General features: G+C 41.1%; 5 protein-coding genes across 5 annotated transcripts; 3 read left to right on the top strand and 2 right to left on the bottom strand.

The window, feature by feature from the left end:
* Positions 1-33,754: 33,754 nt before the first annotated feature.
* LOC110875958 lies at positions 33,755-36,845 on the bottom strand. Its single transcript, XM_022124147.1, has 3 exons — positions 36,079-36,845; positions 34,686-36,017; positions 33,755-34,436 (listed from the first exon to the last, which is right to left on the bottom strand). The coding sequence occupies exons 1-3, from the start codon at positions 36,843-36,845 to the stop codon at positions 33,755-33,757; spliced, it is 2,781 nt and encodes a 926-aa protein (XP_021979839.1).
* A 20,731-nt stretch (positions 36,846-57,576) lies between these two features.
* On the bottom strand, positions 57,577-60,667 carry LOC110875957. Its single transcript, XM_022124146.1, has 5 exons — positions 59,415-60,667; positions 59,074-59,314; positions 58,562-58,954; positions 58,272-58,453; positions 57,577-58,186 (listed from the first exon to the last, which is right to left on the bottom strand). Exons 1-5 carry the CDS (start codon positions 60,665-60,667, stop codon positions 57,577-57,579), a joined length of 2,679 nt encoding a protein of 892 aa, XP_021979838.1.
* A 32,635-nt stretch (positions 60,668-93,302) lies between these two features.
* On the top strand, positions 93,303-94,274 carry LOC110875955. Its single transcript, XM_022124145.1, has one exon. The coding sequence runs from the start codon at positions 93,303-93,305 to the stop codon at positions 94,272-94,274; it is 972 nt and encodes a 323-aa protein (XP_021979837.1).
* Positions 94,275-94,656: 382 nt separating this feature from the next.
* Positions 94,657-95,866, top strand: LOC110875954. Its single transcript, XM_022124144.1, has 2 exons — positions 94,657-95,703; positions 95,801-95,866. Exons 1-2 carry the CDS (start codon positions 94,657-94,659, stop codon positions 95,864-95,866), a joined length of 1,113 nt encoding a protein of 370 aa, XP_021979836.1.
* An 18,540-nt stretch (positions 95,867-114,406) lies between these two features.
* Positions 114,407-115,390, top strand: LOC110875953. The gene has a single exon (XM_022124143.1). It carries the CDS (start codon positions 114,407-114,409, stop codon positions 115,388-115,390), a length of 984 nt encoding a protein of 327 aa, XP_021979835.1.
* The last annotated feature ends 28,789 nt before the right edge of the window (positions 115,391-144,179 follow it).

Raw genomic sequence — 144,179 nt, 5'->3', positions numbered from 1 at the left:
CATAATTCGGTTATCCAGACCTTCGAACGAAAACGCAGATTTGTTGCCGTCATTATGTTGAAAGACTTGATGTGATTTATGCTCTTCCATACGAAAACAGAAAAGACCGACTCTCTCCAATAACCTCAAACTCAGCCGTAACGATCAGAAACCCGGACACCAGTAAACAACTAACAAAACCGAAAGAAAAACCCTAATCTAGAAATGCCCTATCCCATGATGTTTGCAAATATGATAGTGATAAGAATCAAAACCGAGTGAAACACAGAAAGATGAAGGCGGCGGCCAAAACCCTAATTCCACACAAACCCTTCGATGTAACAGAATCAGTTTTAGAGCAAAGAAGCTGATAACGATGGTTTCAAAGTTTAAACGATGGTTTTTTCAAAAACGATTAAAACGATTTTTACTAAACTACTAACGATTTCAATAATGTGAACGAAACTTGATGGTTGTAGTTACATAACAAATGACATTCATTAGCATTGATCAAGCCGACCAGTATTAGGTTATGGTACCATAGGATCTGACCAATCCCGTTATTGCACTACACCCATGGTTATGTGTGGGGGTTGTGGGTAGTGACTGAATCTGATGTTTGTTAACTTACCCTTTGGTGGTTTGTTAATTCGAGAAGCGAGAAGCGAGGTGATTGAGTCACGAAGGTTTGAATTGTCACACCCCGACCACGTAGAACATACAAAACGTGGCGGAAATGTCGGGGAGTGTTGTAACAGAATTAATTGTTTCAAATCCATGGCAATTGAAGTTTCGTTTTATTGATCAAACGTGAAAGTTTACATTGTTTAAACTAGAACCAAATAGTACGTAACATAAATTAACTAGTTCTTGTCTCGTTTAAAGTCACTAAGGCACATGTCCGCCTAAGTATGTCTTGATAAGTCCTATGCACCATTTCCTGAAAACACATGTGAAAATAGGTACGTCAGCATAAAAATGCCTGTGAGATACATTGGTTTTGTGAAAACGGAATTCATGACTTATGTTTGAGAAAATGTTTAGTCATGAACTTTGTAATTTGCTTTATCTTGTAAATCATTTGAAAAACGATAAAATAAGATGATATGTATAAATAAGAAGACACTGTATGGTTAAACGGATAACCATGTAAAATGTGTTTGTATAAGATAAGTCGTTTGTAAAACAATGTCTCGAGAAAGTGTGTTATTTGTATAAAATGTCATATGTCTCAAATTAAAATGATTCAAATAACGTTACGATATGTAATACCATACAAGCATTTATATATAGGAAGTACCAGCGGCGTATCCACCATGTTTGTATCATATTACATACGCCACGTTACTCCAACCATTTACCCAAACCAACCACCATGTAAATTGTTCATGTATAAATCAATTGTCAAGTGTTATTGTGTAAACCATATCGAAATGTCTATGTTCAATGTAAACCACCAAGTATGTATATCAATGTCAAAATGTTTATGTTTAATGTAGATAATGTAATGTGTACCCAAAATATATCTTGTATGGTAAGCGAGATGTATCAACTCAACCATATGTAAAATGCACAAAACAAGGTGTTGAAGTAAAACATGGTTTAAATCAACGTTAAGTTTTGTGGAACAATGCATGCTCTACTGATATTAACATTTGTGTGGTATTGTAAAATATGCATACATCCAAGCCTTGAGACTGTGGCGATAAACCCTTAAACAACTTAAAGGTTTATCTAAGTTATGTATATCGAATTCGGTCATTCCTTCCAATCCAAACAAACCCAGGATTTTAGGAACGGGAGTTGTCAATTCCTATGGTACCACTACCTACTAACGAACGGCGTAGCTAATGTTAATGAATGTATTGTTCCATGTTAAACAAACCAAATGTTATACCAAAATGAAGGCATGTGATGTAAACAATTTGTACTAAGTATGCACACAATAGGCATAAATAGCATGAAAATGAAATGTGAAACAATGTACTAAGTATGCACATAATGGGCATACATAACATGAAATGTAATGAAATCATGTACTATAAATGTACTAATGAATATGAATGTGAAAACGGGAAAGCATGAAAGTAACAAGTAGGCACATGTGTTTCACCCCAAAACAGTTTGGAAAACAGTAAAAGAGGGGTTCAATGTACTCACCTGAGATTGCTTTGAATTCCTTGTGCAATAATCACACAATGCTAGAGATCACGAGATATCAAACGGCACCTAATAGGTAGCTATATTAATATACCAGACCAAAATTGGAAGGATCGGATAGTATGCGGGTTTGTAAACCAAACGAGTATGGAAACTCGTGTAATATGGTTTAACCAAGCCTACATACTAAAATGAAACCTAACCTAAGTGCTTACGGCCCATCACGACCCGTTTAGGTAGCTTATGCTACCTTAACGCGTCGTTCGCTTAGAACGCGTTTGGAACGCCTAACATCGTGACCACAAGGTATAACCTCGGAAGGTTATAGCTATGGTCACCTAATGTGTTTGGTCGGATCCTAATGATCGACCAAATGGGTCGGGTTCGAAAGTATAAGCGATGGTTTGGATCGCTTACCTTACGACCCTATATAAGCACTATACAAAAAGTGACGAGCTAAGCACGTTAGAACATGCTTAACTAAGTCTAGAAATCAGGTTTGGCACCAAAACAAACGACCTTGATGCTCACGAGTAGTTTGGTTACAAAATACGCAAGAATGCGCATTTTGGCCGAAATTACGACTCGTCACTAAGCCTAGATAACGTGGTAATCAGTAGGTATAGTCACTACGGACTATAACCATCGTGATCACGCTCACGTTATGAAGTTCTAATGAACTTCGTGTTGACCATAGGCTGGTCAGTGCAGAAAGTCAACAAAACGTTGACTTTCGGACTCGAAAAGCGAATAAAAGAACGAAAGAATACTTACGGAGGGTCCCCGAATGCTAATCTATATCAAAGAGCTCAGGTTTGAAGCAATGGCATCAACTTAGAGCATTTTGATCAGATTTTTGTGGGTTTTACATCAAAGGGGGGGGGTATTTATAGGAAAGGTAGAGCCGTTAGGATCGTTTCTTGAATATCGTGCCACGATCTTAAGCGTACACTTGTCAAAATGTTGTGGTGCCTTAACTTGACCCTTAGCTCCTGAGATGGTGAAAGGGCATTGCCCTTTGGTGTGTTTGAAAGGCCAAGTTCAGCAAGAAAACAAAATTTTTGTTACTGAAGGTGCCATGCGGCCCGCATCAAGATATGCACAAACTCAGGCGGGCCGCCTGGGCCTGTCTGATCTGCACATACTTTCAGAAATGGCAGTTTTGGTCCCTGTTGCGTATTTAAGCCATTTACGACACTTCTAAGGCCCGTAAAGCCAACTTTAAGGCCCTAAAATGATGCCTAAACATTGTGGACATGAAACATGCTCAAAAATGTGTCGGATGTTGGTTCGTTTGGCCGTACGAACGCGATGTTCGCTTAATTACGACAGAATGCGCATAAGCGCGAAAAACGATCCAAATGACGCGACGAATGGATTTTTCTTATGCCAAACACTAAAATAAAATGTTTTAGTGATTACATAAATTTTTAGATGTCCGGATGTATTCAGAACATAAGTTATGCGCGAAAATGCAAACTTGTGCACTTTTTGTCGCTTTTAGTCCCTGAATGACCCAAAAGTTTATTTTAGCACACCGAACACCTCAAAGCCTATTTCTAAGCTATGTAAAAGATATTTATGGTATGTTTAACTTATGGTCATGTTCCGGAATGTCTGTTACAGTTCAAATTGGCATACTTTCGCAGTTTGTCAACTTTAGTCCCGGTAAGCGATTTAACTTGATTTTGCCATACCAAAGCCTTCAAAACTTATTTCTAAGTTATGTAAAGGTTATTTAAGGTATGTTAAGCCTATTTCACTATTAGGGAGTGTTCGTTGCATTAAACTGATTATATTTACGCATCAGTGCGTGCATAACCTTCCAGAAAGCGATTTAGAGCTTGAAATCGAACAAGAGTTGATATGTGCAAACGATACACATATTTATACAAGTCCAAAGTATGAAATACAATATTTCATTGGTTTGGCATTTGTTTGATGGTTGAAGTGACACAGGTGTTACAGTCTCCCTTACTTTAAGAAATTTCGTCCCGAAATTTAGTTTTAGAGGAAACTTGTGAAGACAGCTGTGACGGTTTCGCTTTCAGACAAATCCATTGAACCCTTAGGTAAAACTCTGGGCCATGTTAGGATCCTTAGCGAAAATTTCAACCCACAAAGTGAAGTCCTTGTAGTAACAAAACATGGAGTTTCGTACTACGGGCAGGAGAACGTTTCCCATGAAGAGTTATCATAGGAAACTTGTGTGTGCTTGAAATCAGAATTGGGGAGTGTAACGATAAATGACATTGGTCAAAATCCAAGACTTCTCCCGTATCATTACTCTTGTCACTGTAGGTCTTAACACATGACAAAACTTCCTGTGGTTTCTGTGCACTGAATTCCATAATTATGTAGGCCTCCATAATTACGTACTTCCTTGCACACTCCGCACAGTTCATTTCATAATGCGTATGGGAAAAAAAAATCAAACGAATAATCCTGTGGTGATTTAACTTGACTGCAATAGAGTCTCTTTAACTAGGTCACCACAGGATTAGATCAACGAACAATCTCTTCAGCTAAACTACCCAAGAGAAATATTTAACTACATCAACGTAGGATGTCTTTAACTAGATTGTCGAACCAATCTATTTAACTTAGATCGACGTAGGATCTCTTTAACTAGACCACCCGAGGGCCTTTTTTAACTATATCAACGCATGATATATTCAACTAGGTTGTCGAACCAATCTCTTTGACTTAGATCAACGAATGATCTATTTAACTAAACTACCCACGGGGAATATTTAACTACATCGATGTAGGATGTCTTTAACTAGATTGTCGAACCAATCTCTTCAACTAAATCAACACATATTGTCCTTAAACTTTGTAATAGTACTTTATAATCCAAGGGACTTAACTACAACGTAGAAGTCCATTAAGGATTTAAGATAGTACCTTTTTGAATATCCTACTACGAATCCCTCATATGAAGGTATGAAAGGTTCTACGAGGATTTGGATAGCGAATATCCAGAGTATACAAAAACACAAAATGCATAAATGGAAAGACAAGATGCATAAACACATAGTCACATAACCACAAAATTGTTTATCTAGATCTCTAATTTGTTAATTTGTTTTGTTGATTACGTACATGCATTTAAAGCACACTAGGAATCCATTTCATGGATTTCATTCGGTAGTTTAAACATTAGCAAGAATCTAACTATGAAGATAGAAAGATCTCCTATAAATTCGATTTCGTTTTCAAGAAAACGCAATTTTCGAATTAAGGTACAATAATTTTTTAATATACGGAAATACCCTTAGGTACCCTATTAAGAATTTATAGTGGTACTTTGGGTATTCGTGGGAAACACAAGAGATAATAAAATGGAAGAAATTACGGGGTAGTCTGTTCTTCAAGGAATACGGTTCCTTGATTGTCGGTATTGTAGAGGATACGTTGTTTATACATGACATCACATTTGTACATTGCAATGTAAAATAAAAAGATTTATTTATAAACAACAACAACTGTTTCATGGGCCTTGACTACAAAAGAAAATAATACATAAGGCTTGATTATCTCTAAACAACATTGTCTTCTAGTTGGTCCGAGGCTCATCCTTGTGCTGGATTCGCATTAGCAATCTTTGGGCAATTTCTCCGGAAATGGCCCATTTCGTCACAGTTGAAGCAAGGACCTAGTGGAAGACGAGCTTGAGCAGGATTTACTTGAGGTTGGTTTGGACCACCTTGGTTTGGGGTAAATCGACAAGCATTTGCCAGGAGACCGAGTCGCCCACATGATGCACATAAACGGCACTGTAGGTGAGCTAAGTGGTGTGCATTACATTTGTCGCATATCGGTGCAGTACCGGCATAAGGTTTCTTTGCAGGAGGTTGAGTTGGTTGGTTGCGGGTGTTTTGGTTGGGTTGAGCAGCAATCGCACAATTCTGCGAAGCCTTACGCTTCTTAGACTTCTCAGGGGATCCAGTCTGTTCATCCATGGTCTTTGATTCCTCGATTGGCTTCTTGTCACCCTTTCGAAAAAGTTTATGCTTTCTGATCTGCGATTCAGTCAAGGTTGCAGATAGCTCAATGGCCTGCCTAACCATAGTGGGGTTACTACCAGTAACAATGTCCTGAACTGAGTCAGGGAGACCATCAATGTATTTCTCGATCGCCTTATCCAAAGGCGTAACCATGGTAGGACACAACAGGCTCAGCTCCTCATATCGATCAGTGTAGGCTCGATGTTCACCGCTGTCTTGCTTAAGATCGTCGAATTCCCTTTCCAAAGCCCTAAGTTCATGACGAGGACATAATTCCTTCATCATAAGAGCCCTAAGCTCGGCCCAAGTCTGTGCTAATGCAACCTCAGCACCGCGGTCTCTCATAGCCCCGTTCCACCACGTAAGAGCCCTCTTCTGAAACACACTCGAAGAAAACTCGACCTTGCGATTTTCAGGACATTGCACGTGACGGAAAGTATTCTCAATGCTCTCGAACCATTGAAGAAGCCCAGTTGCTCCCTCAGAACCATTAAACTTGAGCGGTTTAGCCGAGTTAAAATTCTTGAAATTGCATGGAGCATTGTTGTTGTTGATGGCTTGAGTTATTTGAGCATAAAGATTTGGGAAGGCAGCAGCCATTTGCTGCGCGATGATTTCCGCCAGTTCGGAATTCGCTATCTGATTGTCGCGTCGAGGAGGCATTCTAAAAGAGGAAACATGAGAGGAAACGAGTGAGAGAATTAGACGAAAAGAATGAGATGAAACAAATCTGATGAAAGCAAGGATAGTGGTCATTTGTTTGTTACTACAAAGCAACAAACGACCCCTGGTGATTAATCAAAGTAAATAGGTTAAAAATAATGTATCGTGAAGACATGCTCGCCTATAAGTGGACACTCACCCCAAGAGTTCCCAGGTAAGAGTGACTGGTCCGATTATGTGGATTTGTACGAACACTCTAGCCTTAGACAGAAAACTCAGAGTACAGGCATCCACTCTTCCAGATTGCACGTGTTCACATTATTTAGACAAACTTTGACGGGATTTTGAAAACTTAAAGGGTTCAAAACCATATAATAAATCATCCTAGAACAGATGATTAGTTTTCAAAGCGGGATAGAAATTTATGTTATTATTGTGGTTGTCACCTAAGAATAAGTGACGGTATTGTTTTAAAACTAAACACAAGAAAACTTGTGTTAGGGTCCTAGGATGGTTATAGTCTAGGTCAAAGCATTACTAATAACCTAATTCCCTATAACCATTGGCTCTGATACCAACTTTTCTGTCACACCCCGACCACGTAGAACATACAAAACGTGGCGGAAATGTCAGGGAGTGTTGTAACAGAATTAATTGTTTCAAATCCATGGCAATTGAAGTTTCGTTTTATTGATCAAACGTGAAAGTTTACATTGTTTAAACAAGAACCAAATAGTACATAACATAAATTAACTAGTTCTTGTCTCATTTTAAGTCACTAAGGCACAGGTCCGCCTAAGTATGTCTTGATAAGTCCTATGCACCATTTCCTGAAAACACATGTGAAAATAGGTACGTCAGCATAAAAATGCATGTGAGATACATTGGTTTTGTGAAAACGGAATTCATGACTTATGTTTGAGAAAATGTTTAGTCATGAACTTTGTAATTTGCTTGGTCTTGTAAATCATTTGAAAAACGATAAAATCAGATGATATGTATAAATAAGAAGACACTGTATGGTTAAACGGATAACCATGTAAAATGTGTTTGTATAAGATAAGTCGTTTGTAAAACAATGTCTCGAGAAAGTGTGTTATTTGTATAAAATGTCATATGTCTCAAATTGAAATGATTCAAATAACGTTACGGTATGTAATACCATACAAGCATTTATATATAGGAAGTACCAGCGGCGTATCCACCATGTTTGTATCATATTACATACGCCACGTTACTCCAACCATTTACCCAAACCAACCACCATGTAAATTGTTCATGTATAAATCAATTGTCAAGTGTTATTGTGTAAACCATATCGAAATGTCTATGTTCAATGTAAACCACCAAGTATGTATATCAATGTCAAAATGTTTATGTTTAATGTAGATAATGTAATGTGTACCCAAAATATATCTTGTATGGTAAGCGAGATGTATCAACTCAACCATATGTAAAATGCACAAAACAAGGTGTTGAAGTAAAACATGGTTTAAATCAACGTTATGTTTTGTGGAACAATGCATGCTCTACTGATATTAACATTTGTGCGGTATTGTAAAATATGCATACATCCAAGCCTTGAGACTGTGGCGATAAACCCTTAAACAACTTAAAGGTTTATCTAAGTTATGTATATCGAATTCGGTCATTCCTTCAAATCCAAACAAACCCAGGATTTTAGGAACGGGAGTTGTCAATTCCTATGGTACCACTACCTACTAACGAACAGCGTAGCTAATGTTAATGAATGTATTGTTCCATGTTAAACAAACCAAATGTTATGTGACAACTCGAATTTCCAAGATTCATTTATTGCACGTTCTTGTATTATTTAGTTGATTGACTTCACAGTTAGTTGTTATGGAATTGTATACGTTTTGATACAATGAAGTGTGTTGTGTGATTTTGCATGGTTGTTTGTTTATTGTGATAGACTTGTCAAATATGTGAACTTGGTGGTGAAACTGTGAAATTGATTGAGATGGTGTACCTTTGTAAAATAGAATAATTGAGGGTGTGAAGAGTTATTAGTGAAAACTTAATTATACTTAACCCTAATCCCCTTTTCACTAATCACTCTCTCAAAATCAAAACACGTACTTGTAACTCTCAAATCCTCTAGCAAACATCATCACCATCATCATTGGCACAAGATAATCATCACACTTGATTCCTCTTTCTCTAGAATCATTCAAGGTAATTGTTTATGAATTATTGTAATACTTGTAAACCCTAAATGATTGTTGATTGTATCAATTCTTGATTCTTGTGTTCATTAAAACTCTAAGCTCTCATATGATACTTCTGTGGTCTTGATTGAATTCTGATGAGTTAGAAATGATTTGGTTAGTGTGTAACTAATTGCCTGATGATAAGATTCAAGTCAGGATAGTATGATTGGATTGATAATTTACTTGCTGCTTGACAGAATGCGATGCAATTAGGGTTTCTTAGTCGTGATAATATAGAAACGTAACTGATATGATGCAAAGAAACGCATAGCTTTTTGTTAGTCAGAGTTTTTAATAACATTGCGTTGTCTGAGTTTTGGTATGATATGTTGTCCGACCTTGAATCTAATTGTCCGAGTTTTATATGGACTTGATGTCCGAGTTTAATTAAATAAAGTTCTATCCGAGTTTTTATAAGAAACATATAGGTCCGAGGTTGTGCGATGCACTCAAGTCCGAGCTTTTTGCCTTTGGTCCGAGTTTGTGAGTATAAGGCTCCTGTCCGACCTTTATGTTAAGGTGGTTTGTCCGAGTTTATTGAAGGGATTGTAACCCGAGTTTGTGCCAAGCATAATGGACCGAGTTTGTAGACACAAGGTCCGAGTTTGTTGATTATTGCATAGTGTCTGAGTTTATCAAACACATAAGTCCGATCTTAGTTAGACATGTGGCCCGAGTTTAACTCCCCAAACCCCCCCCCATGTCCGAGTTTAAACAGGGAAACCCCCCCCCCATTTCCTTGTCCGAGTTTTAGGGACACACCTTGTCCGACTTTTGAGTGTTGTTAACCTGGACCGAGTTTGCAAATGCTTGTTGTTGCCTAGTTGTTATGTGATTAACACTATCAGTTTATTATTTATGTGTAACCTAATAATAATACTGGAGGGGATATTGTCTCTGATATGCATGTAATTGAGTTAACCTATGGGTGCGACTTTGTTGAAATGTAATTCTGTCACATGTGATGATCCAATTGAATTGATTAACTCGGTTAAGCATACTGATGGATGAAAGTATTAGCATAAACTGTAAATGGCACTTACATGAAACATGAAGTGCACGACTTGGTTTATCTGCTTACGTGATACATGATAATGGCTTAAGTACATGTTATGACACAGATTGCATGCGTATTAACACGAACATGAACTGATTTATTACACGTGCACACATAGGACTTGACTGATTACTTGTGAGTGCAAAAACCTAGCATACCGAGCAAACCAAGGTGAGTTCACACCCTTACTAAGGCATGGGATTCCCAAGGGCTTGGGAATGGGATTAAAGGAATGATATTGATTAGATTCGTGTACGCACTGTTACTAGACTACAATACCACTGTCCTCGGTTGTGCAGGACACATACTGTCCTCGGTTGTGCAGGACACATACTTACAACCTACGTAGACTTATACTTACTACTATCCTCAGTCGTGAAGGATACTTATACTTACTACTATCCTCGGTTGTGAAGGATACCTATACTTATTACTATCCTCGGATGTGAAGGATACTTATACTTATTACTATCCTCGGATGTGAAGGATACTTATGCTTATTACTATCCTCGGTTGTGAAGGATACTTAGGGTTACGAGTAGTCTAGTGGTTATACAACGTGGGAAGCCCCCACCAATAGAACATACTATCGGCCCAGTGGAGCCACCTGTTACAAACGAACTTACTATTACGCATTTACTTTCTGTGAACTCGCTCAACTAGTTGTTGACCCTCTGTTACATGCCTTGCAGGTCGTTAGGTATATGGAGCTTGCACAGGGAGGAGCTGGTCGTTGTGGGGCTTGGATCGTGATTATCTTGTTAAACACTTTTGATATTTGATACTTAATTACTATGGGATTTACAATAATACGCTTCCGCTAAACAACGATAACTTTCTTATGGTTTGGAACACCTTTCATATAGAATTGGTTTGGTTTGAATGACAACTACTTTTATTATATGTATTGTTCTGTATGATTGGTGGCTTGATCCTGGTCAGTCACGCTCCCAAGCGGTGATACTCCGTATGTGGATTTTGGGGGTGTGACATGTTATACCAAAATGAAGGCATGTGATGTAAACAATTTGTACTAAGTATGCACACAATAGGCATAAATAGCATGAAAATGAAATGTGAAACAATGTACTAAGTATGCACATAATGGGCATACATAGCATGAAATGTATTGAAATCATGTACTATAAATGTACTAATGAATATGAATGTGAAAACGGGAAAGCATGAAAGTAACAAGTAGGCACATGTGTTTCACTCCAAAACAGTTTGGAAAACAGTAAAAGAGGGGTTCAATGTACTCACCTGAGATTGCTTTGAATTCCTTGTGCAATAATCACACAATGCTAGAGATCACGGGATATCAAACGGCACCTAATAGGTAGCTATATTAATATACCGGACCAAAATCGGAAGGATCGGATAGTATGCGGGTTCGTAAACCAAACGAGTATGGAAACTCGTGTAATATGATTTAACCAAGCCTACATACTAAAATGAAACCTAACCTAAGTGCTTACGGCCCATCACGACCCGTTTAGGTAGCTTATGCTACCTTAACGCGTCGTTCGCGTAGAACGCGTTTGGAACGCCTAACATCGTGACCACAAGGTATAACCTCGGAAGGTTATAGCTATGGTCACCTAATGTGTTTGGTCGGATCCTAATGATCGACCAAATGGGTCGGGTTCGAAAGTATAAGCGATGGTTTAGATCGCTTACCTTACGACCCTATATAAGCACTATCCTAAAAGTGACGAGCTAAGCACGTTAGAACATGCTTAACTAAGTTTAGAAATCAGGTTTGGCACCAAAACAAACGGCCTTGATGCTCACGAGTAGTTTGGTTACAAAATACGCAAGAATGCGCATTTTGGCCGAAACTACGACTCGTCACTAAGCCTAGATAACGTGGTAATCAGTAGGTATAGTCACTACGGACTATAACCATCGTGATCACGCTCACGTTATGAAGTTCTAATGAACTTCGTGTTGACCATAGGCTGGTCAGTGCAGAAAGTCAACAAAACGTTGACTTTCGGACTCGAAAAGCGAATAAAAGAACGAAAGAATACTTACGGAGGGTCCCCGAATGCTAATCTAGATCAAAGAGCTCAGGTATGAAGCAATGGCATCAACTTAGAGCATTTTGATCAGATTTTTGTGGGTTTTACATCAAAGGGGTGGGGGGTATTTATAGGAAAGGTAGAGCCGTTAGGATCGTTTCTTGAATATCGTGCCACGATCTTAAGTGTACACTTGTCAAAATGTTGTGGTGCCTTATCTTGACCCTTAGCTCCTGAGATGGTGAAAGGGCATTGCCCTTTGGTGTGTATGAAAGCCAAGTTCAGCAAGAAAACAAATTTTATGTTACTGAAGGTGCCATGCGGCCCGCATCAGGATATGCACAAACTCTGGCGGGCCGCCTGGGCCTGTCTGATCTGCACATACTTTCAGAAATGGCAATTTTGGTCCCTGTTGCGTATTTAAGCCATTTCCGACACTTCTAAGGCCCGTAAAGCCAACTTTAAGGCCCTAAAATGATGCCTAAACATTGTGGACATGAAACATGCTCAAAAATGTGTCGAATGTTGGTTCGTTTGGCCGTACGAACGCGATGTTCGCTTAATTACGACAGAATGCGCATAAGCGCGAAAAACGATCCAAATGACGCGACGAATGGATTTTTCTTATGCCAAACACTAAAATAAAATGTTTTAGTGCTTATATAAATTTTTGGATGTCCGGATGTATTCAGAACATAAGTTATGCGCGAAAATGCAAACTTGTGCACTTTTTGACGCTTTTAGTCCCTGAATGACCCAAAAGTTTATTTTAGCACACCGAACACCTCAAAGCCTATTTCTAAGCTATGTAAAGGATATTTATGGTAGGTTTAACTTATGGTCATGTTCCGGAATGTCTGTTACAGTTCAAATTGGCATACTTTCGCAGTTTGTCAACTTTAGTCCCGGTAAGCGATTTAACTTGATTTTGCCATACCAAAGCCTTCAAAACTTATTTCTAAGTTATGTAAAGGTTATTTAAGGTATGTTAAGCCTATTTCACTATTACGGAGTGTTCGTTGCATTAAACTGATTATATTTACGCATCAGTGCATGCATAACCTTCCAGAAAGCGATTTAGAGCTTGAAATCGTACAAGAGTTGATATGTGCAAACGATACACATATTTATACAAGTCCAAAGTATGAAATACAATATTTCATTGGTTTGGCGTTTGTTTGATGGTTGAAGTGACACAGGTGTCACATGAATGTTGTTAGCGAGACGACCATAAATAAGTTTTCACAATTAAAACGAGTTAACGATTTGGAAACGATTTGAAAACGATTTGAACAAGTTATACGAGGTGGGTAAACGATTGGTTTTTGACTAGTGTTTAGATAACGGGACGGGTGTAATATGGTGAAAACATGGTAGATACGCCGCTGGTACTTCTTATATATAAGTGTTTTCAATATATTACATACCGTGGCATTATTTAGTTCACTTGGGTAAACGATTTTGAAACGATGTCACACAAACGATGTTTTCTAATAGTTATAAACCATACGAGTTTTTAACGAATTTTTACAAGATGTTTTACAAGTTGGTTTTCTAAATCAAATGTTTTTGGGTTAAGAAGCATGGCTATGGGATTTTACAAACTATAACCCACTTGATTTGAGTTGGTTAACTATGTTGCAATACACTTTTCAAACACAAGGTTTGTATTTAGACTCTTGTAGTCTAATAAAGTACTGCAACATATAAACGAGCCATGATTCTGATACTCTTATAAAACCTATGTACTCGCCAGCATTTGTTTGCTGACTAAGTTTTTACATATGTTTCAGGTGTTGATGCTTGATTGATTTCTAGGATGCAAGCGTCACATAGGATCTGGACAAGGCCTTAGTGACATAACAACTATGATAGACGATATAAAACTAGTTTGTTCTATGTGTTAAGACAAATGAAATGATTAATTTTATCAATAAAACAAAACTATTTTGTATCCATGGTTGTGAAACAATAGCTTCTATTGCAACACTCCCCGACGTTTCCGCCACGGTTTGTTGTCATACGTGGTCGGGGTGTGACAGAAGAAGTTGGTATCAGAGTCAATGGTTATAGGGAATTAGGTTATTAGTAATGCTTTGACCTAGACTATAACTTTTAGGACCCTAACGCAAGTTCCTTGCGTTTAGATTTTAAAGCAATACCGTCACCTATCCTTAGGTGATAACCACAATGGGAACGCTAAGTTCGAATCCGCTTTGAAAACTAATCATCTGTTTTAGGATGATTGATTACTAGGTTTTGAACCCTTTGTTATAAGGTTTTGAACCCTTTAGGTTTTCAAATCTCGTCAGAGTTTGGGTCTAAATAGTGTGAACACGTGCAAACTGGAAGAGTGGGTGCCTGTACTCTGAGTTTTCTGTCTAAGACTAGAGTGTTCGTACAAATCCGCAGTATCGGACCAGTCACTCTTACCTGGGAACTCTTGGGGTGAGTGTCCACTTATATGCGAGCATGTCTTCGGCGATACATTATTTTTGATCCATTTACTTTGATTAGTCTCTCCGTGTCATTTGTTTGTTCGAGGTAACGAACAAATGATCGCCTTTCTGGTGTTTTGACGGTATTTTCAATACCTCTTTTGCTTTTCAACCTCACTCGTTTCTCTTATGTCCTTATTAGACAATGCCTCCTCGACGTGAAGCACAATCTTTCACTATTGAAGAAATCGCAGCATTGGTTTCTCAACAAGTGGCTGCTGTGCTTCCAGGTGTTGTGACCCAAGTCCACGAGATATTCAACAACAATAATAATAACAACAATGCGCCGTGCAACTTCAAGAGCTTCAATTCTGCTAAGCCTCTAAAGTTTTCTGGGTCGCAAGGAGTAACTGCGCTCTTGCAGTGGTTTGAGAGTATCGAGAGCACATTCAGACACGTCCAGTGTCCAAATGCGCAGAAGGTTGAATTTGCTTCTAGTGTGTTTGAGGAGCGAGCGCTTACCTGGTGGAATGGTGCTAAGCGCGATAGGGGTGCCGAAGTGGCATTGGCACATGTAACATTTGTGCTTGTAATCATTGTGAACAGTTCAATTATCAATAAAAAAATGTTATTTGATCCCAATGTTTGTTTGGTTGTGTTTTACATTTTTCATGTTTTGACTTTTATTCAATTCCAAACTCTACATCACTTTCTGGAGAATTATACGCAAACTGGTGCGTAAACGTACTCAGTTTAATGCGACAAATACTCCGGAACATCAACATATACTCAACATACCTTAAATAACCTTTACATAACTTAGAAATAAGTTTTGAAGGCTTTGGTATGGCAAAAACAACTTAATTCGCTTACAGGGACTAAACTTGACAAACTGTGAAAGTATGCCAATTTGAACTATAACAAACATTCCGGAACATGTCCATAAGTTAAACATACCATAAATATCCTTTACATAGCTTAGAAATAGGCTTTGAAGGGTTTGGTATGCTAAAACAAACTTTTGGATCATTCAGGGGCTAAAAGTGTCAAAAAGTGCACAAGTTTGCACTTTCGCGCATAACTTACGTTCTGAATACATCCGGACATCCGAAAATTTATGTAAGCATCCTTATATTATGCCTTAGTGTTTGGCATGAGAAAAATCCATTCGTCGCGTCATTTGGATCGTTTTTCGCGCTTATGCACATTCCGTCGTAATTAACCGAACATCGCGATCGTACGGCCAAACGAACCAACATCCGACATATTTTTGAGCATGTTTCATATCCACAATGTTTAGGCATCATTTTAGGGCCTTAAAGTTGGCTTTATGTGTGACAACTCGAACATTAGACTTACTTTGTGTAACGATTCGTGCTATTGAGAACGCTATTAATTGGATAACTATGTGATTATGTTATTATGTGCATTGCGTGATATATGTTTGTATGTTAATTGAGCCGAACCCAAACCACACATTATAACCGGTCACACAAGCCATTCGGGCCGCTCCTTGAAACCGGATCCCATTAGATAGCCGAGTTGGGCTCGGCCCACTCCCCTTATGCGCAAACAAACAAAACACCCCTTAGGGACTTGTTTTCTCATTAGTTGCAAAACACACACACAAGTCACAAAACCCTAGAAGCTCTTATCCTCTCTCTCGTTTCTCTTGAAGCCGACGACACCCAAAGGCTCACGAGTTTGGAATTGTTCTTGCATCCTTCACCTTTCGGTTAGTGTTTGGTTATTAAATTGGTTGATGTTATGTGGTTTCACATGTTCTAGAATTTCATGATGATAAACTAGGGCTAATCCGGTTAGTGTTTGATGTTAAGTGCTTGCTAAATGATGCTTCGATTATGGGTTATTGAATGTTTGTAATCGGCTATAATAAGAATCGGTTTGATTAGGTTGCATGATAGTTTATGATTTTGTAAATCACATGATCCGATTTGATGCTTGATTAAGTGCGAATTCTGCATTCTTGATGATGATGCTATGAACGTGTATGAATGTGTTTGATTTTGGAATGAAACTGTTGTTTGATATGATTTCCGAAACTGCCTTAGATGTTTGCTAGAATCACGGATAAATCATTGCATGAATTATGGAAATCAGTTACACACTTGGTTGCGACCCAGATTGCGAGTCGGGAACCCACAGTCTCGACTCGAGACCACATCAGCATGAACCGAAACCACGGTTGCGAGTCCTGTTGCGACTCGTAACCAGACCATGACAAGCCGGAATCACCATTGCGACTCGTAACCTCCTGTTGCGACTCGTAATCTCCTGCTGTGACTCGTAATTCCCTGTTGCGACTCGAGATCGCCGGTTGCGACTCGAGACCAAGTATGCACGTGCACTGTTTTGGGCCTACACTGTCACGGGCCCAATCACTCTGGACCAAACCTTTTGGACTTATGTAATTGACTGTCATGCGTTATGTATTTGGGCCGTGTATACTGCTGATTGTCTTTTGGGCTTCGACATTGGATCACACAAGTTTAATATATTGGGCCGGGTTATGTTGGGCCGAGATTAGAACGCACATGTTATGCTCTTGACTGCTAAGTGTTACCATGTTCTATAAGTGCTCGAAACATGTTAACTTGTATGTTTTATACGTGCATTACGTGAAGTCCAAAACCTGACTTGTATAAACCGTGATAGGACGTGGTTGACCATTTACTTGCTACCTGTACTCTTTGTGTATCTGCCGAGCAAACCAAGGTGAGTTCACACAGCCAAGGCATGGGATTCCCGGGTTGGGAATTGGGTTGGAAATGTTGATATGGAATGATACTCGTACTTACGAAATCACTAGACTATAGACCATCGTCCTCAGGATAGTCAGGACACGTTACGTAAATCCTGCGTAACCCAGTAATTTCCATTTGTCTCCCGGGTCGGGAGGACACGTTACGTAAAGCCTACGTAACCCAATACCATCTACTGTCTTCCGGGTCGGAAGGACACGCTGCGTAAAGCCTACGTAGCCCCCACGCGTACCACTGTCCTCGGGGAAGGGCACGTCACGTAAAGCCTACGTGACCCAGTACGTATTCCTGTTCTCGGTTTAAGAAGAACACATGGTTGCACTAGTCTAGTAAGTACCAAAATGGGAATCCCCCATTGTTCAGGATAATTGTGAGAATCCCTCACCAATAGTATATACATGTATGGGAAGCCCCCACTAGATAAACTTACGCATTACTATTACGAACTTACTTTCTGTGAACTCGCTCAACTAGTTTGTTGATTATTTGCTGCACACCTTGCAGGACCTTAGGTACTTTATGGAGCTTGCGCAGGGAGGAGCAGGTCGTTGTGGACAAGGATTCATGAACGCTTACTAAACACTTATGATATTTCATACGTTAACACTTATAATTGGGTTTTTACTTAAATGCTTCCGCTACATATACAATGTTTGGTTTTTGAACATCAATTATATCTATGGTTATTGATATATACTATGTTTGATATAATTGGTGGCTTGATCCTGGTCAGTCACGCTCCCAAGCGGTGATGCTCCGCAGGTGGATTTTGGGGGTGTGACAGATTGGTATCAGAGCCATTGGTTATAGAGAACTTGGTTTTAATATGGGAAAACGTTTTTATTAAAACCGGACTATAACCAGTACAGTGCTCTCAACGATCCACAACGACGCTTCGCTCTACGTGCAAGACTCGACATCCTAGGTAATAAGGTTTATGTTTATTGCCTGTTTGCTAGAACTGCTTAGAACTTTGCTCGCATTACGTTTAGATGCACATGATACTATAGCATGAGAATCCCTACGTGCTTACGCTTTTCTGTCATCGCCCTACTCGCGAACCACTCTCATTTACGTTACTTTTTACTATGAAGATCATGTCTGGACGAATCAACATGACTCAAGCCCAGCTAGAGGCTCTCGTTCAAGCTCAAGTTGCTGCGGCACTTGCAGCTGCTCAAGCAGGTAGTATACCCTGCAGTATAGATTCATACTAGGATCCTTAGTTCCTGCAGTAACTCTCGTATTTAATTTCGTCCTATTCGTACACAATAGGTCAACCAGCGCAGCAAGTTTGCACCTTTAAGAACTTCATGGACTGTCGTCCAACTACCTTCAGCGGCACAGAGGGGGCAGTGGGACTCCTCCATTGGTTTGAGAAGCTAGAGTCAGTATTCGAGATGTGCGAGTGCCCTGCGGCTCGCAAGGTCAAGTATGCAACTGGCACCTTGGAAGGAATCGCGCTAACCTGGTGGAACGCGCAGGTGCAAATTCTAGGGTTGGCAGCTGCTAACGCCACACCCTGGAACGATTTTAAGGAACTCATCAAGCGTGAGTATTGCACGCGTGAAGATATTCACAAGCTGGAAGACGAGCTGTATAATCTGAAAATGGTTGGATCAGAGATTGAAGCGTATACTAAACGGTCCAATGAGCTAGCCGTGCTATGTCCAACTATGGTGGACCCTCCATACAAGCGCATTGAGATGTATCTCAAGGGATTGGCGCCAGAGATCCAGAGCCATGTTACCTCGGCTAATCTCGATAACATTCAGGATATTCAACGTCTCGCGCATCGCATCACCGACCAGGCAGTGGATCAGAATAAACTGCCTAAGCGTGTCAACGCTACTACTACAGCCACTCCTTCAGCTACTCCTGCTACTACTAGCGACAGCAAAAGAAAATGGGATGGAGATTCTAGTAAAGGCTCAGCATCCGTTCAGTCTCAAGCTCAGCAACAGAAGACTGACCACTACCAGAGTCCCAGTCAGCAATCCTCTGGTGGTCATAGACGGGGAAGATATCAGGGTTTTCACCCCAAGTGTCACAACTGCAACAGGCACCATAGCGGCCCATGCAACAAGGGTCGTTGCCAAAGGTGTCTCAAGATGGGACATGAGGCCAAAGACTGTAGGAGCCCTCGTCCTGCGAACCAGAACCAGCAACCGCAACAACCAGCTCCACAGAACCCACAGCAGCAACAGCAGCCACAGCGTGGAAACCGGGGATGTTTCCAGTGTGGGGCTGAAGGTCATTTCAAACGCGATTTTCCTCAGTTGAACCAGAACCGCAACAACAACCAGGGCAACGGGAATAACAACAACGGGGGAAACAACAATGGCAACGAGGCTAGAGGACGTGCTTTTGTGCTAGGTCGAGGTGACGCAGTGAACGATCCCAACGTTGTTATGGGTAAGTTTCTCCTCGACAATATTTACGTTACTGTTTTATTTGATTCGGGTGCGGATACAAGCTATATGTCTGTGAAAATGTGTCAACTGCTGAAACGTGCACCAACACTTTTACCCACCAAACATGTAGTAGAGTTAGCTAACGGTAAAAGTCTAGAAGCCACGCACGTAGTTCAGGGTTGTAATCTTATCCTAGCTGGTCAAGCTTTCTCTATCGATCTCATTCCCATAGTTTTGGGTAGCTTCGACGTCGTGATTGGGATGGATTGGTTATCCCAGCACCAGGCAGAAATCTTATGCAGTGAGAAGATAATTCGAATTCCTCGTTCTGGTCAGGAACCTCTCGAAGTCCAAAGCGACAAGAGTGGTGCTGTGGTTGGCATCATCTCTTTCTTGAAGGCTCAGAAATGTTTGCGGAAGGGTCACACCGCAATCTTGGCACTCGTTGCAGACGCATCAGCAAAGGAAAAGAAATTGGAGGATATTCCAATTGTACGCGATTACCCTCAGGTGTTTCCTGAAGACTTACCTGGCTTACCGCCTCATCGTCAGGTCGAATTTCAGATCGAGCTCGCTCCAGGAGCAGCACCCATAGCTCGCACACCATATCGTCTAGCTCCATCAGAATTGGAGGAACTGTCGAAACAGCTGCAAGAACTCTTGGAAAAGGGTTTTATACGTCCAAGCTCTTCGCCTTGGGGAGCTCCAGTACTTTTTGTGAGAAAGAAAGACGATACGTTCAGAATGTGCATCGACTACCGTGAACTCAACAAGGTGACGGTGAAGAACCGTTATCCTCTTCCGCGCATTGACGACTTATTCGACCAGTTGCAAGGGTCGAGTTACTATTCCAAGATAGACTTGAGGTCAGGGTATCATCAACTGAGAGTCCGGGATGAGGACATCTCCAAGACAGCCTTCAGAACTCGTTATGGCCACTACGAGTTTCTTGTCATGCCGTTCGGGTTAACGAACGCGCCTACTGTATTTATGGACCTTATGAACAGGGTGTGCAAACCCTATCTCGACAAGTTTGTCATAGTATTCATCGACGACATTCTGATTTACTCCAAGAGTCAGGAGGAACACGAGCAGCATCTTCGTCTTATTTTGGAACTCCTACGGAAGGAACAGCTGTACGCTAAGTTTTCGAAATGCGACTTCTGGCTTCGTGAAGTCCACTTTCTAGGCCACTTAGTGAACAAGGATGGGATCCATGTTGATCCATCCAAGGTAGACTCAATCAGAAACTGGCCTGCGCCACGAACGCCAACAGAAATACGCCAATTCTTGGGTTTGGCAGGTTACTACAGGCGGTTTATCAAGGATTTCTCGAAGATTGCGCAGCCACTTACACTACTGACACAGAAGGGTGTCACCTACCGTTGGGGCAACACGCAGGAAACTACTTTTCAGTATCTAAAGGATAGGCTTTGCAGCGCACCTATTCTTTCATTGCCAGTGGGCACAGATGACTTCGTAGTATATTGTGACGCATCAATACAGGGTCTGGGTTGCGTATTGATGCAGCGGGATAAAGTTATTGCCTACGCCTCTCGTCAACTAAAGGTTCATGAACGGAACTACACGACGCACGATTTAGAGCTGGGAGCTGTTGTTTTCGCGCTTAAGATATGGCGACACTACCTGTACGGTACCAGGTGCACGATTTACACCGATCACAGGAGTCTCGAGCATATCCTTAAGCAGAAGGATTTGAACATGCGTCAACGACGATGGGTCGAACTACTGAACGATTACGAATGCGCTATCAAGTACCATCCAGGCAAAGCCAATGTTGTGGCTGATGCCCTCAGTCGGAAAGACACTTTACCTCGGCGCGTGCGAGCGCTACAGCTTACGATTCAGTCCAGCCTTCCTGCACAGATACGAGATGCTCAGGCAGAAGCATTGAAGCCCGAAAACGTCAAGGCTGAAGCCTTACGCGGCTCACGACAGCAAATGGAACAGAAGGCAGACGGCGCCTACTATGTAACGGGGCGTATTTGGGTTCCACTTTATGGCGGTCTACGCGAACTTGTGATGGACGAAGCACACAAGTCTCGCTACTCGGTACATCCAGGGTCGGATAAAATGTACCACGACATCAGCACTACTTATTGGTGGCCTAGCATGAAGGCCTACATTGCTACGTACGTTGGAAAGTGCTTGACCTGTGCGAGAGTCAAGGTTGAATATCAGAAACCAGCTGGCCTACTTCAGCAGCCTAAGATACCTCAATGGAAATGGGAAGAAATTTCCATGGATTTTGTTACAGGCCTACCTAGATCTCAGCGTGGGAACGATACCATATGGGTGATCGTGGATCGACTCACCAAGTCTGCACACTTCCTACCTATAAAGGAAACGGATAAGTTCTCCACTCTCGCAGACGTCTATCTTAAAGAAGTTGTTTCGAGGCACGGGGTGCCCACATCCATCATTTCGGATCGCGATGCACGATTCACGTCAGAGCTTTGGCAAGCGATGCACAAATCTTTCGGCTCACGATTAGACATGAGCACAGCATATCATCCTCAGACGGATGGGCAGTCTGAGCGAACGATCCAAACTCTAGAAGACATGCTTCGGGCATGCGTCATCGATTTTGGCAACGGCTGGGAAAAGCATCTCCCTTTGGTGGAGTTCTCGTATAATAATAGTTATCACACCAGCATACAAGCCGCTCCATTCGAGGCATTGTACGGGCGTAAATGCCGGTCACCCCTCTGTTGGGCAGAGGTGGGGGATAGTCAGATCACGGGTCCAGAGATCGTAGTGGACGCCACAGAAAAGATTGCACAGATACGACAACGCATGGCGGCAGCACGCGACCGTCAGAAAGCCTACGCGGACAAGCGTAGAAAGCCATTGGAATTTCAGGTCGGGGACCGGGTTTTACTAAAAGTCTCACCCTGGAAGGGTGTGGTTCGGTTTGGCAAACGGGGCAAACTGAATCCGCGATACGTCGGACCATTCGAAATCATAGAAAAGATTGGCAAAGTAGCATACAAGCTAAACCTACCAGCTGAACTCGGGGCAGTTCACAATGTCTTTCATGTGTCGAACCTAAAGAAGTGCCTATCAGATGAAAACCTCATCATTCCTTTCAAAGAACTCACTATCGACGAGCGGTTGCAGTTCGTCGAGGAACCAGTGGAAATCACGGACCGGGATGTGAAGGTCCTCAAACACAAGAGAATCCCTCTTGTTCGAGTACGTTGGAACTCCAAACGTGGCCCAGAGTACACCTGGGAACGCGAAGACAGGATGACAGAAAAGTACCCCCAATTGTTCGAAACCAATGCAACCACTACTGAGGCTGAAGCTACTACTTCGGAATTTCGGGACGAAATTCCAGATCAACGGGGGGAGGATGTGACACCCCAGGAAAATCAGTGAACAATACAGTTGCCTAGCTTCCTCAGTGAGTGCATACCAAATTTCGGGACGAAATTTCCAATTAGTTGGGGATAATGTGACAACTCGAACATTAGACTTACTTTGTGTAACGATTCGTGCTATTGAGAACGCTATTAATTGGATAACTATGTGATTATGTTATTATGTGCATTGCGTGATATATGTTTGTATGTTAATTGAGCCGAACCCAAACCACACATTATAACCGGTCACACAAGCCATTCGGGCCGCTCCTTGAAACCGGATCCCATTAGATAGCCGAGTTGGGCTCGGCCCACTCCCCTTATGCGCAAACAAACAAAACACCCCTTAGGGACTTGTTTTCTCATTATTTGCAAAACACACACACAAGTCACAAAACCCTAGAAGCTCTTATCCTCTCTCTCGTTTCTCTTGAAGCCGACGACACCCAAAGGCTCACGAGTTTGGAATTGTTCTTGCATCCTTCACCTTTCGGTTAGTGTTTGGTTATTAAATTGGTTGATGTTATGTGGTTTCACATGTTCTAGAATTTCATGATGATAAACTAGGGCTAATCCGGTTAGTGTTTGATGTTAAGTGCTTGCTAAATGATGCTTCGATTATGGGTTATTGAATGTTTGTAATCGGCTATAATAAGAATCGGTTTGATTAGGTTGCATGATAGTTTATGATTTTGTAAATCACATGATCCGATTTGATGCTTGATTAAGTGCGAATTCTGCATTCTTGATGATGATGCTATGAACGTGTATGAATGTGTTTGATTTTGGAATGAAACTGTTGTTTGATCTGATTTCCGAAACTGCCTTAGATGTTTGCTAGAATCACGGATAAATCATTGCATGAATTATGGAAATCAGTTACACACTTGGTTGCGACCCAGATTGCGAGTCGGGAACCCACAGTCTCGACTCGAGACCACATCAGCATGAACTGGAACCACGGTTGCGAGTCCTGTTGCGACTCGTAACCAGACCATGACAAGCCGGAATCACCATTGCGACTCATAACCTCCTGTTGCGACTCGTAATCTCCTGCTGTGACTCGTAATTCCCTGTTGCGACTCGAGATCGCCGGTTGCGACTCGAGACCAAGTATGCACGTGCACTGTTTTGGGCCTACACTGTCACGGGCCCAATCATTCTGGACCAAACCTTTTGGACTTATGTAATTGACTGTCATGCGTTATGTATTTCGGGCGTGTATACCATTGGACCTCTATTGGGCCGATATGTATTTGGTAGTATGTAATTGGGCTGATTGTCTTTTGGGCTTAGACATTGGATCACACAAGTTTAATATATTGGGCCGGGTTATGTTGGGCCGAGATTAGAACGCACATGTTATGCTCTTGACTGCTAAGTGTTACCATGTTCTATAAGTGCTCGAAACATGTTAACTTGTATGTTTTATACGTGCATTACGTGAAGTCCAAAACCTGACTTGTATAAACCGTGATAGGACGTGGTTGACCATTTACTTGCTACCTGTACTCTTTGTGTATCTGCCGAGCAAACCAAGGTGAGTTCACACAGCCAAGGCATGGGATTCCCGGGTTGGGAATTGGATTGGAAATGTTGATATGGAATGATACTCGTACTTACGAAATCACTAGACTATAGACCATCGTCCTCAGGATAGTCAGGACACGTTACGTAAATCCTGCGTAACCCAGTAATTTCCATTTGTCTCCCGGGTCGGGAGGACACGTTACGTAAAGCCTACGTAACCCAATACCATCTACTGTCTTCCGGGTCGGAAGGACACGCTGCGTAAAGCCTACGTAGCCCCCACGCGTACCACTGTCCTCGGGGAAGGGCACGTCACGTAAAGCCTACGTGACCCAGTACGTATTCCTGTTCTCGGTTTAAGAAGAACACATGGTTGCACTAGTCTAGTAAGTACCAAAATGGGAATCCCCCATTGTTCAGGATAATTGTGAGAATCCCTCACCAATAGTATATACATGTATGGGAAGCCCCCACTAGATAAACTTACGCATTACTATTACGAACTTACTTTCTGTGAACTCGCTCAACTAGTTTGTTGATTATTTGCTGCACGCCTTGCAGGACCTTAGGTACTTTATGGAGCTTGCGCAGGGAGGAGCAGGTCGTTGTGGACAAGGATTCATGAACGCTTACTAAACACTTATGATATTTCATACGTTAACACTTATAATTGGGTTTTTACTTAAATGCTTTCGCTACATATACAATGTTTGGTTTTTGAACATCAATTATATCTATGGTTATTGATATATACTATGTTTGATATTGGTGGCTTGATCCTGGTCAGTCACGCTCCCAAGCGGTGATGCTCCGCAGGTGGATTTTGGGGGTGTGACATTATGGGCCTTAGAAGTATCGGAAATGGCTTAAACATGCAACAGGGACCAAAACTGCCATTTCTGAAAGTATGTGCAGATCAGACATGCCCAGGCGGCCCGCCTGAGTTTTGTCTGATCCTGATGCGGGCCGCATGGCCCCTTCAGTTGCAGAAACTTTGTTTTCTTGCAAAATTTGGCCTTTCAAACACTCCAAAGGGCAATGCCCTTTCACAATCTGTAGAGTTAGGGTCATTTTGAGCTACCACAACAACTTGACAAGTGTAGGCATAAGATCGTGGCACGATATTCAAGAAACGATCCTAACGGCTTTACTTTTCCTATAAATACCCCCCCCCTTTTGGTTAAAACCCACAAAAATCTGATCTAAAGCTCTAAGTTGGAACCTTTGTTTCATACCTGAGCCATTTTGATCTAGATTAGCATTCGGGGACCCTTCGTAAGTGTTCTTTTGTTCTTTTATTCGCTTTTCGAGTCCGAAAGTCAGCGTTTTGTTTGACTTTCTGCGTTGACCAGCCTATGGTCAACACGAAGTTCATTGCAACTTCATAACGTGAGCGTGATCACGATTGTTATAGTCCGTAGTGACTATACCTACTGATTACCACGTTATCTAGGCTCAGTGACGAGTCGTAGTTTCGGCTAAAATGCGCATTCTTGCGTATTTTGTAACCAAGCTACTCGTGAGCATCAAAGCCGTTTGTTTTGATGCCAAACCTGTTTTCTAAACTTAGTTAAGCATATCCTAACATGCTTAGCTCGTCACTTTTAGTTTAGTGCATATATAGGGTTGTAAGGTAAGCGATCTAAACAATCGCTTATACTTTCGAACCCGACCCTTTTGGTCGATCATTAGGATCCGACCAAACACATTCGGTGACCATAGCTATAACCTTCCGAGGTTATACCTTGTGGTCACGATGTTAGGCGTTCCAAACGCGTTCTACGCGAACGACTCATTAAGGAAGCATAAGCTACCTAAACGGGTCGTAATGGGTCGCAAGCACTTAGGTTAGGTTTCATTTTAGTATGTAGGCTTTGTTAAACCATATTTCACGAGTCTCCATACTCGTTTGGTTTACGAACCCGCATACTATCCGATCCTTCCGATTTTGGTCCGGTATATTAATATAGCTACCTATTAGGTGCCGTTTGATATCCCGTGATCTCTAGCATTGTGTGATTGTTACACAAGGAATTCAAAGCAATCTCAGGTGAGTACATAGAACCCCATCTTTTACATGTTTTCGAGGAGTTCATGTGAGTACATTGAACCCCTCTTTTACTGTTTTCCAAACTGTTTTGGGGTGAAACACATGTGCCTACTTGTTACTTTCATGCTTTCCATGTTTTCACATCGTACACCTGCTATGTTCGTTAGTACATTATAGTACATGATTTCATTACATTTCATGCTATGTATGCCCATTGTGTGCGTACTTAGTACATTGCTTTATATTACATTTCATGCTATGTATGCCCATTGTGTGCGTACTTAGTACATTGCTTTACATTACATCTCATGCTATGTATGCCCATTGTGTGCGTACTTAGTACATTGCTTTACATTACATTTCATGCTACGTATGCCCATTGTGTGCGTACTTAGTACATTGTTTCACATTGCATTTCATGCTATTTATGCCCATTGTGTGCATATTTAGTACAATTGTTTACATCACATGCCTTCATTTTGGTATAACATTTGGTTTGTTTAACATGGAACAATACATTCATTAACATTGATCACCCCATTCGTTAGTAGGTAGTGGTACCATAGGAATTGACAACTCCCGTTCCTGAAATCCTGGGTTTGTTTAGATTGGAAGGAATGACTGAATTCGATATACATAACTTAGATAAACCATTAATTTGTTTAAGGGTTTATCGCCACAGTCTCAAGGCTTGGATGTATGCATTTTCACAATACCGCATAAATGTTTATATCAGTAGAGCATGCATTGTTCCACAAAACATAACGTTGATTTAAACCATGTTTTACTTCAACACCTTGTTTTGTGCATTTTGCATATGGTTTAGTTGATACATCTCACTTACCATACAAGATATATTTTGGGTACACATTACATGATCTACATTAAACATAAACATTTTGACATTGATATACATACTTGGTGGTTTACATTGAACATAGACATTTCGATATGGTTTACACAATAACACTTGACAATTGATTTATACATGAACAATTTACATGGTGGTTGGTTTGGGTAAATGGTTGGAGTAACGTGGCGTATGTAATATGATACAAACATGGCGGATACGCTGCTGGTACTTCCTATATATAAATGCTTGTATAATATTACATATCGTAGCGTTATCTAAGTCATTTCAGTTTAGACACATTACATTTTACACAAACAACATACTCTTCACAAGACATTATTTTTACAAACAACTTATCTTATTCAACTCATTTTACTTGGTTACTCGTTTAACCTTACACTTATCTATACATATCATCTGATATTATCGTTTTTTTTCAAATGGTTTACAAAGCAAGACAAATTACAAGGTTCATGACTGACTGTTATTAAACATTTCTTTAAACTCAAATCATGAATCCCATTTTCACAAAACCTATGTATCTCACAGGCATTTTTATGCTGACGTACCTACTTTCACATGTGTTTTCAGGAGCTATTCCATAGGATGATGATCATGACACTAGGGCGGACCTGTGCCTTAGAGACTAAAAGTGAAGATAGACTTAGTTAATTATGTTATAAACTCTTTGTTTTCCTGTTTAAGACAATGTATTACTCTTGTTTAATAAATAAAATGAAACTTTGATTTCCATGGTTATGAAACAATTTAATTCTATCCCGACACTCCCTGGCGTTTCCGCCGCGGTTGCATGTTATACGCGGCCGGGGTGTGACAGAAGAGTTGATATCAGAGCCAATGGTTATAGGGAATTAGGTTATTAGTAATGCTTTGACCTAGACTATAACTTTCTAGGACCCTAACACAAGTTAGCTTGTGTTTAGATTTTAAAACATGCACATCACCTATCCTTAGGTGATAACCACAACGAGAATTTCGATTCCGAATCCGCTTTGAAAATTAATCATCTGTTCTAGGATGATTGATTACTAGGTTTTGAACCCTCTGTTATAAGGTTTTGAACCCCTTTGGATTTTCAAAAGTCTCATCAAGGTTTTCGGGGTTTAATAGTGTGAACACGTGCGAACTGGAAGAGTGAATGCCTGTACCCTGAGTTTTCTGTCTAAGGCTAGAGTGTTCGTACAAATCCACATAATCGGACCAGTCACTCTTACCTGGGAACTCTTGGGGTGAGTGTTCACTTATAGGCGAACATGTCTTCGCGATACATTATTTTTGACCCACTTACTTTGACTAGACATTTCGTGTCGCTTGTTTGCTTTGCGATGCGTAACCACCATCTTTGCTTTTGTTGATTCTGTTTCATCTCATTCTCTTCATCCAATCATCTCACTCGTTTCCTTTCATGTTTTCCTCTTTTAGAATGCCTCCTCGACGCGAACACCAGATAGCAACTGCCGAGCTGGCAGAAATTATTGCGCAGCAGATGGCTACTCAATTCCCAAATCTCTTTGCTCAATGGAACCAAGCCAACAACAACAACAATGGTACATGCAATTTCAAGAACTTTAACTCGGCTAAACCACTCAAGTTTAGTGGTTCTGAGGGAGCAACTGGGCTTCTTCAATGGTTCGAGAGCATCGAGAATACTTTTCGTCACGTGCAGTTTCCGGATAATCGCAAGGTCGAGTTTTCTTCAAGCGTGTTTTAGAAGAGGGCTCTTACATGGTGGAATGGGGTAATGAGAGACCGTGGTGCAGAAGTTGCTCTAGCACAGTCGTGGGCTGAACTAAGAGCTCTTATGATGAGGGAGTTTTGTCCTCGTCATGAGCAACGAGCGTTGGAGCAAGAGTTTGATGATTTGAAGCAAGATAGTGGCGAGCACAGGGCATATACTGATAGGTTTGAGGAGTTGAGTCTACTTTGCCCGACTATGGTCGCCCCACTCGACAAGGCTATCGAAAGGTACATCGACGGCCTGCCTGACTCGGTACAAGACATTATCACTGGTAGCAACCCTACCACACTCCGTCAGGCAATCGAGTTATCAGCGACACTGACTGAGTCGCAGATTCGAAAGAATAAATTACACAGGAAGGGTGACAAGGGCAAGAAACAGTCGTCTGACAAGGAAGATAGCAAGAAAGGTCAAAACAAGAAGGGAAAGGATTCTGGTTCCTCAAGGGGGTCAAGGAAACGTAAGGCTTCCCAAAATTTTGCTGTCACTGCCCAGGTTAACCAGACAGCTCCCAACCAACCCGCACAACCTCCAGCAAAGAAGCCCTATTCAGGAAGTGCACCTTTGTGCAATTGATGCAACAGTCACCATCAGCCGCAACATCAGTGCCGTTTCTGTACTAACTGTGGGAAGTCAGGTCATCTTGCCGGTGTTTGTCGTTTTGCTCAAAATCGCGCAGTTCAAAACCCTGCTCAACAAGTTGCTCAACCTCCTGCTCAGCAACAGGGTCAGGCTGCACGACCACAATACCCACCAGGTGCTTGTTATAACTGTGGGGATCTGACCCACTACAGAAATCGGTGCCCAAGACTAGCCAACCAGAACCAGAATGCAAACCAGAATCAGGCTCAGGCTCGAGGACGAGTCTTCAACATGAATGCTCAAGAAGCACAAGCAGACAATGAAGTGGTGAACGGTACGTTCTTTATTAATAATCAGCCTGCATCTGTTCTTTTTGATTCAGGTGCCGACAAGAGTTTTGTGTCATTGTCTTTTGAGCTAATGCTTCGCGTGTCTAGAACGAAACTAGGTAAACCTTTGACAGTAGAGGTTGCTAATGGTGAACCCATTGTTCTTGATTCTGTTCTCCGCAACTGCCAGTTGAACCTTAACGACCATATTTGTCCTATTGACCTCACGCCAATGCAACTTGGAAGCTTCGACGTTATAGTGGGTATGGATTAATTATCTAAGCATCATGTAGAGATAGTTTGTTCTGAGAAGATTGTTCGTGTGCCGCTGTCGACAGGCGAGATCCTACAGGTTCGTGGTGAGAAGCCTGCCGGTGGTCTCAAACTTATGTCTTGTTTTAAAGCACGGAAGTATCTACGGAAGAAATATGTGGCTTTCTTAGCACATATTACAGCAGATAAAGGCAAGGGTAAGTCTATTTCAGATATTCCTGTCGTTCGCGATTATTCTGAAGTTTTCCCTGAAGAGTTACCTGGTCTACCTCCAGCACGCCAAGTCGAGTTCCGTATTGATCTCGTACCTGGTGCAAATCCCATTGCCAGAGCTCCATACCGTCTTGCACCGTCTGAGATGCAAGAGTTATCTAAGCAGCTTCAGGAGCTCTCTGACAAAGGTTTTATCCGTCCTAGCTTTTCACCTTGGGGTGCTCCCGTTCTCTTTGTCAAGAAGAAGGATGGATCTTTTAGGATGTGTATCGATTATCATGAGCTTAACAAGCTTACCATCAAGAATCGATATCCCCTACCTCGCATTGATGATCTCTTTGATCAATTGCAAGGCACTTCTTATTTTTCAAAGATTGATCTGCGATCTGGATATCATCAACTTCGCGTGCATGAAGAAGATATTCCCAAGACAGCGTTCCGCACTCGCTATGGGCATTATGAGTTCACTGTCATGCCATTCGGTTTGACTAATGCTCCTGCTGTTTTCATGGACTTGATGAATAGGGTCTGCAAGCCTTATTTGGATAAGTTCATCATCGGTTTCATTGATGACATCTTGATATATTCTAAGACGCGAGCTGATCATGAGCAACATCTTCGTCTTACTTTGGAACTCCTAAAGAAAGAGCAACTTTTCTCCAAATTCTCCAAGTGTGAATTCTGGCTTAAAGAAGTTTAATTCTTAGGACATATTGTCAACGAACAATGTATTCATGTAGATCCCTCCAAGATCAGTGCGATTAAGGATTGGGATACACCTAATACTCCTACTGAAGTTCGTTCTTTTCTTGGTCTAGCGGGATATTATCGCCGCTTCATAGAAAACTTCTCAAAGATTGCAGTTCCTCTAACTGCTCTAACTCAGAAGAACAAGTCATTTGATTGGTGAAGAAACACTAGATAAATGGTCGGAACCGAGATATCTAGGGGGTTTGAATCCGCATAAAAGGTTAGTTCTCTCTCAATTGATTCAGTTGCAGCCAAGTTCCTTCTCCGGTGATTCTGCAAAACAGAGCACCGTTAGACTCGTCAAGGGGAGAAGAGGGTTCTCTCCTTGACCCGACTCCGGTGTGAGAATAAGTATTGGTAACGGAGAAGATAAGTATTTGAGTAGTGAAATGTGATCTGAGTTTATACCTGAAGAGTTCTCCTATTTATAACCGGGAGTTTGGGAGGGAAAATCTGTTATTAAAAAGATAACGGAAGATGCTAACGCCGTAGCGGTTATTTTTCCTTCCGTTAAGTCCTTTTAATCCTCGTTAAGTTGCTTTGATCCTGATGTGAATGCACACAGATCGTGACTTGATCTATGGTTGGGGAATTGCCACGTGGAAAGTGGTTTAAGTGGAGATCGTTCTCCAATTACATGCTATCGTTGTGATTTCAGGACGTTTGTGATAGTGACACGTGTCCAGATGGTTACAACCGTCTGGGTGGTGCACGATCATATTCTTTCTAGAAGATTACTGTTGTAATCTGGTGTGGTACCTTACTGTGTGTACACAGCTGAGTAAATTCCAAGTCTGGGTAAAATGATATCCAAGTTTGGATATTTGGGTGGAAGTATTGTTCCTAGGGTTTTTAACCCCTTGCCAATGGAAGGCGGCGCAAGGATTTTATGCTTTCCTTTAGGCGCGCGACTATTGCTTGTTGATCTCTTTCTTCCTTTTGTAAGACCAATGCGCGGCCGCGCAAGGTTGAAGGGTTGAAAGGCCAGTTGGTGGTATGGTCTCATATCCTTTTCATGAGGTTTTTGGGACCTTACCCATTCAAGTCCCCCCAGTCTAGTGTTGTACTTATGCGAATAAGTGGAGCACTGGACTTAGGAGAGAGAATATGTCTTTTTGGGCGCGAAAAAATGAGAAATCTTCTGTGAGAAGATTGAATTTTGTAATGATTTTTTTTTTAAAAAATGTGACTTGTAATCATGCTCTGTCCTGTAATGACGTCACCTGTCAGTAGGAGTGGGTATTTTTCTCATTGGTCTTGAGATTTGCAATGGCGCTTTGTCAAGCTTCATTAATGAAGAAGTGACCCAAGTTCCTGTAGCGCCGTTTGGATGTGACACAATTCTAACAGTTAATGATGGATTTCTCCTTTCTCGAAGCTTGAGTTTTCTTTATATATATGTGTTTTTGAGACACTTGATCTTCTTAGTTGATTTTGTCAAAGAAGATGAAACGCTCTTACCATACTCGTCTTCTGCTGGATGCTCTCAGAGTGTACGATGCTGCCGAAGGTCTCGTTCTTCTTTCTCGTTCACCACCTCTTATCATTGCACCGGTGAAGAAACTGATCGAGTCTGCTTCCCTTGCAACTGCTGATTCTGACTGCAAGGTCCCTCATCACACTAACGTCACTGCTGGTGCTGATTTTGCATTGGATGTTGATGAGCTGACGACCCGGTTTCCGATGCTTCAGAGAGGGGGATGTCGGTTGGTGTACCGACGTCGGAGGATTCGTCGGAGTAGGCAGGTGTCCTTTGTTGATGATGGTTCTGGTGCTGATTAGATATTCAAGCCTAGTGCCTGCCTCTGTCCTTTGTTAATGCTTTTTGTTGTAAGCTTTAGGTACTGGACAGGATTTTTGAAGATCATTGTTATGATCTTGTTAAGTGTTCATGTTACACTTTTTTTTAAATGTATATTATGATATACTTTTTTGAAGATCATTGCTATGATTCGTATATATGTGTATGTGTATTACAATATGTTGCATGTGTATAATTACTTTTGAATAGGTAAGGCGAATGAGGAATGGTATTGTGCTCATGTGTGAACGTTTGTCAACAGCTTGTCTGTTTTGAGACTGTTCATGAGGTGTACAATGTTTGACCATGTCGTTTTCACGCGAACCAAAGAAATTTCATGCAATTTGTAATAAACAGTGATGTAAGCAAAGGTGATATTTGTATTGATAAGAGCGCAAGGCTCGCGATACAAGATAAGATAAGGAAATACATTGCCTGTATGTTCTTTTCGCTTTGTAGGCTTGGTTCACATGTAACACCTGCGCAACTGTTGCGTGTTCCAGGTGCGGGGAACTAGAGTCCCATCGACCCTTTTTAGGGTATATGCCCCCTTGCCTGAGACTTCGTTAATGACGTACGGTCCTTCCCACCTTGGCGCTAATTTGCCGGGTTTTTCGGCATTTGAAGCCTCGTTGTCGCGCAAGACAAAATCTCCGGGGACAAAAGTGCAAATACGCACACGCGCGTTGTAATATTTCTCTAGCTTGGATTTGTACCTTGCTTCTGCTATGGCCGCGTTCTCGCGCCTTTCTTCCAGAAGATCCAAATCCAGCCTCCGTTCTTGTTCGTTGTCCTTTTTCTCCATAGCCAACATGCGCGGTGAAGGTAGGCCTATTTCAGCTGGAATGACGGTCCCTGACCCATAGACTAGACTGAACGGAGTTTCTCCGGTGCTAGTCTTTGGCATTGTTCTATGCGCCCAGAGAATGCTGGGAAGCTCGTCAACCCACCCTCTGCGCGCTGTCCCAAGTCGTGCTTTTATACCGTCAACGATTTGTTTGTTTATGCTTTCTACCTGGCCATTCGCTTGAGGATGCGCAACGGAGGCGAAGCTGTGTTCAATGTTCATTTCTTTAAACCATTTTTGAAGGTCTTCCGCGGCAAAGTTTGTACCATTGTCATAAATAATGCGCAATGGTAACCCAAATCTGCAAATGATATGTTCCCATATAAATTTGCGGATTACCATTGCTGTTGTTGAGGCCAAAGCTTTAGCTTCCACCCATTTTGTGAAGTAATCCACCGCAACGATGATGAATTTTACTGCACCTGGCGCATCGGGAAATGGGCCAACAAGATCGATGCCCCACTGTTGGAATGGCCAGGCGGAAGTAACGGGAATTAGCGGATTTTTGGGTCGAAGTGTCTTTGGTGCATGGCGTTGACATGCCTCACACCTTCGTAATAGATCAACTGCGTCCATGTGCATTCCTGGCCAGTAGTATCCGGCATTCATTATTTTTGCCACGACCATGCGCGGTCCTGCGTGTATCCCGCATAATCCCTCATGGATTTCTCTGACCAGATACTGAGCGTCTGTTTTATCAACACAACGTAGTAATGGACCCATGAATGATTTTCGATAAAGGACGCCATCCGCCATCTCGTAGTTTATTGCTTTGTGTTGTATTTTTCGGGCTTCTGCCTTTCCTTCCGGAAGTTTTCCGTGTTGAAGGTACAAAATAATTGGAGACATCCAAGACGGATTTCCCATCTCTATGACGCTTACTTGCTTTAGGTGAATGGAAGGGTTGGATAGTACCTCTATGCGCACTTCCTTTGCTAAGTGTTTAAAGCTGGTAGCAGCTAACTTGCTTAGCGCGTCAGCATGTTTGTTCTCGCTTCTGTTTATGTGATTGACTTTGAATGTCTGAAATTGATTGATTAACATCCGTGCTTGTTCAAGGTACAACGCCATAGCCTCGCCCTTCGCGTCATAACGACCGTTAACTTGTTCAGCTACTAGTTTTGAGTCGACGTTCGCTTCGAGGTTTTTTGCCCCCATCTTGAGTGCTAGACGAAGACCTGCTAAAAATGCCTCGTATTCTGCTTCATTGTTGGTGCTTTGGAAATCTAAGCGGATAGCATATGTGAGTTCGTGATTATCCGGGCTGAATAATCGGAGACCTGCTCCTGCTCCGTCGTCATTGGAAGCACCATCGATGTGTAAGGTCCAGACTCTGTCGTCAAAAACAGGTGTCGGGTTCTGGATTGCCTCACATTCTTGTACTTTATCAATAGGAACTTCAGTGGCGAAGTCTGCTAGAACTTGCCCTTTGATTGCTGGTCTTGGTTTGTAAAAAATGTTGTAGCCTCCTAGCTCGATGGCCCATTTAGCTAATCTCCCCGCTATGTCGGGTTTTGACAAGATTTGGCCCAAATAATAATTTGTTAGTACTGTGATGACATGGCCTGAAAAATACCTGCGCAAACGTCTGGATGCGTGTACTAGCGCTAGAACCAGTTTTTCTATCATTGAGTAACGAGTTTCAGGGTCGGTGAGCATTTTGCTGATGTAGTAGATTGGAGTCTGGATATTTTCCCGCTCTACCATTAATACTGCGCCTACTGCTACCTCCGCGGCTGACAGATATAAGATTAATGGTTCTTTTTCTTTTGGCGCAGTCAGCGTTGGTAACTGGATTAAATATTCTTTCATTTGCTTGAATGCTGCTTCTGCTTCAGGTGTCCATTGAAAAGGAGTTTTCTTTCCGCAGTTTCGCAGCGTACTGATAAATGGATAAGATTTTGCCGCATGATTGGCAAAAAAATCTATTTAGAGCTGCTAACCGCCCGGCGAGTCTTTGCATTTCCTTGACTGTTGCCGGTGATGGCATTAGCTGAATGGTCTGCACCTTCTCTGGATTAACCTTAAAACCGTCTTTTGTAACTATGAAACCCAAAAACTTTCCTTCTTCCATGCCGAAGGAGCATTTTGTCGGGTTTAATTTTACGCTTTGTAAGGAATCGAATGTGCGCTGGATATTGTTGAGCATCGTCTCCTCCTCGTGGCTCATGATGACGAGGTCATCCATGTATACTTCGACAGTTTTGCCAATATCCTCGCTAAAGATTGTGTCCATTAGGCGTTGATACGTTGCGCCTGCGTTGCGCAAACCAAACGACATTTTTGTGTAGCAGTAGATGCCTTTATCTGTGCGGAATGCGATTTTTTCTTCGTCCTCTTCTTTCATTTGGACCTGGTGATAACCCTTATAACAGTCGAGAAAGCATTTCCATCTGAATGATGCTAAACAATCGACTTTCTTGTCTATCTCTGGGAGCGCGTAGCAGTCTCTGGGGCATGCTTTGTTGAGGTCTTTGAAGTCGACACACATTCTCCACCCGCCGTTATGTTTTTGTACCATGACTGGATTGGCAACCCATGTATGGTATTTCACTTTGCGCAAGATTCCCGCGTTGAGTAACTCTGTTACTTGCTCGTCCATCGCTTTTGCTTTTTCTTCGCTGAAGCTGCGCCTCCCCTGAACAACCGGATCGACTGATGGTTTGATGTTTAAACAATGTTGCGCGATGTCACGTGGAACTCCAGTCATGTCTGCTGGGCACCAGGCAAATATATCTTTGTTGTTAGACAACAACCTTTACAGCTGTACGCGTATTGTTGGTGACATGGCTTGTCCTAGCAGAATGGTTTGCTCTGGGTATTCGCCATTCAGAACCCATTTCTCTGGTTCGTTTGGTGTTGAAGCTTTGACTGCCTTTGCTGGTGGTTCATCATCTACGGACATGACTTCTTTGCTTGAATAGAGAATTGCAACTCCGGTTTCTGTCGGAAATCCACAAGCTGCGTGTGGAATGGAAGTGATCATGCTGAATTCTCTTTGTGACCTTCTCCCGAGTAAAATGTCATGTCGTGATGTTGCTGGTATGACCATGAAATTTACTGTAACTGTTCGTGAGTGTTTGCCATCTGATAAGGTCACCGGGAAAACGATTTGCCCTAACGGGAAAACGGCTTCATTACAGAATCCGGTGAGGGGAAAATCGACCGGTTCTAAACGTGCTTTATCTTCCGGATCAAGCTGCTTAAAGCACTGTTCATATATGATGTCCATCGAGCTACCTGGATCTATGAACATATAGTCCGTTCGGCAATGACCAAAAATACCAGTGATAATCACTGATCGTTCTTCCTGAGGGCCCCCAGGAACACCAGGGAACACGACTTGCTGTTCTCTCCATTGTTGATCATAGCTTCGCTTATTTGATCTTCGTGATGGTCCTCCTTGAACCATGTGTATTTGTTTCTGATGACTGCTATCTTTGTATTGGCTGGATTGGACGTTTCCCCAAGGTGGGGCTACTAGGTCCAATTCTGTAGTGTTGATTCTTTCTCCAGATCTAATGTTTGGGGAGTCAGATCTGGTGATTGCGTTTAAAGCAGTTTGGCATCTGCTAACCCCATGTTTTGGGGATCCTGCTATTTGGAAATTGTTTCCAATGTTTGGTCGAGGACCAGGCTGTCGGTGAGAAGATGAATTTTCTGCCATGTGCAAAAACAGAAAAATGAGATGAACTGAATCGAAACGAGATAGAAACTAGAAAAACTGAGAAAACGGTGGGCGCCAATGAAGAAACACTAGATAAATGGTCGGAACCGAGATATCTAGGGGGTTTGAATCCGCATAAAAGGTTAGTTCTCTCTCAATTGATTCAGTTGCAGCCAAGTTCCTTCTCCGGTGATTCTGCAAAACAGAGCACCGTTAGCCTCGTCAAGGGGAGAAGAGGGTTCTCTCCTTGACCCGACTCTGGTGTGAGAATAAGTATTGGTAACGGAGAAGATAAGTATTTGAGTAGTGAAATGTGATCTGAGTTTATACCTGAAGAGTTCTCCTATTTATAACCGGGAGTTTGGGAGGGAAAATCTGTTATTGAAAAGATAACGGAAGATGCTAACGCCGTAGCGGTTATTTTTCCTTCCGTTAAGTCCTTTTAATCCTCGTTAAGTTGCTTTGATCCTGATGTGAATGCACACAGATCGTGACTTGATCTATGGTTGGGGAATTGCCACGTGGAAAGTGGTTTAAGTGGAGATCATTCTCCAATTACTGCTATCGTTGTGATTTCAGGACGTTTGTGATAGTGACACGTGTCCAGACGGTTACAACCGTCTGGGTGGTGCACGATCATACTCTTTCTAGAAGATTACTGCTGTAATCTGGTGTGGTACCTTACTGTGTGTACACAGCTGAGTAAATTCCAAGTCTGGGTAAAATGATATCCAAGTTTGGATATTTGGGTGGAAGTATTGTTCCTAGGGTTTTTAACCCCTTGCCAATGGAAGGCGGCGCAAGGATTTTATGCTTTCCTTTAGGCGCGCGACTATTGCTTGTTGATCTCTTTCTTCCTTTTGTAAGACCAATGTGCGGCCGCGCAAGGTTGAAGGGTTGAAAGGCCAGTTGGTGGTATGGTCTCATATCCTTTTCATGAGGTTTTTGGGATCTTACCCCTTCAATTGGGGAGTCAAACAAGAGGAAGCGTTTCTGACTTTGAAACAGAAACTTTGTGACGCGCCTGTCCTAACTTTGCCCGAGGGCAATGATGATTTCGTCGTTTATTGCGATGCGTCTAAATTAGGTCTTGGCTGCGTCCTGATGCAAAGAAACAAAGTCATAGCATACGCATCAAGGCAGTTGAAGATACATGAGAAGAACTACACCACTCATGATCTAGAGTTGGGTGCAGTTGTCTTCGCTCTTAAAATCTGGAGACACTATTTGTACGGTACAAAATGTGTGGTTTTCACAGACCACAAAAGTCTTCAACATATCTTCAATCAGAAAGAGCTCAACATGAGGCAGCGACATTGGGTTGAACTTCTAAACGACTATGACTGCGAGATTCGCTACCATCCTGGTAAGGCGAATGTCGTAGCCGATGCTTTGAGTCGCAAGGAACGTACTAAGCTTCATTGTGTACGTGTCCAATCTGTTATTCAAGCTCAATCCGATATCCAAGCCCGTATTTCTCAGGCTCAACAAGCTTGTGTTTCACAAGGTTTGATGGAAAAGGAATTTCCTTATCACATAACACCTGCTCTTGAACTAAAAGACAATGGATCATATTACTTCATGGACTGCTTGTGGGTCCCGAGCCAAGATAATCTTCGTACCTTGCTTATGGATGAAGCCCATAAGTCTCGTTATTCTATTCATCCTGGCTCAGATAAGATGTATAAGGATCTTCGTATTCAGTATTGGTGGCCTGGTATGAAGAAAGACATTGCCTTATACGTATCCAAATGCCTTACTTGTCTTAAGGTTAAAGCTGAACATCAGCGTCCTTCTGGTTTATTGGAACAGCCAGAGATCCAAGTTTGGAAATGGGAAAACATTACTATGGATCTCATTACTAAACTCCCGCGCACAAAGAAAGGTCACGATGCCATCTGGGTAGTCATTGATCGTCTTACCAAGTCAGCGCATTTCTTGCCAATCCGTGAGGATTTTTCGGCTGACAAACTTGCTCAAATCTACGTGGATGAAATTGTAGCTCGACATGGTGTTCCTTTGAACATCATTTCTGACAGAGATGCTCGTTTCACTTCTCATTTTTGGAGAACCATGCAATCTGCTATGGGGTCCCAACTTAATCTGAGCACAGCTTATCATCCGCAAACGGATGGTCAATCTGAAAGAACAACCCAGACACTGGAGGATATGCTTAGAGCTTGTGTGATCGATTTTGGTGGTAGTTGGGATTCACATCTTCCGTTGATTGAATTCTCCTACAACAACAGTTATCACTCCAGCATCAACATGGCTCCTTTCGAGGCTCTCTGTGGTCGAAAATGTCGTTCACCAGTCTGCTGGAATGAGATCGGCGAGGCTCAGCTTACTGGACCTGCCCTCATTTTAGAGACAACAGATAAGGTTAAGAAAGTTCGCGATAACCTTCAGACAGCTAGAAGCCATCAAAAAAGTTACGCAGACCTAAAACGCAAGCCCTTGGATTTTTAAGTCGGTGATCGTGTATTGCTTAAGGTCTCACCTTGGAAAGGTGTGATCAGATTCGAAAAGAAAGGAAAACTTGCACCTAGATACGTTGGACCATTCAAGATCGTCGAAAGAATCGGTAAGGTAGCCTACAGACTTGAGTTACCTCCTGAACTTGGAAATGTTCATCCAACCTTTCACGTGTCCAATCTCAAGAGGTGTTTAGCTAATGAAAACCTCCACATACCGCTTGACGAAATTCGTGTTGATAAAACACTGAAATTTGTTGAGAAACCGGTAGAAATCATGGAATGTGAAGTCAAGTGGCTTAAACGCAAGCGCATTCCTTTGGTCAAGGTTCGCTGGGAATCTAAACGTGGACCCGAGTTTACTTGGGAACGCGAAAATCAAATGAAGGCGAAATATCCACATCTTTTTCCATGAGTTTCCTCTAAATAAATTTCGGGATGAAATTTCCACAAGTAGGGGAGACTGTAACATTTGTGCTTGCAATCATTGTGAACAGTTGAATTATCAATAAAACAATGTTATTTGATCCCAATGTTTGTTTGGTTGTGTTTTACATTTTTCATGTTTTGACTTTTATTCAATTCCAAACTCTACATCACTTTCTAGAGAATTATACGCAAACTGGTGCGTAAACATACTCAGTTTAATGCGACAAATACTCCGGAACATCAACATATACTCAACATACCTTAAATAACCTTTACATAACTTAGAAATAAGTTTTGAAGGCTTTGGTATGGCAAAAACAAGTTAATTCGCTTACAGGGACTAAACTTGACAAACTGCGAAAGTATGCCAATTTGAACTATAACAAACATTCTGGAACATGTCCATAAGTTAAACATACCACAAATATCCTTTACATAGCTTAGAAATAGGCTTTGAGGGGTTTGGTATGCTAAAACAAACTTTTGGATCATTCAGGGGCTAAAAGTGTAAAAAGTGCACAAGTTTGCACTTTCGCGCATAACTTACGTTCTGAATACATCCGGACATCCAAAAATTTATGTAAGCATCCTTATACTATGCCTTAGTGTTTGGCATGAGAAAAATCCATTCGTCGCGTCATTTGGATCGTTTTTCGCGCTTATGCGCATTCCGTCGTAATTAAGCGAACATCGCGATCGTACGGCCAAACGAACCAACATCCAACATATTTTTGAGCATGTTTCATATCCACAATGTTTATTTTAGGGCCTTAAAGTTGGCCTTATGGGCCTTAGAAGTGTCGGAAATGGCTTAAACATGCAACAGGGACCAAAACTGCCATTTCTGAAAGTATGTGCAGATCAAACATGCCCAGGCGGCCCGCCTGAGTTTTGTCTGATCCTGATGCGGGCCGCGTGGCCCCTTCAGTTGCAGAAACTTTGTTTTCTTGCAAAATTTGGCCTTTCAAACACTCCAAAGGGCAATGCCCTTTCACAATCTGTAGAGTTAGGGTTATTTTGAGCTACCACAACAACTTGACAAGTGTAAGCATAAGATCGTGGCACGATATTCAAGAAACGATCCTAACGGCTTTACTTTTCCTATAAATACCCCCCCCCTTTTGGTTAAAACCCACAAAAATCTGATCTAAAGCTCTAATTTGGAACCTTTGTTTCATACCTGAGCCATTTTGATCTAGATTAGCATTCAGGGACCCTTCGTAAGTGTTCTTTCGTTCTTTTATTCGCTTTTCGAGTCCGAAAGTCAGCGTTTTGTTTGACTTTCTGTGTTGACCAGCCTATGGTCAACACGAAGTTCATTAGAACCTCATAACGTGAGCGTGATCATGATGGTTATAGTCCGTAGTGACTATACCTACTAATTACCACGTTATCTAGGCTCAGTGACGAGTCGTTGTTTCGGCCAAAATGCGCATTCTTGCGTATTTTGTAACCAAACTACTCGTGAGCATCAAAGCCGTTTGTTTTGATGCCAAACCTGTTTTCTAAACTTAGTTAAGCATGTCCTAACATGCTTAGCTCGTCACTTTTAGTTTAGTGCATATATAGGGTCGTAAGGTAAGCGATCTAAACAATCGCTTATACTTTCGAACCCGACCCATTTGGTCGATCATTAGGATCCGACCAAACACATTAGGTGACCATAGCTATAACCTTCCGAGGTTATACCTTGTGGTCACGATGTTAGGCGTTCCAAACGCGTTCTACGCGAACGACGCATTAAGGTAGCATAAGCTACCTAAACGGGTCGTAATGGGTCGCAAGCACTTAGGTTAGGTTTGATTTTAGTATGTAGGCTTTGTTAAACCATATTTCACGAGCCTCCATACTCGTTTGGTTTACGAACCCGCATACTATCCGATCCTTCCGATTTTGGTCCGGTATATTAATATAGCTACCTATTAGGTGTCGTTTGATATCCCGTGATCTCTAGCATTGTGTGATTATTACACAAGGAATTCAAAGCAATCTCAGGTGAGTACATAGAACCCCATCTTTTACATGTTTTCGAGGAGTTCATGTGAGTACATTGAACCCCTCTTTTACTGTTTTCCAAACTGTTTTGGGGTGAAACACATGTGCCTACTTGTTACTTTCATGCTTTCCATGTTTTCACATCGTATACCTGCTATGTTCGTTAGTACATTAGTACATGATTTCATTACATTTCATGCTATGTATGCCCATTGTGTGCGTACTTAGTACATTGCTTTACATTACATTTCATGCTATGTATGCCCATTATGTGCGTACTTAGTACATTGCTTTACATTACATCTCATGCTATGTATGCCCATTGTGTGCGTACTTAGTACATTGCTTTACATTACATTTCATGCTACGTATGCCCATTGTGTGCGTACTTAGTACTTTGTTTCACATTGCATTTCATGCTATTTATGCCCATTGTGTGCATACTTAGTACAATTGTTTACATCACATGCCTTCATTTTGGTATAACATTTGGTTTGTTTAACATGGAACAATACATTCATTAACATTGATCACGTCATTCGTTAGTAGGTAGTGGTACCATAGGAATTGACAACTCCCGTTCCTGAAATCCTGGGTTTGTTTGGATTGGAAGGAATGACCGAATTCGATATACATAACTTAGATAAACCATTAATTTGTTTAAGGGTTTATCGCCACAGTCTGAAGGCTTGGATGTATGCATTTTCACAATACCGCATAAATGTTTATATCAGTAGAGCATGCATTGTTCCACAAAACATAACGTTGATTTAAACCATGTTTTACTTCAACACCTTGTTTTGTGCATTTTACATATGGTTTAGTTGATACATCTCACTTGCCATACAAGATATATTTTGGGTACACATTACATGATCTACATTAAACATAAACATTTTGACATTGATATACATACTTGGTGGTTTACATTGAACATAGACATTTCGATATGGTTTACACAATAACACTTGACAATTGATTTATACATGAACAATTTACATGGTGGTTGGTTTGGGTAAATGGTTGGAGTAACGTGGCATATGTAATATGATACAAACATGGTGGATACGCCGCTGGTACTTCCTATATATAAATGCTTGTATAATATTACATATCGTAGCGTTATCTAAGTCATTTCAGTTTAGACACATTACATTTTACACAAACAACATACTCTTCACAAGACATTATTTTTACAAACAGCTTATCTTATTCAACTCATTTTACTTGGTTACTCGTTTAACCTTACACTTATCTATACATATCATCTGATATTATCGTTTTTTTCAAATGGTTTACAAAGCAAGACAAATTACAAGGTTCATGACTGACTGTTATTAAACATTTCTTTAAACTCAAATCATGAATCCCATTTTCACAAAACCTATGTATCTCACAGGCATTTTTATGCTGACGTACCTACTTTCACATGTGTTTTCAGGAGCTATTCCATAGGATGATGATCATGACACTAGGGCGGACCTGTGCCTTAGAGACTAAAAGTGAAGATAGACTTAGTTAATTATGTTATAAACTCTTTGTTTTCCTGTTTAAGACAATGTATTACTCTTGTTTAATAAATAAAATGGAACTTTGATTTCCATGGTTATGAAACAATTTAATTCTGTCCCAACACTCCCCGGCGTTTCCGCCGCGGTTGCATGTTATACGCGGCCGGGGTGTGACAGCACAAACATGGGATGAGCTTCGGGCTCTCATGATGAAAGAGTTTTGTCCCCGTCACGAGATTCGGGCTTTGGAGCGAGAGTTTGACGATCTAAAGCAAGATGGGGCTGAACACCGTGCGTACACGGATCGTTTAGAGGAACTCAGTCTATTGTGTCCCACCATGGTTACCCCACCAGAGAAAGCAATCGAAAGATATATCGATGGTCTACCCGATTCTATGCTGGATATTGTGACCGGTGTTAATCCTACTACCCTTCGTCAAGCAATCGAGTTATCGGCCACCCTGACTGAATCTCAAGTCAGGAAGGGTAAACTCACCCGCAAGGGTGATAAAAAGAAGGCGACTGATTCTGGAAAAGACAAGAAAAAGGGTAAGGGTAAGGAAGGTGAGACGACAAAGAAGTCGAGGAAGCGGAAGGATGCTCAGAATTTCGCTGTTACGGCACAGAATGATCAGAACCCACCGGCTCAGCCTCCTACAAAGAAGGCGTATCCAGGTACCGCACCTCATTGTGCATGCTGCAACGGTCACCATGTTGCACAGCAAGCTTGTAAGAAATGCACAACGTGTGGAAAACTTGGGCATTTGTCCAATATTTGTCGTCTGGGACAAAATTAGGTTGCTCCGGTTCAAGGGAATGCTGCAAGATTCCCACCGGGTTCATGTTTCAACTGTGGAGAGTATGGTCACTTCCGCAACAACTGTCCAAGACTGGTGAATGCAAACGCGAATGCTAATCCGAATGCGAACGTCAAGGTCAATGTGAATCCAGCACGTGGACGAGTGTATAACATCAATGAGGCAATCAATGATGCAGCTGTGAACGATTAGTATTTTGTATTTCCTCTGGTTGTTATCTTTTAACATTTAAAGACAATGCGGTTGATATATAAATAAAAATTTATGGTTTTTATTATTTTGTGAACCAATGCAATTGTATGAATGTTTGATGCAACCTTATGATGTCAATACAAAGTCAAACCACTCGTGTGTTTCTGTCATTTTTATGATCACTTGTGATCTCCCCTAGAACCTTAAACGCCCGTTTCTTTTAAGAAACAAGAGCCCAAAGCTATCTACGAAAAGGATATGTTGCTTTCCTAGCACATGTCACCAAGGAGAAAGTCAAGAGCAAGAGTATTCAGGATATTCCGACTGTTCGGGATTATCCAGACGTGTTTCCTGATGAACTGCCTGGTTTGCCTCCAGTTCGTCAAGTCCTGTTTCATTTTAACCTTATACCCAATGCTAACCCGATTACAAAAACGCCTTATCGACTTGCACCGTCAGAGCTGCAGGAATTATCGAAGCAGCTTCAAGAGTTACCTGATAAAGGATTCATCCGTCCGAGCTTTTCACCTTGGGGAGCCCCTGTCCTCTTCGTGAAAAAGAAAGATGGGTCTTTTCAAATGTGTATCGATTATCGTGAGCTTAATTAGCTTACCATCAAGAATCGATATCCCCTACCTCGAATTGATGATCTCTTTGATCCGCAGCAAGGTGCTTCATGCTTTTCCAAAAATCGACCTGCGTTCTGGGTATCATCAACTTCGTATTCTCGAAGAAGATATTCCCAAAACTACTTTCCGCTCATGGTATGGGCATTACGAGTTCACAGTCATGCCTTTTGGTTTGACGAATGCTCCAGCCATCTTTATGGACTTAATGAATAGGGTCTATAAACCTTATTTAGACAAGTTCATCTTTGTGTTCATCGACGATATTCTGGTCTTCAAAGTCTCGAGCCGAGCACGAGCAACACCTTTGCTTAACATTGGAACTCCTGAAGAAGGAACAACTTTTCGCTAAATTCTCCAAGTGTGAATTCTGGCTTAAAGAAGTTCAATTCTTGGGTCATATAGTCAATGAGCAGGGTATTCATGTGGATCCATCCAAGATTGTTGCTATTAAAGACTAGAATACACCAACAACACCAACAGAGATTCAATCTTCTCTTGGTCTTGCTGAATATTGTCATCGAATCATTTCAACTTCTCAAAATCACGGTTCCACTCACTGCTTTGACTCAAAAGAATAAGCCTTTTTGAGTGGAGACCCAAACAAGAAGAAGCGCTCCAAACGCTATTTAATCTTTAAACTCGTGTTCTTCAAGCTCAGCAATTTTGTGTTTCACAAAATTTGATGGGTACGGAATTACCACATCAGCTTGAGCTTAAACTCGAAACGAATCTAAAGATCCTAGTGTCTATACTGCAGGGTATACTACCTGCTTGGGCGGCTGCAACTGCCGCAGCAACGAGAGCCTCTAGCTGGGCTTGAGTCATGGTAATTCGTGCGGCCATTGATCTTCACATCAAAGGCAACATAAGTGAGAAAGGTTCGCGAATAGTGCGATGACAGAAGAGTGTAAGCACATAAGTATTCTCATGCAATGACAAGTTGTGAGTAAGGTAATGTAAGCATACTACGAGCAAAGTTCTATGCAAATTCTAGTATGTAGGCAATAAACATAAACCTTATTACCTAGGAAGTTGAGTCTTGCACGTGGAGCGAAGCGTCGTTGTGGATCGTTGAGAGCACTGTTCTGGTTATAGTCTGGTTTTAATAAAAACGTTTTTCCATATTAAAACCAAGTTCTCTATAACCAATGGCTCTGATACCAATCTGTCACACCCCCAAAATCCACACGCGGAGTATCACCGCTTGGGAGCGTGACTGACCAGGATCAAGCCACCAATCATATTGAACATGCAATTAATATCAAGTAAAATAAAAGTAAACCATCCATTCAACACGAAAGGTGTTCAAACAAAACCATAGTTTCAAAATGTAGCGGAAGCATAGTAAATAATCCAGTAGTAGTTAACAATTTTAAGTGTCATAATAGTTCAACAGAAAAGCCACGATCCTTGTCCACAACGACCCGCTTCTCCAATGCAAGCTCCAAGTACCTAACGATCTGCAAGGCATGTAACAGAATGATCAACAAACTAGTTGAGCGAGTTCACAGAAAGTAAATGCGTAATAGTAAGTTCGTTTGTAACAGGTGGCTCTACTGGGCCGATTGTATGTTCTATTGGTGGTGGTGTTCCACGTTGTATAACCACTAGACTACTCGTTTGTAACAGGTGGCTCTACTGGGCCGATTGTGAACTCACCTTAGTTTGCTCGGTATGCTAGGTTATGCACTCACAAGTAATTAATCACGTCCTATTGTATGCACGTAACAAATCAGTTCATGTTCACAATGATACGCATGCAAATTTAATGTTCACATAACAGTCAGTTTGCATATCGGCACAACACGTATTATTTCACATTTAATCATCAACTATCATTCGATTCACATTACCCATCCTTCGATATATTGCTCATCCTTCGGTCTAACAATTATCACAATTATGTTTCGACACGTCTTTCGATACACAGTTATCATCTTACGATTCATGGTTATCTTTCGACACATCAGCTATGTTTCGACATAGTTATCCTTCGACACACAGATTATCACAGTTATCATTCGGACCGAATGTTATGTTTCGAACCAATGTCATCTTTCGGTCAATGCTATCCTTCGGTCAACGCTACTATGGTTCGGTCAAAGCTATCCTTCGGTCAACACTACTATGGTTCGAAGGACATGTATCTTTCGGTCACAACTATGTTTCGAATAACTAACATCTTTCGACAAATAACAGTTACGTTTACACAAAGTTTCCAAGTTTATCCGATTATCAATTAACACAAATTCAGTATTCAATTACTTCAGAATCGATCAAACAGGGAGTTTCATATTAAATCTCATGAACCCTAATTTAACCACATGAACAATAATAACACAATCGAACCGACCCTAAATCACTATCATGCGATTCTATTAAAACAACATCAAGACCTCAAGTATAGACAACCAATCATACTAACTGAACCGTTCGGATGCATCACATACATAATCGATTAAACAGGTTAACATCATACAAACAATCCGGCCGATTAAGCAAATCTGATTATATGTCCGGCTGATCAATCAAACATGTTTGGCCGATTTGCTAGCCGATCAACAACAACATCTAAATAATCATGACAATTCAATCCAATTATATTTGCTAAACCTACCATATGTGATTCATAACAACATACAAGCAACATCATGAAATCAAAGCATCGTGAAATCAAAGCATCGTAAACAACATCACACACTAACCGGAAATCTGGATTACGGAATGAAATCCTTCGAACAGGGGATGGGTCTGCTATGCCGTCACACACACACAATAGAACTAGGGTTTTTGAAACTAACTGATGACTTACATGCATTCACGTATTTAAATCGTATCACAGGAATGGGCCAAGCCCATTAGAAAGACTGGGCCGAAAGATGTCGAAGGATAGAGTCCTTGGTCGAAGGATATGTTTCGAGATCCTTCGAACCGAAAGTTGATCCTTCGAATCGAAGGATATGTTTCGAGATCCTTCGAACTGTATGTCATGTTTCGTGATCTAGACTAAGTGTTTTTAATAATAATTCTAATATTATTTTCTACCACAGCAAGTAATCACATATAGGCAAAATGACAATACGTTTCATTAAAACACAACGCGTACAATTTCAAGTCCACAATCCAAACAACTAAACAGTCAAAGTCAACGCGCATTTAATGCGAAAGTGAAAGTCATAAACTCGAGTTGTCACAAATTGTTTGTGTGAAATACCAACATGTTAAGTGATGTTAGGATACATGCATGTGAAATGGAAACTGGTGAGTGATTCGGATGATTGTTACATGTTACGTGGTGATGCCTAATACACACAACCTATTAGAATGCATGGTATAAGTGGGTACGAAAACTGATTGTTTCAATGAATGCTATGATCAGTGTGATGCGTGATTTGTTGTTACGATTTGTATAACGTTATGTGCACTACTAGTATGATGATTGTGTCGTGAATGTGGGGTTACGTGACTTACGTGCATATAAGCTAATTATTTTTGGTAACCACGGTAGGGTTTGGATTGACCAACTAGGAACGGCTAATATAACCTACCGAGCAATCTAAGGTGAGTTCACTACATTCGAGCATGCGTCCCAGTGGTTGGGGACAGTCAGTGGGTATTCCATGGGGGGATGAGTCTTTGGGTAAAAACGAGTATATTGGTTAATATTCTCACCTATCATCATTTGTAAGTCCCTCATCGGGTATTAGTTAGTAGCGCTACTTAGGTTTGGCACCCTCACCCCGTGCCTGTAGAGGACGGAGGTGAACTAATGACCCAGTCTGGCCCAGTACTAGATAGGAGTACGTGGGAAGGGCAGTCGTGTATTTCAGGAGCCGTCATTGTTCGGAAATGAGATATTAACAATATTACTTGCATTGGTTATTGAACTGTTTTACATACAACGGGTAACAAACGTTTTCTAAAACTGTGAACTCGCCAGCTTTGTCTGATACACGTGTTACATGCTCGCAGGACGTTAGGCATCTTGGTATTGGGAAGCTTGCTATCTGGGAGTGCTGGAGTGGTCATGGATCGAGGCTCTTGGATTAAATTACATTTGTTTTAAGCGTTACTAAGAAACAATTGCTAAACAACTTATTACATGCTTCCGCTACACAACTTTTGAGAACTAATATTATGTTGATAACTTATTCTGGTAAAATAATGTCATGACCTATTTAGATATTTATCATTGGTTCAATGTGATTGGTGGCTCGAACTCTGATGCGTACACGTCTCGCAGGGTTTCCGCAGGTGAAATTTTTGGGGGTGTTACACAGATCCTATGTGAAACATGCATCCGAGCAATCAACATTAAGCAACAACACCTGAAACATATGTAAAAAAAAAGTCAGCAAAGAAATGCTGGCGAGCACATAGGTTTTATGAGAGTATCGGATTCATGGCTCGTTTACATGTTGCAATACCTTATTTCAAACCTTGTTTTGAAAAGTGTATAATATTGCAACATACTTAACCAACTCAAATAAAGTGGGTTACAATTTATAAAACCTCGTACCCATGATTCTTAACCCAAAAATATTTGTAAACCAAATTGCAAAACATCTCGTAATAACTCGTTAATAAAACTCGTATGGTTTATATCATTTAGAAAACATCGTTATGTCACCTCGTTTCGAAATCGTTTGCCCAAGTGAACTAAATAATGACACGGAATATAATATGATAAAAACACTTATATATAAGAAGTACTAGCGGCGTATCTACCATTCTTCCATCATATTACACCCGTCCCATTACCTAATCACTACCTAAAAACCAATCGTTTATCCAATTCGTTTAACTCGTTAAAATTGTTTCAAATCATTTAACTCGTCCCAAAATCGTTCTCGTTTTAATTGTGAAAACTACTTTTGGTCGTCTCGCTGATAACATTCAAACCTTCGCAACTCGTCCCTCATTCAACTCGAATTAACAAACCACCAAAGGGTAAGTTAACAATCTCATATTTAGTCGTTACCCACAACCCCCACACATAACCATGGGTATAGTCTGATAACGGGATTTGTCAGATCCTATGGTACCATAACCTAATACTGGTCGGCTTGATCAATGCTAATGAATGTCATTCGTTATGTAATTACGTCCAACAAGTTAATTCACATTATCGAAATCATTATTAGTTTAATATAAACCATTTTAATCGCTTTTGAAACCATCGTTTAAATCTCGAAATCATTTAACACATATGAATCACCCCAAAACAATCAAAAACAGTAAAATAGGGGAACTATGTACTCACATGAACCGCGAAGTATCCTCAATCAAAAGAACTTCAACAAACTCAAGTAAACTAGAGAAATCAAGCAGCACCTAGTAATCGAATCACTAGTCAAATAATCGACACCTAAATCGGAAGATCGGACAGAATGAGGTTTCGTAAACCAAATGAGTATTGGAACTCATGTGATATGGTTTAACAAAGCCTACATTCTAAATCGGAACCTATCCTAAGTGCTTTCGACCCGTTACGACCCATTAAGGTAGCTTACGCTACTTTAACGCATCGTTCGCGCAAATGCGCATTCGAGACGTCTAACTAGTCCTATGACAAGTATTATATGCCTAAACATGTTTAAATATGTTGCATAATCAGTTTAGGTGACAAAAGTTAGGTTACATATGGTTAAAATCCAATTATACATGAAAAGGGTATTTTGGTCATTTACCTAAGACATATAAACTACCTATCATACAACTACTTAAACTAAGTGACCATAAGGTATAACCTCGGAAGGTTATTCCCTATACAACTATGGTCACTAAACATGCTTGGTCGGATCCTAAAGATCGACCAAACGGGTCGAGTTCGAAAGTCTAAGCGGTGGTTTAGACCGCTTGACTTACGACTCTAAAAAGCACAAGACTAAAAGTGACGAGCTAAACATGTTAAAACATGTTTAGTTAAGTTAGAAAACAGGTTTTGATATCAAAAAAAAGTGTTTTGATACCCAAGAGTAGTTTGGTTACAAAATACGCATGAATACGCATTTTGACCGAAACTACGACTCGTCACTACGCCTAGTTAACGTGGTAATCAGTAGGTATAGTCACACGGGACTATAACCATCGTGATTACTCTCACGTTGCGAAGTTCAACGAACTTCGTCTTGACCATAACCTGGTTAAAGCAGAAAGTCAAACACTGTTTGACTTTAGTGCATAAAACGCATAAAAGAACGAAAGAATGCTTACAAAGGTTCCAAGCTAGGAAGAACTTGATCAAATTACTCAGGTATGAAGTTCTTACACTCTAACTTAAAGCAATTCAGATCAAGGTGTGTAGAAATGAAATGAAATGAAATGAAATGGTGGGTTTATATAGATTTCGGTAAACCTTTAGGATCGTTCCTCGCATTTCGTGCTTCGATCTTGGCCCTCCACTTGGGCACATGTTTTTCAAAACCATGGGAACATGTAAAACTAACAAATACCAGCCCGAAGTATGCCAAATCAGGGGTTTAAAACCATCAAAACCTCAAAAATGGACCAAGTTCAATGTTTCTGTCTGGCAGGCTGTCGCGCCCCACGTAAGATTGCTTCTCATCTTACGCGGCCCGCCTAGTAATGTTTGGCGGATTTGCATTTTGGTCCCTGCACTTGAGAAACTTGCATTTGATGCATTTTTAACACGTTTAAGCCCCGTTAACCTCATTTCAAGGCTCAAAAAATGATGTTAAACTATAGGAACTTAAAATATGCTCAAAAACATCTCGGATGTTGGTTCGTTTGGTCGTACGGTTGCGTTATTCGGTTAATTACGACGGAAGTCGTAACGAACGCAAAAACGATCCAAATTAAGCGACGAATGGAATTTTATCATTCCAATCATGAAACTAAAATATTTTAACGATTACATAAATTTTTGGATGTCCGGATATATTCAGAACGTAAGATATGCGCGAAAATGCAAACTTATGCACTTTTTGACGCTTTTAGTCCCCATTGATCAATAAAGTTTGTTTTAGCATACCGAACCCCTCAAAGCCTATTTCTAAGCTATGTAAAGGATATTTAAGGTATGTTTAACTTATGATCAAGTTTCGTAATGTTCGTTACTATAGAAATCGGTATAGTTTCACAGTTTGACACAAATAGTCCCTACGATCGAACAAACTTGCTTTCAACACACCAAAACAATCCAAAACTTATTTCTAAGTTACGTGAAGGTTATTTAAGGTATGTTAACCCTATGTCACTATTCTAGAGTGTTTGTCGCGTTAAACTGAATGCGTTTACGCACCAGTTTGCGTATAACCTTCCAGAAAGCGATTTAAAGCTTGAAATCGGAATCAAATCAAATCGTGAAATCATCAAACCCAAATACACACATAATAACACCAAAACACATATAATAACACCAAAGCACATTGTTTTATTGATAATTAATATTGTTTTACATTGTACATCGATTACAGAACACAGTTGTCACAGTCTCCCCTACTTTAGAAAATTTCGTCCCGAAATTTTAACTAGAGGAAACTTGTGAAAATTTGCGGATATTTCGCCTTCATTTGGTCATCATGTTTCCAAGTAAACTTTGGGCCACGTTTGGACTCCCAACGAAATTTGACCAATCGAATCTGTTTGTTCTTCAACTGTTTGACTGCACGGTCCATTATCTCCACAGGTTTCTCGACAAAGTGCAACGTTTCATCAACTTGAATTTCGTCGAGTGGAATGTGAAGATCTGTATCAGCTAAACACATTCGCAAATTGGACACGTGAAAAGTCAGATGAATATTTCCAAGCTCTGGAGGTAGCTATAGTCGATAGGCAACCTTTCCAATTCTTTCAACAATCTTAAATGGTCCAACATATCGAGGTGCAAATTTTCCTTTCTTTCCAAATCTCACCACTCCCTTCCAAGATGACACCTTGAGTAGGACACGGTCTCCGACTTGAAATTCTAAGGGCTTGCGTCGCATATCCGCTTAACTCTTTTGACGGCTTCTAGCTGTCATAAGATTACCGTGAATTTTCTTGATTTTGTCTGTCGTTTCTAGAATGAGCTCAGGTCCAGTAAGCTGAGCTTCACCGATCTCATTCCAACAGACAGGTGAACGACATTTTCAACCGTAGAGAACTTCGAATGGTGCCATGTTGATACTAGCATGATAACTGTTGTTGTAAGAGAACTCAATCAATGGCAGATGAGAATCCCAATTAGCACCAAAGTCTATCACGCATGCTCTAAGCATATCCTCCAAAGTTTGAATCGTCCCCTCAGATTGTCCATCTGTTTGGGGATGATAAGCAGTGCTTAGATTTAGTTGGGTTCCCAAAGCAGATTGCATGGTCTTCCAAAAATGAGATGAAAATCGAGCATCACGATCAGAAATGATATCCAAAGGAACACCATGTCGAGATACTATCTCATCAACATAAATCTTTGCAAGTTTATCAGTAGATAGATCCTCGCGAATCGGAATAAAATGAGCTGACTTCGTTAAATGATCGATAACAACCCAAATCGCATCGTGACCTTTAGATGTACGCGGTAATTTAGTGATGAGATCCATTGCAATATTCTCCCACTTCCAAACCGGTTTCTCTGGTTGTACAAGCAAACCAGATGGTCGTTGATGTTCAGCCTTAACTTTGAGACAAGTTGGGCATTTTGATATGTACAAGGCAATATCCTTCTTCATACCAGGCCACCAGAACTGAGTACGAAGATCCTTGTACATTTTATCAGCACCAGGATGGATAGAATATCGAGACTTGTGAGATTCGTCCATTACCAAGGTGCGAAGATCGTCTTGTTTCGGAATCCACAAACGATCCTTGAAATAGAGTAAACCATCATCCTTTGCTTCGAGCTTAAGCTCAAGTTGACGTGGTAATTCCTTACCTATCAAATTTTGTGAAACACAAAATTGCTGAGCTTGAGAGACACGAGTTTGAAGATCAGATAGAGTTCGAACAGAATGAAGCTTGACTCGCTCTTTTCGACTAAGCGCATCAGCTACGACATTCGCCTTACCAGGATGGTAGCGAATCTCGCAATCATAATCGTTTAAGAGCTCAACCCAATGTCTTTGCCTCATGTTCAGCTCCTTCTGATTGAGAATATGCTGGAGACTTTTGTGGTCTGTGAAAACCACACACTTCGTGCCATAAAGATAGTGTCTCCATATTTTGAGGGCAAAAACCACAACACCTAACTCAAGATCATGAGTGGTGTAGTTCTTCTCGTGAACCTTCAGCTGTCTTGACGCATAAGCTATCACTTTACCTCGTTGCATAAGGACACAACCAAGGCCTAGATTTGACGCGTCACAATAGACAACGAAATCATCGTTTCCCTCGGGCAAAGATAGAACAGGAGCATCACAAAGCTTCTATTTTAGCGTTTGGAACGTTTCTTCTTGCTTGGGTCCCCACTCAAAAGGCTTATTCTTCTGAGTCAAAGCAGTGAGTGGAACCGCGATCTTCGAGAAATTCGAAATAAACCATCGATAATATCCAGCAAGACCAAGAAAAGATCGAATCTCTGTGGGTGTCGTAGGTGTATTCCAATCCTTAATTGCAACAATTTTGGATGGATCCACATGAATACCCTGCTCGTTGGCTATATAACCCAAAAACTAAACTTTTTTTTTTGGGTAAAGGGTTACCCCGGTGATTTTATAAATTCACAACCAAATAAGTACAAGTAGTGTAGAAAGCCTACACTAGTTCAAACATAGGACATGCCCTATGAAAGTACAGCCAAACCAAAACAAGAAACAACCAAATAAAGACCAAAGCAAACGACCACTAGACTAATCAACTAGACCAAACACACCAAACCCTTAATCAGCTGCCATCTCAAAAAAACCTGAGCCATCAATCCCCCAATCCTCCAGAAGCTTACGGACATTAACACAATTCCTCAGCTTCGCTCCCATCAACTTGTACCGCACTTGTTGAAGAACAATTTCACTTAAAATCTCCGGAGGCCGCAATTGGTTCTTGAATAACCTCGAATTTCGCTCTTGCCAAATAAAGTAAGCAGAAGCCGCCACTACCAATCTGGCTACGAACCCAGCAACCGTTTTTGGTTTAGACTGCTCAATCAACCAGTTAGAAATGTCACTCCATTTAGATTGAACCGTGCCCATCCCAGCTTTCAGCCTAACCTTATGCCATACTTTAGAAGAGTATTTGCATTCAAAGAAAAGGTGATTATGTGAGTCGTGGTTGGCATAACAGAGTAAACAGCACATCATGTTCATATTCTTCCTACGCGAAAAATCCCATGACAAGATTTTATCTTGAGTAAGCAACTTCCGCCTCATGATAAGCCACATTAAAAAAGCATGTCGGGGAATGCATTGAGGGAACCAAACTATACGACTCCAATCGACCTCCCCTGCCTGATAACGAACCGAATCCCAAGCTCGCGAAGAAGAAAAATCAAACAGGTTATCACCATGGCACCACATAAGTTTATCCGGCTTAATCGGTAACAAAATCAGCTGATCAAGCTGATTAAGACCCGGATAAGAAACCCTCCAATCATTCGGCCAATTCCAAGAATTCGAAGAATAAATATCTGACACTTTAGAACCCATATCAAACCCCGCATTAGCAATGACTCTAGGAGAGATGATAGCATGCAAAGGCCCTAACACACTCCACGAATCAAACCATGCAGAAGTATTCACCCCATTACCAATCTCGGTCCAAATAAACTTCCTTATAATCGGCCGAATCTGAAGCAGCTTTCTCCAAGACCAGCAGCATGAAGACGGAACTCTACACTCCCAAAAGCTCTTTCCTTTAATCCTGTAAGAATGAACCCAATCAACCCACAAGGATCTACGATTCGTAAGAATACTCCAAATATGAGAAGTCATGAGAGCCATGTTAACATCTCCAATCCGACGAATACCTAAACCTCCTTCATACTTCGGAACACAAACCGAATTCCACGACACTTTAGACCGCCCTCTTTGAAACGCACTATCCTGGGACCATAAAAAATTCTGCATCAAAGCCTCCAATTGCAGAACTACCCGAGAAGGTAAAATGAAAACAGACGACCAGTAGATATGCATAGAAGACAAAACAGAAATAATCAGTTGCAACCTGCCTGCAAAAGAGAGCAGTTTATTTCTCCAATGCATAATCCGCTTTTCCAGTTTCTCCACCAGCACATAACAATCCTTATGGAGCAACCTAGAAGAAATAAGAGGCACACCAAGATACTTCACAGGTAAAGAACCCTCCTTAAACGGCATAATATTTAAAATAGCATTTTTCACAAAAGAAGGCACATTTGAGAAGAACACAGTACTTTTTTGCACATTAGGCAACAAACCAGACATTTTCGAAAACGAATCAAGGGACTTCATAATGCATCTGGCTGAAGCAATTTCACCTTTCGCGAAAATAAACAAATCGTCCGCGAAACAAAGATTAATAATACGCTGACGCTCACACTTATTGTGGAATTTGAATGAAGAGTCAATCCTTACCGAATGTTGAAGGATCGCCGTGAGCACTTCCATTACCAACGTGAACAAATAAGGAGAGACCGGATCACCTTGTCGAAGACCCCGATTACCCTTAAAGTAACCATGAACTTCCCCATTAACACAAACCGAATACGTAGTAGTGGAAACACATAACATGATCCAATGAACCATCTTTTGGTGAAACCCGAATCCAATCAAAACATCGTTGAGAAACTTCCAATCAACCGTGTCATAAGCCTTCTAAATATCAACTTTAAAAGCACATTTAGGAGGCCCGAATTTACGATGATAATTATGCATCAGTTCCTGCGTTAACAAAATGTTATCGGGGATTTTTCTACCTGGAACAAAAGCTGACTGGTTGATGCTAACAATATCGTTCAAACCCGCTTTAACTCTATCGGCCACAATCTTGCTAATGCATTTGTACAACACATTGCAACAGGCAATCGGACGATAGTCCGTCACCATAAATGGGGATGGGGACTTAGGAATGAGCACGATAAGAGTATGGTTTAACTCCCGAAGAAGTTTCCCAGAATTAAAAAAATCGATAACAGCCTCTGCCACTTCACTACCCACAATATGCCATGCACCTTTAAAAAATCCAGCAGTAAAACCATCGGGGCCCTGGAGCTTTATCTGAACCAATGGAAAACATAGCCTGCTTGACCTCTTCGACTGTAACCGGTCTAGCCATATGCGCCGCAACATCAACATCCAAGGTAGTAGAAAATAACTCAGGGGACGGACACGAAGACGTGTCTCCCGGGCAGCCCAAAAAATTTTGATAGTGATTAACGAACGCTTCCTGAACCGCAGTACCTTCATATACCTTCCCGCTAGTATCCTGAATAACATCAATATGATTATAATGAATTTTATTTTTAAGAACCGAATGAAAAAATGCCGAATTACAATCCCCGGCCGCCAACCAGTCCACTTTGGACTTTTGCTTCAAAAATCTCTCCTCGTCTAGAAGGGCTTCTTGATAGACACGCCGGGTACTAGCCTCTTCCTCTCGCAACGACAAAGAAGACGGATCAATATCAACGTTTTGCTGAACGTCGTCAAGCTTTGCCCTCAGATCATGAACTTTCTTGTGCAGATTCCCTTGCTGAAAGAGAAGAACTCTAAGCGGAGACTTTACCAAATGAAGCTTCTTAACCACCGAAAACTACGGCACCCCTCTAATACTTGTATCCCAAGTTCTCTTAACAATGACTGAAAAATCCGGCTTATGAATAAGAAAATTGGCGAACTTGAAAGACCTATGTTTAACTTTCCCCTCTTCTGGCACTTTCAGAACACACGGGCAATGGTCCGACAAACGAGCCGGGTAAAAGATAGCCACCGCATTAGGAAACTGAGCTATAAACTGCGAATTCCCCATAACCCTATCAATTTTTTTCAACAAACCAATCCCCTTTTTCGGCTTCTGACTCCAAGTGAAATGATTACCCGAGCGATTTAAATCAATCATCTCAATATCATCAACACAAGCTTGAAATTCCCGCATGCTAGCCGAGATCGATGAACACCCCATAGATTTGTCTTCCAAGTTAAGAGCCGAGTTAAAATCTCCAAGCATGATCCATGGAGCATCACGAACAAACACCTTATGCAAAGTAAGATGTTTCCATAAATCCCTACGCGTAACATAATAATTCGCGGCATAGATAATTGAACAAAACACCATTTTTTCTCTTGTTGAAAATTCAGCTGGAAATGCATCACCTGATCCGAAATAGAAAGAACCATAACATCAAAAATACCTGGGTTCCAGCCAACAATAATTCGGGTTCCTTTATCACAACGATCACCATTTGACGCCCAATGCCAAGACCGAAAAACCGACTTGCAAATATGAGGAAGATTATTCAGCTCAACGTGAGACTCCAGAATCGCACAAAAACTTAACTTAAACTCTTTAATGGCCTGACGAACCTCCGCTTGCTTAATGGGGCGGTTCAAACCCCTAATATTCCAAGAAGCCAAATTAACCATTAATAACTATCGAGGAAGGAGTGCTTGCCCCTTTTTTTTTATCTTTTTTAACGGTACCCTGATTTAAAAACGCATCCATCCCGTAACCATCGGCTTCATTAAACACCTCCTCCACCTCATCTTCCCCATCTCCACCGCGTCCCTCCCCGGACTTGTTTCCATCCACCTCAGCAACATTTGGATCATTAAGGGCATCAAAAGGATTAGTAGATTGAAACCTGGATGCAGACGCAGACGACCCACTAGCTCCATCTTGAGACTTATTAGAAACCACAGGCCTATACTCGAACTTAGGCTTGGGCTTGTTAATAGGAAAAGCAGCTTTTCTCGCAACTTTCTTGCCATGAACACCTGTATAACCATCATCGTCGACCACTGGCTTCTTACCAGCCCTCGAATTATTACGAGCAACAGATTGAACTTTCGGGTGATGCGGGCAAGAGTCATCAGAATGGCCAAAAACACAACAAAGACCACACCGCAGAGGAACCCACTCGAATTCGACAGACATAGTTTCCTTAATGAACCCCTCCCCCTCAGGTTCAGGAATAGTTAATGTGATCTTCTCTCTTAACTTCTTATCAGCCGAAATCTCTATTAAAGCTCTAGCATAACTGCTACGGCCCCACATATCCATGCACATCGATGAGGTATACGAATCCAGTGCTTTCGGCACTCCAATAGTAGTAGCAATCATACTAAGGCCGTCCTCCGTATAAGCCGCAATCGGGACATCATGAATTTTAACCCATACTTGCACATTCTTAACACCCTTCTTTTCCAATTTAGTAGTCGGGCTCCAAATATTAAGGAAAAAAGGTTGTGACCTAATAATCCAAGGGCCATCTTTTAAGACATTCATCATACCTGCTTCATCGGAGAACTTGAAGAAGAAAAACCCGTTATCATTCATCATAGCCTTTTGAACACCATACTTTTTCCAGTTATTACGCACAAAGTAATCCACGACAGGAAAAGCAACCCGATCACCAAGAAAGTAGCCATACAAGGTGTTTGCCAATTTATCCTGAACCAAACGAACTGAATCTTTTGGAAGTACAACATCACACCCATCATGAGCTTGTTCACTAACAAGAGATCTAAAATTCAACTTGGTGGACTTGCTAGCAGAAAGCGACTCAGCATATGATTTAGGTTTAGATGTATTACCAATATCATTGTTGGCATCCAAACCTCCATCATTATCAACTTTACCACTCCCCGAAGACTCACATTCCGGACGGCTCTGATCAGAATTAACCGGAGTAGTAATCTTAGTTAGTTCGTCAATGAGTACCACGGCGCGGCAACAACGGGTTGCCATCAATATTGACAACACGACCAGCGATACCCCTAGAAAACAGGCTAGGTTTACCCCGATCTCCCTTATCAACTTCAGCAGAAAACATACGGTCCTCCATGCAGACGAAAAAACAACTCTCACTTAAGCAAAAAAGAAGACAACCATGCAAAAACCCTAATAAAAAACCCAGCGGCACCAAGAAACTCGAACAACCAGAAAAGAAACCCTAAAACTAGCACCTTATCCCATGGACAATCGATCAAAAGAACATGGAAAATCAGGCAGCGAAACAGAAATCCAAGGAAACCCTAGAAAGATCGACTCAAGAACGCTAACGATTTCGTTATAGAAGCGATCAACAATCACTAATCACAGACTGTTATACATTCAAAAAGAATGCTAACTAGTTCGTTATAGCTGATTGATAATCCCCTCCAATCACAGAATGTTATACGTTCAATCACGAAAAATCTTGGGAGACATGCATAATCGAAAATCGCCTAGGCTAAAAACTAAACTTCTTTAAGCCAAAATTCACACTTGGAGAATTTAGCAAAAAGTTGTTCCTTCTTCAGGAGTTCTAGTGTCAAACGAAGGTGTTGCTCGTGATCGGCTCGAGACTTCGAATAAACAAGAATATCGTCGATGAACATGATGATGAACTTGTCTAAATAAGGTTTACAGACCTATTCATTAAGTCCATGAAGATAGATGGGGCATTCGTCAGACCAAAAGGCATGACTGTGAACTCATAGTGCCCATATCTTATGCGGAAAGCAGTTTTGGGAATATCTTCTTCGAGAACACGAAGTTGATGATACCCAGAACGCAGATCTATCTTGGAAAAACAGGTAGCACCTTGCAACTGATCAAAGAGATCATCAATTCGAGGTAGGGGATATCGATTCTTGATGGTAAGCTTGTTAAGCTCATGATAATCGATACACATTCGAAAATATCTATCTTTTTTTTTCACAAAGAGGACAGGAGCACCCCAAGGTGAATAACTTGGACGGATGAATCCTTTATCATATAACTCTTGAAGCTGTTTCGATAATTCTTACATCTCAGACGGTGCAAGACGATAAGGTGCCTTCGCAATCGGGTTGGCATTGGGTATAAGATCAATATGAAACTCGACTTGACGAACTGGAGGCAAACCAGACAGTTCATCAGGAAAGACCTCTGGATAATCCTGAACAATTGGAATATCCTGAATACTCTTGCTCTTGCCTCTCTCCTCGGTGACATGTGCTAGAAAAGCGACATATCCTTTTCGTAGATAACTTTGGGCTTCCATACATGACATGAGTTTCAAACCACCAGATGGTTTCTCGCCACGAACTTCCAGAACATCGCCAGACGAAAGAGGAATACGAACAATCTTATCGAAACAAACCACCTCAGCATGATGTTTGGTTAACCAATCCATCCCCACGATAATATCGAAACTCCCAAGTTGCATCGGTGTGAGGTCAATAGAAAAAAGATGGTTATCGAGGTTCAACTGACAATCACAAATAACAGAATCGAGTACAAGAGGTTTACCAGTAGCAACTTCGACAGATAAGGGTTTCCTCAGTTTAGTTCTAGGTATTGCAAGCAAAGGCTCAAAAGATAACGAAACAAAACTTCTATCGGCACCAGAATCAAAAAGGACAGATGCAGGTCGGTTGTTAACAAGGAACAAACCATTGACAGCCTCATCAGCCCTCGCCTCGTTTGCATTCAAGTTGTACGCTCGTCCCCGAGCGGGATTCCCATTGACATTCGGATTAGCATTCACCAGCCTCGGGCAGTTGTTGCGGAAATGACCAAACTCTCCACAATTGAAACATGAACCAGGTGGGAATCTAGCAGCATTCCCCTGAACTGGGCCTCGTTCTGAACAGCTTGATTCTGACCCAAACGACAGATGTTGGCCAGATGCCCAAGTTTACCACATGTTGTGCACTGTTTACAAGCTTGTTGTGCAACATGATGACGATTGCACCTTGTACAGTGAGGTGTGGTACTAGCATACTATTTCTTCGTAGGAGGTAGTGCTGGTGGGCTCTGAGGGTTCTGAGCGGTAACAGCGAAATTCTGGGAAGCCTTGCGCTTCCTTGACTTCTTAGAAGACTCTCCCTTCTTCTTATACCCTTTTCCTGTGCAGAATCAGCTGAATTCTTCTTGTCACCCTTACGGGTCAATTTCCCCTTTCTGACCTGAGACTCGGTCAGAGTAGCAGACAACTCGATTGCTTGACGACCAGTAGTAGGATTACTGCCAGTCACAATATCTAGCACAGAATTGGGCAAACCATCAATATACCTCTCTATCGCCTTTTCCAACGGGGTAACCATAGTAGGACACAACAAACTGAGCTCCTCTAAACGATCCGTATACGCACGGTGTTCTCCCCCATCTTGTTTCAGACTGTCAAATTCTCGCTCCAAAGCTCGAATCTCGTGACGGGGACAGAACTCTCTCATCATAAGAGCTCGAAGCTCTTCCCACGTTTGTGCCATAGCCACATCGGCACCCCTATCACGCATAACACCGTTCCACCATGTAAGAGCACGCTTCTCGAACACACTGGATGCAAATTCAACCTTATGCTCATTCGGACATTGCACATGTCTGAACGTGCTTTCCAAACTTTCGAACCATTGCAGGAGCGCAGTTGCTCCTTGAGACCCAGAAAACTTCAACCGGCTTAGCAGAATTGAAAGTTTTGAAATTACACTGTGCATTATTGTTATTACTGTTGTTGTATAACCGATGGATCTGGGTTACTATGCCCGGAAGCACTGCAGCCATTTGCTGAGCGACAAGGGTTGCGACTTCCTCATTAGTTACAGGTTGTGCATCATGTCGAGGAGGCATTGTCTAAAAAGAAAAAGGAGACATGAGAAACAAGTGAGATCGACAATTGGGAAAAACAAAAGAGGTATTGAAAACATCGACAAAACACAAGGAATGCGACCATTTGTTTGTTACCTCGAACAAACAAACGACACGCAGTGACTAATCAAACTAAATGGGTCAAAATAATGTATCGCGAAGACATGCTCGCCTATAAGTGAACACTCACCCCAAGAGTTCCCAGGTAAGAGTGACTGGTCCGATTATGTGGATTTGTACGAACACTCTAGCCTTAGACAGAAAACTCAGGGTACAGGCATTCACCCTTCCAGTTTGCACGTGTTCACACTATTTAGACCCAAACTTTGACGAGATTTTGAAAACTTAGAGGGTTCAAAACCTTATAACAAATCATTCACGAAGAAATGGTTAGTTTTCAAAGCGGATTCGAAATTTGTGTTCTCATTGTGGTTATCACCTAAGGATAGGTGACGGTTTTGTTTTAAAAATCTAAACACAAGTAAACTTGTGTTAGGGTCCTAGAAAGTTATAGTCTAGGTCAAAGCATTACTAATAACCTAATTCCCTATAACCATTGGCTCTGATACCAACTCTTTTGTCACACCCCGACCACGTAAAACAACAAATCATGATTTTCAGGTTGTGGGTGCAAAGAAGAAGAAAGCTACTAACCAAGGTCTTCATATTAAGAATCAGAAGCCTAAGGTAGTGTACAGACCAGTTGTAAACCCTAAACCAATTTCGTCATTGAAGAAGCCGATGAACAATCAGGTATCAACGTCAAACCCTTTTGATGTCCTTAAGGATGATGATGGTGGTAAGGGGGGTAGCACAGTGGGTCGTATAGAGAAGAAGGCCAAGCAGGTTAATGACAAGCAAGAGTCAGATGAGGATGAGGTTGAGGAAGTCTACAATGAAACTAATGAATTTATGACTTCGGGAACACATCCGTCATCGTCTAGAGCTCGGGCAAGCAACTCATCCACAAAGGGTTCCAATGGCTAGATATATAGTGAGTCGAGTCAAGGGTTTGCTGATTTGTGGCAATTTCATCTTTGATGATGGAGGTTGAGTCGTTATCGGTTTCGTGTTTGGTTTTTGCCTACTTTATTTTCATGATGTAATGTAGGCTAGGTTATGGGTTGTCTTAGATATCTTGGTTTTTTTTTGTTTACATATACGGGGCATGTCCTATATATGAATTAGTGTGGAACTCACCATCACTACTTGTACTTTATTGGGATTGTTTTAATAGAATCACCGGGGTAACCCTTTACCCAAAAAAAATACTTATATATGTTCCTGAGATAAATACATTCAATTATATATTAAAGATAGATTATTTAAATGTTTCATTATTTGATTTCACTACCAATACACCAGTTTTGAGTTTTGATTTTAAATCTTGAACAACTAAAAACATGAAACTTACTATGGTGGCAATCTGGTTTATTTCGGTTATGAGACCAGTTTGTTAAATTTCACAAACTAATAAATTATTAATTTACTTTCCTTCTAAATCAATAAATAAACTAGATTAAGAATAGTTCGTTGAATTAATAAAAAGGCCGATGCTATATGAAGGCTAGAAAACTTATCATTACACATATATTTTTAACTCCTCAAATACTCCACAACTAATTTTTGTTATAAACTAAATGGACTATTCCCCCTTGGGTTAAGTTTTCGGATGTGTATAAAAAAATTAATTAATAATTAATTTGTAAATTTGATTATTTTCCTCATTTGAACAGTAAAGAACAAGTTAACTGTATATTCTTTTACCTAGAATAAAACATAGTTTGTTAATGTTCGGTTCTTTTTGTTATGTTTATTCTTTTTTATTTAATTACCTTAAATAAATAATTACTAACACTTATAATCAATTTTCATTTTTTTTATTTAACAATTTAAAATATTTTTACTTAAAACTTCTAGTATTCCCAAATTGGTCGTAGCAGTCCCTAATCCCTATGATTCTAGCATGCTTTAGACATCAACTTAGGTTTGTTTCCAACTAAACTTTATCATTTAATTGATAGGGTAGCGTTTGTGATTTCTCCCAACCCCCTTACATACTTGCAGTTTGTTTGATTTTGCTTGCACTCTAAGGTGAGTACATAGTTCCCTTTTTACCTCTTTTTGGGATGATACATATGATGAACTAAATTTTGCTTAAACGTTATACAATTCATTATTTTTTTATGGTGTATCTGATCACTATTTGCTTTGTATGAAACTTGTTGGTTTACTTCAACGTGTGCATTCATTAATTTCGGCCAAACCGTCCGGTAGTATCTGATAGCGCAATAGGTGTGACGATGATAGAATCCATTAAACATCTCCACTTCCATTTGGTTTTGCTTATTTTACACATTTTGCTTATTTTTCTTTTTGGGAAGTGGAGGATGATAGAATCCATTAAACATGTCAGCTTAGGTTTGAATGTGCCACTCGTGACCCATACTCGTTAAATGCAATATGCTTAGTGTTCTACTTGTGCCATATGAATTGTAAATAAAATATTTTGTTACATGATTTACTATAAAACCTATGTTGCTCGCCGGCTTTTAGCTGACCCATGTTTTTTTTCTCACATATGTTTCAGGTGGTAACAATTGATGATGATTTGCAAGCTTTCTATCACTTAGGATCATGGAACTTTTGCCTTAGTTAAACTTTAAAACGATTATTATGTTTTGTTTTGGATAATGTGTTTTGTTGTTTGTTTGATTTGGTTGTTAAACATGAAATTGACTTAATATTATATTTGAACTTTAATTAGTGCCATGTGTCTTTGAGCATCCTATCATACGTGGCGCCCCAACGTTTCCGTCTTCGGTTGGGGTGTTACAGATTGGTATCAGAGCCATGGTTATAGGGAATTAGGTTATTAGATTACTTTTGACCTAGACTATAACCCTCCTAGGACACCTACATGTGCCTTAATGTGTGATCTTCCTTATCCCTTTCTTTATCCCTATCCTCACCCTTGCCTTAGATTCTTTATTCTCTATATTACACTTAATCATCATCTATCCTTAGATGATTTAAATTATTAGGCTTTAAGCCTTAAATGTTTTCATAATCTCATCAAAGTCTTGGGTTTGAATAACAATTAAGAACACGTGCAATCTGGAAGGGTGGACGCCTGTACTCTAAGTTTTCTGTCTAGGCAAGCACTTCGTATAAATTCCAATCTTCCGAGGAACCAGTTGTGCTTACCTGGGAACTCTTGGGGTGAGTGTCCACTTATAGGCTAAAGCATGTCTTCCCAAAATGTTATGAGAACCCAAATACTTTGATTAGTCGATGATCTCGTTTATTCGTTTATTTAAATGAGTAAATGATTTCTATCTTTATGTTTATTTCTTCATGCTCTCATTGTTTTACATAAAGAGTTTTTAATTTTCAAAACAATCTCTCTTATCCTTGTGAACTTATATGTTTTCCCTTGTTCTTATAGGATGCCTCCTCGTCGCGATAACCAGAACAATGCGCAAAACCCCGAACTTGCTGCCATGATTACCCAACAAATGGCTGCAATACTCCCAACACTTGTAGCCCAGCTCAATCAGGCCAACGCAGGCAACAACAATAACAACAACGTGAACGCACCTGCCCCTTGCTCATTCAAGCAGTTCAATTCTTGTAACCCCATCAAGTACTCTGGGTCTGAAGGAGCCACAGGGCTCCTACAGTGGTTTGAGGCATTGAAAGCACCTTCCGCCATTGTCAGTGTCCCAACAATCGCAAGGTGGAGTTTGCCTCAAGTATCTTTCAGAAGAGGGCACTCACATGGTGGAATGGGGTCATGAGAGATATTGGTGCGAATGTGGCTATGGCTTTAACTTGGGAGGAACTTAGAGATCTTATGCGGAGGGAATTCTGCCCACGAAATGAAATGAGGGCCCTTGAAACTGAATTTTATGAGCTCACACAAGACAGTGGTGTGAATCGTGCTTATACCAACCGGTATGAGGAATTGAGCCTTCTTTGCCCAACTATGGTTCAACCTTTAGATCGTGCCATCGAAAAATATATCGAGGGTCTGCCCTCACTAATCCAAGATGTTGTCACTGGTAGCAAGCCCGCTACAGTCAGGGAGGCAATTGAGCTAGCTGCGACCCTGACGGATTCTCATGTTAAGAAGGGAAACTTATTTCGTAGGGGGGGGGAGGAAGGAACCTGCTAAGGTTACTACCGAGACTGCTAAGGACGTCAAGATTGGAGCTTCCTCATCAAGTAGTTCTAAAAAGCGAAAGGCTTCGAAGAATTATGCAGTTGTTGTTCCGACCCAAGTTAACCAAGCAGCCCCACAACCCAACAAAAGGCAATATGTTGGAGGTTCGCCCTTGTGCAACCGTTGCAGCTATCATCATCTAGCCCGTGTTCCTTGTAAGCAGTGCACTAGCTGTGGGCGGTTGGGTCATTTAGCTACCACTTGCCGCATCGTTCCTCCCCAGAACCAAGTTGTTGCTGCTCCTCCTCCTGCTCAAAATGTTGCACCACCACGTTACCCTATTGGAACTTGCTTTACCTGCGGTGATCCTAACCATTTTAAACGCGAATGCCCCAAGCTTGCAAATGCTCAACCAGCCCGTGGGCGCGCGTTCAACATAAATGCTAATGAGGCGCGTGCTATTAATGATGTGGTGAACGGTACGTTCCTCGTTAACAACCATTATGCTTCTGTGTTATTTGATACTGGTGCTGATAAAAGTTTTGTGTCCCTTAAGTTTGAACCTCTACTTGCTATGCCACGAACTAAACTAGGGAAGCCTTTTACAGTAGAAGTAGCTAATGGTAACCCTTTTATGCTTGACTATGTTATCTGTAATTGTAAACTCGAGCTCAATGATCATGTTTTCCCTATTGACCTCACTCCTATGCAACTTGGGAGCTTTGATATCATAGTAGGCATGGACTGGCTTGCCAAACATCATGCTAAAGTTGTGTGTTTCGATAAGTTTATTCGCATCCCTCTCCCATCTAGCGACATCTTAGAAATCTATGGGGAGAAGCCTTCTAATGGGCTTAAACTCATGACTTGTACTCAAGCCCAGAAATATCTACGCAAGAAATATGTGGCTTTCTTGGCCCACGTTGTAGAAAAGAAGGACCAGAGTAAGAGTATTCAAGATATTCCTATTATTCGTGATTTTCCTGAAGTTTTCCCAGAAGATCTACCAGGCCTACCTCCCACACGTCAAGTTGAGTTTCGCATTGACCTTGTTCCTGGTGCTAACCCTATTGCCAAGTCTCCTTATCGTCATGCACCCTCTGAAATGCAAGAACTAGCCAGTCAACTTCAAGAACTTTCTGACAAGGGATTTATTCGTCCAAGTTTTTCTCCATGGGGAGCTCCTGTCTTATTTGTCAAGAAAAAAGATGGGACTCTTCGTATGTGCATCTATTATCGTGAGTTGAATAAACTCACTATTAAGAATCGATATCCTTTGCCTCGTATTGATAATCTTTTCGACTTCCAAGGTGCTACTTATTTCTCCAAGATTGCGGTTCCCCTCACCTTATTGACTCATAAGGGAAAGCCTTTTGAATGGGGACCCAAACAAGAAGAAGCATTCCAAATCCTGAAGCAGAAACTTTGTGATGCTCCTATCCTGACTCTACCAGATGGCAATGATGACTTTGTTGTTTATTGTGATGCTTCTAATCTTGGCCTTGGTTGTGTCCTTATGCAACGGGGCAAAGTTATAGCTTATGCTTCAAGGCAACTCAAAATCTATGAAAAGAATTACACAACTCATGATCTTGAGTTGGGTGCTGTCATTTTTGCTCTCAAGATTTGGAGACACTACCTTTATGGGACTAAATGTGTGATTTACACTGATCATAAGAGTCTCCAACACATTTTCAATCAGAAAGAACTAAACATGAGGCAACGACGTTGGGTCGAACTTCTAAATGACTACGACTGCGAGATTCGTTACCATCCTGGTAAAGCGAATGTTGTGGCCGATGCTCTTAGTCGTAAGGAACACGTCAAGCTTCATTGTGTTCGAATCCAAACTGATTTTCAGGCTCGTATTCTCCAAGCCCAACAGACCCAAGGCAACATGCTTAAGGAAATGCCTCATAATTTTGAACTTCAACTTGAGACTAAAGAAGATGGGTTACTCTATTTCATGAATCGTTTGTGGGTTCCAAAACATGATGACCTTCGTACTTTCTTGATGAACGAGGCCCACAAGTCTCGTTATTCGGTCCATCCTGGTGCAGATAAAATGTATATGGATCTTAGAAATCTTTATTGGTGGCCTGGTATGAAGAAGGATGTTGCTCTTTATGTAGCCAAATGCCTTACATGCCTAAAGGTTAAACCTGAACATCAACGCCCTTCTGGTTTGCTTGAACAACCAGAAATTCCAGTGTGGAAGTGGGAGAGCATAGCCATGGATCTCGTCACGAAATTGCCACGCACTTCCGAAGGTCATGATAGCATTTGGGTAATCATTGACTGTTTGACAAAGTCTGCGCATTTCTTACCTATTCGTGAAGATTTTTCTGCTTCAACACTTGCTAAGATCTACCTTGACGAGATCGTATCTCGTCATGGTGTGCCTTGAACATTATTTCTGATCGTGATGGTCGTTTCACTTCTCGTTTTTGGAAGACCATGCAATCTAATTTGGGAACCCAGCTTAACATTAGCACTGCTTATCATCCTCAAACTGATGGTCAATCTGAAAGGACCATCCAAACCCTTGAGGACATGCTGCGAGCTTGTGTTATCGACTTTGGTGGCAGTTGGGATTCTCATCTACCTTTGATTGAGTTCTCGTACAACAATAGTTACCATGCTAGTATCAACATGGCTCCTTTTGAAGCGCTATATGGTCGGAAATGGCGTTCTCCCATTTGTTGGAACGAGGTTGGGGAAGCTCAAATCACTGGTCCTGAACTAATACAAGAGACGACAGATAAGATCTTGAAAATTCGTGATAACCTTCTTGTGGCTAGAAGTCGTCAAAAGAGTTACGCTGATAAACGACGCAAACCCCTGGAATTCCAAATTGGTGATCTAGTTCTTCTTAAGGTATCCCCTTGGAAGGGAGTTGTTCGATTTGGGAAGAAGGGGAAACTAGCTCCTCGCTATGTGGGTCCTTTCAAAATCACCGAGAAGATTGGAAAGGTAGCCTACAAGCTTGATCTACCTCCTGAGCTTAGCAACATTCATCCTACATTTCATGTTTCTAATTTGAAGAGATGCCTAGCGGATGAAAACCTCCACATTCCTCTCAAAGACATTCGCATTGACGAGACAATGCATTTCATCGAGAAACCAATGGAAATCGTGGACCGTGACGTGAAGAAACTCAAGCGAAGCCGTATTCCAATCGTCAAGGTTCGTTGGGAATCCAAACGTGGCCCAGAATTTACTTGGGAACGTGAGGACCAAATGAAAGCCAAATACCCTCATCTCTTCGCCGAAGGATCCTTCGCCTAAATTTCGGGACGAAATTTCCAAAAGTAGGGGAGACTGTAACCACCCAGAAATTTCAATGTTTTTTTTATAAATAATATTTTCTTTTGCAATGTAATTTCATTTTAACCGATTAGACAAGTGATTATTTCTATTCTTAAACTTCCATTCCTATTGTTTATTTTCATGGTTTCTCAAAAATCCTAAGTTTCAGAATTCTAGGGAAAAAATGGACTATATATTCATTGAATTGGATACAAGTTCTATTATTGAAAAATATAAAAATTATTAATGATTTTTAATCATTAAAAATAAATATAAAAAGATACGTAAAATTTAAAGTTTAAAATATAAAGTTTTAGTAAATTAAATTTTATAATTATAAGACTTATGATATAAATCATGTTACTTAAAAGATATGTATCTTATAAACTTCAAGGGTACTTAGTGTCTTTTTTTATTATTATTATGTGTTAGTAAAACAAAATCAATATTAAATTGTAAACTTTAATAAATCAAGGGACCTGTTGTGTAAATTCCGAAAATTTTGAATATGTATCTTGTCCTCTAAACTGTTTACGTAAATCTCGCCGGATCCTTTCGAAATCGTAAAATCTTCTAATCAATCTCGTAATTGTGTTTCCCTTTTGTTAAATCATGAATTTGGACATCATTGCGAACCATTTGCACTTGAAAGCTCCAACCGAATCCTGTATTATCGGACCAAATTGGCGTTTATTTGGAAACCGTATAAATCGAATCGTTTCTGTGAATCCGTCATATTTTCTACCAAGTTGGTTATAAATATCGATACAAATCAAACCCTTGTGCGCTTACGCCGTCATAAAATTCACTCCAAAACGCATGGAGGTGCTGCTACTGTTCGTCGGTTTTTTGTAACTCGCCGGGGTATTCTAGTTTTCACTGGCCACCATTGAAGCTAGGCTTTGTTTGCAACCAGTAAGCATTTTTCTCCTAATCTTTTCGTTTTGTTCAAGGGTCAAAAGCCCCAAGTTATTTTGCAAAAAACAATAACATCATACCTGTTAGTGTGGATTAGAGGAAGTGGGACTTGAATGGCTATGCTAATTTGGGATTTAGGTTGTCTACTGTTATTCTATTTGAACTTTTCATAAACTTCCAGTTGATAATTATAGTGCTTCTAGATTACATAATCTTTTGTCTTTCAGATAGTATCATATTTATATATGTTCCTGAGATAAATACATTCAATTATATATTAAAGATAGATTATTTAAATGTTTCATTATTTGATTTCTCTACCAATACACCAGTTTTGAGTTTTGATTTTAAATCTTGAACAACTAAAAACATGAAACTTACTATGGGGACAATCTGGTTTATTTCGGTTATGAGACCAGTTTGTTAAATTTCACAAACTAATAAATTATTAATTTACTTTCCTTCTAAATCAATAAATAAACTAGATTAAGAATAGTTCGTTGAATTAATAAAAAGGCCGATGCTATATGAAGGCTAGAAAACTTATCATTACACATATATTTTTAACTCCTCAAATACTCCACAACTAATTTTTGTTATAAACTAAATGGACTATTCCTCCTTGGGTTAAGTTTTCGGATGTGTATAAAAAAATTAATTAATAATTAATTTGTAAATTTGATTATTTTCCTCATTTGAACAGTTAAGAACAAGTTAACTGTATATTCGTTTACCTAGAATAAAACATAGTTTGTTAATGTTCGGTTCTTTTTGTTATGTTTATTCTTTTTTATTTAATTACCTTAAATAAATAATTACTAACACTTATAATCAATTTTCATTTTTTTTATTTAACAATTTAAAATATTTTTCCTTAAAACTTCTAGTATTCCCAAATTGGTCGTAGCAGTCCCTAATCCCTATGATCCTAGCATGCTTTAGACATCAACTTAGGTTTGTTTCAGACTAAACTTTATCATTTATTTGATAGGGTAGTGTTTGTGATTTCTCCCAACCCCCTTACATACTTGCAGTTTGTTTGGTTTTGCTTGCACCCTAAGGTGAGTACATAGTTCCCTTTTTACCTCTTTTTGGAATGATACATATGATGAACTAAATTTTGCTTAAACGTTATACAATTCATTATTTTTTATGGCGTATCTGATCACTATTTGCTTTGTATGAAACTTGTTGGTTTACTTCAACGTGTGCATTCATTAATTTCGGCCAAACCGTCCGGTAGTATATTATAGCGCTATAGGTGTGACGACCCATCTCCACTTCCATTTGGTTTTGCTTATTTTACACATTTTGCTTATTTTGCTTTTTGGGAAGTGGAGGATGATAGAATCCGTTACATGTCAGCTTAGGTTTGAATGTGCCACTCGTGACCCATACTCGTTAAATGCAATATGCTTAGTGTTCTACTTGTGCCATATGAATTGTAAATAAAATATTTTGTTACCTGATTTACTATAAAACCTATGTTGCTCGCCGGCTTTTAGCTGACCCATGTTTTTTTTTCTCACATATGTTTCAGGTGGTAACAATTGATGATGATTTGCAAGCTTTCTATCACTTAGGATCATGGAACTTTTGCATTAGTTAAACTTTAAAACGATTATTATGTTTTGTTTTGGATAATGTGTTTTGTTGTTTGTTTGATTTGGTTGTTAAACATGAAATTGACTTAATATTATATTTGAACTTTAATTAGTGCCATGTGTCTTTGAGCATCCTATCATACGTGGCGCCCCAACGTTTCCGTCTTCGGCTGGGGTGTTACACGTCGTTCGCGCAAATGCGCGTTCGAGACGTCTAACTGGTCCTATGACAAGTATTATATGCCTAAACATGTTTAAATATGTTGCATAATCAGTTTAGGTGACAAAAGTTAGGTTACATATGCTTAAAATTCAATTATGCATGAAAAGGGTATTTTGGTCATTTACCTAAGGCATGTAAGCTACCTATCATACAATTACTTAAACTAAGTGACCATAAGGTATAACCTCGGAAGGTTATTCCCTATACAACTATGGTCACTAAACATGCTTGGTCGGAACCTAAAGATCGACCAAACGGGTCGAGTTCGAAAGTCTAAGCAGTGGTTTAGACCGCTTGACTTACGACTCTAAACAAGCACAAGAGTAAAAGTGACGAGCTAAACATGTTAAAACATGTTTAGTTAAGTTAGAAAACAGGTTTTGATATCAAAACAAAATGTTTTGATACCCAAGAGTAGTTTGGTTACAAAATACGCATGAATACGCATTTTGACCGAAACTACGACTCGTCACTACGCCTAGTCAACGTGGTAATCAGTAGGTATAGTCACACGGGACTATAACAATCGTGATTACGCTCACGTTGCGAAGTTCAACGAACTTCGTGTTGACCATAACCTGGTCAAAGAAAAAAGTCAAACACTGTTTGACTTTCGTGCTTAAAACGCATAAAAGAACGAAAGAATGCTTACAAAGGGTCCAAGCTAGGAAGAACTTGATCAAATTACTCGGGTATGAAGTTCTTAGACTCCAACTTAGAGCAATTCAGATCAAGGTGTGCAGAAATGAAATGAAATGGTGCGTTTATATAGATTTTAGTAAACCGTTAGGATCGTTCCTCGCATTTCGTGCTTCGATCTTGGCCCTCCACTTGGGCACATGGTTTTCAAAACCATGGGAACATGTTAAACTAACAAATACTAGCCCAAAGTATGCCAAATCAGGGGTTTAAAACCATCAAAACCTTAAAAATGGACCAAGTTCAATGTTTCTCTCTGGCAGGCTGTCGCGCCCCGCGTAAGATTGCTTCTCATCTTACACGGCCCGCCTAGTAATGTTTGGCAGATTTGCATTTTGGTCCCTGCACTTGAGAAACTTGCATTTGATGCATTTTTGACATGTTTAAGCCTCGTTAACCTCATTTCAAGGCTCAAAAAATGATGTTAAAGTATAGGGAACTTAAAATATGCTCAAAAACATCTCGGATGTTGGTTTGTTTGGTCGTACGGTTGCGTTATTCGGTTAATTACTACGGAAGTCGTAACGAACGCAAAAACGATCCAAATTAAGCGACGAATGGAATTTTATCATGCCAATCACTAAAATAAAATATTTTAATGATTACTTAAATTTTTGGATGTCCGGATATATTCAGAACGTAAGATATGCGCGAAAATGCAAACTTATGCACTTTTTGACGCTTTTAGTCCACATTGATCAATAAAGTTTGTTTTAGCATACCGAACCCCTCCAAGCCTATTTCTAAGCTATGTAAAAGATATTTAAGGTATGTTTAACTTATGATCAAGTTCCAGAATGTTCGTTACTATACAAATCGGCATAGTTTCACAGTCTGACACAAATAGTCCCTGAGATCGAACAAACTTGTTTTCAACACACCAAACCATCCAAAACTTATTTCTAAGTTATGTGAAGGTTATTTAAGGTATGTTAAGCCTACGTCACTATTCCTGAGTGTTTGTCGCGTTAAACTGACTGCGTTTACGCACCAGTTTGCGTATAACCTTCCAGAAAACGATTTAAAGCTTGAAATCGGAATCGAATCAAATCGTAAAATCATAAAACACAAATACACACATAATAACACCAAAACACATATAATAACACCAAAGCACATTGTTTTATTGATAATTAACATTGTTTTACATTGTACATCGATTACAGAACACAGTTGTCACACAGAACCACTAAACTTGAGTGGTTTAGCCGAATTGAAACTTTTAAAGTTGCATGGAGCATTATTGTTTGTCACACCCCGACCACGTAAAACAACAAAACGTGGCGGAAACGTCGGGGAGTGTTGTAACAGAATCATTGTTTCACAACCATGGATTAAACAAATTTCGTTTTATTGAATTAAATGAGTTACAATGTCTTAACAATAAAGAAACATAACAAAAATTAACTAGTCTTGCATCTTTTATTGTCACTAAGGTCTCGTCCAATCGTATGTGAGCATGCATCAATATCATCATCAAATATCATCAACTATTGTACCTGAAACACATGTGAAAATACGTCAGCATAAAAATGCCGGCGAGTACATAGGTTTTATGAAAAATAGGTGTCACACCCCCAAAATCCCACACGCGGAGTACCACCGCTTGGAGGCGTGACTGACCAGGATCAAGCCACCAATTATATCAAACATAGCATTTAATAATATTCAAAGACATAATTGATGTTCAAAACCAAACACTGTTTAAGTAGCGGAAGCATTAAATGTAAAACCCAAATCATAAGTATCAATGTGTGAATGTAAAAGTGTTTAATAAGCATTCACGAGTTCTTGTCCACAACGACCCGCCTCTCCTCTGGTGCAAGCTCCAAGTATACCTAAGGTCCTGCAAGGCATGCAGCAAATAATCAACAAACTAGTTGAGCGAGTTCACAGAAAGTAAGTTCATAACATGCATAAGTATAGCTAGTGGGGGCTTCCCATGCTAGTGTGTACTAAAGGTGGGGACTTCCCATGTTTATCCTGGCTAATGAGGGCTTCTCATTAACGGTACTTACTAGACTAACTTCCGACCATGTGTTCTTCTTTCACGAGAACAGGAAAACGTACAGGGTCACGTAGGCTTTACGTGACGTGCCCTTCCCCGAGGACAGTGGTACGCGTGGGGGCTACGTAGGCTTTACGCAGCGTGGCCTTCCGATCTGGAAGCCAGTGAATGGTATTGGGTTACGTAGGCTTTACGTAACGTGTCCTCCCGACCCGGGAGACAAATGGCAAATACTGGGTTACGTAGGCTTTACGTAACGTGTCCTGACTAACCTGAGGACGATGGTCTATAGTCTTGAGAATGTGCAAGTACGAGTAACTCTATTAACAATAACATATCCAACCCAATTCCCAACCCGGGAATCCCATGCCTTGGCTGTGTGAACTCACCTTGGGTTGCTCGGCAGATACACAAGTGAACAGGTAACAAGTAATGGTCAATCACGTCCTATCATGGTATTATACAAGTCAGGTTCGATTCACGTATAGCACGTAGGGTTACACAGAGTTAACAAGCAAGCACACATCATTCATGGCCCAAACAAAACCAATTAAATCATGCGAGAGACATTTCGTGCGGATGGCAAATCGTGCGAGTGACAATTGGTCCGTCCGGATGGAATTCCGTGCGAGTGACACTCATCCGGGTGACAGTTCGTGCGAGTGACAATCCGTGCGGACTGTCAGCTCGTGCGGATGGTCTGTTCGTGCGGTTGTCAGTCCGGATGGCAGTTCAGTTCGTGCGGACCAGCAGTTTAGTTCATGCGGATGGACAATTCGTCCGGTTTGCAATCCGTCCGGATTGACAGTTCGTCCGGATCGGAATTCGTGTGATAGGTCAGTTCGTCCGGATCGGGACTCGTGTGAATAGCATACTTTATGCGATCAGTTTCATATAATCGGCTACAACTAATTAATGGTTTCCATACTTATCGTTTTATCGATTAACAAAATTCCAACCATTTAGCTAACACCAACAAGATCAAACCAGCAAAATTCACATGTTTATCAAGAACCCTAATTGAACAAGTCATGAACACAAAACCGGCTATCAACAATCTAGCCCATTCACCAACCAATTAACCAAGTTAACCATCCGATTACATGAGCATATCCGATTCCTATTCACAGATCTAACGATGATCAAGCGATTAACAAACAATGTTCGGCCGGTTACAAACCCTATTCGGCCGATCAACAATAAATCCAATTACGTGACATGGTGGCCGATTAGTAACTATCCGATTATCATGCAAATGGTATCCGGTTCTAACACATTCTATCGGTTAAAGATGACAAGATTAATCACATTAATTCAGAATCCTAGATCATCATGCAAACAAACACATTCGGCCGATTTCAAAACTCAATCAAACATGTCCGGCCGATCGATCAACTAAACCAACATCCCTAATCGTTCATGAAATCAAGCAATCAATCAAAAACACAATTAAACACTAACCGATTACAAGAGATGATCCGATTCTTGCTTATGCCGTCCGGTTGTGCGTGAGGGAGAGATTAGCTAGGGTTTAGTGTGTGTTAAGATATTTTGTAACAATGAGAAACAATCAAGTCCCTAAGGTGTTTAATTTTGTGCGCGTATGGGAGTGGGCCGGCCCATCCGCTTGGGCTGCCCTTGGGCCGAGTGTGTTGTGCGATCCAATTTTTATTAACAACAACCACATTTAATACACAATACACGTAGCACATAATGACATATCATTTATTTAAATCAAATCTCGTAATCATAACATGTACGAAGTAGGTCTAAAGTCCGAGTTGTCACATTATCCCCAACTAATTGGAAATTTCGTCCCGAAATTTGGTATGCACTCACTGAGGAAGCTAGATAAACTGTATTGTTCACAGATTTTCCTGGGGTGTCACATCCTCCCCCCGTTGATCTGGAATTTCGTCCCGAAATTCCGAAGTAGTAGCTTCAGCCTCAGTAGTGGTTGCCTTGTTCCCGAATAACTGGGGGTACTTTTCTGTCATCCTGTCTTCGCGTTCCCAGGTGTACTCTGGGCCACGTTTGGAGTTCCAACGAACTCGGACAAGAGGGATTCTCTTGTGTTTGAGGACCTTCACATCCCGGTCCGTGATTTCCACTGGTTCCTCAACGAACTGCAACCGCTCGTCGATAGTGAGTTCCTTAAAAGGAATGATGAGATTTTCATCTGATAGGCACTTCTTTAAGTTCGATACGTGAAAGACATTGTGAACTGCCCCGAGTTCAGCTGGTAGGTTCAACTTGTAGGCTACCTTGCCAATCTTTTCTATGATTTCAAAGGGTCCGACATACCGCGGATTTAGTTTGCCCCGTTTGCCAAAACGTACCACACCCTTCCAGGGTGAGACTTTCAATAAAACTCGGTCCCCGACCTCAAATTCCAATGGCTTTCTACGCTTGTCCGCGTAGGCTTTCTGACGGTCGCGTGCTGCCGCCATGCGTTGTCGTATCTGTGCTATCTTTTCTGTGGCGTCCACAACAATCTCTGGACCCGTGATCTGACTATCTCCCACCTCTGCCCAGCAGAGTGGTGACCGGCATTTACGCCCGTACAATGCCTCGAATGGAGCGGCTTGAATGCTGGTGTGATAGCTATTATTATACGAGAACTCCACCAAAGGGAGATGCTTTTCCCAGCCGTTGCCGAAATCGATAACGCATGCCCGAAGCATGTCTTCGAGAGTTTGGATCGTTCGCTCAGACTGCCCATCCGTCTGAGGATGATATGCTGTGCTCATGTCTAACCGTGAGCCGAAAGATTTGTGCATCGCTTGCCATAGTTCTGACGTGAATCGTGCATCGCGATCCGAAATGATAGATGTGGGCACTCCGTGCCTCGAAACAACTTCCTTAAGGTAAACGTCTGCGAGTGTGGAGAACTTATCTGTTTCCTTTATAGGTAGGAAGTGTGCAGACTTGGTGAGTCGATCAACTATTACCCATATCGTATCGTTCCCACGCTGGGATCTAGGTAAGCTTGTGACAAAATCCATGGAAATTTCTTCCCATTTCCATTGCGGTATCTTAGGCTGCTGAAGTAGACCAGCTGGTTTCTGATATTCGACCTTGACTCTCGCACAGGTCAAGCATTTTCCAACGTACGTAGCGATGTGGGCCTTCATACTAGGCCACCAATAAGTAGTGCTAATGTCATGGTACATTTTATCCGACCCTGGATGTACCGAATAGCGAGACTTGTGAGCTTCATCCATTACAAGTTCGCGTAGACCGCCATAAAGTGGGACCCAAATACGCCCCGTCACATAGTAGGCGCCGTCTGCCTTCTGTTCCATCTGTTGTCGTGAGCCGCGTAAGGCTTCAGCCTTGACATTTTCGGGCTTCAATGCCTCTATCTGGGCATCTCGTATCTGTGCTGGAAGGCTAGACTGAATCGTAAGCTGTAGCGCTCGCACGCGCCGTGGTAGAGTGTCTTTCCGACTGAGGGCGTCAGCCACAACATTGGCTTTGCCTGGATGGTACTTGATAGCACATTCGTAGTCGTTGAGTAATTCGACCCATCGTCGTTGACGCATATTCAAATCCTTCTGCTTAAGAATATGCTCGAGACTCCTGTGATCGGTGTAAATCGTGCACCTGGTACCGTACAGGTAGTGTCGCCATATTTTAAGCGCGAATACAACAGCTCCCAGCTCTAAATCGTGCGTCGTGTAGTTCCGTTCATGAATCTTGAGTTGACGAGAGGCGTAAGCGATAACCTTGTCGCGCTGCATTAACACACATCCAAGTCCCCGAATGGATGCATCACAATAAACCACGAAGTCGTCTGTGCCCTCTGGCAATGAGAGGATAGGTGCACTGCAAAGTCTATCCTTTAGGTGCTGAAAAGCGGTCTCCTGGGGCTCTCCCCAGCGATAGGTAACACCCTTCTGTGTCAGTAACGTAAGTGGCTGAGCAATCTTCGAGAAATCCTTGATAAACCGTCTGTAGTAACCTGCCAGACCCAAGAATTGGCGTATCTCTGTCGGTGTACGCGGTGCAGGCCAGTTCCTGATCGAATCTACCTTGGATGGATCAACATGGATCCCATCCTTGTTCACTACGTGGCCTAAGAAGTGGACTTCACGAAGCCAGAAGTCGCATTTAGAAAGTTTGGCGTACAGCTGTTCCTTCCGAAGGAGTTCCAAAATAAGACGAAGATGCTGCTCATGTTCCTCCTGACTCTTGGAGTAAATCAGGATGTCGTCGATGAATACTATGACGAACTTGTCAAGATAGGGTTTGCAGACCCTGTTCATAAGATCCATAAATATAGCAGGCGCGTTTGTCAACCCGAATGGCATGACGAGAAACTCGTAGTGACCGTAACGAGTTCTGAAGGCTGTCTTGGAGACGTCCTCATCCCGGACTCTCAACTGATGGTACCCCGACCTCAAGTCTATCTTCGAGTAGTAACACGACCCTTGCAACTGGTCGAATAAGTCGTCGATGCGTGGAAGAGGATAACGGTTCTTCACCGTCACCTTGTTGAGTTCACGGTAGTCGATGCACATCCTGAACGTACCGTCTTTCTTCTTCACAAAGAGTACTGGAGCTCCCCAAGGCGAAGAGCTTGGTCGTATGAAACCCTTTTCCAAGAGTTCCTGCAGTTGCTTTGACAGTTCCTCCAATTCCGATGGAGCTAGACGATATGGTGCGCGAGCTATGGGTGCTGCTCCTGGAGCGAGCTCGATCTGAAATTCGACCTGACGGTGAGGCGGTAAGCCAGGTAAGTCTTCAGGAAACACCTGAGGGTAATCACGTACAACTGGAATATCCTCCAATTTCTTTTCCTTTGTTGAAGCATCTGAAACAAGAGCCAAAATGGCTGTGTGACCCTTATGTAAGCATTTCTGAGCCTTCAAGAAAGAGATGATGCCAACCACTGCACCACTCTTGTCGCCTTGAACTTCTAGAGGTTCCTGACCCAAACGAGGAATGCGAATAACCTTTTCGCAGCATAAAATTTCTGCCTGGTGTTGAGATAACCAATCCATCCCAATCACGACGTCGAAGCTACCCAAAACTATGGGAATGAGATCAATAGAGAAGGCTTGACCAGCTAAGATAAGAGTACAACCCTGAACTACGTGCGTGGCTTCTAGACTTTTACCGTTAGCTAACTCGACTACATGTTTGGTGGGTAAAAGTGTTGGTGCACGTTTTAGTAGTTGACACATTTTCACAGACATATAGCTTGTATCCGCACCCGAATCAAATAAAACAGTAACGTAAATATTGTCGAGGAGAAACTTACCCATAACAACGTTGGGATCGTTCACTGCATCGCCTCGACCTAGCACAAAAGCACGACCACGAGCTTCATTGCCGTTGTTGTTGTTGTTGTTCCCGCCGTTATTGTTGCCGTTGCCCTGGTTGTTGTTGTTGTTGCGGTTCTGGTTCAACTGAGGGCAATCGCGTTTGAAGTGACCTTCAGCCCCACACTGGAAACATCCCCGGTTTCCACGCTGTGGCTGCTGCTGCTGCTGCTGGTTCTGTGGAGCTGGTTGCTGAGGCTGCTGATTCTGATTCGCAGGCCGTGGACTCCTACAGTCTTTGGCCTCGTGCCCCATCTTAAGGCACCTTTGACAACGACCCTTGTTACACGGGCCGTGGTGATGCCTGTTGCAGTTGTGGCACCTGGGTTGACTACCCTGATATCTCCTCTGTCTGTGACCACTAGAGGATTGCTGACTGGGACTCTGATAGTGATCGATCTTCTGCTGCTGAGCTTGTGGCTGAACAGATGCTGAACCTTTGCTAGAATCTCCATCCCATTTTCTTTTACTGTCACCAGATGTAGCAGGAGTAACTGAGGTGGTGACGTTAGCAGTAGCATTAACACGCTTGGGCAGTCTATTCTGATCCACTGCCTGATCGGTGATGCGATGAGCAAGGCGCTGGATTTCCTGGATGTTTTCGAGGTTAGCCGACGTCACGTGGCTCTGAATCTCTGGCGCCAATCCCTTGAGATACAACTCAATGCGCTTGTATGGAGGGTCCACCATAGTAGGACACAGAACGGCCAGCTCATTGGACCGTTTGGTATACGCTTCGATTTCCGATCCAACCATTTTCAAGTTATAAAGCTCGTCTTCCAGCTTGTGTATGTCTTCCCGCGTGCAATACTCACGCTTGATGAGTTCCTTAAAGTCGTTCCATGGGGTGGCGTTAGCAGCTGCCAACCCTAAGATCTGGACTTGGGCGTTCCACCAAGTCAATGCTATCCCCTCCAAAGTGCCGGTGGCAAACTTGACCTTGCGGGCTTCAGGGCACTCGCACATTTCAAAGACTGATTCTAACTTCTCGAACCAGTGGAGTAGTCCCACTGCTCCTTCCGTGCCGCTGAAGGTGTTTGGACGACAGTCCATGAAATTCTTAAATGTGCAGACAGGCTGCTGCGCGTGTTGACCTATTGTATACGAGTAGGGCAAAGTTTAAATACAAGAGCTAGTTTAGGAGTGTAGGATCTAAAGATCCTAGCGTAAGTTATGACTACAGGTTATCCTACCTGCTTGAGCAGCCGCAAGTGTCGCTATGACTTGGGCTTGAACGAGAGCCTCTAGCTGGGCTTGTGTCATGTTGATTCTTCCAGACATGATCTTCATTATAACAAGTAGCATAGGTAAGAATGGTTCGCGAATAGGGTGATGACAGAAAAGTATAGGCATATAGGTGTCCTCATGAAATCAAAGCATGTGTATCTAAGCGTAATGCGAGCAAAGTTCTAAAAAAAATTCTAGCATACAGGCAATAAACATAAACCTTATTACCTAGAATGTCGAGTCTTGCACGTGGAGCGAAGCGTCGTTGTGGATCGTTGAGAGCACTGTTCTGGTTATAGTCCGGTTTTAATAAAAATGTTTTTCCCATATTAAAACCAAGTTCTCTATAACCAATGGCTCTGATACCAATCTGTCACACCCCCAAAATCCCACACGCGGAGTACCACCGCTTGGAGGCGTGACTGACCAGGATCAAGCCACCAATTATATCAAACATAGCATTTAATAATATTCAAAGACATAATTGATGTTCAAAACCAAACACTGTTTAAGTAGCGGAAGCATTAAATGTAAAACCCAAATCATAAGTATCAATGTGTGAATGTAAAAGTGTTTAATAAGCATTCACGAGTTCTTGTCCACAACGACCCGCCTCTCCTCTGGTGCAAGCTCCAAGTATACCTAAGGTCCTGCAAGGCATGCAGCAAATAATCAACAAACTAGTTGAGCGAGTTCACAGAAAGTAAGTTCATAACATGCATAAGTATAGCTAGTGGGGGCTTCCCATGCTAGTGTGTACTAAAGGTGGGGACTTCCCATGTTTATCCTGGCTAATGAGGGCTTCTCATTAACGGTACTTACTAGACTAACTTCCGACCATGTGTTCTTCTTTCACGAGAACAGGAAAACGTACAGGGTCACGTAGGCTTTACGTGACGTGCCCTTCCCCGAGGACAGTGGTACGCGTGGGGGCTACGTAGGCTTTACGCAGCGTGGCCTTCCGATCTGGAAGCCAGTGAATGGTATTGGGTTACGTAGGCTTTACGTAACGTGTCCTCCCGACCCGGGAGACAAATGGCAAATACTGGGTTACGTAGGCTTTACGTAACGTGTCCTGACTAACCTGAGGACGATGGTCTATAGTCTGGAGAATGTGCAAGTACGAGTAACTCTATTAACAATAACATATCCAACCCAATTCCCAACCCGGGAATCCCATGCCTTGGCTGTGTGAACTCACCTTGGGTTGCTCGGCAGATACACAAGTGAACAGGTAACAAGTAATGGTCAATCACGTCCTATCATGGTATTATACAAGTCAGGTTCGATTCACGTATAGCACGTAGGGTTACACAGAGTTAACAAGCAAGCACACATCATTCATGGCCCAAACAAAACCAATTAAATCATGCGAGAGACATTTCGTGCGGATGGCAAATCGTGCGAGTGACAATTGGTCCGTCCGGATGGAATTCCGTGCGAGTGACACTCATCCGGGTGACAGTTCGTGCGAGTGACAATCCGTGCGGACTGTCAGCTCGTGCGGATGGTCTGTTCGTGCGGTTGTCAGTCCGGATGGCAGTTCAGTTCGTGCGGACCAGCAGTTTAGTTCATGCGGATGGACAATTCGTCCGGTTTGCAATCCGTCCGGATTGACAGTTCGTCCGGATCGGAATTCGTGTGATAGGTCAGTTCGTCCGGATCGGGACTCGTGTGAATAGCATACTTTATGCGATCAGTTTCATATAATCGGCTACAACTAATTAATGGTTTCCATACTTATCGTTTTATCGATTAACAAAATTCCAACCATTTAGCTAACACCAACAAGATCAAACCAGCAAAATTCACATGTTTATCAAGAACCCTAATTGAACAAGTCATGAACACAAAACCGGCTATCAACAATCTAGCCCATTCACCAACCAATTAACCAAGTTAACCATCCGATTACATGAGCATATCCGATTCCTATTCACAGATCTAACGATGATCAAGCGATTAACAAACAATGTTCGGCCGGTTACAAACCCTATTCGGCCGATCAACAATAAATCCAATTACGTGACATGGTGGCCGATTAGTAACTATCCGATTATCATGCAAATGGTATCCGGTTCTAACACATTCTATCGGTTAAAGATGACAAGATTAATCACATTAATTCAGAATCCTAGATCATCATGCAAACAAACACATTCGGCCGATTTCAAAACTCAATCAAACATGTCCGGCCGATCGATCAACTAAACCAACATCCCTAATCGTTCATGAAATCAAGCAATCAATCAAAAACACAATTAAACACTAACCGATTACAAGAGATGATCCGATTCTTGCTTATGCCGTCCGGTTGTGCGTGAGGGAGAGATTAGCTAGGGTTTAGTGTGTGTTAAGATATTTTGTAACAATGAGAAACAATCAAGTCCCTAAGGTGTTTAATTTTGTGCGCGTATGGGAGTGGGCCGGCCCATCCGCTTGGGCTGCCCTTGGGCCGAGTGTGTTGTGCGATCCAATTTTTATTAACAACAACCACATTTAATACACAATACACGTAGCACATAATGACATATCATTTATTTAAATCAAATCTCGTAATCATAACATGTACGAAGTAGGTCTAAAGTCCGAGTTGTCACAATAGGATCCATGACTTAGGTTTAAGAAAATGTTTAACCAAAAACTTGTCATGAATCCAGTTTAAGTGTTTGCTTTTATAAAACGTTTGAAAATCGATGATAGATATGTATAGTTAAAAGAATGATGTAAGGTTAAATGAATAACCAAGTAAAAATGAGTTTGTATAAAACAAACTGTTTTGTAAAACAATGTCTTGTGAAAAATATGTTTTTTTTTTTGGGTAAAGGGTTACCCTGGTGAATCTATTAAAATGCAACCGCAAATAAGTACAAGTAGTGAGGATGTGTTCCACACTAATTCATATACAGGACATGCCCCATATATGTAGAACAAAATAAAAACCAAAGACCTATAACACCCCATAACCTAGTCTACTATACATCATGACAAGACATCTAGTAGACAAAACAATGCAAAAACACAAACATAATCCTCAACCACCATCATCAAATATAAAGTAGCCGCAAAACAGCAGCCCCTTCAGCCGAAAAGCAGACAGCCTATCCATTAGAGAACTTGGAAGAAGAGGTGCTTGCCCCTGCTTTCGAAGAGGAAGGATGAATACCCGATGTCATAAATTTACTAGTTTCATTATAGACTTCTTCAACCACCTCCTCATCCGATTCCTCCCTGTCACTTGACAGTTTCTTCTCCACTCGACCCACAGTGGTACCTCCCTGATTACCATTATCCTCCTTTAGAATGTCAAACGGGTTAGACGTTGAAACCTGATTCTGTACCGGACTCTTTGAGGACGATTTCGGTTTAGGGTTGACAACTGGCCTGTAAACTACCTTTGGCTTCTGGTTTTTCATATGAAGCCCTTGATTGTTAGGTTTCTTCTTTTTGGCTCCTACAACCTGAAAGTCATCATTTTCCTTCTTCTCAGTATCCCCATTCAAATTTACCTTGTGTAAAAATGCATAAATCCAAATGAATGATTTAAATAACGCTACGCCATGTAATATAATACAAGCACTTATATATAGGAAGTACCAGCGGCGTATCCACCATGCTTGTATCACATTACACACATCTCGTTACTCAAATCACTTACCCACATAAACCACCAATGTAAATTGCCCATGTCTAAAACGTTGTCAAATGTTAATCAAGAAATGTGTACACAAAATGTCATGTATGGCAAGTGAAATATGTAATCACCAAACCATAAGTAAGAATGCACAAGCAATGTACTAAGTATGCGACGGATGGTCATACATAGCATGATACCAAGTATAAGATGTCTTGTAAAACGATGTACTAAGTATGCACACAATGGGCATACATAGCATGAGATGTAAAATGTACTAAGTATGATGAAGATACATAGCATGAAGTGTTATGTAAAACGATGTACTAAATATGCACACAATGGCATACATAGCAAAAACATAATAAAATCATGTACTAATAGTGTACTAGTGAACATAGCAAGTATATGATATAAAAGCATGAAATCATGAAAGTAACAAGTAGGCACATGTGTTCCACCCCAAAACATTTGGAAAACAGTAAAAGAGGGAACTATGTACTCACTTGAGGGTGCTTAGAAGTCTTAGAATAACCACCAAGCAAAGCTAGAAGATCACGGAATCAAACGGCACCTATATAGGTATCTCCATTAATAAACAGACCTATCGGAGGATCGGGTAGTACAAGGGTTCGTAAACCAAATAAGTATGGGAACTTATGTAATATGGTTTAACAAAGCCTACGTACTAAAACGAAACCTATCCTAAGTGCTTTTGACCCATTACGACCCGTTTAGGTAGCTTACGCCACTTTAACGCGTCGTTCGCGTAAAACGCGTTTGGAATGCCTAACTAGTCCTATGACAAGCAAGATATGCCTTAACATGTTTTATATTGTTGTTAAGTCAGTTTAGATACCAAAATTTACGTTACATAGGCTTAAAATGAATTTTAGCGCAAAAAGGGTATTTTGGTAATTTACCTAAGGCATAGGAGCTACTTATCATACAACTACTTAAACGACGTGACCATAAGGTACAACCTCGTAAGGTTATTCCCTATACAACTATGGTCACCTAAAGTGTTTGGTCGGATCCTAAAGATCGACCAATTGGGTCGGGTTCGTAAGCATAAGCGATTGATTAGATCGCTTACCTTTACGACCCTAAACAAGCACAAATCTAAAAGCGACGAGCTAAACATGCTAGAACATGTTTAGTAAAGTTAGAAAACAGGTTTGGTATTAAAACAAACGGTTTTAATACCCTAGAGTAGTTTGGTTACAAAATACGCGAGAAAACGCATTTTGGCCGAAACTACGACTCGTCACTGAGCCTAGATAACGTGGTAATCAGTAGGTATAGTTACTAGGGACTATAACCATCGTGATTACGCTCACGTTATGAAGTTCAAACGAACTTGGAATTGACCATAAACTGGTTAATGCAGAAAGTCAAACGCAGTTTGACTTTAACGCTAAAACGAATGAAAAACACGAAAGAATACTTACAGAAGGTCCCGCAAGATTCGAACCCGATTCACTCTCAGGTAGGAAGCATATACTTCCACTTAGAGAGTGTAGAATCAGATTCAAATGTGAGGAAGAATGAAATGGGTGAGGGGTATTTATAGATTTCCTTGAACCGTTAAGATCGTTCGTCGAAAAACGTGATTTGATCTAGACCTTACATGTGGGCACATGGTTTTCAAAAACCATGGGAGCCCCTAATGTGGACTATGTTCATTGAATACCATCCCATGGTTTTGCAAAACCATGGGTGAAAACCATTAACACTTCAAAATGGACTAGGTTCATTGAATCTGCCAGAAATTTCAAAAATGGTCCCTACACTTGTAAAACTTGATTTTTTTTGGCACTTTTAAACCCCTTTAACCTCATTTCAAGGCTCTAAGATGATACTAAAGTATAGGGAACTTAAAATATGCTCACAGACATCACGGATGTCAGTTCGTTTGGCCGTACGGTTGCGTTATTCGGTTAATTACGACGGAAGTCGTAACGAACGCAAAAACGATCCAAATAAAGCGACGAATGGAATTTTATCATGCCAATCACTAAAATAAAATATTTTAATGATTACATAAATTTTTGGATGTCCGGATATATTCAGGACGTAAGATATGCGCAAAAATGCAAACTTATGCACTTTTGACGCTTTTAGTCTTTATTGATCAATAAAGTTTATTTTAGCATACCGAACCCTTCAAAGCCTATTTCTAAGCTATGTAAAGAATATTTAGGGCATATTTAACTTATGATCAAGTTCCGGAAGGTCTGTTACAGTATAAATTGACATACTTTCGCAGTTTGTCGAATTTAGTCCCTGTAAGCGAATAAACTTGATTTCGGCATACCAAACCATCCAAAACTTATTTCTAAGTTATGTAATGGTTATTTAAGGTATGTTAAGCCTATTTCACTATTCCGGAGTGTTTGTTGCATTAAACTGGTTATATTTACGCATCAGATCGCGTATAACCTTCCAGAAAGCGATTTAAAGCCCGAAATCAAACAAGAATTGATACGTGCAAAAGATACACATATTTATACAGATCCCAAGTATGAAATACAATATTTCATTGGCTTGGTATTTATTTGATGGTGGTGGTGACACAGGTGTCACAGTCTCCCCTACTTTAGGAAATTTCGTCCCGAATTTATTCGTAGGAGTCTATCTGTAACCTTGTGTCAAATAGCCACCAAAGATATGCAAGGCAATATCATGTCATTTCCTTAACGGAGACTCTTCAGAAATGGAAATGAAGGAAAAATCAGGGATATTCATTTCCCTTCGAAGGAAAATTTTCAGAAACGAAAAATGCACAGAATGAGTCATTTTCCTTAATGGGTATCCTTCAGAAACGAAAATGTACGGAATGAGTCATTTTCCTTAATGGGTATCCTTCAGAAACGAAAATGCACGAAATGAGTCATTTTCCTTAATGGGTATCCTTTAGAAACGAAAATGCACGGAATGAGTCATTTTCCTTAATGGGTATCCTTTAGAAATGAAAATGCACGGAATGAGTCATTTTCCTTAATGGGTATCCTTTAGAATCGAAAATGCACGGAATGAGTCATTTTCCTTAATGGGTATCCTTTAGAAACGAAAATGCACGGAATGAGTCATTTTCCTTAATGGGTATCCTTTAGAAACGAAAATGCACGGAATGAGTCATTTTCCTTAATGGGTATTCTTCAGAAACGAAAATGAACGTAATGAGTCATTTTCCACAATTTCTTCAGATAAGAAAATGAAACGGAATGAGTCATTTTCCACAATTTCTTCAGAAACGAAAATGAACGGAATGAGTCATTTTCTACAATTTCTTCAGATACGAAAATGAACGGAATGAGTTATTTTCTACAATTTCTTCAGAAACGAAAATGAACGGAATGAGTCATTTTCCACAATTTCTTCAGATACGAAAATGAACGGAATGAGTCATTTTCCACAATTTCTTCAGATACGAAAATGAACGGAATGAGTCATTTTCCACAATTTCTTCAGATACGAAAATGAACGGAATGAGTCATTTTCCATAATTTCTTCAGAAACGAAAATGAACAGGGTTAACTCTAGATACACGACAAAACTTGCTGTGGTTTCTGTGCACTAAATTCCATAATTATGTATGCATCCATAATTACGTAATTCCTTGCACAGTCCGCACAGTTTGTTTTGTAATGTTTTGGGGAAGAATATCAAACTTGTGATGAGGGTGACTAGACTACCATAGGGTCCTCTTAATTAGGTTGACAGATGATCTTTTTAACTAGGCCACCAAGGAGTCCTTTCAGCTATATCATCACATGATATTCCTAACTAGATTTTTGGATCAATCTGTTTAACTAGACCACTTAAGGGGTCTAATTATGGAATAGTACAATATAATCCAAGGGTCTTTACTATCACGTAAAAGCCCATTGAGGATTTAATATAGTACCTTTGGATATCCTACTATGAATCCCTTATACGAATGATATGGAAGATTCTACGAGGAATTGGACAACAAAAACTTGGATTACACCGAAAACATAAAAGGGAACACATAAGCACATAATCACATAGTTGCCTAACTCAGTTATTAATTTGTTATCTTTGGACGCGGATACTTAAAGTACACCAGGAATCCAATCCGTGGATTTCATTTGGCACTTTAATCATTTTCAAGAATCTATCTATGAAGATAGAGAAATCTTAATAGGAATTCGGCTTTGTCCTTATTGAATTGTAATGTACGTATTGAATCATACAGAGAATTCAATTAAGGACTCCGATGAATGTTACTCACCCACAAGGATCTAATTATGAGGATAGAAAGATCCTATATGGATTTTGGAGTTTGTGTAACGAGAGGTGTTCCGACACCTTGCACTAGGCGTGCTTACGTCGATACACAAGGTAGAAAGTTCATGAGGTTGAGGTGCTAGATATTCCAAGGCAACATATGAAGCAGAAATTGAAGGTTAAGCAGCAGCAGGGTTTGTAATAGCTTTTCTTTAGATTGCAAAGCGGCACATGTTAACCAAATGTCCCCATCGTCTACTGTGGGTACATTTGAAACAGGGTATTCGATTCGGATGATGACGGTGGCATTGGTTGCACCAAGGAGCAGTTCCCTTATACAGCTTTATCCCTGAGGCGAGTCATGGTGATAGCTAAATCAACGGTCCTCTGGAGTACGACGCCTATTCGCTGGGTAATTGCAGCACCAGGTTTAGACATTTGAGTATTGTTGCGATGAAGAGGCATCTTGAAGACAAATGGAAGGCATAGGAGGAAACAAGCAAAAGATAGTCAAAAGAGAATGACAACGCATGAAGATTATGACCATTTGTTTGTTACCAAAGGCAAACAAATGAGATAGTGACTAATCAAAGTAAGCGGGTCAATAAAATGTATCGCGAAGACATGCTCGCCTATAAGTGGACACTCACCCCAAGAGTTCCCAGGTAAGAGTGACTGGTCCGATACTGCGGATTTGTACGAACACTCTAGCCTTAGACAGAAGACCCAGGGTACAGGCACCCACTCTTCCAGTTTGCACGTGTTCACATTATTTAGACCCAAACCTTGACGAGTTTGAAAACTCAAAAGGCACTAAGCCAAATATGAGTCAAACTGGAAGGGTTCAAAACCTTATAATAAATCATCCTAGAACAGATGATTAGTTTTCAAGGCAGATCAAATTTATGTTCTTGTTGTGGTTGTCACCTAAGGATAAGTGACGGTATTGTTTTATGAGTAAACGCAAGTAAACTCGCGTTAGGGTTCTAGGAAGGTTATAGTCTAGGTCAAAGCATTACTAATAACCTAATTCTCTATAACCATTGGCTCTGATACCAACTTTTCTGTCACACCCCGACCACGTAAAACAACAAAACATGGCGGAAACGACGGGGAGTGTTGTAACAGAATCATTGTTTCACAACCATGGATTAAACAAATTTTGTTTTATTGAATTAAATGAGTTACAATGTCTTAACAATAAAGAAACATAACAAAAATTAACTAGTCTTGCATCTTTTAATGTCACTAAGGTCTCGTCCAATCCTATGTGAGCATGCATCAATATCATCATCAAATATCATCAACTATTGTACCTGAAACACATGTGAAAATACGTCAGCATAAAAATGCCGGCGAGTACATAGGTTTTATGAAAAATAGGATCCATGACTTAGGTTTAAGAAAATGTTTAACCAAAAACTTGTCATGAATCCAGTTTAAGTGTTTGCTTTTATAAAACGTTTGAAAATCGATGATAGATATGTATAGTTAAAAGAATGATGTAAGGTTAAATGAATAACCAAGTAAAAATGAGTTTGTATAAAACAAACTGTTTTGTAAAACAATGTCTAGCCTTATTTTTGGTCATGGCTTCTCTCTGGTCTCCAGGCGATTTTGGCGATTCCTTTTGAAACCATAGTTCTTGTTCTTCATCCTTAACTTTGATCGATCTGGGTTAGGTATTGGGGTGTTGTCGTCCCTTCTGAGTAAGGTTTCTAGACTTCTACCCTGGTTTCTAATCTTTTGAAGTTAGAGTTAGGGTTCTTCGTTTCGTTTTTCATCTAGGGTTTCTGTAGCCTTGTTGCCGTGAGTATTTTTGTTTCTCTGTTTGGTGCTTTCGTTGCATGTTTTCTGCCGTCTAGGGTTTTGTACGTACTCCTGCATGGAAAGAAATCGCGATATGGGTTTGGAGGATTTAGGGTTTCAGTCCTTTTCTGATAGAATGCATGAGGATATTTTCATTACTTCTAAGGGTACAACGAATCTTCATGATGTGCGAGATAAACCTGGCCTGTTTAGCAAGCCGTTAAAGATTGATGGGAACCCCTTGTTGCCTCGTCGAGGTGTAGTGCAGAAAGATCCTAGGGTTATTAATATTATTGATGAGCTGGAAAAAGTCACAGTTCCTGTCCAGCCGGTTACTTCACCTTCTGCTTGTGATGTGAAGCAGAATGAAATCAGATCATCGTCGAGCACTTATGCTGAAAAGCTGAAATCGTCCACTATGCATAACCAGAAAAGAGAAGTTAATTTCAGGCACATGGAGGCTTAAGATGTATTGGAAGATGCTGACGTTGTAATCCCTAAGGAGGCTGTTCGGAAAGTTCAAGAACGTTTCACTAATGTCTTGTATGGTTATTTCTTGGGTAGTAGGCTGCCGTTCCCGGTAGTTGAATACTATGCAAAAAAATGTTTGGGCCAAATTTGGGTTCTCAAGGCTTATGATGAATTCTAATGGCTTTTTCTTTTTTAAATTTGATTCGGCTGAGGGTATGGCTAAAGTTCTTGAGGGGGGTCCTTGGTTAATCCGGAAAAATCCGTTGTTCCTTAATGTTTGGTCACCTTCGGTGATTCTTAGGAAGGAGGGGATTAAAACAGTTCCTGTGTGGGTTAAGTTTCACAATGTGCCAATTGCCGTTTATACAGATGATGGTTTGAGCCTTTTGGCGTCCAAGATTGGGGTTCCTAAAAGATTGGTTAGTTATACTGCCGATATGTGCATGGAGAACTGGGGTAGAACTAGTTTTGCTCGTGCCATGATTGAGGTGTCGGCTGATAATGAGTTAAAAGATCATATAGTTGTTGCTATTCCAAAGCTGGATGAGGGGGGTTATGTTACTGAAAAAGTTAAGGTTGAATATGAATGGAAGCCCCAAAGGTGCTCGGAGTGCTATTTGTTTGGTCATTGTAATGCTACATGTCCAAAGGCCCCTAATGTTAAAACTAAGCAGGTGACTGTGGATGATGAGGGTTTTGTGACAGATACGAGGAAAACCGCGAAATATGGATTTCCACAAAAGAAACCGAAAGCAAAGTTTATCTATAGACAAAAGGCTGATCACTCTAAGCCGAGCTCCTCGGGGACGAAGCATGATGATGGAGAAGGAAACAAGAACCAAGGTAGCGATACAGCCATTAAGAGCAATCTGAATTTAAGGAACTCTTTTTCAGCTCTTTCAAATGATCAGAGTTTAGATGGTGATGTGGGAATGAGAGGCTCTTCTTCGGGTAATTTGGATACTTCTTATAAAAAAGATGATGGGGTCATGGAGCAACTTCAAACGGAAATTTCAGATTTTATGAACGCTAATACAAATGGAAAACATTCTGAGGGGGCAAGCACTCCCGGTCAAGTGGTTTTTAATGGATAGCTTAGCGGTTTGGAACATAAGGGGATTGAACCTTCCCCTGAAACAAAGAGAGGTTCGGTTACTCATCACTGAGAAGCGGCTGCAGGTTTGTGCTATATTGGAATCACATGTTTCTGTGACTAATCTTGATAGGGTGTGCAAGAATGTCTTTCGGGTGTGGGATTGGACGTCAAATGGCTCCTGTTGTTCTAGAGGCACTAGAATTATAGTAGGCTGGAACAATAATATGGTGGATCTTATGGTTATCTCTCAAACGGACCAGGTTATGCACGTGCAACTTTGTTCGAAATCTGATAATAAAACTTTTTTCTGCTCGTTTGTCTATGCCGAAAATAATTATCAAGCTAGAAGGGATCTTTGGGAGAACTTAAATATACATAAGATGTTTGTTAAGGATAGGCCGTGGGTGGTGTTAGGGGATTTTAATTCAGCGCTTTCGTTGGATGATTGTTTTGCTGGGTCGTCTTCTCTCACTATCGGTATGAGAGAATTTTCCCAGTGTATTCAGCAAACGGAGTTGATGGATCTCAAAAGTCATGGGATGCAATTTACTTGGAACCAAAAACCAAAGCATGGTGTGGGTATTCTAAAGAAGATTGATCGTGTATTGGGCAACATTCAGTTTTTAGATGCTTATCCAGATGCCTTTGTGTTATTTCACCCGTTCCGAGTTTCTGATCACACGCCTCGTATTGTTAATTTCCATACGATAAAGCATAATAGGCCTAAACCTTTTAAATTTGCCAATTTCTTGGTGAAGAAAGAGGGTTTTGTGAACTGTGTTTCGGATGAATGGGCTAAGGAGGTGCAAGGTGTGACTATGTTTTCGGTCGTCAAGAAGCTTTCTTTCTTGAAGTCCCCGTTGAGACGCCTTCTTTTCAAGCAAGGTAACTTGCATGAACGAGTCAAGTTGTTGAGAACTAAGCTGGATGATATTCATATGGCTATTGATGCTAATCCCTCAGATACGACTCTTAGAGATTCTGAATCTAGATGTCTTCAAGAGTTTCAAGCCGCTTCATATGATGAAGAATGTTTCCTCAAACAGAAAGCTAAAGCGGATTGGTTGGCTGCGGGTGATTCGAACACTAAATACTTCCATAACTGTGTCAAAATGAGAAATGCTTGTTCGAAGATCCATAGCATTCAAGATGTGCATGGAACCCAATTTATTGGTGATAGTGTGTATGGGGTTATGGTCTCTCATTATTCGGCTTTCTTGGGTATGGAGGATCAGGTGGATTCGTTACCTAGTAATGTTGCCTTCCCTAATGTTCTAGACCAAGTTGCGGCTAGTAATATGGTTCGCCAAGTAACTCGTGAGGAGGTTAAAAATGCTATGTTCTCTATTGGTGAAAATAAGGCTCCGGGTCCGGATGGGTACACTTCGGCGTTTTTTAAAAACTCTTGGGAAATTGTGGGGGATGAGGTTTTTTTTTTGGGTAAAGGGTTACCCCGGTGATTCTATATATTCACAACCAAAAACGCACAAGTAGTGTAGAGAGCCTACACTAGTTCAATCACAGGACATGCCCCATGACTGTAGAACAAAGAAAAAACAAACAAACCCACCAAAAGGAACAAACAACTAGACTACTCTCTAGAAAAAATCAAAAGACAAAACTTTATCACCCGCCATCATCATGCAGTTCAGTTCCGTTAATCTCCCACTCCCTTAGAAGTCGACGCACGTTTTCACAATTCTTCAACCTCGCTCCCATCAATTTATACCGCACCTGTTGGATAATAAGTTCACTTATCATTTCCGGAGGTCTCAACTGGTTCTTGAATAATCTTGCATTACGCTCCTGCCAAATAAAATATGCACTAGCCGCCACCCCCAATCTCGCAATATAGTCTGCCGCAGATTTCGATTTGGACCGCAACAGAAGCCAATTAACAATATCATCCCATTTGGGCTGAACCGAAACCATACCCACTTTGCACCTAACCATATGCCAAACTTGAGCAGAAAACTTACATTCGAAGAACAGATGACTGTGAGAATCATGGTTAGCATAACAGAGTAAACAGCACATCATATCCATATTCTTCCTACGCGATAAATCCCAAGACAATATTTTATCCTGAGTGAGTAATTTTCTTCTCATGATCAGCCACATTAAGAATGCATGACGCGGAATGCATTGACAGAACCAAACAATACGACTCCACTCAACCTCCAATTCTCGGTGCCTAATCGAATCCCAAGCACGAGATGTAGAAAAATCATGAATCTGATCTCCTTGTCGCCACACGAGTTTATCAGGTCTGTGCATATCAAAGGACATTTGATCCAGCTGTATTAGAACCGGATATAAATCCCTCCAAGCGGCTGGCCATCTCCACGAATTATCTGAAAACACATCCGAGACTTTAGACTCCATATTAAATCCCGCATTAGCAATAGTTCTAGGCGAAATGAATTGCTCGAGCGGACCCAATAGACTCCAGTTATCGAACCAAGCTGACGTACTTAAACCATTACCAACATCGGACCAAATGAAACTTCTCATAGTCGGACGAATCTGAAGAAGCTTCCTCCAAGACCAGCAACAACTAGCAGGGACTCTACAAGCCCAGAAACTTTTACCTTTCAACCTGTATGAGTGAACCCACTGAACCCACAAGGAATCACGTCTCGAAATAATACTCCAAATATGCGCTGTCATAAGAGCTTTATTAACATCTCTGATTCGACGGATGCCTAACCCACCCTCATATTTAGGCACACAGATCGCTTTCCAAGACACCTTGGCTCGACCTTTTTGAAACGCACTGTCATGAGACCATAAAAAATTCCGCATCAACGCCTCCAACTCGAGAATCACCCGAGCAGGCAAAATAAAAACTGAAGACCAGAAGATATGCATCGAAGACAAGACCGAAACAATGAGTTGAACCCTGCCCGCAAAAGAAAGAAGCTTATTCCTCCAATGCATGATACGTTTTTCAAGCTTCTCCACCATCACTTGACAATCTTTATACAGCAAACGAGAAGATATAAAAGGCACACCCAAATATCTCACTGGCAAAATACCCTCCTTAAATGACATAATATTCAAAATCGCAGTTTTAACATAAGACGGCACATTAGAGAAAAAAACTGTACTTTTCTGAATATTAGGTAATAATCCCGACAACTTTGTAAACGAATCGAGGGACTTCATGATACACCTGGCCGACGCAATCTCCCCTCTTGAAAAAATAAACAAGTCGTCCGCAAAACAGAGGTTGATAATCTGTTGGCGTTCGCATTTGTTATGAAATTTAAATGAAGAGTCAATCCTGACCGCATGGTGTAAGATAGCCGTAAGACTCTCCATAACAAGCGTGAACAAGTATGGAGAAATCGGATCACCCTGTCTTAGCCCCCGGTTACCCTTGAAGAAACCATGGACATCACCATTAATACACACAGAAAAAGTGGTAGTAGAGACACATACCATAATCCAGTGAACCATATTGGAATGAAACCCGAAACCAAGCAATATATTCTTGAGAAAACTCCAATCCACAGTATCATACGCCTTTTGAATGTCAACTTTGAAAGAACACTTAGGGGGGCCGATATTCCGGTGATAATTGTGCATCAACTCTTGCGTTAACAAAATGTTATCAGAGATTTTTCTACCCGGCACAAAAGCTGATTGGTTGATACTGACAATATCATTCAACGCCACTTTAATTCTCTCGGCAATAATTTTACTAATGCATTTGTACAGGACATTGCAACAAGCAATCGGGCGGTAATCCGTGACCACAGACGGTGACGTAATTTTAGGGATCAGAACAATGAGCGTATGGTTTAATTCCCTAAGAAGCCTCCCTGTAACAAAAAAATCAATAACGGCATTCGACACCTCATTACCAACGATAGGCCAAGCACTTTTAAAAAATCCAGCAGTAAAGCCATCAGGCCCTGGAGCCTTATCCGAGCCAATCGAAAAGATAGCCTGTCTAACCTCATCAGGTGTGACCGGTCTAACCATGTGATTGGCAGCATCCATATCCAGCGTTTTAGAAAATAATTCAGGAGATGGAGTGAGCGACGTTACCCCTTTGCATCCCAAGAATTTCTCATAGTGCTCAACAAACGCTTTTTGGACCAATTCATCCTCAAACACATTCCCACTTGCATCCCGAATAACATCGATCCGACTGTAGTGAATTTTATTCTTAAGCGCTGAATGAAAGAAGGCCGAGTTCATGTCACCAGCCGAAAGCCAGTCCACCTTGGACTTTTGCTTCAAAAACCTCTCTTCATCTAGCAAAGCCTCCTGATAAGCACGCCGAGTATTAGATTCCTCAACCCGAAGATTCTCACTATTCAAATCCTTATCAAGATCCCGCTGGATTCCATCAAGCCTATCACGTAAAAGTTGCACCTTCTTGTGCAGGTTCCCTTGCTGAAACAGTAAACCGCGTAAAGGAGGCTTAAGCAGCCGAAGTTTCTTAACAACAGAAAACTGATGCACACCACTAATACTCGTATCCCACGCCTGCTTGACAATCCCCATGAATTCAGGTTTATGAACCAGGAAATTCGCAAAATTGAAAGACCGATGTTTAGGTTTATTAACTTCCGGAACCTTGAGGACACACGGACAATGGTCCGATAACCTGGACGGGTAGAACATCGCCACAGCACTTGGAAAACTGGCAATGAACTGGGTATTTCCCATAACTCTATCAATCTTTTTCATTAACCCAATCCCCTTCTTTGGCTTCTGATTCCACGTAAAGTGGATACCAGTTCGATTTAAGTCAACCATTTCAATGTCATCAACGCAAGCTTGAAAATCTTTCATGCTAGCAAAGACCGACGAGCATCCCATAGATTTGTCTTCAAGGTTTAAAGCAGAATTAAAATCACCTAGAATCACCCAAGGTTCATTACGGACGAATTGTTTGTGCATTGAAAGGTTATTCCAAAGGTCCCTACGAGTGACATAATAATTCGCCGCATAAATTATAGAACAAAAAACCATTTTCTTCACCTGTTTAAAAAACAGTTGCAGGTGCATAATTTGATCAGATTCTGAGAGCACCATAACATCCAAAATACTAGGATTCCATCCGACAATAATTCTCGTACCCTTATTGCATTGAGCCCCATTAGACGTCCAATGCCACGAACGAAAAATAGTCTTGCAAACTTTAGAAAGATTACTCACCTGAACGTGTGATTCCAGGATTGCACATAGACTTAAATTAAATTCCTTAACAGCCTGTCGAACCTCAGTCTGCTTAATGGGGCGGTTCAAACCCCTAATATTCCACGAAGCAACACTAACCATGGTTAACCGACGAAGAAGGAGTGCTTGCCCCTTTTGTTCCACCCGATTTAACAGTTCCCTTCCTCAAAAAATCGTCCATCTCATCTCCATACGATTCATTAAGAACCTCAACAACCTCTTCATCCTCCACCTCTTGATGGGACGCCCCTGATGTATCACCATTCTCATCCACATTAACATTTGGATCATTAAGAGCATCAAACGAGTTCGAAACCTGAACCGACACAACAGCCGGCTCATCTTTTTTCGTTGAATCGACCGGATTAGAATTAGGGCCCCCACCCTTACCCTTAGACGCCACAGGCCTATATTCGAATTTTTGCTTAGGTTTATTGACATTGAATCCAACCTTCCTAGCTACCTTCTTTCCTTGAACCGTGGTATAACCATCATCATCCACAATGGGCTGCCTCTTTGGAATACCCCTGTCCTGAATTGGTTGCTTAAACTTCTTATCATTACCAGGGAACTTGCCATGTTGAGTATTTCCATTAGAGCCTTTCGAAGCCTGCTTAGGGCAACAATCCTCATTATGACCAAAAACACTGCAACGCCCACATCTATGAGGATACCATTCGTACTCGACATAAACTTTCTCCTTGATAAATCCATCTCCATCAAGCCGAGGGACAGCAATGGTTAATTCCTCCTTAAATTCAGAGTCGGCTGAAATCTCAACCAGAGCACGGGCAAAACTGCTTCTACCCCACATATCTACACACATTGAGGTAGTGAACGAATCCAAGGCTTTCGGCTCCCCGATAGTTGTAGCAATTAAACTAAACCATCCTCAGTGTATGCCGCTATAGTGACTTCATGGAACTTAACCCAAACCTGAACCTTCTTCACTTCCTTCTTCTCTAGTTTAACTGACGGTGACCAAAGTTCCAAAAACAACGGCTGTGAACGAATAATTCATGGTCCCTCATTCAGAGCATTCATCATACCTGCCTGATCCGTAAATTTGAAAAAGAAGTAACCATTGGCGTTCATCATAGATTTCTGTAAACCAAATCGCTTCCAATTATTCTTAACATAGTAGTCCACAACCGGAAACGCGACACGATCCCCCAAAAAGTATCCATACAAAGTGTTTGCTAGCTTATCTTGCACCACTCTGACTGAATCCCTAGATAGGACAACATCACATCCATCCTGCTTCTCATCAGCTTCCAGCGAACGAAAATTCACCTTCCTTTCACTAGCTCCCCTAACAGATTGAGCATATGACAAAGGTTTTACTCCAGTAACATGATCCTGCTGACTACAATTTTCATGAACTTGACGTTTCTCTACCCCCATAATAACCGAACTGACTTTCTCAACATTATCAATTGTAACGGGTTTAGAAATAGCAGCGAGCCCATCTATAACCGATACATTGTCTGAGTAAAACATACCTCTCCTTGGTAACGTAGATTTACCTTCAATATTAGTCACCCGTAGGCCAATACCGCGAACAGGAATAGTATCCGGAGTAGAACCTGTCTCGCGATTTCCAGAATCCTTCAGAATATCAGTAGAAAATGGAGATAACGGGACTCCATTCTGATCAAACAATCCTTGGTTCACCAGATTTTCAGGGATGTTACTCCCCGGATAATCACGATCATTCATTAGGAAATACACAACTCTCCCTTAATCGACGAAACAGAAAACACCATGCACCAAAAAACAACGACCACAATGCCAAGAAGCCGCAAAAGAATGCACCAGACCCAAAGAAGACGAAACCCTAATCCTTTACCCTAGCGCCGAATGTCAATCCTAACTTGATTAATCCAGAGTATCAATCTAGCTAAATTTAACTCAGTAAATCGCGACCAATAACAACCGGATTAATTAAACAGGATATCTAGACAGCAACTATGGCGGCGATTTGAGAAAAACAAAAGAAAAACCCTAATTTCAGATTGATAACTATTGCTAACGAGTTCGTTATAGAGTTTTGATAATCAAAACCCTAATCACAGACTGTTATACAAACGATCTCAAAGAAATTGAAGGGTTTCATGATGAACAAGAAAAATCGCCCAGGAGAGAGAGCATAGGGTTTCACCTCGTAAACTTTTGGGGGGATGAGGTTACTAAAGCCATCTTGGAGTTCTTTGATAATGGTAAGTTATTGCAGCAAATTAACCATACGATAATTGCTCTTGTCCCGAAAGTCCCTACCCCTAACTCTGTGGTTGATTACCGGCCGATTTCGTGTTGCAATGTGATTTATAAATGCATCAGTAAAATCTTAACTGATAGAATTAAAGGAAGTTTGGGCGTTCTAGTCGATATTAACCAGTCGGCTTTTGTTCCGGGTAGGAAAATTTCAGACAATATCCTTCTTACTCAGGAATTAATGCACAACTATCATTTGAGAATTGGCCCAGCGAGGTGTGCATTGAAGATTGACATTCAGAAGGCCTATGACACGGTTAGCTGGTCTTTTCTTGAAAGTATTCTGCGTGCTTTTGGTTTTCACCAGAAGATGGTGAATTGGATCATGGTTTGTGTTACCACGGTGTCTTACTCGTTAAGCATTAATGGTAATCTTTATGGGTATTTCAGAGGTAAAAGAGGGTTGAGACAGGGTGACCCGATATCCCCCTATTTGTTTACTTTGGTGATGGAGGTTTTATCGTTTCTCCTAAAAGATGCAGCTAGAAATAGTAATGCTTTCAGATACCATCTTCACTGTAAAAAACAAAAGATTATTAATGTCTCATTTGCGGATGACCTATTCATCTTTGTGAATGGTGATGTTGCTTCGGTCAAAGTGGTTAGGGACACTCTCCAGCAGTTTTCGAACCTTTCGGGTCTTGTCCCCAGTATTCCGAAGTGCACGGTGTTTTTTGGCAATGTTCCTCAATCGGTTAAGCAGGAAATTCTTCATGTTTTGCCGTTTCGAGAGGGTTCGCTGCCTGTTCGCTACCTGGGAGTTCCTTTAATATCGTCTAAACTTTCTTATAAGGATTGTAAAATTCTGGTTGATAGAATGGACAAGAAGATTGATAACTGGATGACGAGATCTTTGTCCTTTGCAGGTAGATTGTAGCTAGTTAACTCGGTTCTTTCTGCTATGCACATCTATTGGGCCACAGTTTTCTTATTGCCAGCTAAAATTGTGACGGATCTTGAAAGGCGTATGCGTGCTTTTTTATGGTCTGGTAAGAATCAGCTGAATGTTAAGGCCAAGGTTGCTTGGAAGATAGTTTGTCTTCCTAAGAACGAAGGGGGGTTAGGAGTTCGATGCATTGCTGATGTTAACAAAGCTCTTGTCTCGAATCATATTTGGAGTATCTTAGTGAACAGAAACTCTCTTTGGGTGCAATGGATTCATATCCATAAGCTCAAAGGGAGAAGTTTTTGGGAGATACCTTGTCGTGGTCGTATGACATGGGGGTGGCGGAAAATCCTTGCTTTGCGTGACTTAATCCGTCCATTTTTGTGGAAGTCTATCGGTAATGGTGCTAATACAAATGTTTGGAGTGATACTTGGTGCAGTGCTTGTCCTCTTCGTGCTCATATTAGTCCAAGAACCATTGCAAATGCAGGTTTCAACCTGCAATCTTCTGTAGCGGATATGGTTGACTCTAGTGGCAATTGGAGGTGGTCGGTTGCTTGGTATGATCTTTTCCCAGCTCTAATCAATCTTCATGTTCCGGTTCTTCATGACATGCAGGATCGGCTGATTTGGATTAATTCTGAAGGAAAATCATGTCACTTCTCTTCGTGGGAGGTCTGGAACAATATTCGGTATCGTGAGAATGTCGTTTCATGGATACATATGGTTTGGTTTAAACAATGCATCCCAAGGCACTCGTTTCATTTGTGGATGGTCATTAGAAATAAGATGAAAACTCAGGATAGAATGTCCATTTGGGAGGCGGGTAGTGCTACAAACCCGAATCTCATGTGTTGCCCTTTATGTCATCATGACCGGGACTCGAGGGATCACCTATTTTTTGAATGTTCGTATTCTAAGGAGGTTAGGGTTGGCATTAGGGAATTGGCGAATATGGGCGATGTTAATTATCGTTGGGATGATATAATGAATTGGATGGATCAAAACTCTACTAGTCAACCAGTCAATGTTGTGAGCAGATTGGTGGTTGCAGCGGCTTCCTACTTCGTGTGGCAAGAACGGAACTCTAGGCTTTTCACTCGGAATCAACGTACAGCAATTGTCTTATCTCAGGAAATCATTAAAACTGTTTGTATGCGGCGTATGACCTTCAAATTCAAACAGGGATTTGCGAATAGAAGTTTCCTTCGGAAGTGGAACATTCCTAGCAGTAACTTGGATATTGATCCTGGCTAGTTAGTTTTTGCGTGTTTGTTATGGGTTGTTTAGGCTGGGCCGGGCTGTGTCTGTTTAGTCGTTGTTTGGTTGTTTGGTTGTTTTTTGGTTGTTTTCTTTTTCTCTAGTCTTGGCATGTCAAGTCTAGAGGGGGTGTAACACTTCAGTTGCACTATTGTGCTTATTGTGTTTTATAAAATTCACCGGGGTAACCCTTTACCCAAAAAAAAATATGTTATTTGTGTAAAAATGTATAAATCCAAATGAATGATTTAAATAACGCTACGCCATGTAATATAATACAAGCACTTATATATAGGAAGTACCAGCGGCGTATCCACCATTCTTGTATCACATTACACACATCTCGTTACTCAAATCACTTACCCATATAAACCACCAATGTAAATTGCCCATGTCTAAACCGTTGTCAAATGTTAATCAAGAAATGTGTACACAAAATGTCATGTATGGCAAGTGAAATATGTAATCACCAAACCATAAGTAAGAATGCACAAACAATGTACTAAGTATGCGACGGATGGTCATACATAGCATGATACCAAGTATAAGATGTCTTGTAAAACGATGTACTAAGTATGCACACAATGGGCATACATAGCATGAGATGTAAAATGTACTAAGTATGATGAACATACATAGCATGAAGTGTTATGTAAAACGATGTACTAAATATGCACACAATGGCATACATAGCAAAAACATAATAAAATCATGTACTAATAGTGTACTAGTGAACATAGCAAGTATATGATATAAAAGCATGAAATCATGAAAGTAACAAGTAGGCACATGTGTTCCACCCAAAAACGTTTGGAAAACAGTAAAAGAGGGGACTATGTACTCACTTGAGGGTGCTTAGAAGTCTTAGGATAACCACCAAGCAAAGCTAGAAGATCACGGAATCAAACGGCACCTATATAGGTATCTACATTAATAAACGGACCTATCGGAGGATTGGGTAGTACAAGGGTTCGTAAACCAAATAAGTATGGGAACTTATGTAATATGGTTTAACAAAGCCTACGTACTAAAACGAAACCTATCCTAAGTGCTTTTGACCAGTTACGACCCGTTTAGGTAGCTTACGCCACTTTAACGCGTCGTTCGCGTAAAACGCGTTTGGAATGCCTAACTAGTCCTATGACAAGCAAGATATGCCTTAACATGTTTTATATTGTTGTTAAGTCAGTTTAGATACCAAAATTTACGTTACATAGGCTTAAAATGAATTTTAGCGCAAAAAGGGTATTTTGGTAATTTACCTAAGGCATAGGAGCTACTTATCATACAACTACTTAAACAACGTGACCATAAGGTACAACCTCGAAAGGTTATTCCCTATACAACTATGGTCACCTAAAGTGTTTGGTCCGATCCTAAAGATCGACCAATTGGGTCGGGTTCGTAAGCATAAGCGATTGATTAGATCGCTTACCTTTACGACCCTAAACAAGCACAAATCTAAAAACGACGAGCTAAACATGCTAGAACATGTTTAGTAAAGTTAGAAAACAGGTTTGGTATTAAAACAAACAGTTTTAATACCCTAGAGTAGTTTGGTTAAAAATACGCGAGAAAACGCATTTTGGCCGAAACTACGACTCGTCACTGAGCCTAGATAACGTGGTAATCAGTAGGTATAGTTACTAGGGACTATAACCATCGTGATTACGCTCACGTTACGAAGTTCAAACGAACTTCGCATTGACCATAAACTGGTTAATGCAGAAAGTCAAACGCAGTTTGACTTTAACGCTAAAACGAATGAAAAACGCGAAAGAATACTTACAGAAGGTCCCTGCAAGATTCGAACCCGATTCACTCTCACGTAGGAAGCATATACTTCCACTTAGAGAGTGTAGAATCAGATTCAAATGTGAGGAAGAATGAAATGGGTGAGGGGTATTTATAGATTTCCTTGAACCGTTAAGATCGTTCGTCAAAAAACGTGATTTGATCTAGACTTTACATGTGGGCACATGGTTTTCAAAAACCATGGGAGCCCCTAATGTGGACTATGTTCATTGAATACCATCCCATGGTTTTGCAAAACCATGGGTGAAAACCATTAACACTTCAAAATGGACTAGGTTCATTGAATCTGCCAGAAATTTCAAAAATGGTCCCTCACTTGTAAAACTCGATTTTTTTTTGGCACTTTTAAACCCCTTTAACCTCATTTCAAGGCTCTAAAATGATACTAAAGTATAGGGAACTTAAAATATGCTCACAGACATCACGGATGTCGGTTCGTTTGGCCGTACGGTTGCGTTATTCGGTTAATTACGACGGAAGTCGTAACGAACGCAAAAACGATCCAAATAAAGCGACGAATGGAATTTTATCATGCCAATCAGTAAAATAAAATATTTTAATGATTACATAAATTTTTGGATGTCCGGATATATTCAGGACGTAAGATATGCGCAAAAATGCAAACTTATGCACTTTTGACGCTTTTAGTCTTTATTGATCAATAAAGTTTATTTTAGCATACCGAACCTTTCAAAGCCTATTTCTAAGCTATGTAAAGAATATTTAGGGCATATTTAACTTATGATCAAGTTCCGGAAGGTCTGTTACAGTACAAATTGACATACTTTCGCAGTTTGTCGAATTTAGTCCCTGTAAGCGAATAAACTTGATTTCGGCATACCAAACCATCCAAAACTTATTTCTAAGTTATGTAATGGTTATTTAAGGTATGTTAAGCCTATTTCACTATTCCGGAGTGTTTGTTGCATTAAACTGGTTATATTTACGCATCAGATCGCGTATAACCTTCCAGAAAGCGATTTAAAGCCCGAAATCGAACAAGAATTGATACGTGCAAAAGATACACATATTTATACAGATCCCAAGTATGAAATACAGTATTTCATTGGCTTGGTATTTATTTGATGGTGGTGGTGACACAGGTGTCACATTGTTGTTATTATTGGCTTGGTTAACTTGAGAAATAATGTTTGGGAGTGCAGCAGCCATTTGCTGCGCAATGATTGCTGCCAGTTCGGCATTAGGTAACTGATTGTCACGTCGAGGAGGCATTTTATAAGAGGAAACATGAGAAAAAACGAGTGAGATGATTAGATGAAAAATGAGATGATACAAATATCGACAAAAAGCATGGATGGTGGTCATTCGTTCGTACCACAAAGCAAACAAACGACACACAGTGACAAATCAAAGTAAATGGGTCATAATAATGTATCGCAAAGACATGCTTTAGCCTATAAGTGGACACTCACCCCAAGAGTTCCCAGGTAAGAATGACTGGTCCGATTATGTGGATTTGTACGAACACTCTAGCCTAGACAGAAAACTCGAGGTATAGGCACCCACCCTTCCAGATTACACGTGTTCACATTATTTAGACCCAAACCTTGACGAGATTTTGAAAACTTAGAGGGTTCTTGTTGGCTGTCTTTTGTAGAGTCGGCTTTTGTGCTTTGAGTTGGCTGTCTTTTGTTTGGTTGTGTTGTTAGTGTGTTTTGGTTTTGGATTGTGTTGTGTGGTGTCCTAGGCTTGGCATGTCAAGTCTAGTTGGTGTGTTGTTTTGACACACCCTTGTGCTTTTTTTGTTTTCATCTATAAAATTCATCGGGGTATCCCTTTACCAAAAAAAAAAAAAACTTAGAGGGTTCAAAACCTTATAACAAATCATCTAAGAATAGATGATTGATTTCCAAAATCGTTTTGGAAAATTGTATTCTTGTTTTGGTTATCACCTAAAGATAGGTGACGTGTATGTTTTAAGATCTAAACACAAGATAACTTGTGTTAGGGTCTTAGAAAGGTTATAGTCTAGGTCACATTACTAATAACCTAATTCCCTATAACCATTGGCTCTGATACCAACTCTGCTGTCACACCCCGACCACGTAAAACAACAAACCGCGACAGAAACGTCGGGGACTGGAGTGGCAGAATTATTGTTTCACAACCATGGTATTTAAAGTTTAGTTTTATTTGAAATAAAAAGGATTACATTGTCTTAAAACAAAGAAAACAAAGAGTACATAACATAATTAAACTATTCTTGCTTCATTTTATGTCACTAAGGTCCAAGTCCGCCTAAGTGTATCTTGACCAATCCTATGCATCAGCTCCTGAAAACACATGTGAAAATAGGCACGTCAGCATAAAAATGCATGTGAGATACATAGGTTTAATTGAATTAGGATCCATGACTTGTAGTTGAAAGAAAAGTTTAACAAAAAGTTAGTCATGAATCTTGGGAAAATGTTTTTTTTTAGAAATCATAGAAAAAGAGATAAGAAAATCAAATGATGTATAAAAGAATACTGTTTGGTTAAATAAATAACCAAGTAATAATGAATTTGTATAAGTTATGTCGTTTATAAACAATGTCTTGAGAAAATATGTTGTTTGAATAAAATATATCATGTTTTTGTTGAAATGATTTAAATAACGCCACGATATGTAATATCATAAAAGCATTTATATATAGAAAGTACCAGCGGCGTATCCACCATGCTTTTATTATATTACATGTTGCCTCGTTATGTAAATCACTTATTACATGTCGCCTCGTTATGTAAATCACTTATTAAAATATATCATGTTTTTGTTGAAATGATTTAAATAACGCCACGATATGTAATATCATAAAAGCCTTTATATATAGGAAGTACCAGCAGCCTATCCACCATGCTTTTATTATATTACATGTCGCCTCGTTATGTAAATCACTAATGTCAAAATCCTTATGTGTAAACAAATGTAATGTATGGTGAATAAAAGCATTTACTCAACCCCATAAGTAAAAATGTACAAAACAATGTATTTGATATAAATCATAGTTTAAGCCAAAAGATATGATTTGCAAAATCCATGCTTTACTGATGTCACACCCTGGCTTTTGCGGAAGCGTGGGTTTATTTGGTGTGACTTCTTAATACCATAGCAATTATCAATACAATGCTATATGAAAATAAAACATATGATGTTCATCCATTCATCAAGTTTTTAAAATAAACACGACAACATTGTTTTAAAAAGTCGATACAACAACCAAATACAACCATGACATGATGAAAACATGTTCATCGACATAACGAAAGACATGAAATAAAAACACAGTTTAAGACTTGTAACCCGTCCAGGCAAGGGTCACACTTCCTAAACTCGGATGACATCATTATTCCTACGCAGCTTGACAAGATTGCATACCTTGCCAGATCCACTAATTTCCTGAAATACATGTAGTTTGAAAAATCAACAAAAAGTTGAGCGAGTTCATGTAAAAGTTAGTATGTATAAACCTTTAAAGTACGTATAAAAGTCCTTGGTATGTAGCAATAAGGAAAAAGAGATCACCAATGGGTTGCAAAGCGACTGGCATGTGTGAGAAAGTGCAGGGAAACTCAAACCTAGCAAATTTGTTACCGGGCTTCGCCTGTAAGACACAGTCACCTCTATGGGCCACCCTGGCCTCATGGGTGTGGGCTCGCTACACCCAAATAGATCTATCACTCTTGTGCCCTTCGGTCCTACAACGAGGATTAATGGCCTCAAGTGTTGTACCCACCCCTCACATGATCTAGTAGTATAAACCCTCCCTACGCAAACCATACCATGTAAATAGGTGTTTGTAATAATTGTCACATGTATTTCACCCCCGAAGTATAAAACTGAAAACAGTAAAGGGAAAAGGGAGACAGGAACTCACAGAAGTGCGTATCCAGAAACGTCAGTCTCCAATTCTATCTGCTGCGTGACGACCTACACGTACTAATGCCTATTAGACGGATGGCCGTGCTTTGGCTTAGGGTTTAACGTTCTTGGAAAAATAGTTAGGTAACAATTTCGTATTCACGCTTCTTATTTATTTTATAAGTATATTTCCTTCCCAAGGATGGGGGTAATAATACACGAACACGTTATAATTCCGAAAATATATTTTTAAGTCTCACTTGAAAAATATATTTTAATCACTTGTCTAAAATGTTTTAAATTCCAAAATATGTATATTTTTCCCAAAAATATTATATTTTACCTTATACATTTTCCAAAATAATACTTATCAGTCCTTTGGCTCTCGACAAATGATTCATGGCTTTTCTCTGGTCTCCTAGGCGATTTTGGCGACTTCTTTAGAAACCCTAGCTTCTTGATTTTCAACCCTAATTTCGATTGATCTGGGTTAGGTATTGAGGTGTTGTCGATCCTTCTGAGTAAGGTTTCTAGACTTCTACCTTGGTTTCTAATCTTTTGAAGTCGTTATTTGGGTTTTCGTTTCGTTTCTTGTATTCGGCTAGGGTTTTTGTTGCTTCATTCGCTGTAGGTTTTGTTTTTTTCTGTTCGATCGTGTTGCATGTTTATGCCGTCTGGTTTTTTCTACGTTCTTCGATATGGATTATAATCGTGATGAGGTTTGGAGAACTTAGGGTTTCAATCGTTCTCGGAAAAGCTGCATGAGGATGTCTTTATTTCCTCAAAGGGTTCTATGAATATTCAGGATTTACGTGATAAATCATCTCTGTTTAGTAAGCCGTTAAAGATTGATGGGAATCCATTGCTTCCCCGTCGGGGAGTGGTGCAAAAAGATCCTAAGATCATTAACGTTATTGATGAGTTACAGAAGATCACAGTTCCAGTTCAGCCTGTTTCTAGCATTGCCGATAGTCAGATTGATCAGCATGCTGAGCCGCCAGTGCCAATCTCCTATGCAGACAAACTTCAGTCTTCTGTCCGGAACAAGAGAGAGATTAATTTTAGACTTATGAAGCCGTTGGAAACAAGAGATGATGCGAATGTGGTTATTCCGAAAGATGTGGTCAAGAAAGCCCAGGATAAACTTGAGAATGTTCTGTTTGGCTACTTCTTGGGTAGCAGGTTGCCGTTTCTGGTTGTGGAATATTATGCAAAGAATGTTTGGGCGAAGTTTGGTTTCACAAAACTCATGATGAATGCGGGTGGTTTTTTCTTCTTCAAGTTCGACACCAAAGAAGGTATGTTAAGTGTTTTAGAAGGTGGCCCATGGCTTATAAGGAAAATACCCCTATTCCTGAATATTTGGACTCCCTCGGTAAGTTTGAAAAAGGATGGGATTAAAACGGTGCCTGTGTGGATCAAGTTACATAATGTTCCCCTTGCAGTTTATACCGATGAGGGTCTGAGCTTACTAGCGTCGAAGCTTGGGGTTCCGAAAAGACTAGATGCTTACATGACTGATATGTGTGCTGAAAATTGGGGCAGAACGAGCTTTGCTCGAGCTATGATTGAGATATCGGTTGATGATGAATTGAAAGAACACATTGTTCTCGCTATCCCTAAGTTGGATGATGAAGGTTATCTGATGGAAAAAGTGGATGTTGAATATGAATGGAAACCTCATCGGTGTGCAGCTTGTTGTCTTTTTGGCCATTCGGATGCTACGTGTCCTAAATCTGCTACTGTGAAGCCTAAACAAGTTACTACCAATGATGAGGGGTTCGTAACTGATAAAAGGAAAGTTGCAAGACATGGATTTCCTCAAAAGAAGCAAAAGCCTAAAGTTGTCTATAGACAAAAGAGCAGCAATCCGGGTTCTGGGCCATCCAGAACAAAGAGTGTTGAGGGGGAACGACACATAGCTAAGGCAAGTCAGGGAGCTAACAATAGTAGCCTCAATTTAAAGAACTCTTTTTCGGTTCTGGATCAGATGGCTGATGGGGATCCAAGTACAAGTAATAGTAAGGAGGATAGTTCACGGGTTGATGAATTTGTAAAGCAAAACACAACTGAGATTTCAGAGTTTATATGTGTTGGTACTAATGACAAAAAATCTGAGGGGGCAAGCACTCCCGGTCTAGATGGTGTCCATGGGTAGTATAGGTGTCTGGAATATAAGGGGATTGAACCTTCCCCTGAAACAAAGAGAGGTTCGTCAACTTGTCTCTGAAAATCGGCTTCAGGTGTGTGCTGTGTTAGAGTCTCATGTTAATGTCACTAATCTTGATAGAATCTGTAAAGGGGTGTTTAGGTTGTGGGATTGGACCTCAAACGGTAGTTGCTGTTCTAGAGGTACTAGGATCATTGTTGGTTGGAACAAGGATTTGTTGGATCTTATGGTGTTAGCCCAGTCGGATCAGGTTTTACATGTGCAAATTCGTATAAAAGCTGATAATAAAGTCCTTTTTTGCTCGTTTGTTTATGCTGAAAATAAATACCAAGATAGAAGGGCTCTCTGGGATGACCTATGTAAGCACAAGTGTTTCATTCATGACAGACCGTGGGTGGTGCTAGGGGATTTTAATTCGGCTCTTTCAATGGATGATTACTTAGTTGGGCCGTCTACAATTCCGGCAGGGATGAGGGAGTTCTATGATTGTGTGCAACATAATCAACTCTCTGATATTAAAAGTCATGGGTTGCGGTACACGTGGAACCAAAAGCCGAAAAATGGTGTAGGGGTATTAAAGAAAATCGACAGAGTTATGAGTAACACTCAGTTCCATGATTTGTTTCCTGATGCTTATGTCTTTTTCCATCCTTATCGGGTTTCGGACCATTCGCCTTGCATTCTTCACTTGTATCCGTTTAAGCATAATCGGCCTAAACCTTTCAAATTTGCTAATTTCCTAGCAAGTAAGGAGGGTTTTATCCCTTGTGTTGCCAAGGAGTGGGCAAAGGTGATCCCGGGAAAAACTATGTTTTCGGTGGTTAAGAAGTTGTCGGCTCTCAAGTCTCCTTTGAGACGTCTTCTGTTTGTTCAGGGTAATCTGCACAGCCGAGTTAAGGAGCTTAGAGTGAAGTTGGATGCTATCCAAAAGGCTATAGACGCGAACCCTTTGGACCTGGCTCTTCGTGAATCTGAAGCTAGATGTATTCAGGAATTCAATACTGTGTCATATGATGAGGAATGTTTTCTAAAGCAAAAATCAAAGGCAGAATGGCTAGCAGCAGGTGACTCGAATACGAAATTCTTTCATAATTGTGTTAAAATGAGGAATGCAAGTAATAAGATTCATAGTATTCAAGATGTTCATGGGAACTGGTTTAATGGGAATGATGTTTTTGGTGTCCTGGTCTCGCATTACTCAAATTTTTTGGGTACTCAGGACCAAGTTATCAAACTGGTGAATCATGATTTATTTGCTAACGTTCTTGACACGAATGTTGCTAGCCATATGATTCGGCAGGTTACTCGGGAAGAGGTCAAAAGTGCTATGTTCTCCATAGGCGTTAATAAAGCCCCGGGGCCGGATGGCTACACTTCTGCGTTCTTCAAAAACTCTTGGGATATAGTGGGTGATGAAGTTACGAAAGCGGTTCTGGATTTCTTTGATAATGGTAAGATGCTTCAGCAAGTTAATCACACCATCATTGCTCTGGTGCCGAAAAATCCATCTCCTAATTCAGTGATGGATTATAGGCCGATTTCCTGCTGCAACGTTATTTATAAGTGTATTAGTAAAATTCTCACTGACAGAATTAAAGGTAGCTTGGATTATCTTGTTGACATTAATCAGTCTGCCTTTGTCCCGGGTAGGAAAATCACAGATAATATTCTTCTTACTCAGGAGCTTATGCACAATTATCACTTAAACATAGGCCCGCCCAGATGTGCTTTTAAAATTGATATACAAAAGGCCTATGATACTGTGAGCTGGTCATTTCTTGAGGATGTTCTGCATGCGTTTGGCTTCCACCAAAAGATGGTTAAATGGATCATGGTTTGTGTTACGAATGTCTCTTATTCGTTGAGCATTAATGGTAACCTGTATGGGTATTTCAAGGGTAAAAGAGGGCTCAGGCAGGGTGACCCTATATCCCCTTATCTTTTTACTCTTGTCATGGAGGTTCTCACGTTGTTATTAAAGAAGGCTGCCTACTCTAGTAATGCGTTTCGGTTTCATCTTTATTGCAAAAAACAGAAGATTATAAACGTTTCGTTTGCTGATGATCTGTTTTTATTTGCTAATGGGGATGCGGCGTCGGTTAGAATTCTCCGAGACACTCTTCAGATGTTCACAAGTGTGTCGGGTTTAGTTCCAAGTTTGCCGAAAAGTACCGTTTACTTTGGCAATGTTCCTCGTCCTATTAAACAGGAAATTCTCCATATTATGCCTTTCCAAGAGGGTTCGCTTCCGGTTCGATATTTGGGAGTGCCTTTAATATCAACAAAGCTTGCTTACAAAGACTGCAAAATTTTAGTTGATAAAATGGGGAAGAAGATTGATAATTGGATGACGAGATCTTTATCTTTTGCTGGCAAACTTCAGTTGGTTAACTTTGTTCTTTCTGCAATGCACATTTATTGGGCGACTGTTTTTATTTTACCAGTTAAAATTGTGAATGATCTTGAGTGATGTATGCGTGCTTTTCCTTGGTCTGGTTCGAACCATCAGTCTGTTAAGGCTAAAGTGGCTTGGAAGGTTGTCTGTTTACCTAAGTATGAGGGGGGATTGGGTGTTCGATGTATTTCTGATGTCAACAAAGCCCTTCTTTCCACGCATGTCTGGAGTACCCTTACTAACAGAAAATCGCTTTGGGTTCAGTGGATCCACATGTATAAGCTGAAAGGTAGGAGTTTTTGGGAGGTCCCGAGCCGTGGTCGTATGACTTGGGGTTGGAGGAAGCTTCTCGCAATTCGAAGCTTAATCCGGCCTCATTTGTGGTCTACTATTGGCAACGGGTCTCAAACAAACATATGGAGTGATATGTGGTGTAATCAATGTCCTTTGAGTAGTTTTATTAGCCCGAGACGCATCTCTAATGCTGGTTTTCATCTTCAGTCTTCGGTTGCTGAGTTGGTTTCGCTCAGTGGGGAATGGAAATGGCCGATTGCTTGGTATGATTTATTCCCTGTTCTAATCAATATTCAGGTTCCTACTTTTCTTGATAGACAGGATCGGCTGGTATGGAAGGATCTTGATGGCAATTCTCGCCGCTTCTCTTCTTGGGAGGTTTGGAATAATATTCGGCATCGTGAAAACTTAGTGTCATGGGTTAATATGGTTTGCTTCAAACATTGCATCCCAAGGCATTCGTTTCATTTGTGGCTTGTCATTAGGAATAAACTGAAGACGCAAGACAGATTGTCGGTTTGGGAGGCAGGAAGTGCTACAAATTTAAACCTCATGTGCTGTCCGTTGTGTTACCATGATAGAGATTCAAGGAATAACCTACTCTTTGAATGCTCGTTTGCTATGGCGGTTTGGAATAACGTTAAGGCGTGGACGAATATGGAAAGTGTTAGTGGTAGTTGGGCCGAAATTATGTCTTGGATGAATCAGAACTCGAACATGCAGGTGCCGGAAAATATCATCAGTCGCTTGGTACTATCAGCTGCTTCTTATTTTGTCTGGCAGGAAAGAAATAATAGGCTCTTTTCTAAAAACCAGCGTACGGAGATGGTGATTGCTCGTGAGATCATTCGAACGGTTAGATTGCGCCTTTTGTCATTCAAATTCAAGTGGAGACCTGGCCTTCGAAGATTACTTGAGAAATGGCAGCTTCCTAGTGGAAACATGGTCATCGATCCAGGCTGAATAGTAGAGTCTTGTCTTTGTTTTTGTTGCTCTGTTGAGCCGGGTTGTTTAGTTGGTTGTTTTTTGGGCTATTTTTGTTTGTTTGGCTGTGTTATTCTTACATTGGTATGCCAAGGTTTCGGTGTGTAACATTTCAGTTGCACAATTGTGCTTTTTTGATTTATAAAATTCACCGGGGTAACCCTTTACCAAAAAAAAAAAAATAATACTTATCAAAATATACATATAAGAGTATTTTTCAGAAATACTACATAAGTTACGTTTTCAAGTTCGCGTTGTAACAATACTTGTGTAATTTAAATATTCATTTTGTGAGAGCATTGGTATTATTTTGGAGTCGCAGTTTCATGATATCATAAGTTATATTATTTTTACCCTAAAAATAACATATCTAGTGCACACAATAAACAAACAATCACACAAGCGTTTTATTATAAAATATATATTCCAAATATATATTTATCAAATTTTATTTACGAAAATCAACCTCCGGCACTTGGTATTTTTGTAATAAAAATCATGGCGAAGTTTATTTTGAAAACCAAGTTAAAAATATATTTGTAAACGCTTGTTAGAAAAATATTTCTAAGTGTTGTGATTCTAGAAAAATTTTGCCAGAGTTTCCTCTCTAAATGGAGGTGTACATGCTTTTTAGCATATCATTTTCTTTTGTAAATCATTCAAACAATTTACCAACCAACAATATACAATCTTTAATTATTAATCTTGACAAAAATAAGCCTAAATCATAAACTCATGAACTTGAAAGTTTGTAAAAATATGTAGTAAATTACTAACATATTTAGTAGGTCTTGTTATCTTTAAAAATATGATTAGTTTCTTAAAAACTTTATTTTCAAAGAATATGTATTTTCACAACTTCTAGTCATATTTTCTAAAAATATTTCTTTGTGGAATTTTCTTTCTACACAAGTGTTCCTACACTTGTTTACCCACTAAAAATGTGTTTAGTTCATATAAGATCCGGGTTTAACAAAACTAGTATTTTTCACTTGGTTCTTTCGAAAAACCGCTCATAGATCTTTAGATCTACAAGTTTACAACTTTATTTTTCAAGAAAACTTATATTTATTCAAGTTCAAGTTCATGTGTGGATGGTTTCATCATCCTTCATATCTTTAACCTTTACATCTTACTAGTTCATGTTCTTAAACATGATCTAGCAAGTCTAGGTGATGAACCATCTTACTTCTACTAACAAACAACATGTATTAAGCACAACAACACAAGATCAACATTATTTCAACATCATTTAACAATACTTCATCTCTTTATCCACTCTTTATCCTTTATGTTCAAGATTAGTTTGAGTTCTTTAGAGTTTCTTAATATTTTACCATTCAACCAACTATTAACCACCAAAAATAAGAACAAGATGAAGATTTGAAGCACTTACTACTAGCACAAGGCTAGGAGAGAAACAAAGCGTAAAAGTGGTGAATAAAAGAAAACTAGAGCGGTCCTTGAGCTTCCGAGTGAACCAAGCTTACTTGTTGGACCTCTTGCACCTTTGTATATGAATGAATGGCTCAAAAAAGACTTGATGGTGGGTGTATGGTGGTGATGGGTGGCGGCCGAAAGCAAGGGGAGAAGAAGAAGAGAGTGTTTGTTGGTGGGTGTTTGATGAGAGAAGCTCATGATCTTATGTGTTTATTTATAACCCAACTTTGTTGTAACATTTGTGCTTGTAATCATTGTGAACAGTTCAATTATCAATAAAACAATGTTATTTGATCCCAATGTTTGTTTGGTTGTGTTTTACATTTTTCATGTTTTGACTTTTATTCAATTCCAAACTCTACATCACTTTCTGGAGAATTATACGCAAACTGGTGCGTAAACGTACTCAGTTTAATGCGACAAATACTCCGGAACATCAACATATACTCAACATACCTTAAATAACCTTTACATAACTTAGAAATAAGTTTTGAAGGCTTTGGTATGGCAAAAACAAGTTAATTCGCTTACAGGGACTAAACTTGACAAACTACGAAAGTATGCCAATTTGAACTATAACAAACATTCCGGAATATGTCCATAAGTTAAACATACCATAAATATCCTTTACATAGCTTAGAAATAGGCTTTGAGGGGTTTGGTATGCTAAAACAAACTTTTGGATCATTCAGGGGCTAAAAGTGTCAAAAAGTGCACAAGTTTGCACTTTCGCGCATAACTTACGTTCTGAATACATCCGGACATCCAAAAATTTATGTAAGCATCCTTATATTATGCCTTAGTGTTTGGCATGAGAAAAATCCATTCGTCGCGTCATTTGGATCGTTTTTCGCGCTTATGCGCATTCCGTCGTAATTAACCGAACATCGCGATCGTACGGCCAAACGAACCAACATCCGACATATTTTTGAGCATGTTTCATATCCACAATGTTTAGGCATCATTTTAGGGCCTTAAAGTTGACTTTATGGGCCTTAGAAGTGTCGGAAATGGCTTAAACATGCAACAGGGACCAAAACTGCCATTTCTGAAAGTATGTGCAGATCAGACATGCCCAGGCGGCCTGCCTGAGTTTTGTCTGATCCTGATGCAGGCCGCGTGGCCCCTTTAGTTGCAGAAACTTTGTTTTCTTGCAAAATTTGGCCTTTCAAACACTCCAAAGGGCAATGCCCTTTCACAATCTGTAGAGTTAGGGCCATTTTGAGCTACCACAACAACTTAACAAGTGTACGCATAAGATCGTTGCACGATATTTAAGAAACGATCCTAACGGCTTTACTTTTCCTATAAATACCCCCCCCCCTTTTGGTTAAAACCCACAAAAATCTGATCTAAAGCTCTAAGTTGGAACCTTTGTTTCATACCTGAGCCATTTTGATCTAGATTAGCATTCGGGGACCCTTCGTAAGTGTTCTTTCGTTCTTTTATTCGCTTTTCGAGTCCGAAAGTCAGCGTTTTGTTTGACTTTCTGCGTTGACCAGCCTATGGTCAACACGAAGTTCATTGGAACTTCATAACGTGAGCGTGATCACGATGGTTATAGTCCGTAGTGACTATACCTACTGATTACCACGTTATCTAGGCTCAGTGACGAGTCGTAGTTTCGGCCAAAATGCGCATTCTTGCGTATTTTGTAACCAAACTACTCGTGAGCATCAAAGCCGTTTGTTTTTATGCCAAACCTGTTTTCTAAACTTAGTTAAGCATGTCCTAACATGCTTAGCTCGTCACTTTTAGTTTAGTGCATATATAGGGTCGTAAGGTAAGCGATCTAAACAATCGCTTATACTTTCGAACCCGACCCATTTGGTCGATCATTAGGATCCGACCAAACACATTAGGTGACCATAGCTATAACCTTCCGAGGTTATACCTTGTGGTCACGATGTTAGGCGTTCCAAACGCGTTCTACGCGAACGACGCATTAAGGTAGCATAAGCTACCTAAACGGGTCGTAATGGGTCGCAAGCACTTAGGTTAGGTTTCATTTTAGTATGTAGGCTTTGTTAAACCATATTTCACGAGTCTCCATACTCGTTTGGTTTACGAACCCGCATACTATCCGATCCTTCCGATTTTGGTCCGGTATATTAATATAGCTACCTATTAGGTGCCGTTTGATATCCCGTGATCTCTAGCATTGTGTGATTATTACACAAGGAATTCAAAGCAATCTCAGGTGAGTACATAGAACCCCATCTTTTACATGTTTTCGAGAAGCTTATGTGAGTACATTGAACCCCTCTTTTACTGTTTTCCAAACTGTTTTGGGTTGAAACACATGTGCCTACTTGTTACTTTCATGCTTTCCATGTTTTCACATCGTATACCTGCTATGTTCGTTAGTACATTATAGTACATGATTTCATTACATTTCATGCTATGTATGCCCATTGTGTGCGTACTTAGTACATTGCTTTACATTACAACTCATGCTATGTATGCCCATTGTGTGCGTACTTAGTACATTGCTTTACATTACATTTCATGCTACGTATGCCCATTGTGTGCGTACTTAGTACATTGTTTCACATTGCATTCCATGCTATTTATGCCCATTGTGTGCATACTTAGTACAATTGTTTACATCACATGCCTTCATTTTGGTATTATAACATTTGGTTTGTTTAACATGGAACAATACATTCATTAACATTGATCACGCCATTCGTTAGTAGGTAGTGGTACCATAGGAATTGACAACTCCCGTTCCCGAAATCCTGGGTTTGTTTGGATTGGAAGGAATGACCGAATTCGATATACATAACTTAGATAAACCATTAATTTGTTTAAGGGTTTATCGCCACAGTCTCAAGGCTTGGATGTATGCATTTTCACAATACCGCATAAATGTTTATATCAGTAGAGCATGCATTGTTCCACAAAACATAACGTTGATTTAAACCATGTTTTACTTCAACACCTTGTTTTGTGCATTTTACATATGGTTTAGTTGATACATCTCACTTACCATACAAGATATATTTTGGGTACACATTACATGATCTACATTAAACATAAACATTTTGACATTGATATACATACTTGGTGGTTTACATTGAACATAGACATTTCGATATGGTTTACACAATAACACTTGACAATTGATTTATACATGAACAATTTACATGGTGGTTGGTTTGGGTAAATGGTTGGAGTAACGTGGCGTATGTAATATGATATGGTGGATACGCCGCTGGTACTTCCTATATATAAATGCTTGTATAATATTACATATCGTAGCGTTATCTAAGTCATTTCAGTTTAGACACATTACATTTTACACAAATAACATACTCTTCACAAGACATTATTTTTACAAACAACTTATCTTATTCAACTCATTTTACTTGGTTACTCGTTTAACCTTACACTTATCTATACATATCATCTGATATTATCGTTTTTTTCAAATGGTTTACAAAGCAAGACAAATTACAAGGTTCATGACTGACTGTTATTAAACATTTCTTTAAACTCAAATCATGAATCCCATATTCACAAAACCTATGTATCTCACAGGCATTTTTATGCTGACGTACCTACTTTCACATGTGTTTTCAGGAGTTATTCCATAGGATGACGATCATGACACTAGGGCGGACCTGTGCCTTAGAGACTAAAAGTGAAGATAGACTTAGTTAATTATGTTATAAACTCTTTGTTTTCCTGTTTAAGACAATGTATTACTCTTGTTTAATAAATAAAATGAAACTTTGATTTCCATGGTTATGAAACAATTTAATTCTGTCCCAACACTCCCCGGCGTTTCCGCTGCGGTTGCATGTTATACGCGGCCAGGGTGTGACAGAAGAGTTGGTATCAGAGCCAATGGTTATAGGGAATTAGGTTATTAGTAATGCTTTGACCTAGACTATAACTTTCTAGGATCCTAACACAAGTTAGCTTGTGTTTAGATTTTAAAACATGCACATCACCTATCCTTAGGTGATAACCACAACGAGAATTTCGATTCCGAATCCGCTTTGAAAATTAATCATCTGTTCTAGGATGATTGATTACTAGGTTTTGAACCCTCTGTTATAAGGTTTTGAACCCCTTTGGATTTTCAAAAGTCTCGTCAAGGTTTTCGGGATTTAATAGTGTGAACACGTGCGAACTGGAAGAGTGAATGCCTATACCCTGAGTTTTCTGTTTAAGGCTAGAGTGTTCGTACAAATCCACATAATCGGACCAGTCACTCTTACCTGGGAACTCTTGGGGTGAGTGTTCACTTATAGGCGAACATGTCTTCGCGATACATTATTTTTGACCCACTTACTTTGACTAGGCATTTCGTGTCGCTTGTTTGCTTTGCGATGCGTAACCACCATCTTTGCTTTTGTTGATTCTGTTTCATCTCATTCTCTTCATCCAATCATCTCACTCGTTTCCTTTCATGTTTTCCTCTTTTAGAATGCCTCCTCAACGCGAACACCAGATAGCAACTGCCGAGCTGGCAGAAATTATTGCGCAGCAGATGGCTGCTCAATTCCCAAATCTCTTTGCTCAATGGAACCAAGCCAACAACAACAACAATGGTACATGCAATTTCAAGAACTTTAACTCGGCTAAACCACTCAAGTTTAGTGGTTCTGAGGGAGCAACTGGGCTTCTTCAATGGTTCGAGAGCATCGAGAATACTTTTCGCCACGTGCAGTGTCCGGATAATCGCAAGGTCGAGTTTTCTTCAAGCGTGTTTCAGAAGAGGGCTCTTACATGGTGGAATGGGGTAATGAGAGACCGTGGTGCAGAAGTTGCTCTAGCACAGACGTGGGCTGAACTAAGAGCTCTTATGATGAGGGAGTTTTGTCCTCGTCATGAGCAACGAGCGTTGGAGAAAGAGTTTGATGATTTGAAGCAAGATAGTGGCGAGCACAGGGCATATACTGATAGGTTTGAGGAGTTGAGTCTACTTTGCCCGACTATGGTCGCCCCACTCGACAAGGCTATCGAAAGGTACATCGACGGCCTGCCTGACTCGACACAAGACATTATCACTGGTAGCAACCCTACCACACTCCGTCAGGCAATCGAGTTATCAGCGATACTGATTGAGTCGCAGATTCGAAAGAATAAATTACACAGGAAGGGTGACAAGGGCAAGAAACAGTCGTCTGACAAGGAAGATAGCAAGAAAGGTCAAAACAAGAAGGGAAAGGATTCTGGTTCCTCAAGGGGGTCAAGGAAGCGTAAGGCTTCCCAAAATTTTGTTGTCACTGCCCAGGTTAACCAGGCAGCTCCCAACCAACCCGCACAGCCTCCAGCAAAGAAGCCCTATTCAGGAAGTGCACCTTTGTGCAATCGATGCAACAGTCACCATCAGCCGCAACATCAGTGTCGTTTCTGTACTAACTGTGGGAAGTCAGGTCATCTTGCCCATGTTTGTCGGTTTGCACAAAATCGCGCAGTTCAAAACCCTGCTCAACAAGTTGCTCAACCTCCTGCTCAGCAACAGGGTCAGGCTGCACGACCACAATACCCACCAGGTGCTTGTTATAACTGTGGGGATCTAACCCACTACAGAAGTCGGTGCCCAAGACTAGCCAACCAGAACCAGAATGCAAACCAGAATTAGGCTCAGGCTCGAGGGCGAGTCTTCAACATGAATGCTCAAGAAGCACAAGCAGACAATGAAGTGGTGAACGGTACGTTCTTTATTAATAATCAGCCTGCATCTGTTCTTTTTGATTCGGGTGCCGACAAGAGTTGTGTGTCATTGTCTTTTGAGCCAATGCTTCGCGTGTCTAGAACGAAACTAGGTAAACCTTTGACAGTAGAGGTTGCTAATGGTGAACCCATTGTTCTTGATTCTGTTCTCCGCAACTACCAGTTGAACCTTAACGACCATATTTTTCCTATTGACCTCACGCCAATGCAACTTGGAAGCTTCGACGTTATAGTGGGTATGGATTGGTTATCTAAGCATCACGCAGAGATAGTTTGTTCTGAGAAGATTGTTCGTGTGCCGCTGTCGACAGGCGAGATCCTACAGGTTCGTGGTGAGAAGCCTGCCGGTGGTCTCAAACTTATGTCTTGTTTTAAAGCACGGAAGTATCTACGGAAGAAATATGTGGCTTTCTTAGCACATATTACAGCAGATAAAGGCAAGGGTAAGTCTATTTCAGATATTCCTGTCGTTCGCGATTATTCTGAAGTTTTCCCTAAAGAGTTACCTGGTCTACCTCCAGCACGCCAAGTCGAGTTCCGTATTGATCTCGTACCTGGTGCAAATCCCATTGCCAGAGCTCCATACCGTCTTGCACCGTCTGAGATTCAAGAGTTATCTAAGCAGCTTCAGGAGTTCTCTGACAAAGGTTTTATCCGTCCTAGCTTTTCACCTTGGGGTGCTCCCGTTCTCTTTGTCAAGAAGAAGGATGGATCTTTTTTTTTGGGTAAAGGGTTACCCCGGTGAATTTTATAAATCAAACAATAAAAACAGAAGTGTGGCTGAAGTACCACACCCAAACTAGCGTTGGCATACCAACACTAGAAACAAACATCCCAACACACACAACCAGGCACACAGGCCACAAACTAGAATCCAAAACAAACACAGCCAAAACTAAACAAATTGACTACAAACAATGACAACTACACTAGCCGGGATCAAGCTCCAAGTTGTTATCAGGAATCTTCCATTTATCCACCAAGCTCCCATTTTCAAATCGCCTTTTGAACTTGAGAGATAGAAGCCGCAATCGAACAGTAGTAATAATCTCCTGGGACACAACCATAGCCGTCCGATGGTTCCTAGAAAACAGCCTGCTGTTGCGTTCTTGCCAAATAAAGTAAGTTGCAGCCGCAACTACCAACCTACTAATCGACTACCGTGAACTCAACCCTTTTTGAAAAAACTATGGAGGAGCTCTGGGCGACTTGGGCGAATTGGGGAAAACCGTGAATCCTTCTTGTTCTTCCATCTAATCCTGGTCTCGATTGAGTTTGTTTAGCAACTAGGGATTTCGATTATTATCAATCGTTTCTCTATTTCTAACGAATTGAAATCAGATTAGGGATTTTATTTTCTTTCTAGGGTTTCGGTTTTATTGGTGGGTTTCTGTTCGTCTGCTGTTCGTTTACGGGATTAAAGGGCTGCAGAGTTTTTTGGGTTTCAGCAAGTTCCGTTCATTGCCCGTCCAGATTAGGGTTACGGCGCGTCTGAATAGGGTTGTGCGGCGCTGATATCTTCTGAATTCTGATACGGTAATCCCTATTCAACGATAATTCTGTTTAGGACTGGATTTGGTTCGAGTTTCAGATTGACGGCAGCTAGGGTTTTGATTTTCTGCATTTGTTGAGTTCGGTTGGGATTATTCACGGCTGTTTGTGTCAGTCGGTATACTTTTTGCTGAATCGCTAGTGACGGCTGCTAGGGTTGGCAATATAGTAATGGATGAACTTAACAATTCGGGTGATAATTCAAACGTCTTTGCAAGAAAGATCCGAAGTATCGATGGGAAACCTTTTGAGCCAAGACAAAATTCTCAAATACCAACGGTTTCTGAAGTGGGTAATAAGAAGGTTCGGTTCATGATACCGCTGAATGATACTGATTATGTTCTTGGCTGCTCGGATTCACCGGATGAGGATTATGCCATGGTTTTTGATAAGAGAAAGGTATCATTTGTGTTACCGCTGAATGATGTCAGTCCTGCTCGTGTCCGAAAGCAGGAACAGGGTGATAATGCTCGAGTCCAACAACAATTGTATGCTGATGTGGTACTAAACAAACAGGGTGAGCAGAGTGGTCCTAAGCGGGTTGATAATCAGAATCAAAGTGAGGGGGAAAGTGCTAAGAAGAACAATGATACGGCTAACCAAGTACCGAAAGTAAATTTTCGAAAGCTAATATCAGATGCCTCTTTGGATGGTGTGGATGTAGTGCTTCCGATTGACTCTGTTCGCCAAGTTAACAACAGGTTAGCTAACACTCTTTATGGTTACTTCCTGGGGGATAGAGTTGCATATCCGGTTGTTGATTACTTTGTGAGAACCAATTGGAAGAAACATGGTCTTGTGAAGACGATGATGAATTCAAATGGGTTCTTTTTCTTCAAGTTTGAAGATAGGAAGGGAATGGACGCTGTTCTTGAGGGGGGTCCTTGGATGATCCGTAACAAACCCTTGTTTCTCAACATTTGGTCCCCTACAAACAGCCTTAAAAAAGAAGAGTTTAAAAACGTTGCGGTTTGGGTGAAATTGCATGACGTCCCTCTAGTGGCATATTCTGATGATGGGTTAAGCATGCTGGCTTCCAAAATTGGTTCTCCTGTTCGGCTGGATTCGTATACTGTTGATATGTGTAATGATGCTTGGGGTCGGAGCAGCTATGCTAGGGCTCTCATTGAAATACCAGCTGATCAAGAGTTGAAAAGTAATATAACCATGGCTATTCCTGATTTGGATGGGAACAATTATGTTACGGTTACTATTCGGGTGGAGTATGAATGGGAACCTCCGAGATGTGCTCACTGCTGTGTGTTTGGGCATGACTCTGTGGAATGTCCTACTCGTATTGGCACAACATCGAGGCCAACAGTAGACGAGGATGGTTTCACTGATGTTCCGGTTAAGAAAAATGCAAAGAAGAATGGCTTTCAAGTTAATAACCAAAAGCCAAAATTTGAGTACAGACCGGTGGATAGGAAGAAAAAGGCCGTTGCGCCTCAGCAGGTTTCTACTTCCCATAAAGTCCAAACTCATAATCCTTTTTCTGCTCTTGAGGGTGTTGGAGAACGTGGGGCTGCAACGCAAGAGAGAGCCAAAAGGGGTAGTCAGACTCATGTGGATTTAGATGAAGACGGGGTTGAAGTTGTTTATGATGAAACCAAAGATGCGGGTACATATACTTCGTCTTCTAGAACAGGGGCAAGCACCTCTTCGACAAAGAGATTCAATGGATAGTTTGCATTCGGTTCGTTTAAAGGGGCTGCCCTTTTGTGGGAACTTCATTTTCGATGATGGCGGTTGAAGATTTTGGTTATGTTTTGTTTTGTCTGCTAGATATCTTGCATGATGTGTAGTAGGCTAGGTTTGATGTGAATGTCTTAGGTGTTTTTTATTTGTTGGCTTACATATACGGGGCATGTCCTGTATATGAACTAGTGTGGAACTCATCCTCACTACTTGTACTTATTTGCGGTTTATAATAGAATCACCGGGGTAACCCTTTACCCAAAAAAAAAAACTACCAACCTACTAATCACATTATCAGGTTTATGAAGGGACGAATTATGATACATCCAAGCCATAATATCACTCCAACCTCCATTGACATCTTCCATATTAGTGAAGCTCCTTACGTTGTTCCAAACCTGCGAAGCAAAAGAGCATTCAAAGAAGAGATGGTCCCTCGAATCCCTGTTGTAACAGCATAAAGGGCAACACATAAGATTCAAATTTGTTTCACTTCCCGCTTCCCAAACAGAGAGCCGATCCTGTGTCTTCAATTTGTTTTGAATAACAAGCCATATATGAAACGCATGCCTAGGAATGCATTGTTTGTACCAAACCATATTTCCCCATTGCACTTTACTTGCATGATGCCTAATATTATTCCAAACCTCCCAAGAAGAAAATGGACGATTATTCCCTTCCAAGTCTTTCAACACCAACCGATCTCGGGAATTGCTACATAAAGTAGGCACCACTATGTTAATTAAGACTGGAAACAGGTTATACCAAGCAGTCGGCCAGTTCCACTGTCCATCATGAGACACCAGATCAGCTAAAGATGACTGCAAGTTGAATCCTACATTAGCAATACGCCTAGGAGTAATAAACGCACGAAGAGGACCGATGTTGCACCAAGTATCACTCCAAGCGTTTGTTTCAGCACCATTCCCAATAGATTTCCACATGAAAGGCCGGATGAGGCTCCTACTAGCAAGAAGTTTCCTCCATCCCCATGTCATTCGGCCTCTACTAGGGATCTCCCAGAAACTTCGACCCTTGAGCTTATAAGTATGAATCCAACGAACCCATAAAGAATTCCGATTGGATAAGATGCTCCAAACATGTGAAGATAAGAGGCCTTTGTTAACAGCCGATATACTACGAATACCCAGTCCACCCTCATCCTTCGGAAGACAAACAACCTTCCATGCAACCTTAGGCTTCACAGTCTTATGGTAGTTGCCAGACCATAGAAAATCACGCATACGTTTTTCCAGATCTGTAACTATTCTAGCTGGTAATAAGAATACCGTAGCCCAATAAATATGCATCGCCGAAAGGACCGAATTAACCAGCTGTAATCTACCTGCAAAAGAGAGAGATTTGGTCGTCCAGTTATCAATCTTTTTTTCCATTTTCTCAACCAGCACCTTACAATCCTTATACGAGAGCTTAGATGAAATTAGAGGAACTCCCAAGTAACGAACTGGAAGCGCACCCTCTTGGAAAGGCATAATGCTCAGGATTTCTCTTTTAATAGCTTGAGGAACATTACCAAAAAAGGCCGTGCTTTTCATCATATTGGGAATAAGGCCCGACACCTTGGAAAACCGATTAAGGGCATCTCTGATTATCTTAGTCGAAACAACATCCGCATTCACAAAGATGAACAAGTCATCCGCAAATGTAACATTTATAATCTTCTGCTTCTTACAATGGATATGGTATCTAAATGCATCACTAGAGGTAGCTGCATTGTGTAACAAAAGCGAAAGAGCCTCCATAACCAAAGTAAATAAGTAAGGAGATATTGGGTCCCCCTGTCTCAATCCCCGTTTGCCCTTGAAAAACCGTTTCTCTTCCAAGCGTTGTTTCACCCTTTTCGTATTTCGGATCATACCCCGTGCATTCTCTTCCTTTCCAGCTTTAAACATAGCCGGCCTAAACCGTTTAAGTTTGCTAATTTCTTAGCAACCAAAGAGGGGTTCATCCAATGTGTTTCGAACGCTTGGAGTCAGGAGGTTCAAGGGGTAACCATGTTTTCGGTGGTCAAAAAGCTCACCTATTTGAAGTCTCCTCTTAGACGGCTTCTTTTTAAGCAAGGTAATCTTCATGAAAGAGTCAATTCGTTGAGGTTGAAGTTGGATGAGGTCCAAAAGGCTATAGATGTTAATCCGTTTGATGCTGGCCTTAGAGAGGAAGAGTCTATTCGCCTGAAAGAATTTCGTCCAGCTTCTTATGATGAAGAGTGCTTTCTAAAGCAAAAAGCCAAGGCAGAGTGGTTGGCGGCAGGTGATTCAAATACAAAATTTTTCCACAACTGTGTGAAAACTAGGAATGCATGCAATAAGATCCTCCAAATCAAAGATACTAACGGTAATCAGTTCAAGGGGGATGAAGTTTATGCAGTGTTGGTTGATCACTATACTGATTTCTTGGGTAAGGTGCATAAGGTGGAGAAATTAGAAGTTAATGGCTTGTACAGCAATGCCCTGGATTCGAATGTTGCAGCTTTTATGATCCGTCAGGTTACTCGGGAGGAGGTAAAAAGTGCTATGTTCTCTATTGGCGAAAATAAGGCTCCAGGTCCTGATGGTTACACTTCGGCTTTCTTTAAAAATTCTTGGGAGATTGTCGGGGATGAGGTAACAAAAGCTATTTTGGAATTCTTTAATAATGGGAAGCTGCTGCAACAAATCAATCACACCATTATAGCGTTGGTTCCAAAAGTTACTACTCCAAATTCGGTTAGTGACTATCGGCCGATCTCGTGTTGCAATGTGCTTTATAAGTGTATCAGCAAAATAATCACTGAAAGAATCAAAGGTAGCTTGGATTTTTTGGTGAATATTAGTCAGTCTGCTTTTGTTCCGGGTAGAAAGATTTCAGATAATATCCTTCTTACACAGGAACTAATGCATAATTATCACTTGAATGTTGGGCCTCCTAGATGTGCATTTAAGATCGATATTCAGAAGGCGTATGATACAGTCAGCTGGACTTTTCTGGAGGATATCTTGTTTGGATTTGGTTTCCCTCCCAAAATGGTTAGTTGGATTATGACGTGTGTTAGCACGGTTTCTTACTCTCTGAGCATTAATGGTAATCTTCACGGGTTTTTCAAGGGCAAACGGGGATTGAGACAGGGGGACCCAATATCTCCTTACTTATTTACTTCGGTTATGGAGGCTCTTTCGCTTTTGTTACACAATGCAGCTACCTCTAGTGATGCATTTAGATACCATATCCATTGTAAGAAGCAGAAGATTATAAATGTTACATTTGCGGATGACTTGTTCATCTTTGTGAATGCGGATGTTGTTTCGACTAAGATAATCAGAGATGCCCTTAATCGGTTTTCCAAGGTGTCGGGCCTTATTCCCAATATGATGAAAAGCACGGCCTTTTTTGGTAATGTTCCTCAAGCTATTAAAAGAGAAATCCTGAGCATTATGCCTTTCCAAGAGGGTGCGCTTCCAGTTCGTTACTTGGGAGTTCCTCTAATTTCATCTAAGCTCTCGTATAAGGATTGTAAGGTGCTGGTTGAGAAAATGGAAAAAAAGATTGATAACTGGACGACCAAATCTCTCTCTTTTGCAGGTAGATTACAGCTGGTTAATTCGGTCCTTTCGGCGATGCATATTTATTGGGCTACGGTATTCTTATTACCAGCTAGAATAGTTACAGATCTGGAAAAACGTATGCGTGATTTTCTATGGTCTGGCAACTACCATAAGACTGTGAAGCCTAAGGTTGCATGGAAGGTTGTTTGTCTTCCGAAGGATGAGGGTGGACTGGGTATTCGTAGTATATCGGCTGTTAACAAAGGCCTCTTATCTTCACATGTTTGGAGCATCTTATCCAATCGGAATTCTTTATGGGTTCGTTGGATTCATACTTATAAGCTCAAGGGTCGTAGTTTCTGGGAGATCCCTAGTAGAGGCCGAATGACATGGGGATGGAGGAAACTTCTTGCTAGTAGGAGCCTCATCCGGCCTTTCATGTGGAAATCTATTGGGAATGGTGCTGAAACAAACGCTTGGAGTGATACTTGGTGCAACATCGGTCCTCTTCGTGCGTTTATTACTCCTAGGCGTATTGCTAATGCAGGATTCAGCTTGCAGTCATCTTTAGCTGATCTGGTGTCTCATGATGGACAGTGGAACTGGCCGACTGCTTGGTATAACCTGTTTCCAGTCTTAATTAACATAGTGGTGCCTACTTTATGTAGCAATTCCCGAGATCGGTTGGTGTTGAAAGACTTGGAAGGGAATAATCATCCATTTTCTTCTTGGGAGGTTTGGAATAATATTAGGCATCATGCAAGTAAAGTGCAATGGGGGAATATGGTTTGGTACAAACAATGCATTCCTAGGCATGCGTTTCATATATGGCTTGTTATTCAAAACAAATTGAAGACACAGGATCGGCTCTCTGTTTGGGAAGCGGGAAGTGAAACAAATTTGAATCTTATGTGTTGCCCTTTATGTTGTTACAACAGGGATTCGAGGGACCATCTCTTCTTTGAATGCTCTTTTGCTTCGCAGGTTTGGAACAACGTAAGGAGCTTCACTAATATGGAAGATGTCAATGGAGGTTGGAGTGATATTATGGCTTGGATGAATCATAATTCGTCCCTTCATAAACCTGATAATGTGATTAGTAGGTTGGTAGTTGCGGCTGCAACTTACTTTATTTGGCAAGAACGCAACAGCAGGCTGTTTTCTAGGAACCATCGGACGGCTATGGTTGTGTCCCAGGAGATTATTACTACTGTTCGATTGCGGCTTCTATCTCTCAAGTTCAAAAGGCGATTTGAAAATGGGAGCTTGGTGGATAAATGGAAGATTCCTGATAACAACTTGGAGCTTGATCCCGGCTAGTGTAGTTGTCATTGTTTGTAGTCAATTTGTTTAGTTTTGGCTGTGTTTGTTTTGGATTCTAGTTTGTGGCCTGTGTGCCTGGTTGTGTGTGTTGGGATGTTTGTTTCTAGTGTTGGTATGCCAACGCTAGTTTGGGTGTGGTACTTCAGCCACACTTCTGTTTTTATTGTTTGATTTATAAAATTCACCGGGGTAACCCTTTACCCAAAAAAAGATGCTGGGTAGAGCTGTTGAACGACTACGACTGTGAAATCAAGTATCATCTAGGGAAGGCGAATGTGGTCGCCGATGCCCTAAGTCGAAAAGAAAGGATCAAGCCCATAAGGGTTAGGGCTTTGGAAATGATTGTCCAGACAGATCTCTCGCTGCGCATTCGTGTCGCGCAGAGAGAAGCTTTCAAAGAAAGGAATATTGAAGATGAATATCTCCGTAGGATGGAGAAGCAGTTGGTACTAAACGAGGAAGGAACGTTATGCTTCATGAAACGAATTTGGGTTCCTCTGTTTGGTGGATTGAGAAAGGTTATTTTCGAGGAAGCTCACAAGTCACGGTACTCAATTCATCCAGGAGCGGATAAGATGTACCAAGACCTTAAGGATCTCTATTGGTGGCCAAGGATGAAAGGTGATGTTGCCGTATACGTTGGTAAGTGTTTAACGTGCGCCAAGGTAAAAGCCGAATATCAAAAGCCTTCAGGTCTTCTGCAGCAACCTGAAATACCCAAATGGAAATGGGAACATATTTCAATGGATTTCATAACTAAGCTGCCAAGGACGCCCAAAGGTCACGATACTATTTGGGTAATAGTAGACCGTCTAACGAAATCTGCGCATTTCTTGCCAACCAGGGAAAAAGACAACACGAGTAAACTTGCTGAGATATACATGCAAGAGATTGTAGCACGTCATGGAGTGCCTCTCTCAATCATCTCTGATAGGGATGGAAGATTTGTGTTGTCACACCCCGGCTTTGCGGAAGCGTGGTTAATTTTGGTGTGACTTCTTAATACCATAGCTTAATCATAACAAAGCTATATGAAATAAAAACCATGCAAGATCATCCGTAGATTAAGTTTTAAAAACCAAATACAACAACATTATCTCAACGGAAACACATCCTAACAACATAACATAAAATATTGTTTGAACGACATAAACAACAACATGAATAAAACGCAGTTTAAGATTTGTGACTCGTCCAGGAAAAAGTCACATTTCCTAAACCGGGATGACCTCGGAACCCATGTGCAGCGGGAAAACACAACATACCGCGCTAGATCCTTTAATTTCCTGAAATACATGTAAGTTGGAAAAATCAACAATAATGTTGAGCGAGTTCATGTGTAAGTGAGTAAATAAACCTTTGTATGTATAAATAATCCTGGTATGCAGCAAATAAGGAAAAAGAGATCACCAATGGTTTGCAAAGCCTTCATCATGAGCCGGGAAAGACCAGTTGGGTCAAGATGCATGATGTGCCATTAGAGGCATTTACTGATGTCACACCCCCAAAATCCACACGTGGAGTACCACCGCTTGGGAGCGTGACTGACCAGGATCAAGCCACCAATCATATTGAACATGTAATTAATATCAAGTAAAATAAATGTAAACCATACATCCAATACGACAGGTGTTCAAAACATAACCATAGTTTCAAAGTGTAGCGGAAGCATAGTAAATAATCCAACACTAGTTAATAGTTTTAAATGTCATAATAGTTCAACGTAGAAACCACGATCCTTGCCCACAACGACCCGCTTCTCCAGTGCAAGCTCCATAAGTACCTAAGGTCCTGCAAGGCATGCAGCAGAGAGTCAACAACTAGTTGAGCGAGTTCACAGTTAACAGTTCAGTAATAATATGGTATGAGTAATAGTAAGTTCGTTCGTTTATATCATGTTTCATATTTCCATCGCGGCCTCCCAGGCAGGTGTGCGAAGATATTAGGGGATGTTCTTCCCAAGTATTCTAGACTAGATTTATTTGTATCGCGGCCTCCCAGGCAGGTGTGCGAAGGTTAGTAAGTTTAGTTCGCGGCCTTCCAAAGGCAGGGGTGCGAAGATGTCATAGTATCGCGGCCAACCCGTGGCAGGTGTGCGAAGATCAGTTCAATGAGTGTTACTAGTCTAGTAGGTTCGTATTCGTTAAGTTCTACCATCTGAGTGTAAATAACAATCTATCAAATCCCATTCCCCACCCGGGAACCCATGCCTTGGCTGTGTGAACTCACCTTGGGTTTGCTCGGTATGCTAAGTATGTGCTCAAAGTAAATCAATCACGTCCTAGAGTATGTACGTACACAATCAGTTTGAATTCATGCAGTTCGCGTATAAGCATAATCAATGATCATCAAGTAGTACACATCACCAGTCAACATCACATCAGTCATGCATAGTGTTTAACATCAGTTAGTTAACTCAGTTACACTTAACAGAATTCAACTAGTTTACTGTGCAGGTTATCCAAGTTGGCGAAACACATCAATTAGCGAAACACAGGTTTGGCGAAACATATTCTGTTTCGTCAAACCTCCTTTGGCGAAACACAATCCTTGTTTCGTCAATTTCTCTTTGGCGAAACATACTCTCTGTTTCGCCGAGTTCCTGTTTCGTTAAAAGCTCAGATTCGTCAAACATTCACATTCGTCAAGCATTCACATTCGTCAAGCATTCACATTCGTCAAGCAGTCAGTTACGCTAACATACAGTTACACGGAAATCATGCAGTTAGATACAGAAACCCTAATCATGGTTATCGGCCGTCATCATCATCATCAATTATACAATAAATCATACAACACAGAAATCATCATCAAAATCAATACACGAATTCATTGATACTACCGAGGCCAATACATGCATTCATTTAGAAATCGATTAAGACCTAACCAGTGGCATCCCAACAGTATTTATCAAACCGAAATCATCAGTTGAGTTTAGTCTAGAACATCAAGCCCTATGTATCAATCGATCTATCCGTTCAACCATCTAATCATAGCATAAACTCCGTAATCTATATGTCTATATCATAACAACAACATCAATAATTCATGAGCACGACACTACATCAGAAATCAGTTTATAACAATCCCAAACCATCAACCAATACGAGTAGAAAATACTAACCGCGACAAAGAATGTTAACGAGGTTGATTTGGGACTTCGGGAGCACAAGTTTGCCGTCGCACACACACACACAGGAGTTCTAGGGTTTTCTGTTTTGCTAAAGTATCAAATGGGGAGATTACGTATAACTTATACGCGTTTAAGGTTAACTGGGCCGAACTGGGCCTTGGCGAGACTGATAAGCCGGCGAAACACATGTTTCGTCGAGATGGGATTGGCGAAACAGGTTTCCTGTTTCGCCGAGCTCAAGTTGGCGAATCTAGTTCTTGTCTCGTCGGGCACTATATGGTTTAATCAATCTAAGTTTTCAAGTAGGTCACATGTTATACATATACAACCAAACACAAACCAAGCAAACACAATAACACTTTCATTCGTCACAACGTACACATTACAAGTCAAACAAGTCAAACGACTAATCAGTCAAAGTCAATGGTCAAGTCAACGTGCATTAAATACGAGTCAAAAGGTCGAGTTGTCACATTATCCCCAACTTGAAAGAAATTTCGTCCCGAAATTTGGTACGTACTTACTGAGGAAGCTAGATAGGTTGCATCGTTCACTGGTTTTCCTGGGGTGTCACATCCTCCCCCCGTTGATCTGGAATTTCGCCCCGAAATTCCGTAGTAGTAGCTTCAGCCCCAGCAGTGGTTGAATTGGTTTCGAATAACTGGGGATACTTTTCTTTCATTTAGTCTTCGCGTTCCCAGGTGTACTCTGGGCCACGTCGGGAGTTCCAACGAACTCGAACAAGAGGGATTCTCTTGTGTTTGAGGACCTTCACATCCCGGTCCGTAATTTCAACAGGTTCCTCGACGAACTGCAACCGCTCGTCGATAGTGAGTTCCTTAAAAGGAATGATAAGGGTCTCATCTGACAGACACTTCTTCAGATTCGACACGTGAAAGACATTGTGAACTGCCCCGAGTTCTGCTGGTAAGTTCAATCTGTAGGCTACCTTGCCGATTTTCTCAATGATCTCGAATGGTCCAACATATCGCAGATTTAACTTACCCCGTTTGCCAAAACGTACCACACCCTTCCAGGGTGAAACTTTTAACAATACCCGGTCCCCGACCTGAAATTCCAAAGGCCTTTTACGCTTATCCGCGTAGGCTTTCTGACGGTCGCGTGCTGCCGCCATACGTTGTCGTATCTGTTGAATCTTTTCCGTGGCGTCCACTACAATCTCTGGACCCGTAATCTGACTATCCCCCACCTCTGCCCAACAGAGAGGTGACCGGCATTTACGCCCGTACAATGCCTCGAATGGAGCGGCTTGTATGCTGGTGTGATAACTGTTATTGTACGAAAACTCCACCAAAGGGAGGTGCTTTTCCCAGCCGTTGCCGAAATCGATAACACATGCCCGGAGCATGTCTTCAAGAGTTTGGATCGTTCGCTCAGACTGCCCATCCGTCTGAGGGTGGTATGCCGTGCTCATGTCTAACTTTGAGCCGAAAGATTTGTGCATTGCTTGCCATAGCTCTGACGTGAATCGTGCGTCGCGATCTGAAATGATGGAGATGGGCACCCCGTGCCTCGAAACAACTTCTTTGAGGTAGATGTCTGCGAGAGTGGAGAACTTATCCGTTTCCTTTATCGCTAGGAAGTGTGCAGACTTGGTGAGTCGATCCACGATCACCCATATCGTATCGTTCCCCCGCTGGGATCTAGGTAAGCCCGTAACGAAATCCATGGAAATTTCTTCCCATTTCCACTGTGGTATCCTGGGCTGTTGTAGTAGACCTGCGGGCTTCTGATATTCAACCTTGACTCTCGCACAGGTCAAACACTTACCGACGTATGTAGCGATGTGGGCCTTCATGCTAGGCCACCAATATGTTGTTTTGATGTCGTGGTACATTTTATCCGACCCTGGATGTACCGAGTAGCGTGACTTGTGAGCTTCATCCATTACCAGCTCTCGTAGACCTCCATAGAGTGGAACCCAAATACGCCCCGTTACATAGTAGGCGCCGTCTTCCTTTTGTTCCATTTGTTGCCTCGAACCACGTAAAGCTTCAGCCTTTATGTTTTCTGGTTTCAATGCTTCCACTTGAGCATCTCGTATCTGTGCAGGAAGACCAGACTGAATAGTGAGCTGCAAAGCTCGTACGCGTCTAGGTAGAGTATCTTTCCGACTAAGGGCGTCAGCCACAACATTGGCTTTGCCTGGATGGTACTTGATAGCGCATTCATAATCATTCAGTAGTTCAACCCATCTTCGTTGACGCATGTTCAAATCCTTTTGCTTAAGGATATGCTCGAGACTCCTGTGATCGGTGTAAATCGTGCACCTGGTACCGTACAGGTAGTGTCGCCATATCTTAAGCGCGAAAACAACAGCTCCCAGCTCTAAATCGTGCTTCGTGTAGTTCCGTTCGTGAACCTTGAGTTGACGAGAGGCGTAGGCAATCACTTTATCCCGCTGCATCAATACGCAACCAAGACCCTGTATTGATGCGTCACAATAAACCACGAAATCTTCCGTGCCCTCTGGCAACGAGAGAATAGGCGCACTGCAAAGCCTATCCTTTAAGTACTGAAAAGCGGTTTCCTGGGACTCTCCCCAGCGATAGGTGACACCCTTCTGTGTCAGCAGTGTAAGCGGTTGAGCGATCTTTGAAAAGTCTTTGATAAACCGTCTGTAGTAACCCGCCAAACCCAAGAATTGGCGTATTTCCGTTGGTGTACGCGGTGCAGGCCAGTTCCTGATCGAATCTACTTTGGATGGATCGACATGAATCCCATCCCTGTTCACCACATGGCCTAAAAAGTGGACTTCACGAAGCCAGAAGTCGCATTTGGAAAACTTGGCGTACAATTGCTCCTTTCTAAGAAGTTCCAAGATCAATCGTAGGTGTTGCTCGTGCTCCTCTTGACTCTTGGAGTAAATCAGGATGTCGTCGATGAAAACAATGACGAACTTGTCTAAGTACGGCTTGCACACCCTGTTCATCAGATCCATAAATACGGCAGGCGCGTTCGTTAACCCGAATGGCATGACAAGAAACTCGTAGTGGCCGTAATGAGTTCTGAATGCGGTTTTGGAGACGTCCTCATCCCGGACTCTCAGCTGATGGTACCCCGACCTCAAATCTATCTTCGAATAGTAACACGACCCTTGCAACTGGTCGAATAAGTCGTCTATGCGTGGAAGAGGATAACGGTTCTTCACCGTCACCTTGTTGAGTTCACGGTAGTCGATGCACATTCTGAACGTACCGTCTTTCTTTTTCACGAAAAGTACCGGAGCTCCCCAAGGCGATGAGCTTGGACGAATGAAACCCTTTTCCAAGAGTTCTTGTAGCTGCTTCGACAGTTCTTCCAGTTCGGTTGGAGCTAAACGATACGGTGCGCGGGCTATTGGTGCTGCTCCAGGAGCTAACTCAATCTGAAACTCGACTTGACGATGAGGAGGTAAACCAGGTAAATCTTCAGGAAACACCTGAGGAAAATCACATACAACTGGGATATCCTCCAGCTTCTTTTCCTTTGCTGATGCGTCAGTGACAAGTGCCAGAATGGCAGTGTGTCCCTTTCGTAAACATTTCTGCACCTTTAAGAAAGAGATGATACCAACCACAGCACCACTCTTGTCACCTTGAACTTCGAGAGGTTCCTGACTAGAGCGAGGAATACGAATAACCTTCTCCTTGCATAAAATCTCTGCGCGATGTTGGGATAACCAATCCATACCGATGACGACGTCGAAACTACCCAAGACTATGGGTATAAGATCAATCGAGAAAGTCTGACCAGCTAGAACGATGTTACAGCCCTTGATTACATTTGCCGCTTCTACACTTTTACCATTTGCCAGTTCTACGACGTGTTTAGTGTTTAAGGGTGTTGGTGTACGTTTTAACAATTTACTCATTTTCAATGACATATAACTTGTATCAGCACCCGAATCAAATAAGACAGTAACGTAAATATCGTCGAGAAGAAACTTACCCATAACCACGTTGGGATCATTCACTGCGTCACCCCGACCTAGCACAAAAGCACGACCCCGAGCTTCGTTGCCATTGTTGTTGTTGTTTCCCCCGTTGTTGTTGTTATTGTTGTTATTCCCGTTGCCCTGGTTGTTGTTGTTGTTGCGATTCTGGTTCAACTGTGGGCAATCGCGTTTGTAGTGGCCTTCAGCCCCACACTGGAAACATCCCCGGTTTCCACGCTGTGGCTGCTGCTGCTGGTTCTGTGGAGCTGGCGGTGGGAGTTGCTGGTTTTGGTTTGCTGGTCGCGAGCTTCTACAATCTTTAGCCTCATGGCCCGGCTTGTGGCATCTTTGACAACGTTCCCTGCGACATCTTCCACTGTGGTGTTTGTTGCACCTGTTACACCACGGGTGAGTTCCCCTATAACCACTCTGCCCCTGGTTGCCCGATGATTGCTGATTCGGGCTCTGATAATCGTTGGTGCGACGCTGCTGAGTTTGGGACTGAACCGAAACTGATCCCTTGCTGGAATCCCCATCCCACTTTCTTTTGTTCTCGCTGGTTGTGGCAGAAGTAGTAGCAGCTGGAGTAGTAGTAGCAGTAGTGGTAGCACTGATGCGTTTTGGCAGTCTGTTCTGATCCACTGCCTGATCTGTGATGCGGTGAGCGAGGCGCTGAATAGCCTGAATGTCGTCAAGATTAGCCGATGTTACGTGGCTCTGGATTTCTGGCGCTAAACCCTTGAGATACAACTCAATACGCTTGTATGGGGGGTCCACCATAGTTGGACACAGCACGGCCAGCTCGTTTGACCGTTTAGTATATGCTTCAATCTCTGATCCAACCATTTTCAGGTTATACAGCTCGTCTTCCAGTTTGTCAATATCTTCACGCGTGCAATACTCTCTCTTGATAAGTTCCTTAAAATCGTTCCAGGGTGTGGCGTTAGCAGCTGCCAACCCCAGAATTTGCACCTGCGCGTTCCACCAGGTTAGCGCTATTCCCTCCAAGGTGCCAGTTGCATACTTGACCTTGCGAGCCTAAGGGCACTCGCACATTTCGAATACTGACTCTAGCTTCTCGAACCAATGGAGGAGTCCCACTGCCCCCTCGGTGCCACTGAAAGAATTTGGACGACAGTCCATGAAGTTCTTGAAGGTGCAGACAGGCTGCTGCGCGTGTTGACCTGCTTGAGCGGCTGCAACTGCCGCAGCAACGAGAGCCTCTAGCTGGGCTTGAGTCATGTTAATTCGTGCGGCCATTGATCTTCACATCAAAGGCAACATAAGTGAGAAAGGTTCGCGAATAGTGCGATGACAGAAGAGTGTAAGCACATAGGTGTTCTCAAGCAGTAACAGATAGCGAGCAATAGTAGGGTAAGCATACTACGAGCAAAGTTCTAAGCAGTTCTAGCAAGCAGGTAATAAACATAAACCTTATTACCTAGGATGTCGAGTCTTGCACGTGGAGCGAAGCGTCGTTGTGGATCGTTGAGAGCACTGTTCTGGTTATAGTCTGGTTTTAATAAAAACGTTTTCCCATAATAAAACCAAGTTCTCTATAACCAATGGCTCTGATACCAATCTGTCACACCCCCAAAATCCACACGTGGAGTACCACCGCTTGGGAGCATGACTGACCAGGATCAAGCCACCAATCATATTGAACATGTAATTAATATCAAGTAAAATAAATGTAAACCATACATCCAATACGACAGGTGTTCAAAACATAACCATAGTTTCAAAGTGTAGCGGAAGCATAGTAAATAATCCAACACTAGTTAATAGTTTTAAATGTCATAATAGTTCAACGTAGAAACCACGATCCTTGCCCACAACGACCCGCTTCTCCAGTGCAAGCTCCATAAGTACCTAAGGTCCTGCAAGGCATGCAGCAGAGAGTCAACAACTAGTTGAGCGAGTTCACAGTTAACAGTTCAGTAATAATATGGTATGAGTAATAGTAAGTTCGTTCGTTTATATCATGTTTCATATTTCCATCGCGGCCTCCCAGGCAGGTGTGCGAAGATATTAGGGGATGTTCTTCCCAAGTATTCTAGACTAGATTTATTTGTATCGCGGCCTCCCAGGCAGGTGTGCGAAGGTTAGTAAGTTTAGTTCGCGGCCTTCCAAAGGCAGGTGTGCGAAGATGTCATAGTATCGCGGCCAACCCGTGGCAGGTGTGCGAAGATCAGTTCAATGAGTGTTACTAGTCTAGTAGGTTCGTATTCGTTAAGTTCTACCATCTGAGTGTGCATAACAATCTATCAAATCCCATTCCCCACCCGGGAACCCATGCCTTGGCTGTGTGAACTCACCTTGGGTTTGCTCGGTATGCTAAGTATGTGCTCAAAGTAAATCAATCACGTCCTAGAGTATGTACGTACACAATCAGTTTGAATCCATGCAGTTCGCGTATAAGCATAATCAATGATCATCAAGTAGTACACATCACCAGTCAACATCACATCAGTCATGCATAGTGTTTAACATCAGTTAGTTAACTCAGTTACACTTAACAGAATTCAACTAGTTTACTGTGCAGGTTATCCAAGTTGGCGAAACACATCAATTGGCGAAACACAGGTTTGGCGAAACATATTCTGTTTCGTCAAACCTCCTTTGGCGAAACACAATCCTTGTTTCGTCAATTTCTCTTTGGCGAAACATACTCTCTGTTTCGCCGAGTTCCTGTTTCGTTAAAAGCTCAGATTCGTCAAACATTCACATTCGTCAAGCATTCACATTCGTCAAGCATTCACATTCGTCAAGCAGTCAGTTACGCTAACATACAGTTACACGGAAATCATGCAGTTAGATACAGAAACCCTAATCATGGTTATCGGCCGTCATCATCATCATCAATTATACAATAAATCATACAACACAGAAATCATCATCAAAATCAATACACGAATTCATTGATACTACCGAGGCCAATACATGCATTCATTTAGAAATCGATTAAGACCTAACCAGTGGCATCCCAACAGTATTTATCAAACCGAAATCATCAGTTGAGTTTAGTCTAGAACATCAAGCCCTATGTATCAATCGATCTATCCGTTCAACCATCTAATCATAGCATAAACTCCGTAATCTATATGTCTATATCATAACAACAACATCAATAATTCATGAGCACGACACTACATCAGAAATCAGTTTATAACAATCCCAAACCATCAACCAATACGAGTAGAAAATACTAACCGCGACAAAGAATGTTAACGAGGTTGATTTGGGACTTCGGGAGCACAAGTTTGCCGTCGCACACACACACACAGGAGTTCTAGGGTTTTCTGTTTTGCTAAAGTATCAAATGGGGAGATTACGTATAACTTATACGCGTTTAAGGTTAACTGGGCCGAACTGGGCCTTGGCGAGACTGATAAGCCGGCGAAACACATGTTTCGTCGAGATGGGATTGGCGAAACAGGTTTCCTGTTTCGCCGAGCTCAAGTTGGCGAATCTAGTTCTTGTCTCGTCGGGCACTATATGGTTTAATCAATCTAAGTTTTCAAGTAGGTCACATGTTATACATATACAACCAAACACAAACCAAGCAAACACAATAACACTTTCATTCGTCACAACGTACACATTACAAGTCAAACAAGTCAAACGACTAATCAGTCAAAGTCAATGGTCAAGTCAACGTGCATTAAATACGAGTCAAAAGGTCGAGTTGTCACATTATCCCCAACTTGAAAGAAATTTCGTCCCGAAATTTGGTACGTACTTACTGAGGAAGCTAGATAGGTTGCATCGTTCACTGGTTTTCCTGGGGTGTCACATCCTCCCCCCGTTGATCTGGAATTTCGCCCCGAAATTCCGTAGTAGTAGCTTCAGCCCCAGCAGTGGTTGAATTGGTTTCGAATAACTGGGGATACTTTTCTTTCATTTGGTCTTCGCGTTCCCAGGTGTACTCTGGGCCACGTCGGGAGTTCCAACGAACTCGAACAAGAGGGATTCTCTTGTGTTTGAGGACCTTCACATCCCGGTCCGTAATTTCAACAGGTTCCTCGACGAACTGCAACCGCTCGTCGATAGTGAGTTCCTTAAAAGGAATGATAAGGGTCTCATCTGACAGACACTTCTTCAGATTCGACACGTGAAAGACATTGTGAACTGCCCCGAGTTCTGCTGGTAAGTTCAATCTGTAGGCTACCTTGCCGATTTTCTCAATGATCTCGATTGGTCCAACATATCGCGGATTTAACTTACCCCGTTTGCCAAAACGTACCACACCCTTCCAGGGTGAAACTTTTAACAATACCCGGTCCCCGACCTGAAATTCCAAAGGCCTTTTACGCTTATCCGCGTAGGCTTTCTGACGGTCGCGTGCTGCCGCCATACGTTGTCGTATCTGTTGAATCTTTTCCGTGGCGTCCACTACAATCTCTGGACCCGTGATCTGACTATCCCCCACCTCTGCCCAACAGAGAGGTGACCGGCATTTACGCCCGTACAATGCCTCGAATGGAGCGGCTTGTATGCTGGTGTGATAACTGTTATTGTACGAAAACTCCACCAAAGGGAGGTGCTTTTCCCAGCCGTTGCCGAAATCGATAACACATGCCCGGAGCATGTCTTCAAGAGTTTGGATCGTTCGCTCAGACTGCCCATCCGTCTGAGGGTGGTATGCCGTGCTCATGTCTAACTTTGAGCCGAAAGATTTGTGCATTGCTTGCCATAGCTCTGACGTGAATCGTGCGTCGCGATCTGAAATGATGGAGATGGGCACCCCGTGCCTCGAAACAACTTCTTTGAGGTAGATGTCTGCGAGAGTGGAGAACTTATCCGTTTCCTTTATCGCTAGGAAGTGTGCAGACTTGGTGAGTCGATCCACGATCACCCATATCGTATCGTTCCCCCGCTAGGATCTAGGTAAGCCCGTAACGAAATCCATGGAAATTTCTTCCCATTTCCACTGTGGTATCCTGGGCTGTTGTAGTAGACCTGCGGGCTTCTGATATTCAACCTTGACTCTCGCACAGGTCAAACACTTACCAAAATCAGGTTTCAACGTCTAACCCGTTTGACATTCTGAGGGATGATACTGGTAATCAGGGAGGTACCACTGTGGGTCGCGTGGAGAAGAAACCGTCGAGTAACAGGCAGGAATCGGATGAAGAGGAGGTTGAAGAAGTATATAATGAAACTAGTGCATTTATGACATCGGGTACTCATCCTTCTTCTTCGAAAGCAGGGGCAAGCACCTCTTCTACCAAGTTCTCTAATGGATAGGCTGTCTGCTTTTCGTCTGAAGGGGCTGCTGTTTTGTGGCTTCTTTATTTTCGATGATGGTGGTTGAGGATTATGTTTTATGGTTTTTGCATGTTTGTCTACTAGATGTCGTGTTATGATGTATAGTAGACTAGGTTATGGGGTTTTTAGGTATTTGGTTGTTGGTTTTTGTGTTTGTTTTACATATATGGGGCATGTCCTGTATATGAACTAGTGTGGAACTCATCCTCACTACTTGTACTTATTTGCGGTTGCATTTTAATAGAATCACCGGGGTAACCCTTTACCCAAAAAAATGGTTTGCAAGGCCATTGATATGTGTGAAGTGCAAGTAGGGAGACTCAAACCTAGCGGATTTATGCGTTGGGCACAAAGTCACCCCGAGGTCCGTACTGTTGGGCCTGGGGCTGGGCTCGCTACACCCAAGTAGATCTACCGCTCCTGTCCCTCGGTCCTACCCTGAGGATTAATGGCCTCAAGTTTCCGCCTACCCACTCACATGATCTAAGTAGTAAACCTCCTTACGCTAACCATACCATGTATAAAGTATTCGTAAACATTGTAACATGTATTCCACCCCTGCAGTTTAGAAAACTGAAAACAGTTAAGAGAAAAGGGGGACATGAACTCACTTTGGTGCGTCTCTACCAAGTATATCTCCTGATCAAGCAGCGGTGCGACGACCTACACGTACTAACTCTATTAGACGGACGGCCGTGCCTTAGCTTTATGGTTTAAGTTTTTGGGAAATAGTTAGGCAACTATTTCGTGTTTACATTCTGTACATACTTGGTGATTATTTCCTTCCCAGGGATGGGAGATTTAATACATGTGCGTTCGTATTACTTCGAAATATATTATTAAGTCTCACTTTATATATATTTTATTTCTAATTCCAAAATATAGATATTTTTCCCAAAAATATTATATTTTAACACATATGATTTTCCCAAAATAATACCTTGTCAAAACACACGTTCATAAATATTTCCTTAAATGCGCAAGTTACGTTTTTAAAGTTCGAGTGGTATTACTATACCGTTGTAACTTAAATATTTATCGTGAAAGCGTTCGTATTATTTTGGAGCCGTTAATGTTTGGTAATATTATTTTTACCCTAAAAATAATATTAGTATCTTCACAAAATAATCATAAACACATGACAAGTGACGTTATGAAAAATATATTTACTAAATATATATT

Source organism: Helianthus annuus, chromosome 9 (assembly GCF_002127325.2).
Source record: "Helianthus annuus cultivar XRQ/B chromosome 9, HanXRQr2.0-SUNRISE, whole genome shotgun sequence".
Taxonomy (NCBI): domain Eukaryota; kingdom Viridiplantae; phylum Streptophyta; class Magnoliopsida; order Asterales; family Asteraceae; genus Helianthus; species Helianthus annuus.
This window is presented reverse-complemented; position numbering and strand designations above follow the sequence as displayed.

What these genes read in the sequence shown, in the direction of transcription:
- LOC110875958 (XM_022124147.1), bottom strand. Translation starts at nt 36,845, where the DNA reads ATGACTGGAGTTCCACGTGACATCGCGCAACATTGTTTAAACATCAAA. An exon ending in ATGCAAAGACTCGCCGGGCG is followed by an intron (nt 36,018 to 36,078) that starts GTTAGCAGCTCT and finishes TCCATTTATCAG; the next exon opens with TACGCTGCGAAACTGCGGAA. An exon ending in GCAGTTGATCTATTACGAAG is followed by an intron (nt 34,437 to 34,685) that starts GTGTGAGGCATG and finishes TATCATTTGCAG; the next exon opens with ATTTGGGTTACCATTGCGCA.
- LOC110875957 (XM_022124146.1), bottom strand. Translation starts at nt 60,667, where the DNA reads ATGGCAACCCGTTGTTGCCGCGCCGTGGTACTCATTGACGAACTAACT. An exon ending in TTCTTTCTATTTCGGATCAG is followed by an intron (nt 58,955 to 59,073) that starts GTGATGCATTTC and finishes ACTTTGCATAAG; the next exon opens with GTGTTTGTTCGTGATGCTCC. An exon ending in CAAAAGTCCAAAGTGGACTG is followed by an intron (nt 58,187 to 58,271) that starts GTTGGCGGCCGG and finishes GATGTTATTCAG; the next exon opens with GATACTAGCGGGAAGGTATA.
- LOC110875955 (XM_022124145.1), top strand. Translation starts at nt 93,303, where the DNA reads ATGCAAAAAAATGTTTGGGCCAAATTTGGGTTCTCAAGGCTTATGATG.
- LOC110875954 (XM_022124144.1), top strand. Translation starts at nt 94,657, where the DNA reads ATGTTTGTTAAGGATAGGCCGTGGGTGGTGTTAGGGGATTTTAATTCA. An exon ending in GGGAAATTGTGGGGGATGAG is followed by an intron (nt 95,704 to 95,800) that starts GTTTTTTTTTTG and finishes GTTCAATCACAG; the next exon opens with GACATGCCCCATGACTGTAG.
- LOC110875953 (XM_022124143.1), top strand. Translation starts at nt 114,407, where the DNA reads ATGTATAAGCTGAAAGGTAGGAGTTTTTGGGAGGTCCCGAGCCGTGGT.